General features: G+C 33.2%; 1 protein-coding gene across 2 annotated transcripts; it reads right to left on the bottom strand.

The window, feature by feature from the left end:
* Positions 1–23,974: 23,974 nt before the first annotated feature.
* LOC126882950 (uncharacterized) lies at positions 23,975–87,824 on the bottom strand. 2 transcript variants are annotated; one of them, XM_050648029.1, is made up of 4 exons: positions 87,737–87,824; positions 54,688–55,049; positions 35,802–36,029; positions 23,975–24,143 (listed from the first exon to the last, which is right to left on the bottom strand). In XM_050648029.1, exons 1-3 carry the CDS (start codon positions 87,748–87,750, stop codon positions 35,803–35,805), a joined length of 603 nt encoding a protein of 200 aa, XP_050503986.1. In that variant the 5' UTR covers positions 87,751–87,824; the 3' UTR covers positions 23,975–24,143; position 35,802. The 2 variants fall into 2 exon arrangements, with proteins under 2 accessions (XP_050503986.1, XP_050503987.1); XM_050648030.1 differs by lacking the exon at positions 87,737–87,824 and adding an exon at positions 60,725–60,829.
* Positions 87,825–113,002: the final 25,178 nt, after the last annotated feature.

Here is a 113,002-nt window from a genome sequence, read left to right as displayed (position 1 = left end):
ATTCGAAGTCGAAATACAGAGGCAGGAGTACCTCAGGGAGCTGTTCTGTCTCCGCTTGGAAATTTTAACGCCAAAATAGCAGGTGCAGCTTGTAAATATATGAGAAGCGATCGCCTCTCGCTACGAATGGTAGCGGTATTTGACTTATACTAATTTATGTAACCCTTGACACTCCAAAACAAAAGAAACAATAAGAACACAAATATTTTCGAAAGATATATTACTTTGTACTTACTTTGTTATAAAAACAATTTAGACAACTTATTAAAAACATATACAACAACACTTACGCCTAGAACTTACAAACATAAACGAAAGTGAAGCCAATTTTTCGCTGACATTGCACAAAGCCTAAAAATTAACAATTAGACAGAGCTAGGCATGGATTATTCTATTAAACAATGAAGACGGTAATGTTAATGTAAAGGCACGTATCCACTAAGGTTTCGCGCCGCTCTCCCTGCAATTGCTCTAATCGATATGGAATGCGCTCCTGTACATATAAACCGCCACCGATTGGAGCGCCGAGGCGAAGCACTCACTGTTGCACGGTCACGATCCGGAAGCGCCAACGTATCCAATATGTGGAGTAGTTGCAGGAGCGCGAAGCGCCACCATAGTGGATACGTGCCTTAATATATAAAAGTACTCAGGAAACAGTGCTACTTACGATCCCATTTTATTCCCTTAACCCCTAAATCTTTTCATTGAACGAAACTTAAATGGTCCGGAGTATTTGAATTTATCTGAATCTATAAATTTCGTAAAACAGCATTTGAGATGGTTCACTCTTTTCCAAATCCACGTAACTATTTTTCATTTACGTTTTAATTTGGAAATTTTATTGTTTAAAATTTTTAGACAATAACAGTATTGCAAACACCAGTATTTGGCTGCAACATGATGGAGCCCCACTCACAATGTGCAGGAGGTTACTGTACAATAGCTACATTAATAATGTGCATATCTTGTATCTCAAAATAAGTAAGGGCCAAACCAGACGGACTACTCTGCAGCGCTACTCTGTGGATCGTGGATCGTTTGGAAGGGTGCGGCGTTTAATGTAATAGGCGAGAAAAATCAGTAAATTTGTTTAAATTATTAAAAACTTGCCGGCTAATATATTTTTAAAAAGTGTGTTCGTCAAAATCGGTGTTTGTAATGTCCATAGTTTTAAATATTTTATAAAATTTCAACGCTTTTTAAAAATACCAATAAACTCCATAAATGGAATTAAGAAGAACCAGACAAAAACAGCTATATCACAGAAAGAAGCACATAAAAAGCAACCAGTACATTTGGTATCCTACAGGCGTAAAATAGTTTGATACAACCTGACAACTGAGTGAAAGATAAGGAGATAATGAAATTGAATATATTGAAACATCTTAGCTTGCAACCCCCTTTTAACTGATATCTTATCGATTTGTTTTCAACAACAAACAATAAAACCTTTTTTGACCTAGGATGGGACCCCACTACTTAACATAAATAAACAAACAAAATTGTGAGTATTTGTTTTGCTCAGTTCAAATACATCAAATGTATAATAAAATTTAAATATAAATAGAGAAAACATTGCTTAAGGGATTTATTCTTTTCGATAGGGCTACCTTCTGTAAAATCAGGAACAAATAATTCAAAGATGACGTCCCACGCTTTTCCTTTTAATGCCCTATAAATATGCCCTCGGGTTCTTTTATCCCATATAGCCGGTCTGTTTTGCACTTCAATCAAAAACCGTTCCGAATCAAAATTCATCTTAGGTGCTCACCCTATAAACTCTCGTAAACATCCGTGGCAGCTACAAAAGTGGTCCGTCTGAGACTGAATGGGTTTTGCCACTGGTGGACGCCACTAGCAGTAATGGCTTGATTACACGTAACGAGTGCAGTGGCGAGACAGCAAACTATTACTAGACCGAGACAGTGGTGAGGGCGAGAGATGGTTTATACGTATTTGGCAATTTTTAAATTTGGAGGAGAGTCAGTTAAGTTTCGATTCACAAAAACAAGGAGTAGTGTACTTATGGGTCGTAAAGCTAACATTAAAAATATATCAAACGGCTTATACCACTACTTATACAAGAATTGACGGATATATAAGCGTCTTTGGACTATAGACAATGGATTAGACCAAATCTCGCTGCTCCTGATTTCTTCGATTCATTGATTGTTTTATTTCTGGTCTAATGTTTAATTTCTTAAATGTCGAATTTAATTTTTTTCATATTTGACTTCTTGAATTTTAAAACCAACAATATTTATTTCTTCTACAATTGATATACGGTATATGCTGCATCACGTTTTTGTTTATTTTTATACTCCAAAGATTTGAAATTTCATAAGCACGGGTGTAACTTATCTATACAATTGAACTAAACTTTTCTGTCCTATCTGAGTTCCATTTGTTAGCTATTTTTGAGAATCACAAATCACATTGATTAACACAAGTCGTCTCCTCTGATGAAGTGGTAGGTAATATGCACAGTTATATTGTTACACAGCGAGTGTTGTTTACACATACTGAGTGGATTGGCGAGTATACGATTGAAGGGTGGGAGGTCGAAGACTCGGCCTAGTAAATAGAACAAGATCCGAGTGACTGTCTCGCCATATGACTGGGTCGAGTACTCGGCCAAGTACTCGTTAGTATGTTTATACCAAACGAGCACTCGGCCGAGAACACTGTCTCGCTACAATACTCTTTACGTGTAATCAAGGTTTGAGACTCGGTGACTGTGGCTGGCCACAGTCGCTCGTCTGGGGTGCAATGTCCACTTCACATAAGAACCCACGGCCAATCATCGGAAGCTGCTTTGTGGATCCACAGAGTAGCACTGCAGAGTGGTCTGTCTGGTTTGGCCCTGAAGAATGAAAGAAATTGTTCATTGGCGGATTCTATGGAAAGTTATTATACTTCTTCTGTCGATGTGGACCACACGGGCCTCCCACATTCTGCTCATTTTGTGATTCCATTTTTTTTTTCTATTTAGTATTCATTCGTTTATATACTGTCTTCTTCTTCTTGTGCCGTCTTCTAACGAAAGTTGGCGATCACTTGTTTAAACGCTTCTCTGTCTGCAACGTGAAATGTCTGTTCAACACTGAGGTTAGTCCAATCTCTGATATTCCTTAGCCAAGATTTATTTTTTCTTCTCAAGCCTTTCTTCTTCATCTCTACTTTTCCTTGCATGATGACATGTAGCAGAGAATATTTATCGTTACGAAATATGTGGCCCAGATACGATGTTTTTCTTATTTTAATTGTGTTCATAACAGTGGCAGCTGGTCAAAGGAGGCAAGGGAGGCTTAGCCTCCCCATAAATTTTTTACACATGCTACACTGTCTTGTTTACTTTGCTATTTTGCTTCGCGTTTGAGATATCGGAAAAAGTTATTTGAACAAGTTGTTCCAAATAATGCTCTAACCCCACATACCAAACTTCATCACAAAATTGACACTTTTAGTTTTTTCATTATTTGTAGTCAGGATCCTAAAATCGCAGAGGAGACTGCTGGCCGGAAAATCTCACTTGCTAATGCTCCGCGCAGCCCAGCAGCATTTACGGAGACCCGGTCTCCTTAGAGCTGCATTATAGTTTAACGCACACGCTGCCCGGAGATTGGGCAAGGCGGCTAATCGGCCGGCAGCCTCCTCTGCGATTTTAGGATCCTGACTAAAAATAATGAAAAAACTAAAAGTGTGAATTTTGTGATGAAATTTGGTATGTGGGATTAGAATAATATTTGGAACAACTTGATCAAATAACTTTTTCCGATATCTGTAATGCAAAGCAAAATATCGGTAATTTACTGTGTTTTTGGATTAGTAGTAGGCCGCTTTTAGAATTAAAAAATTCAGTTGAGTATCTTAAAAAATGTGAAACTTCAACTCCTGCAAAACTTCAAATCTGTATTTATTTTGATATGCATATCTACTTACAGAGATAGAATTGTTAACAAATAAACGACACAAACTTTGGTAATACACTTTTACAATTAGACTAACTATTTTTAAAATGATATGATATTATGAGATTGTGAATTATGATGATATTATAAAATGTAAATAAAAAATGATCAAAAAAATGGAGCATAAAATTAGATTTTTTGGCGGATTTTTTTTTGCTAGTGCAAATTTGTCTAGATATTTTACAGTTAGGTATAGCCTTCCCTATTGTAAAAATCACGAGCCGGCACTGGTTCATAAGCTTTCTGCCCTGCCCAATTCGTCTTAACAGTTTTTCGTTTGAGACTTTTGCAGTCCACAGGATTTTCAGAATACGCCTATATTTCGAATGCCTTCATTTTTTTACGGATTGGGCTTTTAGAGTCCAAGCTTCTACCCCAAATAGTAGTTGCGACCAAACATAACATTCAACGAACCTCAATCTAATGGCCATACTCAATTTCTTATTTGTAAACATTGACTTGTATTTTATAAATGCACTGTACGTTACATTTTATTCTATCTTCACTCCTCTTTCGATCATCTCTCAACGTATTTCGGTAATTCTTCTCAGTACTTTCATCTTTGCCGATTTCAGTAGTCTGTGTTCTGGCTGTGTCGAGTCTGGTTTCTAATGTCATCGTTGGTCTTACACTGGCTTTATAAATTATTGGCTGCATCTCAGTGTTAATATATGTGTCGTTTCATGCAGATCTCTCACGTCGTTATTCAGCTCTTCATAGCTGGACACTGTAATTCCAAGTTAGTGTATTTCCAATACTTGTTCAATACTGATACCCTTTGATTGATTATTTGCTAATTACTATTGTTTTAGCGTTCTAAATTGAGATTAACTATGTTGCTGTTACGTTATCTATAGTCTAGTCTTTGCAGACTATTGGCATCTTGGTATATCAATACGGTGTCGTCTGTGCAACAGAGTATTTTTTACTTCTTTGTTTCCCATTCTCTATCCTCTTTTTTTGTTATGTGGCCCAGATTTAAAGATTTCATCCAAGAATAAATTGGAGAGCATAGAGTTCACTGGGTCCCCCGTTTTATAATTTAACTGCCTATGTTTACACGTTCTGTAAGTTATCCATTGGTATTCCATTGGTAGATATTTTCGATAGTTCTCATGTATGAACTTATCTATTATACAGAAGATGCATTACAGTTTATGAGTCTAACTCTGTCAAATGAGACTCAAATAATGGTCTATTAGACTCTAGTAATATCTCAGTAATTCGATTTATGACAAATAGTACATCTGTATCTGATCTTCCGAAAACCGTGTTGTTCATCTACTAAACTTATTCTGGAGTTAATTAGTTTTTGTAAAACTGTACTTCTAAATGTTAAGGTAGTATTTAACAAGTTTATACCTCTGTAGTTTCTGGCTGTTTTATCTCCTTTTTTGACTTGTAGAATTATTACCTACCTATCTCCTTTTTTGAGTAGTAGAATTAGTACGTACCTATAGTAGAATAGTAGAATTTCGTTAATCAATGTTGTTAATTGTTTTGTCCTTGTTTCCCCACAATATTCCAGTAGTTCGTTTGGTATTCCGTCTTTACCTGCAGCTTTTCTGTTCGTCAGCTTTTCAAGTATTTTTCGAATTTCATGTGTATTTATATCAACTTCTTTATTTGTGCTAATTTCTGGCGTTTCCGTTTCTGGCGTCATTGATTCTTGATTTGCATAGAGCATTTTTAGATAGTCAATGCATGTATTCTTTCCTATGTGTTTTGGTTCTATTAGTTTCTTTATCTCCGTTCTTTGACCTCTTATAAAGCGCCCTATTAAATTTAACTGTTGCCGGTCCCAATCCCGGATAAAGAAGACCCTTTCTTTATCCGGGGGCTGACCCCTACAGTCAGGTTAGCACTCTACACTGATATACTTTAAAACCATAGATACAGCCATAACCATATTTCAAGGTGGCTATGATATAGCTTATATAAATAGGATTATATCTCAGAATAGAAAATATTAGTTGAATCAAAAACAATTTTTTGTTAGACACTTTAAGATGGACCCTGAAGGAATATCAAAAAGATTATTTCCTTGTTATCATTATTTAACTTCTTTTCAAAAATCATGTTTCCTGAGTACGGTTATTTGAAAAAGTGGCTGTGAAAGTTACTAGTAATATTCAGATTTTGTCAAAGTTTAAATCTATAGGCAAACCAAAGTCGTTAGCCTGATCTGGTTTTGATATTATGGACCGAGCTCTGGAATAAGAAATAGATAGTCCTGGAACCCGCGTACCAAAAAAAAAAGTTTATTAATAGCAAGCTGAAAATTTGTTAATAGCTTAACGGTGTCTAGTCGGACAAATTTTGATGTATGGGAACACTGGAACAGGGGAAGTTTTAATTGTGGAATGTGATTTTAATTGTGGAACGTGTCATCCTGACACGTTAATGATTGTGAATACTAATACTAGCAGGTTGTTTTTAACTTTATTCAATAGCAAACTTTATATAATATATGAAAAAATGATTGTACCAAAAATATATTGGGCATTTTAATAAGTCTGACACGTAGAACATGTCAAATGACAGGAATTATGTTGGTGGTATTTAATATATAAGTTTTAATTGTGGAATGTGATTTTAATTGTGGAACGTGTCATCCTGACACGTTAATGATTGTGAATACTAATACTAGCAGGTTGTTTTTAAGTTTATTCAATAGCAAACTTTATATAATATATGAAAAAATGATTGTACCAAAAATATATTGGGCATTTTAATAAGTCTGACACGTAGAACATGTCAAATGACAGGAATTATGTTGGTGGTAAATAGCAGTCTGATTTTTGCGTTTAATGAAAGGGTAACAGATCAACTGGAAGTTCTGTCCGACAAATAGACCAGTAAGGATCTGCGAAAAAACGTCTATTTTTGGATGTGAGAGGTGGCATTCGGATTTTTGCAGATAAAGTCAGGTGACACCTTCAGTAATAATAATTGACTTATGCTCCTTCTCAAATATGCCCGGAACATTAATAAAAAAATTAAAATATTTAAAAATTTCGAAAAACATCGATTTTTTTCTGCTTTCTTTGCTTATAACTTTAAAACGATTCGTTTTGGAACAAAGTCGTAGAAAAATAAAATAAAGATAATTGAATTTTGTATGATATACGACTGGTAAAAAATGTCTTGAGGTATTACCTTTTCTGCAATATAGCAATAAATACAAAATAAGGGGGCAAAATAAGTCTGTTGTTATTCAATATGTTTTAACCATTTTGTTGGCACTTAGAACCTTAGTAATTAGCTTAGGGAATTCTTTGTAATATACTTAAATCGTGTAGCAAATTTCATTAAAATCGACCTAATAAATTTTGCATAATAAATTTGCAATCTAAATGTTTTTAAAAAAGTTTAAATTTTTTAAAATATTTCTGAACAAAAAGTAGACCATTTAGAAGTTGGCTAATTTGTTTACATATAAAGAGGTGCTCTACCTATCTAATACACTTTACAGAATTAAAATCGGATTATTTAAGGGGCCCCAGCAATGTTTTAAATTTATAAACAATTTTTTGGCTTATAAACAAATAGCTTTGTTTAATAAAAAAAAAATTAATTTTTAGCAATGCAAATAATTAAAACCGGTATAATTTGACTTACACTTTCAAATGCTGTCAGCAGAATTGCTATTTTATTTTTTAATCAAACCTTATTCGTGTTCAAAAATTGCAATTTCTCGATTTTTTGAAAGTTCCACCGCGTTTATCTCGAAAACTATGCATCCTACGAAAAAACTTGTAAGAACATATTTTGCTTAGAATTACCCAAGAAATACAAAAAAATGTTTTATTTTGCGAGAAGTCGATTTTATGTAATTCCTCAAGTTCTTTGTTTATAACATTCTTATCGACATCCGGATCAACTGTTACCCAAAAAATTCGTGTTCTACGGGTCAAAATACATAAAAAAACTTGGGTAAGTCCATCTAAATAAAGGAGCCCGTAGCACCCCCTCCTGACCACAGCACTAATTTGTTTATAAGCCAAAAAATTGTTTATAACTTTAAAACATCGCTGAGGCTGCTTAAAAAATCGGATTTCAATACTGTAAGGTGCATTAGATAAGTGGAGTACTTCTTTATATGTAAAACAAATTGACAAATCTTTGTATGTTCTAGTTTTTGTTGTGCAAGATTTAAAAAATTTTAATTTTTTAAAAAAAGTTTAGATTGCAAAATTATTATGCAAAATCTATTAAGTCAATTTTAATGAAATTTGGTGTACGGTTTTAGCACATTACAAAATTTTCTAAGCGAATTAAGAAGGTTCCAAGTGTAACCTAAGTGATGGAAAATCATTAAATAAGTACGGGCTTGTTTTGCCCCCTTATTTTATATTTATTGCTATTTTGAAGCAAGGGTGATAAATTAAGACATTTTTAACTAATCGCATCTGATACAAAATTTAATTATCTTTGTTTTATTCCTATAGGACTTTGTTCTAAAATGAATAGTTTTTAAGTTATAAGCAAAAAAAGTAGAAACAAAACGAAATTTTTTGAAATTTTTAAATACTTTATTTTTTTATTAATGTTCCGGGTATATTTGAGAAGGAGCATAAATAAATTATTATTAACGAAGTTATCACCTAACTTTATCAGCAAAAATCTGAATGCCACCTCTCACATCCACCTAAAAACAGATCCTTACTGGTCTAAAAATACATGGAACGTTTTCGTAGTCTGACGTTCGAAACCCGTAACCTGTTCCACAATTAAAACTTCCCCTGTTCCAGTGTTTCCGTACATCAAAGTTTGTCCGACTAGACTCCATTAATCTATTAACCAATTTTCAGTGTTCTATTAGTAAACTTTCTTTGGTACGCGGGATCTAGGTCTAAGACACCTATCGGTAAATTCTTAAATTTTTACATGGAGTCTAAATAGTTATTGTCTTTACACAACAGTGGTATTAACATTTCAACTCATGACAAAAAAGAAATAATACATCTAATCTACAACATTTTGTACAATTACAGCCGTCACTTATTACTACAGGCGTTTTTGCCGAATTAATTAATTTTCATTGAAGTTTATACAAAATTGACCTGTCGTTTTAGAATGGGTAATAAAATAATGATTTTTGCTCTGATATAGGTCCCCGTGTTAGAAAAATATTTAAAATAAAATATTAAAGAAAAATGACTGAAACATCAAGAAAGAAACGGGAGACAATACAAGAGAGACAAAAAATTTACAATCATCTACCTCAAAAAGAATAATAACAAATTATAAATTGGAAATAAAATTAGATATTTACCAACTTAGGGTAAAGGCCGATTCTAGAAAAAACAGTTACTAGCGTGTAACGGGTAGTTCTTTCAAGGACGACAGACTCAGTAAAACATAGGTTAAAAATAAAGTAAATATATTTAAGATAATTATATACAGTTTAAAACAAATAAAATAAAATACAATTCCATCTTCTGCAAAGGAAAAACAATATTATACTTTATTACAGTCATAATAGCAATATTAAAATGATACGATAAACAATACAATATAATACAATAACAACCTCGCTACGTTAAATCAACGTAGCCCTATCCGATCCGCATTTTACTTCAATGCGGCGCGTAGTCAGTCGTTCCTCGCTACTACCGCCTCCTGCGATAACGGTCATGGCAAAACTCCACTTCACCACCGTGGCGTTGGCCTAGCCATAGTTCCACCTCATATACGGTGCATCTGTTGCCCATCGAGCTTATTGCTAGTTCAACTCGCTAGCAACAGCTGTCGAGCCATGGCTAGTTCAACACGCTAGCCACGAGCCACGACTGATTTTCTCATCTTATTCTCCTAGCTTGCTCTAAATATGCTCTCGATGTCCTCTCCTTCGGTTTCCCACAGCGGTGCTGTGTGCCAACGCTGACACTCCTCCGGTCGTCTCTGGTAGAGCAGCTCATCGCTTGGCGAGGTATCATATCGTTATAAGCGACCACTTCCACTGTATAAAAGAGGTTATAGAAAAATCCATCGAATACAACTGACCATTGGTTCTGGCTTTTGTAGTCTTTCGCAAAGCATTCGATAATATAAAAATTTAAGTTGTATAGATTATCGGTACTCCAAACTATTCGCGAACATATACCATAATGCATCAATAACTAGTAAGACTACACAGAGACACACGTAATCTCCCAAACGCTTTACGGAAGTTCTGGAACATGGTTTCAAACAATTGGAGTGGGACGCCAAAGGAATGAATGTCGACGGTGAAGTGTTCTCCCACCTACGATTCGCAGACGACATATATGTAGTTCTTATAACAGAAAACTTAAAAGAGATTAAAACTATGCTTACTGCGTTAGATGCCTCCTATAAGAAAGTTGGTCTACACATAAATTTTACAAAGACACAATACATGACAAACTGGTACCAAGCTAAAATCCAAAAGTAGACTTCCCAACGAAATATCACTGATCCATGGTATCTGCCAGTCCAATCAAACTGCCAAACTACAAAGAAGAATCACCTTAGCATGGGCCGCATATTATTTTCAGACATCTTTAAGAGTCTTCTTCTCCTTCTTCTTCTTCTTCTTCTTCTTCTTCTTCTTCTTCTTCTTCTTCTTCTTCTTCTTTTTATAAAGACATTACTCTGTCTGTTTTTCAATGTGCCTCCAGTAAGTTGTCATTCAATCTTTTTCGTGGTCTTCCCACTGGTCGTCTTCCTATTGGGGAACCGTCTCTCGCCGTCCTTACTACTCTATTTGTTGACATTCGGCTTATGTGGTCGTTCCATTCTACTCTTCTGCTTTTCAACCAGTTATTAATGTTGTTCACCTTGCATCTACTTCGTATATCTGCACTTCTAGTTCTATCCCACAGCGTCTTACCATCGATTTTTCGCAATGTTTTCATCTCTGCTGCTCCTAGCATTCTTTTTGTCCTTTCTGTAACAGGTCGTGTTTCTGCCGCGTATGTCATTATTGGTCTGATGACTGTTTTGTAAATTCTGCCTTTCACTTTTTTTCCGATGTTTTTATTTCTTCATATTGTTTCATTCAGGCAACCTGCGCTCTGTTTGCTTTATTCACCTGATCTTGCACTTCTGTTTCGAGCTTTCCGTAGCTGCATAGTGTGATGCCTAGATATTTAAACTCCATGACTTGTTCTATTATTTGACCCTCCAGCTCTAATTTACACCTTATTAGATCTGCTGTTATAACCATGCTTGTAGTCATTTTTGGGGAAATTACCATGTTAAATTTTCTAGCGGTTATATTAAATTCGTGCAACATACGTTGTAAATCATCTTCACTTTGAAAAATTAGTATTGCGTCGTCTGCATAGCAGATTATTTTAAGTTGTTTTTCTCCCATTTGGTATCATTTTTTTGTTCTTACTTTTATTATTATTTCGTCCATGATTAGGTTGAACAACAGAGGACTCAGGGAATCTCCCTGTCTTATTCCATTGCCAGCTTCAATTGGGTCAGTTAGTTCTCCATCTACTTTTATTTGTATTGTGTTGTTCTGGTAGATATTTTCGATCGTTTTAATTATTCCTAGAGGTACCTCTCTTGCGTATAATAAATGGATAACGTCATTTAATTTGACCCTGTTAAATGCCTTCTTAAGGTCCACGAAACATAAGTAAGCCGGTTTGTTTTATTCTAAAGATTTTTCTTGAATCTGCCTCATTATAAATATAGCGTCGGTGCATGATATTCCCGACCTAACACCTTGTTGTTCTTCCGCTAATGTTATAATTTTATTCAGTTTGTTTGTTATCACTTTGGTCGTTAATTTTAGTGTTGTGTTTAATAAATTAATTCCTCTGTAATTCTCCGGGTCCGATTTTTCTCCCTTTTTGAAGAGAGGTATTAGGATGCTTGATCTCCATTCTTGTGGTATTCTGTTTTGTTCTATTATTTTTTGGATTAGTTTTAATAATTGTTTGGTCAGGTCTTGTCCTCCATACTTTAGGAGTTCATTCGATATTCTGTCCTCTCCTGGTGATTTTCTATTTTTTAATTTCCTTAATGCTTCCGTTACCTGTGCTTCTTCAATATTTATTTCTTCGTTTGTTGTCACTTCAGGTGTTGGTGGTTCGTTATAGTTATCTTTAGCAAACAGAGATCGAAAATAGTCTGCCCAAGTTTTCTTCTGAATGTGTTTCGTTTTTATTAGTTCGTTCATCTCTTTTCTTTGTCCTCTGATCCTTCTCCATATTTCGTTTTGTGTTCCGTAAAAGTCGTGTTCCATCTATTTTGAGAAACTTTCCGAGTGTTCTCTGTTTATGTGTCTGACTAAAGTGTTTGTTTCGTTTCTAATTCTTTTATAGTGGTTGTATGCCTGTTGTGTTTGTTGTGTTCTGTAACATGCCATCTTTAAGATAACATGCCAAATTAACTGAAAAAGAAGACGTTCGACCAATGTGTGCTTCTAGTCATGACTTACGGCGTCAAAGCACTATCATTAACGCAGACCACAGCAATCAAACTTAAAGTGACCCAAAGAAGAATGGAACGGTCACTACTTGGACTCACTCTCAGAGACAGGGCTAGAAACGAGGAAATCAGAAGAAGGACAGCATCACAGATGTCATAGAGCGCATAGTATGGCCGAAGTGGAACTGGACGGGCCACACAATGTGAAAACCACCAGTAGATAGAAGAAGTAGATATAGACCACCTGCACGATATACAGACGACGTCAAGCGTTTATCGGTGCCAGCAGGTGTGAAATTTCCCATTCAAGCATGCGGTTCACTATCGGAATTTAGATGACCGATATAAAATCGACCATCCAAAATCGGTACAGCCTCATACAGAAGTGAAATAGAAGGTAGACGAAAAATAAGATGGGCTATGAACTTAGAGAAAAATCTATCGTAGTCCATTTGATTATGTTACATAATGAACAGAAAAAAAAAATGAAAATACGTAGATTTTAGACGTCAGATTCAGATAAGTGTCTGTGTTATTGTTTGATTTGCAATCATGTCTAATTTGCAGACTGTCTGTGTTATTGTTTGATTTGCAATCATAACGTACAATTAATTTGATTTAAGATAGGCGAATTTATGTGCAATCATAATTATCAATGTATCGATAGAGAAAATATGAATATTAAAGAGTACTACTTATTATAAGAGTACGAAGAATACATAATAATATTAGAAAAATAAGTCTTATAATATTTAAACTGAAATAAAAATTATGACCGTTCTCTTACAAGTGTTTCAGTGTTTACCCATCATCAGAGAGACTGTATTGAAAAAAAAAAGTTTAATTTGTGTTTCTAATCATAAATCATTCATTTATTATTACCCATTTTAAAGTTAAAGCACGTTAAAATAACTCTATTCAAAATATAGCAATCATATTTTATCACAATTGGTTTTGGCGTTTTTTAAAACACGTATAACGCCTATAGTTTTACTCGAAAAAAGCAGACAATAATAATTTTTAACAAAAAATATTGACCACAAGTAGGAAGAAGATAATACTTTGGGATCATAATCGATTTCAGATATCTATATACACAATAAATATTTTGGCTAGTTTATAGTTCAACAGTAGAGTGTTCTGAAAAAAAAACAAAATTCAAAAATGTTAATAGCCCCGGCTGTTTTCTGGTGATGGGAAGCCTATCAATTAGTCCCCCAAAATTAGGATATCCCCTCAATTTAAAATTTCAGCCCAAAATGTTAACCCTAACCCCCGAAATTTTGTGGGGCTTGGGATAAGGGCTAGGATTAACATTTTGGCCTGCAAGCAAGCAATTTGATTTAACCCGACCTGTGAGAGATGTCCACCCTATCGAAAAAATACATTCGGGTGTAACAATTCATTGGGGAGAGGTGTTTTAACCCGAGTAAAAACAGGGATCACCCCACCTCGCTCCAATGCTCCAGGCCATCCCTTCCCCCCTATAGCACGCTGATGCGGGATAGAGGCACAACTATCGTAACCAAATGCTCTTCACAATGGAATCCTGGGTAATAAGATTCCAATGTGGTGCCCTCATCATCATAGTCATTAACATCTTAGTAGATGTGTTGTGGTTCATAATTGGGCTTCAGCAGCTCGGACAGTTTGATTGATAATATTTCTCCACTGGTCGCGGTCATCAGTTACATGTATTGCCTCAGTATACTGTTTGTTGAGAAGCTTTTTAGTAATGTCCGCCCATCGCTGTGGAGATCTTCCGCGTTGGCGTTGAGTCTGAGGCCTTCCTTGGACCACCAACCGCTCCATTTTGTGATCACTCCGATGGATATGACCAAAGCACTTTAAAATTCTAGAGTAAACGGTACTGGAGAGACGCTGATCCGGTTTAATTTCATCCACAACCGAGACATTTGTACGGCGAGCCGTCCATGGAATTCGAAGCAGGCGTCTCCATGTCCACATTTCAAAGGCGTCTATACGTCGTCTATCTGATTCTTTGACTGTCCATGTCTCGCATGCATAGTAAAATATGGAAAAGACCAGAGTTGAAACGAGTCTCTTTTTGTTTGTCATAGTAATGTGACGATAACGCCAGACCCCGTTTAGTTCACTCATTGCTGCTCTTGCTAGTTGAATGCGTCTTCTAATTTCGGGTTCACAACTGCCTGTGTTGTTAACTAGAGCTCCAAGATATATCATAGATGAGACTACCTCGCATCCCGCAATAGTTTGGGTTTCAGGAAACTGTTGTTGGCGATCAATAACCATGATTTTGGTTTTGTTGTAGTTAACCATGAGTCCAAATTTAGCACTTTCTTCCTCGAGTTTTTTTAATAATTTAATAATTTCTTCTGGAGTAGAGGCTAGAAGTGCAGTGTCGTCTGCGAAACGCAAGTTAGATATCTTAACACCACCTAGGTTTACTCCTCCCTCCCAACCATCCAAGACTCTGCGCATTATGAACTCCGAATAGATGTTAAATAATAAGGGAGATAAAACGCATCCTTGGCGTACTCCCTTCTCCAAAGTGCATTTGTCAGACAGGTATCCGTCCATTCGAATATATGCCAGGTTATCTTGGTACAGTTTGCTAATAAGGTGAGTCAAGTGTTTAGGTACACCCATTGTCGTCAATATGTTCCATAGTTTGTCCCATCTAACATTATCAAAGGCCTTTGTATAATCGACGAAACATATAAATATCGGGATCTGGTATTCTCTGGCTTTTTCTATGATGTTTCTTACATTAAGGATTTGTTCTCTAGTACCTCTGCCCTTTACAAATCCAGCCTGCTCAGGTGCTATTTGCCAACTTATGAAGTTTTCTAGACGCCGTTGCAGTATGTAGAGGATCACCTTACTGGCGTGTGATATTAGAGCTAATAGCCTGTAATTGTTACAATTATTTGTTGAACCTTTCTTATGAAGAGGTATGATTATGGTATTTCTCCAATCCTCAGGCCAAACGCCTGTGTGCCATATTTCATTACACAATCGATGTAATATTTTCACTCCACATTCCGGAAGATGCTTCAAGACGTCTGCAGTAATGAGATCATATCCTGCTGCTTTGTTTAACTTAAGTCTTTTTAAAGCGAATTCCACCTCGGAAAAAAGTATGTCAGGTTCAGATTCAAAACTAGTGTGGTGTGTCTCTGTTGAAGGAGAATGGAAAGTGGAGGTCTGGCAGTCAAGTACAAACGGGGTGTCCGCCGGCATCTGGTCCGTATTGGCGTATAAAGACTTACAATACGCCCTCCAAACATCAATAACCTTGTCCAAATCCGTCTGTATATTACCTTCATCATCTTTGATAGACCAAGATTTCTGTTTGAATTTACGTGTGAGTAGTCTGACTTTATCAAAGAGTTCTTTGGTGTTATTTGTGTCGGCATGTAGTTGAATTTCTCTGCAAATTTTCTCTATATGATTGTTTTTGTCTCGTCTACAAGCAGCCTGAATAGCTCTAGATAGCTGTCGGTACTGGGAATTCCTGAGAGGGTTCTCGATTCCAGCAATTTTAAGTTTTCTACGTTCTTCAACGAGGTCAAAAGTATCTGCAGACATCCACACTTTTTTTGGTCCGGTTGAGACGGCATTAGACTGTGCCTCGCAGTCAGCCAAGGTCTGTATCAAGGTATTTTTAAAAGATAACCAAATCTTTTCGGAATCATGAGTGGCGATAGTTGGTAAAATATTTTCGAATCTTTCATTACATTGGCTTTTAAATTGTTGTGTATCTTTTATTTTTGATATCCTCTTGTTGCGGATCCTCGCACATGCCTTGAATTTTTGCTTTAGCGTTGCAAAAAGAAGTTGGTGGTCAGAGCCGCAGTCAGCGCTAGGTCGTGTTTTACATTGGCTAATAGATGCTTTCCAGCGATGTTTAATCATTATGTAATCGATTTGATTTCGGTGTCGTCCGCCAGGTGAGATCCAAGTGTACAATCTTCTGGGGTGGTGCTTATACATAGAGTTCATTATTGTCAAGTCATTGTCAACGCAGAACTGGATAAGGCGGTCTCCCCTTGAATTACGTTCACCTATTCCATATCTACCCACAATATTTCGTATATGTTCGTCATCCATAGTAACACCGATTTTTGAGTTTAAATCACCCATGATGATAGCGATTTCTTTATTTGGGATATTTTGCAGATATGATTCCAGTTCGTTGAAAAAAGATTCAGTTGTATCATCATCAGCAGTTGAGGTAGGCGCATATACCTGAATCAAATGGACAATAGAGGGAGATCCATTTAGTTTTAAGTAAATTATACGATCACTGATAGCTTGATATCCCAGTATATATGGTGCCCTAATCGAATTCAAAACTAGGCCAGCGTGATGCGCTCTATGCCTTTATCTTCTAATTACTTACCCGCGAACTAAAAATTGCTTGCTTGGGCCCCTAGTCAATGTAGGTACCAAGCCCAACGAGGCTCGGTCCAATGGCTTGGTGCTCAAGTATTTTTTGCTTTTTATGTTTTTTTGGTGCATGCGACTTTTTTATATTTTTTTTGTGGGCTGACTTTATTTATGATCGTGGTGTTGGACCTACGCTTGGGTTACGTGTTTCTTCGGCATTCGGTGTTTCGAGCTACGAACTATCTACTATTTTCATTTTACTTTTTTATTTTTCTTTATCTCATTTTCTTTCACTTTATTCTTTGTGTCTCGCTTTATTTACTTTATTATTCCACTTTATTTTCTTTACTTTATTCCACTATTTGCTGTTTTGGATGTTTGTGCTTCCACCGGTGGAAAGCGTCATACCCTAGCATCTCTCGCAGTATGGGGCTTGTGTGATGGTCCAGCTTCGCAAATTTGACCCTTGCCTTGTCTGTCATCATTTCTGTGACTCTCACCTGTTTTAGCTCTCTGAACAGGAATCTTTCTGCGACGTACTTCGGGACTTTGGCTGCTTCTCTTAGGCTGTTGTTGTGAACCGCTTGTATCTTCTTTTTGTGTGCCTTGCATACTTGTCCCCATGTGAGAGATGCGTATGTTAGTACCGGTAATATGATGCTGGTTATTAACCTTAACCTCGATTTTAATCTTAATTTACTTCTCCTGTCTGTGAGTCCTCTTAATGTTACTCTTGCCATGTTGGCCTTCTGGACTGTGGCTTTTACATATTTTTGGAAGGTTAATCCTTTGTCCATGATGACTCCCAGGTATTTAGCTTCGTCTTTCCACTCGATGGGGTTGTTCTGCACCGTCAGTTGTTCTTCTGGCTGTTGTCTTCCTTTCTTATATAGCACAGCTTGCGTCTTTTCGGAGTTAATGGCTATCTTTCGCTTTATATTTCATTCCTCGATGTCTTCTAACACTGTTTGCAGGTTGGTCACTGCTACATTTACGTTTCTGTGTTTGGCCGCTATCGCTGTGTCGTCGGCGTAGAGACTCATTAGGGTACCTGGTGTTCTTGGTACGCCTGCGGTGTATATTGTGTACAGCAGTGGTGACAGGACTGCTCCCATTGGCACTCCAGCCTCCGGGCTTCCGAGCTCGGACAGGACTTGTCCTAATCGAATCCTGAAACTCCGGCCACCCAAGTACGAAGAGATCAGCCTCGTCGTCGCTCCTCTCTACCCGTAACCTCGCATTTTGTATATGAGCCCCTTATGCCATACTCTATCGAAAGCTTTGCTTACGTCCAGGAATTCTGCTCCAGTGTACTGCTTGTCGTTGAATCCAGCTGCTACGTACTCAGTTAATCTGAGTACTTGTAGCTCGCTGGAGTGCTCTGCTCTGAATTCGACTTGAGCTTCTGGGATTATCTCTAATCTGTTTGTTTCCGCTTGCAGTCTGCTGAGAATAATTCTTTCAACTATCTTGCTAATCGCTGGGAACATTTTGGCCTGAAATTTAAAATTGATTATTTATAGGTTACCCTTCTTCTTCTTATGGTTCCTATCCGTTACGAATGTTGGACACTAACATGGCTATTCTGACTTTGTTGACTGCTGCCCTGAAAAGTCCGGTAGTGGTTAAGTTAAACCATTTTCTCAGGTTATGCAGCCAGGATATTCATCTTCGTCCTGGACATCTTTCCCATGCACTTTACCTTGAAGTATGGTCCGAAGTAGGTCATATCGTTGTTCATTGCGCATTATATGGCCCAGTTATTCCAGTTTGCGACGTTTTATGATTACGATTAGTTCGCGCTCTTTACCCATTCTATGTAGAACTTCTTCGTTGGTAACTCTGTCTATCCAGGAAATCCTCAACATGCGTCTATAGCACCACATCTCAAATGCTTCGAGTCTCTTCAGTGATGCTTCAGTTAAGGTCCATGACTCATAGGCCTAGTATCACCAGAAAACAGCCGGGTAGATTAAAAAAAAGAAGCGGGAAAAATATATCATTGAAAACCCCAAAATTCTCTTTGGGGGCTTGGGACAAGGGTCAGGATTAACATTTTGGGCTAAAATTTGAAATTGACGGTTTATAGGCTAACCATCAACAGAAAACAGCAGGAGAGATCATCATTTTAAACTTTGTTTTTTTTTTCGGAACACCCTATTCAACAGATATAAATTCAGTTTCCTGTAATATATTATTTACATAAGTAAGGAAACATGAAAAAAGTATACTTATATTGTTTAAAATATTTTGCAATGGCAATTCCAGTCGAGCTTAGGTAATATTTTTATGTGCATTTTATACAATGTAAAATTCGAAAGAAATTATAATGGTTTACCTTTAATTAATGACCAAATCTTTCTTTAAAAATATAATAATGCATAATTGGCAGACAAAAATTTATTTGTTTTAAAAGAACTGTATTTACGTATGTCCAAAAATTTAAACAATTGTTTAGGGAATTGTTCCAAAAGTTGCCTATTATCGAAAAAATGAAGTTATTTTATGTTTTTTCTCTTCACTCTATAGTTATATTAATTTTTACTTTTCTTAAATGTCACCAATTAAAGAAAAACGCATTATAACTAACATCATTAAAAGCTTATTTACACCTATATCTATACAATATGTACAAGCTTTAGCATTTCCCTGTCTGGGAATTTTCATCAATGGAATATAATTTATATAATAAATATAGGAAATCAAATATGTACTTCCAAAAATAACTAAACCTGTCAAAAGATGCGTGTGTTATAATTTGGTTAAATTGCCGATACGCACAAATAAAATAGCATATCAGAAATATAATAAACAAACCTCTTTAAGTAATTTATTTCAATACAAAATATTATAACTTTCAGTTCCTCAAAACCAGGCGACATCACCAAGGAATTTTAACAGTCCAGATAACCAAATTTGACACCCAGTGGAAGTTTTTTAAATAAATTGTTTTGATAATCGACGTTATAATAACATTTTGTGCAATGGCCATTGCAGCCGAGACACACAAATTTAAATAAAAAAATATATTTTTCCGCAAATCGCCAGGAAATTTTGACATTCCTGTCAAAATTTCTTGAAGAAAAAGTCAGGACTTCCTTACTGTAAGGAAATGTCATTTCCTTACTGTAAGGAAATGATATTTCCGTACAGTTGTTAGTGTTCTATTTATAAGCGTCAAGTTTGACAATTCAACCTCAATACGTTTCCATAGTAACCCAAGTAATTTTATTAGGAATTTCAAAGCACCATTTATTTGGGAATAAAATTATCGCGTTTTTTTTAAATCAATCAATATCTGTCGAATTTTAAACGATTTGCGGAAAAATAGTATGTTTACCTCGTAGGAAAAGCCACATTCCTGGACTCTGTGTTGCTAAGTCTCGGCTTGCGCCTCGACTTAGCAATCTTCACAGTCGTCCAGGAATGTTAAGCTTTTCCTACCCGGTAAACAATGTACTATTTATTTGTCATTCGCTCTAAATTCAATAAAAACTTAAACACATCCTTGAGATTAGTTGCACATTATAATCGATAATTATTGTGATATTATTTATAGTGATAGTGATCTAGAAGTACTTGAAATCATGTAGTAGGTATCTAGAAATATGCAATGAAATTGATGCGTAGGTATATTACGAAATTATTGGTAAAATTGGTTAATGGATAGGGCTAAATTTTGAACAGCTAATAAGAACAGCTGAAGTGGGAGAAGAGTTTGCAATTGTAGTAGCCAACCTCCATTGAGGAGAGGGCACTTTAAGAAGAAGAAGAAGAAGAAGAAGAAGTAGTAGTAATAGAAGAAGAAGAAGAAGAAGAAGAAGAAAAAGAAGAAGAAGAAGGATAAGAAGAAGAAGAAGAAGCTATAGAAGAAGAAGAAAAAAATGAAATGTACTTTCTGGTAGAGTAACTATTTAACTACGTAAGCAGAGAAATAGTTTGTTGACTAATCATAATAATATTAAGTATACAATTAGCCATTATATTTAGGCATATACTAGTTGATCCACAAAGTAGACATTTTTTTTCAACCACAAAAACATATTTTAGAATAAAATTGTTAAAAATAAATAAAGCACTTGCTAGATTTTAGAAAGTCGATAACATTACTTAAAATGTTTTACTCATAATTTTTACAGAAAGCTATACTTTTTTCACAGATCTCATACTAAACTTGGAATTACCATGCCTTTAGAATTTTAGAATATAGTAAATGTAATGTACATATTGGAAGACTTAGTGACTTTGTCGTCATTTCATTACAGAAGAATATAAGATAACTATGCTACAATCACAATAAAGATGCACTAGAAATAATCAAACCAAGACACGTTGAATGTTACGAGGAGCATTGCCAAATCATAATTATTTACTCGCCGGTCCTGAACAAGAATGACGTAACTGCAAATTTTGTCAGTTCCTATTTATGGAGTAATTAAATTACCTTCTAGTACACTGTGTACAGATGATACAAAAGCGACAAAAGGGTAAATATGTGCTGAGCCACTACAGGGTACTTGCATCGTTATTTAAATACGCACCATTTTAGACCTTCTTGCAAATGAAAAAAGAGTGTGTGTGTGTGTGTGTACTTTGTACGCACGTGAGAAGTTATACTTCTATTATATGATTTCAACGAAATAAATATACTTTTACGTCGACCGTCCATTTATGATCAATAATTTTAACACCCTCAAAATCATTGATTAATGACCCCTATTAATGAATGATTTTCTATTAATGAACGATTTCATTATAGGCAACACAACATACATTGCTTGCATAAATTAATTAAACGCTCTGTGATTGGCAGTAACCTGTGGTGTAAGCAACCAAACATGTACCTACTTATACTCCCACAAAAAAATTTAAAATCAAGTAGCCGCTGTTAGCACTATCTCTCATTGTATGTCATTATTTACTTTATTGTTTAAAATTATGTGTATATGAAAAATTAAAAGATGGATATTTATATCTATATTTGTGAAAAGTACGGTCGACGAAAAAGTTTTGTAACGAACTCGTGAATTAAAATGGCGATTAACAATATCGAACATTAACGCGTGAGCGAAGCCAGCGATAAAATATCTCAATTGTTAATCGCCCTTATTAATACACTTGTTGGTTAAATAACTATTAAACAGTTTACTTCTTTTTTAATATTAAACCAATTTTAATGCTTACCACTTTCCAAAGAGAATAAAATGAATAGGAATGGTCCGGATTTGAACCCAAGACCTCTCGATGTCTAGCCGAATGCTATACCAATAAGGCTACGAGGTCTCTGTGTACATAGCCTCGGACAAAATGACAATTTACGGTAACAAATAGACGAAGTGAAGTATAATAAAAATATAAATGTTTAAATAATACTTATCTTACTCACGAGGAAGAAAAACAAAGACACAAAAATTATAATAAATATATTTACTAAAAACACTAATAAATATATTCTTTTCATACCTTATTTTTGCACTGATAATATTTATAAATTATAACTTGAAAGATTTAGCAACTAACGCCATACTGTCTGTGTGCGCATGCGCGCAGAATAATAAAATTTTACTCCCAAGCGCGCCTAAAAAAGTATAACTTCAATAATGACGCAACTGTAAATGGGGTTGAAAATGGGGGGGATTATTAAAGATAATGAAATTCGGACCAACAAGGATGAAAATAAAAGCCATCGCTGTAAGAATAAACGGCATACTAAATATTTAAAAGTCGTTTTTTTGTACAGAAAAATTTTAAGATCAAGAATGACGCAACTGTAGATAGGGTTGAATATGAGAAGACTAAATTAAGATAATGAAATTCGAACCAATAGGGATAAAACTACAAGCCATCCTTGTAAGAATAAACGCCATGCCGATGCTCCTGGAAAGTTACTCTTTATTAATCACTATTTTAAATATTTAAAAAATTTTAGATGAATAATGACGCAACTGTAGATAGGGTTTAAAATGGGGGGACTAAATTAAGATAGTGAAATTCGAACCAATAGGTATAAAAACAAAAGCCATCATTGTAAGGATAAACGTCATACCGATGCTCCTAGTAGACGATTACTCCTAATTTAATCCCTATTTTAAATATTTAAAAGTCGTTTTTTTCCCTCCTGGCGTGAGTGTCCCAGCGAGTATATACATTGTAAATCCCAAATCAAGATTTACAAAGTTTATACATTGTAAATCGTGATTTGGGAGGACTCATTACTCCTTGTAACATTTAACATGTCTTGCTTTGTTTATTTCTAGTGCATCTTTATTGTGATTTTAATATACAATAATTATATTTTTTACTACTTACTAAAATTTTTCAAAATAGAAACATTTTAGCACTGTAACAACCTGAAAAAAATACTTACATACATAATGAGGTTGTGATATGTTTTCTACAGATATTCTATGATTCAGAATATAATATTTAAATGGTTTCTTGCATTAAAAAATATCCTTTGTGGAAATGTTTTAAACCTTACTTTACTTTGTTTTATTTTTAAATTAAATCAATAATTAGTTGCCTTTACCAAAGTGACTTTAGTATTTTGTTTTCTATTGATTCAAATAATTATAATTGTGAATTATATCCTGTTATTGACGAAAATTATGTTTGTACATTCTGTACAATCTTTCTTAATTTTAATTATTTCGTACTTAATATAGCTATAAGATGAATAAGAAAGAAAAACTTATAGTGTTATAATACCGGGTAGTATTTTGAACATAGTTTTTACTTTTATGGCTAGTTTTGTTAATCATAAAAATAATCAAACCATTATCATCTTGCATATTCTCTACAATATTATATTAAGATTGTTATTTTTATAGTCAAGAATCTAAGTTTTTATGTTTCGTTTTCTAAAAACTTACTTTTGATTCATAGGTTCATTGTACTGAAGTAAAAACTCTACATCCTAAATTATTCTAACGATTAAATTTTGTGTTAATCAGTTTTGCAATCAGTGTTAATCTTTAATTAATTATTAAAACCAAGAACAGATTTGATTATATTTCTTTCTATACTAATTGTCGAAACTACAATAAACATTTTCGATGTTATACATGAAAACATTGTTTAGGAATTGAATTCCACTATATCATTTCTAGGGAAATAATTTAAGGTTTTTCTAAAAAATTTACAAGGACAAAGGACACAAAAAAATGAGATTTTGTGTTAGTTTTTCATACATCAATGTAAATAATATAACTGAATAGACTTTATCTATGATGTTTTAATTATTGTAAATAGGTTGGAATAAAAAATAGTATCGTGATTTAAATGATGTTACATGAGATATAAAAATATTTTTCGATTCTTCAAATATTTTGGAATGCTAGCTCAATTTATGGTCGAAATTTGTCTGCAGCAAGCCATATCGTCCTAAAATAAAAATATTTATTAGTTTGGCTCTTAAAAACCCTCTAATATTATATAATATGGTGTTAGTAAAGGAATAGTATTAAAGCAAAATACCTATGTACAATTTAAGTAAAAATTCTGAAACTAATCCATTTTGAATTTCAATCGAACAGTCTGTATGATTGTCCCTGTAACAAGTACAGGGGAATCTCACTAATCAGTACTACATGTAAGATATTGGCTTCAGTGGTACTAAAGCGACTACTGCTAGGTACAGAGGAAATTATTGGCGATTACCTGTGCGGCTTCAGGCCTGGAAGATCAACAATCGACCAAATATTTACTATCACAAAAATTGGAAAAAATCCTTTGTAAAAGGCATAAAATTTTTATTAAAAATCGCTTTAAGGGCTACATCACAAAAAAACGTTTTCGATTTTATAAAAAATCATCATCAGTGTTAGACAGATTTGATGCCAGCTGAGCCACCAAAGAAATATTCGGGTAAAAATCCATTAAACATAATATGAATGCATTAAAGGTGCATACCTAAATAAAATGCTTTATAATGGATACATGCCAACAAGGATAATGCCCTTAGGTAAGGTATTGAATTTGCAAATTGAGTTGTTTACATTCCAATGACTTAATGGCAACTGTTGGAAAATTCAATACCTTACCTAAGGGCATTTTATTTAAGTATGCACCTTTAATGCATCCATATTATATTTAAAGGGTTTTTACCCGAATATTTCTTTGGTGGCTCAGCTGGCATCCAATCTGTCTAACACTGATGATGATTTTTTATAAAATCGAAAACGTTTTGTTGTGATGTAGCCCTTAAAGGGATTTTTAATAAAAATTTTAAACCTTTTACAAAGGATTTTTTCCAATTTTTGTGATTGATGGTATACAGCCAACTACAGGAAAAAATTTTCTTTTCCTTGTGGATTTACTATCAAACTAATGCTAGAAAAGTGTTGGGAGAATAATAAAGACGTACACCAGATCTTCATAGATGACAAACAAGCATAATATTATGCTTAATATGCTAAATCATTAAATGATTCCATAGATCGTTTAAAACTGTGGAGTGCAATGGTGGAGCTAGGCGTACCAAAGAAGTTGATCATGGTTGGGCGAATGTGTGTAATCAATTTCTTTGCACAAAATAGAATAGGAGACAAAACTTCAAAGGCGTTCGGCGTAAACACCCTACTCAGACAGGGAGACCCGCTGTCCCTACTACTATTTAATCTAGCATAGGAATATGCAATGCGAAAAACCTATACCAGAGTCAAACCAGACATAAAAGGAGCAAAGATTGTTCTCACATTTGCAGATGACGTAGATTGCACAGACAACAATGAAAGTTAAGGACATATAGTCCGTCCTCTATAACTTTTCCCATGCGGTACGATTCATTTTCAATCAAATTAAGTTAAAACATAAATTGAAACGAACGTCGATGTGTATATACATTTTGTATACTGTATACTATAAACTACACACATCGGCGTACGTTTCACTTTCTGTTTTGACTTAATTTGATTGAAAATGAATCGTACCGCATGGGAAAAGTTATAGCGGACGGACTATAGTTTCGAACTTTGAAGAAGCAGCACTAAACATCGGCCCGAAAATAAATAAAGAAAAAGACTCACGAAGTGTTGTAAAAGCCAAAGATGGATCTATCTATCTAATCAGCCCTAAACATCCATCCTTGGATATAGGCCTCCTCTTCCTTCTTCCATGCCTCTCTATCTTGGGCAATTTGCATCCATTTTGTCCCAGTGTGTTTCTTTAGGTCATCTGACTATCGCATCTGTGGCCTTCCCCTTTTTCGTTTGTGGTTCCACGGTCTCCAATGTATAATCATCTTAGTCCATCTTTCATCCTTCTGTCGTAGGGTGTGTCCGGCGAACTTCCATTTAAGCTTTGCTACTTGGGTAGAGACATATTTCACTTTTGTTTTGTTACGGATCCATTCGTTTCTTTTCCTGTCTGATAGTTTAATGTTCAGCATTTGTCTTTCCATGGCTCTTTCTGTCTTTGCTATTTTTTCCATATTCCCTTTTGTAAACGTCAATGTCTGAGAGCCATATATTAAAACAGGGACTATACATTAATTGAAGACTCTTGTTTTTAGGTATTGCGGGTATTTTCTGTTCTTTAGAATATAGGACAGTTTTCCGAATGATGCCCAGGCCAATCTTATTCTTCTCTTCATTTCTTCGGTCTGATTTTCTTTATTTAATCTAGTGATTTGTCCTAGATAGAACAAGTAAAAGACAAATCTAGGACAAAGATGGATGTGAGGATCAAAAACTCATCAGTGTTACCATAGCAACATGAATTTCAAAAAGGATATAAAATAGAAAATGCGGAAGTAAAATAAAACAAGCAAGCGGATAAAAAACTCATTACAGCAAGCCTTGGAATAGGGCCGTAGGTTAGGGTGTGAAGAACAGGAAATAGAAGAATTATGGAATGCATTTGATTGCTGAGTGCTCGAGTTTTCTGTTGACAAAAAATTATTTTATTGGAGGTGATTTGAATATACATATTTGTTGAAAAAGAGTGGGAAAAGAAAGAGCTCACGAAGGAAATAGTTTGATTTATTTTGCAGTGGAATGGGATTTAAATAAGGTTCTTGAATTTCTTGAAGTGTAGCATAGAGCTTCAGTGAAAACGCGCCGTCGGGTTCTATTTTGCGCTAAAGTCTTCACTTCATTCCAAGACTTTGCTTGGTCTCTTATCTCGTCCATGATGGATCTTCTCCAAGTTTGTGCTGGGCGACATTTATTCCTTTTTCCTGGGGGATTCTACTGTTGGGGGGTTTTTGAAATAATGGAACTATTTTTTCGGAGTGAATGAGACTTATCTCATTTTCTACCCTCATTTGTTCGGTCAGGTGTAGCAGATCTTCATTCCTGGTGATGTTAGGGCAGAAAATATGAACAATTTTTGGTAGACATTTGTAAACAAAGACCTGCAGTTTGTATGTAAGGGTTTTGTCACTTTCCAGGTTTCACATACGTAGAGTCATAGGCCTAATTCGAAGGCGGCAAGGGGTGGCAGCTGCCACCCCAAAGTTTTGAAACCTCCTCTTTTGCCACCCCAAAGTTTTGTTACCTCCTATTTTGCCACCCCAAAGATTGACCCATGAAACTAAATTTTATAAATAAATTATATATAAAAATCAAAGTTTCAGGCTTTTTGCTGTGGTGGTAGAGTTATTTTTTATTCAAAAAATTAACTTAAAAAATTTGTTATTAAAAGAATAAACATTCTCTTGGTTAGAATACAGCCCTTTGAATAACAAAACATATAGTTGTCCTTGTCGTGCATTCCAGGAAGGAAAAAACCAAAGCCGATGACGCTTTTACACTCAATGGATTTTAAAAGTGGAAAAAATCAGTAAAGGTGTTTGAAAAACATGACTCGAGTGTGGCACATAAAAGTAATATTACTAAGCTCAATTCTTTTAAAGAATCAGACAAGACTGGTACTGTGGTAGAAAAACTAAATGAACAATATTCAGAAGAAGTACATGAAAACAGACTTTACCGGAAAGCTTTGTGCGAAACATTCATTGTTTGTGGTAGGCAAACAGTTTCACTGCGAGGACACGACGAGTCTGAAGACTCAAAGGAAACTTTTTGGAGTTATTGGAACTTCGATCAAAAGATAGCCCTATAGTCAAGAAGTTCTTTAGTGACAGAAAGAAGAATTTTCGCTATGTAACAGCTGCTTGCCAAAATGAACTTCTTTCTATTATTGGGGAACAAATTAAGCTGCATATTGCTGAAGACGTGAAAGAAGCAAAGGTATTTGCGATCATAGCTGATGAAACTTAAGATATAAGGAAACACGAACAAGTGGTAATCATACTAAGATATGTCAATGACAAGTTAGAAGTTCAAGAGTCTTTTGTAGGTTTTTATCGAGTAGATAAGACTGACGGAGAAACTCTCTTGACTTGAACATTAAGAACTTACGTGCACAATGTTACGATGGAGCCTCAAATATTGGATTACTTAACAACCTGAGCTAATTCCGCCTTTTGAGATTGGACGTAAAGCTGTATGAAGCGTTGGAAACATTCGATGGGATGAAAAGGTTATACAGCATTGCTAAACTCAGTTCAAATGCGACAGGTTAAGAATATACAGTGTGACCCATTTAGATTGGAAACACCTCTATAAAATTTGAAGTTGTTAACCGATTTTAACCAAATTTGTTTTTAATGTCATGTAATAAAAGGTCTGTTGCGGGACAAAATATGAAATATTTAGTTAAATTTTCACGGCATTCTACGATACTTTCTCTTCGTCGAAAATGGAGAATTTGTATTAGCGATTTTTTTATTTAAAAAATTTCTACGCCACTGGATTTAGAGTGGCTTCAAATAGCTATGACAAAAATTTCATTAAAATATATTTATTAATAACGAAGTTATGACAACTTAAAATTTTAAAACTTACTAAGCTACAAGTCAAAAAAGAACACCCTGCATCAACAGATAACCATAAAACTAATTATTTTTCAAATAATTTTAATATTAATAATTAACAAGATACTTTTTCTTCGTCGAAAATGGAGAATTTGTATTAGCGATTTTTTTATTAAAAAATTTTCTACGCCACTGGATTTAGAGTGGCTTCAAATAGCTATGACAAAAATTTCATTTTAAACATTTTTTTGTCTATTAGTAGTGGTTTATTATTAAAATTATTTGAAAAATAATTAGTTTTATGGTTATCTGTTGATACAGGGTGTTCTTTTTTGACTCTTAGTTTAGTGAGTTTTAAAATTTTAAGTTGTCATAACTTCGTTATTAATAAATATATTTTAATGAAATTTTTGTCATAGCTATTTGAAGCCACTCTAACTCCAGTGGCGTAGAAATTTTTTTAATAAAAAAATCGCTAATACAAATTCTCCATTTTCGACGAAGAAAAAGTATCGTAGAATGCCCTGAAAATGTAACTAAATATTTCATATTTTGTCCCGCAATAGACCTTTTATTACATGACATTAAAAAAATTTGGTTAAAATGGGTTAACAACTTCAAATTTTATAGAGGTGTTTCCAATCTAAATGGGTCACACTGTATATGAAAGAGTGCTAAGATCTGCCGTGAGTGCCGAATTTAAATAAATGAAAATATGGTATTCTACTTCTCATAGGCATCTTTCAGTGCGTCACAATTTTTCGATTTCCTTCTAACGCATTAAGTTGTAAGTGACAGAAAAAAAGGTACGTCCGTGATTAAAATCATTTATAACATTTATTCTAGTTGTTGATAGATGGCGCTATAATCGAACAAAAAATTATTTATGTATTAGCTATACGACTATAATCTGTACAATTTATAAAACTATACAAATCAAAGAACATCCCTTTTTATAAATGAAATAAACACAATTGATTTGTTTTTATACCAAATTACGATTACGATTCTGACAACTGTCAGTTTTAACTAAAATGTGATGCTATGATTCTCTACATTCTTAAAATCATATATTACATCATTACTGACACACTGAAAGATTGAGAAGAACTTTAAATTATAGTCGTATAGATATGTAATAGGTAAATAATCGGTAAACCTATGTAAATTTTTTTTCGATTATAGCGCCATCTAACAACAACTGGAATAACTGTTATACATGTATATGTATCACGGACGTGCCTTTTTTTCTGTCACTTGCGTCACACTGAAAAAAGCCTCTGAGAAGAACCATATGAGTACTTTAGAACGTTGTTAAATAAAGAACACCAGTAGAAAGACTGTAACTGCAGGACGACCCCAAATGAGAATGAAGTACTGGGGATAACGAGACAACAGGTTGTCGACGATTTAAATAAAATGAGGGGCTTAGAAGCCAAGGGGTACAAGTGCAATTTTAAACAAAGTGCACTACGTAGTTGCTCTGGAGTCAAATTTTGTTGTGGCAAAGGGATAGAAGCGCATCACTGTACAGTGCTGCAATCTAGCGGATGGTATAAGTACTACCTCAAATATCAGCTGTTTTCCTGAGAAGCCAAGAGGTACAAGCGCCACTTGTATCCCTTGGCCTCCAACTGACTGTCATCATAGTTAATACAAATATCCCTAATGACAAATGCCAATCTATTTTTGATAGTTATTGTGGACTTGGAAGCTGGGACATTCAAACTTCTTTTTTATGTTTTTGCATTAGCCTTCAAGATCCTGTAAAAAAAACCTAACGAGCTATGAAAAGAGAACAAGCTGTACTTACACATTAGAAGGGTATAGAGTATGTAAGCCTTTTTTTTTATGAAAACCCTTGATGTCAGTAATAAACGAATTACTAATGTTATAATGAAAAAAATGACTAGCACAAACTCGGTTTCTCACAAGGACCAAAGAGGTCGTAAAGCTCCATCGAATAAAACAACAGATGAAACCATTTACTTAATCAAAGAGCACTTAAAGTCGCTTCCTAAGTACAGTAGCCGTTACTCTAGGATAAGATCTCCAAATGTGAAGTATTTGAGCCTGGATCTGACAGTGAAAAAAATCTAAACTTTGTATGTAGAACTGTGTATGGAAAGAAACGTAAACTCTGCGAAGGAGAGTTACTATAGGTATATTTTCCGTACTAATTTTAACCTTTCACTCAAGAGACCTCACACCGATACGTGTAACAAATGTGACACACTACAGAATATTATTAATAATGGTGTTGATCCAGAAAGAGTTGCAACAGCAAAAATTAAAAAAGAAGTACACTTGCGCAAGGCACCTGCAAAAAATGCAAAGGATGATGATGCATCGAATTTCAAAGATGACCCAACTACAGTAGTTGTATGCTTTGATTTACAAAAGACGCTTCCAACTCCTAGTTTAACCTTCAAAAAAGCATACTATAGCCGTCAACTTTGGACTTACAATTTTTGTGTGCACAATGTTTGCACTGGACAGGCACAGATATTTATGTGGCATGAAGGCCAAGGTAATCGTGGTTGCAACGAAATTGCTTCCTGCCTTTGGAAATACATCCAGACGCTGCCTCAACCGTTAAGCGCATAATTCTGTACAGTGACAACTGTGGTGGCCAAAACAAAAGTCATTATATGGCAAAGTTCTGGCATTATGTCGTCCAAAAGACACAAATTTATACTGTTGACCACAGGTTTCTGGTAGTGGGACATTCATTCATGGAATGTTATCAAGATTTTGGGATTATCGAAAAAGCGAAAAACAGAAACCATCAGCAGGTTTATGTACCTACCAAGTATGTGGGCCGACGTCATAGTGAAATCTAGTAGGAAGTTCATGGTGACGTAAATGGAGGATGATGACTTTGTGCCTTTAGATTTACTAGAACCTTACTTTAGGAAAAATGTACCAGGTATCAGTAAAATGCAGCGTATGCATTTTGAGAAAGCATATCTATACACACTGTTTTACACAGAAAGCGTCAACCTTCCTACTTTTTACCAGCTAAACATGAAGTCCTCAAGAGCTGGTCGACCTCTCAACGAACTCCTGTTATTAGCAGCAATAGGAGACAAGACAAAAATCAAGAAACTTAAATTTGACAACTTACAGTCACTTTTGCCATACGTTCCCCCTCTTTACCACGACTTCTTCAACACCTTACAATACGCTAATGGGCCTAACATTGTTCCTGTCGAAGTTAACCAGAATGCCACTGTTCCCCCAGATGCCGAAGAGCCAGGAAACATTTTTGATAGCGAGTCAGAAACTGATTAGTTATACTTCAGGAATGGTAGTATTAAACTGATTTAAACAATTTTGTAACTGATTTTGTTAATGATTTTGTGTTAAATTACATTATTTTCACCACAGTTGTATTTTTTACTCAATCCAAATTTTCATGTACAAAACAAACCCAAAGGATTCAGTCAACATCTGGTTCTTTTTTTGGAGGCCAAGGGGTACAAGTGATCACTCTTATCACCTTATAAAGGATTGTAAAATAAGGACAAAAGACAAGATCTAAAACTTATTCTACAGCTTATGTAACACTCCTAAGTTATTTTAAAAAGTGTTTCATGTGCATAAAACAATTACTTATAATTTTAAAAGAGAGTTAAACTTCAACCTTCTTTTTCTCATTATCAATATTTAGTCACTTGTACCCCTTGGCTTCTAGGCTCCTCAAATGAAGAATTGTAAAGCAATAGGACGTGATCGAATACCTGTGAAGTTTTGGAAAGCTCTAGGAGAGAAAGTAGTTGATGTGTTGTGGTAAATGATGACTAGAATATATGAGGAAAAAAGAATGCCCAATTCATGGAAGGAAAGCGTGATGGTGATACTGTAAATAAAATGACCATTCATGACTGCGAGAATAAAAAACTCCATGGTACGACGGAAGGGTGAAAACACTAGCAAATCAAAAGAAACAAGCTTTCTTAACATACAAAAGAGTGAAGATACCGGAGGCACGAGACGACTACGTGAGAATCAGGAATAGAGTAAACCAAGAAATAGATAACATCAAAAAATAACACGGAGAAATTTACTAAAGATATGGAATACGACCTCTATGGATCCCAGAAAAAGGTGTGGAAGATGATAAGGAGACAAAAAACAGAAATCAATGAATTTGTATGCATAGATAACATTACGGAGAGACAATGGACTAAGCATTTCAAGAAATTATATGGAGAAGGAGAAGAAAAGAACAGAGGAAGAAACATTAAAGAAACCCACGATAGAGTACTAATATCAGAAGAAGAGCTACAAGAACGAATAAAAAAATTAAAAAATATAAAAAGCACCTGGTCCTGATAAGATAAATAATGAACTGCTAAAATATGAAGGAGGAACACTACTCAAATGGCTCCTAAAATTATTTGTCGATATAATAAATATCGGAGTAGTACCAGCGGAACGGCAGGAAAGTCTCCTGCTACCGATACTCAAAAAGAGAGACTCGAAAAATCCTAAAAATTATAGAGGCATTAGTCTGATGAACAGCACATTAAAATTGTTGACGGCAGTCATAAAAGATAAAATCGAGGAAAAAAGCGAACATGGCAGATAAACAACAAGGCTTCCGGAAGAACGGCAGCACAATAGATGCAATTTTTATTATCATATAAATAGTAGAAAAGTCTATTGAGTATGGAAAAACAGCATACATGTGCTTTTTAGATTTAAAAAGTGCTTTTGGCAGAGTGAGGCGAAATGACATCTTAAACTTATTACAAGCTGAACAAATAGACCACCAGATAATAAGGCTAATTAATGAAATTAACAAGAACAACAAGTCCAGAGAAGAAACAGAACGCATAGAACTAAAAGGAGGAATCCGCCAAGGAGACTCGCTCAGCCCATTGTTATTCAATATGGTGATGAATCAAATAATTCACGAAGCAAAAAAACGGCATGGATACCACATGGGAGCGCATAAAATCACGATACTATGCTATGCCGATGATGCAGTACTAATTGCTGATAACGAGGATGACCCACAAAGGCAGCTCCACACTTCCAATATCACAGCAAATAAAACTTAATTAATATGAAAATATCAGTAGAAAAAACTAAATGTATAGTGATAAGTAAAGAGCCGCGTAGAGGCAAATTAGAAATAGACGGCAAAATTGTAATAGAACAAGTAATAAAATTCAATTACCTAGGAGTAGAGATCACTAGTGACATAAATATAAGAACAGAGACCACAACACAAGCAACAAAAGCGGCAAGAGTAAGTGGTTGCCTTTGAGCAACCATATAGAGAAACAAATATTTGACCACGGAAAGCAAAATAAAAGTATACAAGACAACAGTAAGACCTATTCTAACATATTCAGCGAAGACAAGGACCGATACAAGAAAGACGAAACAACAAATCAACAATATCGAAATGAAAGTATTAAGATCAATAGCGGGCATATCATTAAGAGACAGACAAAGCAACAGAAGTATATGATAACGATGCAAAATTCAAAATATTAACAGGTGGATAAAAACAAGAAAGATAAACTGGAACGAACATGTAAACCGAATGGAACCAGATAGACTAGCGAACATCTGTAAAAACAACAAGCCGTATAGCAGAAGACCCGTTGGAAAGCTGCCGAAAAGGTGGAAAGACAATGTACAGTCAACAACATGTTGATAACAACAGTCAAATGATATGGATGATACCCAATTTGGGTTCCGCAAAGGATTTGGAACAAGAGAGGCATTGTTTGCATTTAATGTCCTCTCTCAAAGATGCTTAGATATGAACCTGGATATTTATTCCTGTTTCATCGACTTCGGAAAAGCGTTCGACAGAGTCCGACATGAAAAACTAATAGAATTATTGAAAAACAGAGATATAGACAGACGAGACTTACGAATTATCATCAATCTGTATTGGAATCAAAAGGCCAATATAAAGATAGACGAACAAGAGTCCGAGAATATTGATATAAAGAGAGGGGTAAGACAGGGTTGTGTACTGTCGCCGCTACTGTTTAACGTGTACAGTGAAGCCATATTTCAGGAAGCGATAGCGGAACTAAGTGATGGAATCTCTATAAACGGAAGAACAGTAAATAACATAAGATTCGCTGATGACACCGTTATAATGGCAGACACCCTTGAGTCGCTACAAGAATTGTTAAATAGAATTAACGATTATTGCATTCGATATGGACTCAAAATAAACAAGAAAAAAACTAAATTTATGATTGTCTCAAAAACACAACATGGAAACGAAAGGTTAATACTAGAGCAAACCCAAATAGAAAAATTAAAGACATACAAATATCTGGGAACTTGGGTTGATGACAAAAATTACCAAAGCAAAGAAATTAAAGTCCGAATTGAAACTGCAAGGCAAGCATTTATAAAAATGAAGACACTGCTTACAAACAAAGACCTTCAGTTGCCTCTCAGATTGAGGGCTCTAAGATGCTACATATTTTCTATATTACTATACGGAATGGAAGCTTGGACATTGAAAAGGCAACATATAAGAAAATTAGTAGCGTTCGAAATGTGGTGTTACAGAAGAATGTTGAAAATTCAGTGGGTTCAAGGGATTACCAATATTGAAGTGCTACGACGTTTAAATAAGGAGTTAGAAATTATGAACAGTATAAAAACAAGAAAACTAGAATATTTGGGTCACATTACCAGAGGAGAGAAATATGAGCTGCTGAGAGTTATTATGCAAGGAAGGATCCAAGGAAAAAGAAGCATAGGAAGAAGACGCATCTCCTGGCTGAGGAACCTTAGAGAATGGTTTAACTGTAGTTCATTACAACTGTTCAGAGAAGCAGCCAACAAAGTGACCATAGCCATTATGATATCCAACCTCCGCTAGGAGATGGAACTTTAAGAAGAAGAAGTCAACAACAACTGAAACTGAGTAAGAGGCAGACAAACAGGAGTAATCCTAGTCGCACGAAGAAGAAGAAGAAGAAGAAGAATATTCATGACTGCAAGAACTATAGAAAAATAAAACTAATGTCGCACTCAATGAACATCTGGGCGAAGATTAAAGAGAGAGACATCGATAGGAAAAAACAGATTAAGTAAGCCAGGAAGTTTGAAGTTTTTTCAACTTTCCCTTTTCCTTTTGGCATTATTCAGCATTATGTGCTATAGTTCAAGATTGGTTAGTTTATACTGTTGAAAACTCAAATGTAAAGAATAAATGTAAAGGAAATACTAACATTATATTGGTAATCGATCGCAGGCACAAGCTGCTCCACCATCACCTTTAGCGCACATGCGCGTACACCAGGCGTACCAATCGACTCCAGCATAAGTATTCATTTGTAAACTCTGCGAAGAAAATCTTGTAGATCCAGACCCTGATGATGAAAATACTTCTTTGTAGATGTTACATTTTTGGCAACCAGCAATTCTGTAGTTGTATTTTATGCAAAACTGGCTGCAAACTGAAAATAATAATTAGCGTTTATTAAAATTTTGTAGCGAAATAGATACTTGATTCTAACAATAAAACACGAAAACGTTTGTTTTCTATACTTCCACAAAATTTATTATATCTAAGTGACTACAGCTGTTTCGGCGGAGTGCCTTTCTCAAGTAATATAGTTTACAATTTGTTTGCCTTTTTAATCTTCAACTGAAGAGGTTGAGGAGTGGGGAGCTGTTTGTCTCGAGTTGGTCATTCAGAATTATATCTGTATTTTTCAGTTTATTAATTTCCATAGATTCTAAAAAAGACAGCTTAAGGCCTTTATTTTGAATATGTAGAATTTGAAACTCTTCATTGAAAGAATGATTATGATCTAGAAGGTGAAGTGCGTATGTAGAAGTGTCTGTTTTTCTATTGTTGAATGCCCTTTTGTGTTCTGCTATCCGTTTGTCAAAAGTTCTGCCAGTTTGACCGATGTACGTTTTCGGACAGTCACCACAAGTTAGTTTGTACACACCACTCTGTAGTTGCTTTCTCCCCCGGCTTTTATTGTTCTTAATATATTTGCTTAAGTTGTTGTTAGTTCTGAAAGCTGGTGTTATTCCTTTCTTTTTTATGTATCTGGCTATTGTTGTTGTTATCTTGCCAGTATATGTGAGAGAGCAGAAGGTACTGGGTTCTTTCTGTGGTGGTGGATACACTAATTTCAGGGCTTTCTTATGGAGTTTTTGGTTTAAAATTTTGTTAACTGTTTGTTCGTTATAGCCGTTGTTTACTGCTATTTGTTTAATGATGTTTAGTTCTATTTCGAAGTTATTTTTTGTCATGGGAATTTCTGTCAGTCTATGTATCATGCTATGGTAGGCTGCTAATTTGTGTTGTGTAGGATGGGATGATGAATTGTGTATAGTTGTGTCAGTATGGGTAGGTTTATGATATATGGAGAACTCATGTTTGTTGTGTAGTCTGGAAATCGTTACATCTAGAAAGTTTATAGAGTTATTCTGTTCTGTTTCTACTGTAAACTCAATATTATTATGAAGTGAATTAATATATGATAGAAATTGGTCAAGTTGTCTGTTAGTTCCTGTAAAGCATACTAGTATATCATCCACTTATCTCCACCAATATAAGAACTGTTTAAATACGGGATGTTTAGAAATTGTTGTTTCAAGTTGGTTCATAAATATATCTGATAGCAATGGGCTTAGAGGATTACCCATAATAAGTCCTGCACTGTTGTTTGATTAAAAAATCTTTTTCCTAGTGTTCCTCCTACAGAAACTTTTGTTTTAGTTAAGAATCTTTTAGACCATAATAGTACAAATCCGATCATTGCATCTGAAATTTTACACCTTCTTGAAATTTGCATAAATCAAGACTATTTTGAATTCAATAATCAAATATACACAAACAACAGTGCAGGACTTATTATGGGTAATCCTCTAAGCCCATTGCTATCAGATATATTTATGAACCAACTTGAAACAACAATTTCTAAACATCCCGTATTTAAACAGTTCTTATATTGGTGGAGATACGTGGATGATATACTAGTATGCTTTACAGGAACTAACAGACAACTTGACCAATTTCTATCATATATTAATTCACTTCATAATAATATTGAGTTTACAGTAGAAACAGAACAGAATAACTCTATAAACTTTCTAGATGTAACGATTTCCAGACTACACAACAAACATGAGTTCTCCATATATCATAAACCTACCCATACTGACACAACTATACACAATTCATCATCCCATCCTACACAACACAAATTAGCAGCCTACCATAGCATGATACATAGACTGACAGAAATTCCCATGACAAAAAATAACTTCGAAATAGAACTAAACATCATTAAACAAATAGCAGTAAACAACGGCTATAACGAACAAACAGTTAACAAAATTTTAAACCAAAAACTCCATAAGAAAGCCCTGAAATTAGTGTATCCACCACCACAGAAAGAACCCAGTACCTTCTGCTCTCTCACATATACTGGCAAGATAACAACAACAATAGCCAGATACATAAAAAAGAAAGGAATAACACCAGCTTTCAGAACTAACAACAACTTAAGCAAATATATTAAGAACAATAAAAGCCGGGGGAGAAAGCAACTACAGAGTGGTGTGTACAAACTAACTTGTGGTGACTGTCCGAAAACGTACATCGGTCAAACTGGCAGAACTTTTGACAAACGGATAGCAGAACACAAAAGGGCATTCAACAATAGAAAAACAGACACTTCTACATACGCACTTCACCTTCTAGATCATAATCATTCTTTCAATGAAGAGTTTCAAATTCTACATATTCAAAATAAAGGCCTTAAGCTGTCTTTTTTAGAATCTATGGAAATTAATAAACTGAAAAACACAGATATAATTCTGAATGACCAACTCGAGACAAACAGCTCCCCACTCCTCAACCTCTTCAGTTGAAGATTAAAAAGGCAAACAAATTGTAAACTATATTACTTGAGAAAGGCACTCCGCCGAAACAGCTGTAGTCACTTAGATATAATAAATTTTGTGGAAGTATAGAAAACAAACGTTTTCGTGTTTTTATTGTTAGATAAAATGAACTTCCATCAAGTAACGGTCGAATCCATCAATTAGATACTTGATTATGCGGGTCGCCTGCAGTTTCTCAACTGTCATCAATACGCCTAACTTCACGCGTAACTTTGATATAAGAATTATAAAAAAATATGCATTGGAATCCAGATCCCGTAATTTTTTGAGCGTTATAAAATGAGTATACAAAGACAAACATATTTTTTTTGTAATCAGACCTTCAATTTACCGTGCACTTCTCGTAGACTTTACCGATAAGGTAGGGTCGTGTTGAGAAACTGCAGCGTGCCCTGATTATACAAATATACAGGGTGTCCCGAAAAGATTGGTCATAAATTATACCACCGATTCTGGGGTCAAAAATAGGTTGATTGAACCCCACTTAGCTATATACAATAATGCACACAAAAAAAGTTACAGCCCTTTGAAGTTACAAAATGAAAATCGATTTTTTTTCATATATCGAAAACTCTCAGAGATTTTTTATTAAAACTGGACTTGTGGCATTTTTAAGGCAGCAACATCTTAAAAAAAATTTAGGTAAAATTTGTGCACCCCATAAAAATTTTATGGGGGTTTTGTTCCCTTAAACCCCCCCCCCAAACTTTTGTGTACGTTCCAATTAAATTATTATTGTGGCACCATTAGTTGAACAAATTATTTTTAAAACTTTTTAGCCTCTTAGTACTTTTTCGATAAGCCAGTGTTTATCGAGATATTTTGAATATTTGTCGAATCCACTACGTATTTGTATATGGTTAAGTACGATTATAGAGACCTGCTAATAATCTGAAAATTTATTTATAATTTACATTTTTAGTTATATTTTGAAAAAGAAGCTATCTCGATAAAAGGTGACTTATGAAAAAAAGACTAAGAGGCAAAAGTTAAAAACAGTGTGTTTAACTAATGGTACCACAATAATAGTTTAATTGGAACGTACACAAACATTTGGGGGGTTTAAAGGAACAAAACCCCCATAAAATTTTTACGTAAATGTATTGAAAAAGAAGCCGCATCTCAATAAAAACTGGCTTATCGAAAAAATACTAAGAGGCAAAAAGTTTTAAAAACGTTGTGTTTAACTAATGGTACCACAATAATGAATTAATTGGAACGTACAAAAAGTTTGGGGGGGTTTAAGGGAACAAAATCCCCATAAATTTTTTATGGGGTGGAAGAATTTTACTATAATTTGGCTTTTAGATGTTCCTGCCATAAGAATGATACATGTCCATTTTCAATAAAAAATCTCTAATAGTTTTCGATATACTGAAAAAAATCGATTTTCATTTTGTAACTTCAAAGGGCTGTAACTTTTTTTATGAGCACATTTGTACTAAGGTAAGTTAGGTTCAATCGAACTATTTTTGACCCCAAAATGTGAGGTATAATTTATGACCAATCTTTTCGGGACACCCTGTATATTATACATATAGTTTGTTATTTCCTGACCGTAAATTTTTAAATAGAAATATTTTTATTCCTGGGTTTTTCGGTCTGATAAAAAATAAAACAATTTATTCTTGTTTAAACATTTCGGCTTCTTGCCATTTTCAATAAGCACTTTAATGATTGAAACATTACACTTTTAACAATATATTTTCATATACACGTTATATTTTTATATATTTTTTTTAGCAGATCACGTATTAATTGATGGGAGACATTCTAGCAGCATAATAAGCGTCAGAACTATGAGAGGGACAGATAACGACACAGGCCATTTTCTCGTAAAGGCCAAGCTCAGAACAAGAATTTCAACACAAACGATAGATAAACACACAAAGATCGAAAGATGGAATGTGGCGAAGTTGAAAGAAGAGAATAACCAAAGACAGTCCCAAGTAGAATTTCAAAAATAGGTTTCAGGTTTTGGAAATAAATGAAAATGAAAGGGAAGATGTGGATCAGCGATGGGACTCCATAAAAGCAACTATTACAGAAGCAGCAGAGAAATCTATCGGAAGAACGAAAAAAACAAAAAAGAAAAAAATGGTTCGACGAGGAATGTGAAAGAATACTAAAAGAAACAAACAAAAGAAGAATTGATTATCTGTCGAACCCATCAGAAGAAAAGCGTACACGATTCCACCGAGAGTGAGCCGCAGCTAGAAGAACACTTAGACAAAAAAGAGACAATATCTACAACAACAAATTGAAAAAGTAGAAGGAGAACACAGACGCAATCAAAGTAAAAATTTCTACAGAGAGGTAAGACAACATAAGAGAGGCTCGTATATAAGGACAACCAACTTTGTGAGAGATAAAACTGGAGAAATGCTGGCTGCCGAAAACAAAATAATAGAAAGATGGGCTGAATATTTTGAAGAGCTCCTAAACATCCAAAATTTCACTAATGAAAACAATGAAAATAGTGGAAACAAGTGAGAACATGAATATCAAACGGCCGAATTAGAAATACCCCCACCAAGCATGGAATAAATTACGCATGCCATAAAAACGCTTAAAAACCATAAATCCCCTGGTCTGGACAATATTGATGCCGAGCTAATTAAAACAGGCGGTCATGAACTCATAAGTAGAATCTATCAATTAATAGAAAAGGCCTGGCAACAAGAAATTATGCCGAAAGAATGGTGTGGTAGTATTATTGTACCAATACACAAGAAAGGAAAGAAGGAATCATGCATGAATTACAGAGGAATCTCTGTGCTGAATGTGCTGTGTCAGTATAAAGAATTCTTCATACTGACAGAGCACACATCAGATGGTAAGGTCTCTTGACCTTACCATGACCAAATTTTCGTTATCTGTAATGTAGTTTTTCGTGAAAGTCCTTTGTGCTTGTAATATATATGTTTTTGAACGTTTCCGACTAAGAACAGCAAGAATTGACCACCTTTTTTCAACAGACAGACAAGGTTTTTTTCTATATTTTTTCCATCATTAAAAAACTGCACAAGTAATTGAAGTATTTTTTGTATATCGTACATGGGATCCATCTCTCTTCATAGTGGTATTTTGAACCTTTTGACCACAGCTCCGAAGATGGCTTTATAAGCCGAAAGCGCTCAGCTAGGAATTATTTGTTTTACACACTTCAAAAGTACACTTTCCCTGTTCACCTGATTTCTATAAACGATCATAACTTCGAAGTGGTTAAAGAATTTAAATATCTAGGAGCAACAATCACAAATGATAACAAATTAGAGCGAGAAGCTGAAACGCGAATAATAGCAGGAAACAGATCTTTCTTTGCAATGAAACATCTAATGAAGTCAAAACTTCTTTCATCAGGATTCTTCTCCACTCTGATCTGTTTTTAGGTTTTTAGGTTAAGGTTTTTATATCATTTTCTATTTGTTCTAAATATCTCAGCTTCGGTCTTCCTCTTGTTCTTTTTCCTACTGGCATCTGTTTGAATATTTTGTTTGGTATTTCGCCTTCTTCCATTCTTTCTACATGTCCCATCCAACGCAGCCGTCCTATTTTAATGAATGTTATGATATCTGGATCCTGGTATATTTCGTATAGTTCAAAGTTGTACCTTCTTCGCCAAATTCCATTTTCTTTTGTGCCCTTATATATGTGTCGCAAGATTTTTCTTTCAAAGGTGACTAGCAAAACTTCTTTCACGAGGTGCAAAAATCCAGATATATAAAACCATAATACGACCAGCAGTCGCGTATGGAAGCGAAACATGGACGCTGACAAAAAGAGAAGTAAATAAATTGCTGGTGTGGGAACGTAAAATTCTTCGAATGATATATGACCGTTGTAGAGACAGCGTGACAAACGAATGGAGGAACAGATACAATAACGAGCTAGAGTCTCTATTCGGAAAAGAAAATCTAGTCAGATATATAAAAGCTAATAGACTCAGATGGGCAGGGCATGTGATACGCAATAACGACAATCGCCTTATAAACAATGTATTCTGGGAAAGGCCAGATGGAAGATGGACTGTTGTAGGGCGGCCTAGAAAAAGGTGGAAAGATGCAGTCAAAGAAGATCTAGAAAAAATGGGAGTGCGACAATGGGAATTAGTGGCACAGGACGGAGAAACATGGAAGGCAATAGTAAACGCGGTAAAGACTCACGAAGAGTTGTAGCGCCAATGATGATGATGATGATGTTATATTTTAACATTCACAAAAATGTATGCTTCATACTCGAGATGTTAACGGAGAATGAAAAAGTCTGGCTAGCCTGGCACTATATGTTAGATATTTCAAAACGGTTTTTAAGGAGATCGAATTACACATAAGAAAAAATCAGATTAACATTCACTATTAAGATAAAAGAAAAAATATTTTGTAAGAATAATGTGAGTTTGCGAACTCAAAATATGAACTAATATATTATTTATTATATGAATAAAATATTATATAGTGGTCCGATCAGTACTTAGCCTCTCCGCCCGATGGCGTCACTATCGCAAGAGAAAACTACCATCGTGTAATACATTCTTGTAGACGGCATTTGTCAAAATGTAAGCCAAATTGGACTCGTAGTTCGTAGTTTTGTTTTGACCGCGTGTGTAAGAGGGTGTGTTTTAGTGATGTTGAAAAAGTAACTATTCGTTACAAAGTACTCGTTATTTACGAATACCGAAAGTAACGATTACTACATATACAGAGAGGCAAATCGTTACTTTGATAAATCTGATTACTTCGTTACTTCGTACCAATCGTATCAGAGCGAGTAACGACTATTGTATCTACTTTGATTACTTTGATTACTCTGATTACTTCGTACCAATCGTATTAGAGCGAGTAACGACTATTGTATCTACTTTGATTACTTTGATTACTTTGATTACTCTGATTACTTCGTACCAATCGTATCAGAGCGAGTAACGACTACTGTATCTACTTTGACTACTTTGACTACTCTGATTACTTCGTACCAATCGTATCAGACCGAGTAACGACTATTTTATCTACTTTGATTACTTTGATTACTTTGATTACTTTGATTACTCTGATTACTTCGTACCAATCGTATCAGACCAAGTAACGACAATAGGGCTTTTCATTCACAGTCAGTTGTTTCGAGCTTCTGTCATATGTCGCATAATCCGTGTATATTTATTATATTACAAAGATTATAAAACATATGACAGAAGCTCGAAACAAATGACAATCGATGAAAAGCCCTATTGTATCTACTTTGATTACTTTGATTACTTTGATTACTCTGATTACTTCGTACCAATCGTATTAGAGCGAGTAACGACTATTGTATCTACTTTGATTACTTTGATTACTCTGATTACTTCGTACCAGTCGCATCAGAGCGAGTAATGACTATTGTATCAACAACCAGTACATTAGATTAAGTACTTTCTAGAATGACCGGAAAAATATGGAAATGATAATGTTTCTACAGTATGATCAACAACTGTAATTTTGTATGTATTGCATTGGTTTTATTAGAATCAGAGCAGGGCATTTAGGGGAGACATACAAAATACCTACCTACTAGTTAATAATCAAATCAATGCTACTGAGAAATACGATTTTAGATATAATTACCGGTACTCAAATACAAAAGTAACAAAAGTAATCATAGTAATCAAAGTAACAAATACTGTAAATGAATACTTGTTATATCGGAATACCTATACAAAATACCTACCTACTGAGAAATACGATTTTCGATAATATCATGATTACCTCATATTATGATTACCGGTACTCAAATACAATAGTAATCATAGTAAGCAAAGTGTGTTTGGGGATTTTGAAAAAATGAAAAAAGAACCATATCAGTCGGTGATTCGACTCCTGTTTTAGAAGGGAAATCCCGCAGCGAAATCAAAGATACCTTAGTGACCGTGATCGCTGTATGCTGTGACCCTTCTCTATGCTTGGTTACAATTTTTGTTATTAACTTTTATTGCTATCTATTACTGTAACGGATCTACGGAGCTTTACCCCACTAATCAATCACCCTGCATGGATAAATCGATTTTTTTTTATTTTAACCTATATTAAAAATGTGACTAATGCAATGATATTTTAAAGTACATACGTTTATAAATCGATATCTACAAATTGATGGTGGGTCAGTAGCATTAGACTGCAGATCGAGAGTTCCCTAGTTCGAACTTATATTTTATAAGTTAATTATTATATGGACCTTATTATATATGGACCTTAAGAAAGCATTTGACAGAGTTACATTAAAGGACGTTACCTACTTGTTATACTCGAGTGAGGTACCTCTGGGAATAATTAAAACGATAGAAAACATCTACCACAACACAATAAAAGTAAAAGTGGAAGATGAACTAACTGACCCAATTGAAGCCGGCAATGGGATAAGACAGGGGATTCCTTGAGTCCTTTATTGTTCAACCTGATCATGGACGAAATAATAAAAAAAGTAAGAACTAAAAAAGGATACCAAATGGCAGAAAAACAACTTAAAATTTAATAATCTGCTATGCGGACGATGCAATACTAATCTCTCAAAGTGAAGATAATTTACAACGTATGCTGCACCAATTCAACATAATCGCCAGAAAATTTAACATGTTAATTTCCTCAAAAAAGACAAATGCATGGTTATAACAACAGATCCAATAAGATGTAAATTGGAGCTGAAAGGTCAGATAATAGAACAAGTGATGGAGTTTAAATATCTAGGCATCACACTATCTAGCTATGGAAGGCTCGAAACAGAAGTGGAAGATCAAGTGAATAGAGCAAACAGAGCCGCTGGTTGCCTGAATGACACAATATGGATAAATAAAAATATCGGAAAAGAAATGAAAGGCAGAATTTACAAAACAGTCATCAGACCAATAATGACATACGCGGCAGAAACACGACCCGACACAGAGAGGACAAAAAGATTGCTCGAAACAGCGGAGATGAAAACCTTCGAAAAATCGATGGTAAGACTCTATGGGACAGAGCTAGAAGTACAGATATACTACGGAGATGCAAGGTGGATAACATTAATAACTGGGTAAGAAACAGAAGAAGCAAATGGAATGACCACATAAGCCGAATGACAACAAATAGGGTAGTCAGGACAGCGAGAGACGGTTCCCCAATAGGAAGACGATCAGTGGGAAGACCACGAAAACGATGGAACGACAACTTACTAGAGGCACATTGAAAAAACAGACAGAGTCATGTCTATACAAAAAGAAGAAGAAGAAATATTATATATACCATTTTAAACAACCTTGGTATTATAAATAGTACTTTTTTATTATAGTGTAATTTTTGGAATTTTAAGTATTTTATATTGTTAAATTATTTTATATTCTCTCCTATAAATAATAAAAAACGTTTTATTACAAAAAAGTTCTTTTTTATAAAAGTGTAATTATTTCTGTATCTTTTCATGATATACACAGCTGTTATTTATTAACCCTCTTCTTTACAATACCGCAAACCCCTTATTTTGAATTGAGAATAAACCAAAACAGAATACCACAAGAATGGAGATCAAGCACTGTAATACTTCTCTTCAAAAAGGGAGAGACAAGTGGGACCTGGAGAATTATAGATAGTCCATTGAAATGTATATCTGTGGCAAAATGTTCATCTAATGCCATCCCCTCTTTGTGAACACACACACCATTGAAATGTTACATTTTTTAGGCCATATCTCGCATTTGTTAGAGGAGTCAATTTTATTTTTTTTAATATGTAGGGGGTCAGTAAAAGCTTCAGTTCAAGTTTTTGGGGTCACCACCCTTGTCCACCTGCCGCCATCTTGGAAAAGGGGTGCAAATGGGTTTCGCGCTGTATCTCGTAAACTACCAACCCTACAGAAAATTTAATAACATATGAAATGTAGCAAATTAAATTTTCTACAATTTTGTTATTATTATTTTTATCGTCAAGTTACCAACAAAAAAGATATAAACAAAAATAAGTGAATTTTTTTTAACAAGTTTCCTTTTGGAGATTATAACTTTTTTCAGTTAATTTTACAATAAAATAACATTATTGCAATTTTGTAGAGGGTTTTTGTATAGGGATGCAATAAAAACAAAACGTTAGGCTTAATTTTCTATTCATATATTTTTTTATTCATACAACTGATTATGATCTTAATATTCCTATGCTATGATTAAACTGTTTTTGACTCTTTTCCCCACTACCCATGAGGTTTGGAGGAGCGTTTTGTTGTGTGGTATCCCCAGTGGGCCTAATCCACGGACAATTTCTAGACAAAATAATATTCAGCACACAGCTGAAAATTTGAGGGCTGCATTTCGGCAACCGCACGCACTTCCACAGTTTCCTTTGCATCTTCAAAAGATGCAAATTTCATAAGCTCGGAGGGTGCTGGAGGCTTGGAAGTTTGGATTGGTATCCAATATTTTCCATGACTTTTCCAGCCCCAATCTTTCGGATAGCAATGTTTACCGAGCCATGACTGAATCTGGTGATTCACTCGGATACTGTGAGTGAAAGCTGCATCTGATGTTGGAGAAAGTGAGGAGAGATTTAATGCATTTTTTGTCACTATCTTAGCGAATCGTTTTTATCTCAGGGTGTCCAAAGAATCGTCTTTATTTCCGCAATATAAAGAGATGAAAAACGTTCGCCAACAATACTGAGTAAGGATGGCTTAAGTTTTTCACTGACAAATAATGTTGTTCCACTAATTAATTCAAAATGCTTTTGCAAAATTTTTATCAATTTTACTTTGCCCATGTTATACAGGCTGACGTTGTATCGCATCCTGTGAAGGCATAGAGAAACAACAAATTCTCTGCAATTACGTCGTCATATATAAAACTTGACTTGAAGGACAGTACAATTTTCGGACGTACCCCCTTTTAAAGGTTTTTAAAAAATACATTAGGTTGATTTCTTCCTAATGCCGTGAGCAAGACAATGATGTCGATGTCTTCTGCTATGATTGTCACTGTCACCGAATCATATGACTTTGATGCAGCAAGCGCACAACGGACGATGACAGCATCTGCACCAGATTCAGCCTGGTCGACACTAAAACCCACCTCTGATAGAGCAGACTTCAGAAGGCATATGATGTTAACTTTGTTCGTTTCATTACTAAGAATTCTTTCTTGCGATAATGTTGGTACGGTGCTCTTAACAAACTGTACTTCTGTCGATTGGTGCTTTTTAGTGCGATGCAAGCGCTCCCATGATTTTGTTCCTGCGATATCAGGATTTTCAGAATAGCCATCAAATACTATACTTGTAGACAATCCATAATGTTGGTGCACGTACCGAACATACTTATAGATAATGTTGTTACAAGAGGAATTTCTATTCCAAACCACTTAATGTATCAGAAAACCACCATCGATAACAAAGTGGCTTCTGTGGCTGTTATTACAGGGTCGTTCTATTGGTGTAAAGTCGTTAAACAAAGATGATTTGGTACCTTTTCTCATTTCATCCTCTGTGAATAATGCTAATGGAAAAACACCCTACAAAATTGCTATGATGTCAGTTTATTGTAAAATTGACGGAAAAAAGTTAACCTCCAAAAGGTAACTTTTTACAAAATTTTCTCTTATTTTTGTTCATAATTTTTTTGTTGGTCACTTGACGATAAAAAGTAATAGATATAAAATTGTAGAAAATTTAATTTGCTACATTTTATATGTAATTAAAATTTCTGTAGGGTTGCTAGTTTACGAGATACAGTGCCCTTTGCACCCCTTTTTCCAAGATGACGGCCGGGTGGCGACCCCAAAAACTTAAAGTTAAGCTTTTACTGGCACATTTAAAAAATAACCTGACTTCTCTAACAAATTCAACCCTTAATGTAAGATTTCAGTGGACTAAGAGGGATTCATTATTTAAACATTAAAATTAACTACCGAAGTGTTAACAAACAAACAATAAAATTATAACATTAGCAGAAGAACAACAAGGTGTTAGGTCGGGAAGATCGTGCACCGAAGTATATTTATAATGAGGCAGGTTCAAGACCACTCATTAGAATATAAAAAACCGGCATATCTGTGTTTCGTGTATCTTAAGAAGGCATTTGGCAGGGTCAAATTAAAGAGCGTTATCCATTTATCAAGAGAGGTACCTCTAGGAATAATTAAAATGATCTAAAATATCTACCAGAAAAACACATTAAAAGTAAATGTAAAAAAACTAACTGGCCCAATTGAAACTAGCAATGGGATAAGACAGGGATATTCCCTGAATCCTCTATTATCGAGCCTAATCACTGATAAAATTATAAAATAATAAAAAACGTACGAACTAAAAAAGGATACCAAACGGTAGAAAGACAACTTAAAATAATCTGCTATGCAGACGATGCAATACTGCTCTCTCAATATAACCGCCAGAAAATGTAACTTGTGAGTGTCCCCATAAAAGTCAAACTGCATGGTTATAACAGCAAATCTACTAAGATGTAAATTAGATCTGGACGGTCAGATAAATAGAACAAGGAGGTTAGATATCTAGGCAATACACTATATAGCTACGGAAACTTCGAAACAATGGATAACGTGGATAATAATTTTGGAAACAATGGAATTCGAAACGTGGATAATAATTTCAGTGCTTTTTTGCATTAATTGCAATAAAGCATTTCCTTTAATTGCAATTAAGCCAAAACATCGCAAACCCTGAACTACTAAAGGTATCCGAATATCTTCCAAGAATATGCGTTCTCTTCTCTATATCAGGAAATTTACTACCAACGTCTCTATCACTGAATATATCACCAAGTACAGGGCAACCTATCTTAAACTTATAAAATCAGCTAAAAAAGACAACTACCATAACCGTTTGGGAAGCTCAAAAAGTGTTGCAAAAGAAACTTGGTCCATAATAAACGATCTTCGAAATAACACCCACACTGCTAAAACAATTTCCCTTCCAGACCCTGAAAATCTAAATGAATACTTTGTTAATGTGAGTAAAAATATTACATCAACTATTTTGCCACAACAAGATCCCATTGCTTATCTCTCTAATTCAAGAAAGGTCTCGAATTCATTCTTTATAAAAACAATCAATAGTATCAAAAGCAAATCCTCCTGTAGTACTGATGGTCTATCGTTAAAAATATTTTCTAATCTCCCAGAAAATGTGTTAGAAGTCCTCATCTCACTAATTAATGATTCCTTTGAGAAAGGTAAATTTTCAGAGTGCCTGAAGACAGTCATCATTATTCCTCTTCATAAGGGTGGTGAAATATCTAATACCTGCAATTATAGACCTATTGCACTACTACCGGTACTCTCCAAAATTATTGAGAGACTCATAAAAGCCCGACTTATGTCCTTTCTAGTTGAAAACAGCATTTTATCACAAAATCAGTTCGGCTTTTTAAATAATAAATGCACCACTGATGCCATCTTTTCTGTACTACATGAGGTTTATCAAGCACTGAACAATAATCTTCACACTGCCACCGTTTTTTGTGACTACGCCAAAGCTTTTGATTGTGTAAATCATAACATTTTGATAATAAAACTAAATTTCTACGGAATTCGAGGTATTTCTTTAGATTGGTTCCAATCTTACTTGGATGATACGAAACAACTGGTTAGAGCAAATGATACAGACTCTAGTCTCAAAAACATTGTATGTGGGGTACCTTAAGGTTCAGTATTGGGTCCTCTACTTTTCCTTATCTTTATTAATGATATCACTAGTTTAAAAATCGATGAAAAAGTCTTTCTTTTTGCTGATGATACCAGTATCACTTGGAGCAACTCAAATATTGCAACTCTTCATGCTATTATAACTTCGGATCTACTTACAATAAAAACCCGGTCTGACTCTAATTTACTCTCGTTTAACGTAGATAAAGCAGTAGCATTGTCTTATAAAGGAGTCCTTCAACCCTTACCTCTTAATAAAAGCCAGATCAGTACCGTTGATTCTGTAAAATGTCTTGGTTTTTTTTTTTAGACAGCAACCTTAAATGGTCCCACCATATCGATTTGTTAAGGAAGAAACTATTCTCAGCTTGCTATGCTATAAGATCTGTTTCGAATGAACTCAATTTAGCATCTTCCAAAATAACATATTTTTCTTTGTTCGAGTCACATCTTCGTTATGGTCTGCCTTTTTGGGGTTCTGGTACAGCTGCCCAATTCGATGTTATTTTAAAATTACAAAAAAGAGCAATTAGATATCTGTTTGGCCTCAGAAGAACAACACATTGCAGAAGTTACTTCAAAGATCACAGAATTTTAACCCTTCCATCTTTGTATATTTTAGAAACTGTTTGCTTAATTCGTAAACATCTACATGTCTTTCCACCAAGACCTAATCATGACTACTTCACGAGAAATTCTACGTTTGACGTCTATATGCCGATCCCGTCCTATGAGTTAGTAAAGAAATCTATATTATATTCCGCAAAAAAACTTTACAACCATCTCCCTCTACAACTTAAATCTGCAGCATCTTTCCCCAAATTCCGTAAACTGGCAAAAGCCTACCTATCTGAAAGACCATATTATTCAGTAGAAGATTTTCTTAATCAATAACTAAGAAATTACAGTACCCTTTGCACAAGTAGTATTTTTATTATCATTTTTTTGTCAATATTTGGGTGTCATATGCAGCATCTTAACTTTTAAACTTATTAATTACTAGGTAGACTATGTATTTGCAATTTACTTAAATTTTGCAATTGATTACTTCTGTTTAACGTCATTATTATTGTTATTATTGTAAATATATTGACGATTTATGTAGTTTTAGTAAATTGGATTGTTATTGTTTTGTTTTCTTGACTTATTATAAGCTTTGTCGATAAAATTGTACAATTTTTCATGACAATAAAGCATATTTCTATCCTATTCTATTCTAACAGAAGTGGAAGATCAAGTGAATAGAATAACGAGTGCCGCAGGTTGCTATGCCTGAATGAAACAATTTGGAGAAATAACAATGTTGGAAAAGAAATGAAAGGTAGAATTTACAAAACGGTCATCAGGTCAATAATGACATAAGCGGCAGAATCACGGCCAGATACAGAGGGAACAAAAAGAATCCTAGAAACAGCAGCAATGGAAAATTTTCGAAAAATTGATGGTAAGACACTATCGGACAGATCTAGAAGTACAGATATTAGACGAAGATGCAAGGTGAACAACATTAATAACTGTAAAATTAAATTATTAAATTAAGTCATTCAATTAATATGTATTTATTTCAAAAAAATTTTATAATTGAATATTTTCACGGCCAACCTAATAAAATTTCGCGTAATTTTTATTGCAATTAATGTTTGGCTTAAAAAATCACGAATAACTCAAAAATTAAAGCACTAAGTTATAGGATATTCGAATTCGAGATATAAAACTACCATAAAATATCATTTCATTACAATACCAAAATACAGGGCATTCCAGTTATAGTCGGCTCGCTAAACTCAGACACAACTGGCTAGTGATTTTAGTAATACGCCAGTCAATTGGAGCAAGAATTAGATATTACCTCCGAAATCTATCTTACTGCATGGATTTTAATGAAATTTTGGGAATAGCCTCTACTTATCTCCTAATTCAAAGTCTACCCTCTGCTGATGTGCGCTTTTATCTTGGGGGCGGTTCCCACCCCTTCTCGGGGGTGGAAAATTTCTTGATTTATATAACCACGGAAGTGGCTATAGAACCTCATTCTAAGCATAAACTGTTCTATAATTTTTTTGTAAACTAAATATTTTTGAGTTGTTCGTGGTTGAAAATTGGCTATTTTCATTGAAACGTAACACCTTTTCGAACCGTTTTTTTGTGAATACCTTAAAAATTATGCATCTAACTAAAAAAACTATATAAAACATTTTTGTAGCTTATTAGAAAATAAAGAGATTACTTCCTTCATAAATCTTCTAGTTGTAATACAAAAAGAGATATGGTAGGTGAAAGGAGTTTGTTTTTTGGTGCATGCTCAAATCGGTGTGTTTAACTTGAAATAAAAGAGAAACGGTCGATTTTAGGTATATAATGCTACCAATACCTTTTGTATTTCTTGAAAAACCTTTAAAATGAGCAATATTATAGGTCGATTACATTCAAATTAAGCGAGATATGTTGCAAAAAAAATTGATGACTAATGTATTTTAAAAAAAATTGAAGTATATTTAACCCCTCATTTACCAACATTTTAATGCTTAATTTTTCCTCTACAATACCTTTTGTCATAATGTTATTTCTATGTTCAAAAGTTGGAAGGGTTTGAAATGAATGGTTTTTAAAAAAAAAATAAGATCAATTTATAGAGCGCATTTTTAAATTTTCTTAAAAATCTTTTTTTTACATTTAACTTGAAAATGATAAGAAATAAATAATAAAAAAACTAAAACAAAATGTTTATCTAACAAAACGCTTCATTGTTGTGTGGTATCTTTATTTCGTATCTCTTATCATTTTCGAGTTACATAGTGAAAAAGAAGATTTTTAAGAAAATTTAAAAATGCCCTCTATAATTTGATCTTATTTTTTTAAAAACCCATTCATTTTAAACCCGTACAAGTTTTAGAACATAGAAATAACACTATAATAAAAAGTATTGTAGAAGAAAAACGATGCATTTAAATTCTGATGGACGAGGGGTTAAATACACTTCTCACTTGTTCTTATAATACATTAGTTATCAATTTTTTGCAGCATACCTCGCTTAGTTTGAATATAGTTGACATTTCATTTTGCTCATTTTAAAGGTCTTTTCAAGTACTATAAAAGGTATTAGTAGCATTATACACCTAAAATCGACCGTTTCTCTTTTATTTCAAGTTGAATACACCGATTTGAGCATGCACCAAAAATACAAACTCTTCTCACCTACCATATATCTTTTTGTATTATAACTAGAAGATTTACGAAGGAAAGAATCTCTTTGTTTTTTATAGGCTACAAAAATATTTTATATAGTTTTTTTCGTTAGATGCATCGTTTTTAAGGTATTCGCAAAAAACCGTCCGAAAACGTGTAATTTTTCAATGAAAACGCCCAATTTTCAACCACGAATAACTCAAAAAGTATTAAGTTTAAAAAAAATTATAAAACAGTTTTTGCTTAGAATGAGGTTTTCTAGCTACTTCCGTGGTTATTTTAACCAAAAAAATTTCCACCCACGAGAAGGGGTGGGAACCATCCCCAAGATAAAAGCGCGCATCGGCATAAGGTAGACTTTGTTTCCCGAGCTATGCTCTACTTACTGTGAAAATATCAAGTAAATCGATGTAGTAGGATGGAATTTGGAGCCAAATAACCTCATTGACTGCCCTATAAGTAATTTTGCAAATTTTGGTAAAATTGGCAAAAAATATTTACTAAATATTGAATAAATACTAAACAGTTAGTAATTTTGCCAATTTTGGCCAAACTGATAAAAACAAAAAATTATCTACTAAAATCACTAGCCAGTTGTGTCTGAGTTTAGCGAACCGACTATAATAAAACTCATTCCGAATTTCGACCAAACCTGTATACTAAAATTAAACAATATGGCTGTTTATTCACAGTCATTTGGTTCGAGCTTCTGTCATATGTCGTATAATCCGTTTATATTAATGTTATACACAGATTATACAACACATGACAGAAGCTCGAAACAAATGACAATCGATGAAAAGCCCTATTCGCTATATTAATATCGCTAATAGTAAACTATAGTAAAAATCATTTGAACATAAATAGAGTTTTTGATGTCAAATCAGTACAATTCTACAGGGTGTGAATGTTGCTATGAAATTAATAAAAACACGTAATTATCTTTTAAATTACCCTGTATAATATTTCAGAATCTCATATTTTAACAAACAAGATATCAAAGACCATCCAAAAATGTAAAAATGTACAGGGTGTCCCATTTAATTAAAAAAAAGAAGAAGTTATAAGCAACTTCCGGTAAAACAAGAAGTAGAAAATAGCTGAAAATATTTTCATTAAATAGTTCACTCTTCAAAACCCCTAATTCCAACTTTCATTATGCAGTTACCCTAAGTTCTCAAGATATTACTAATTAGCCCTTTATCTCTCTCATCCCATATATTGTATATCTTCCCCAGATTACCTTCACAGATATTTGTTATAGCAATAATTCAATTTTAATCCACAAATAATAAAGAAAATTAATAAAGTTTTTACATGGTACTATTATTATTATGGTTAAATCTACTTACTTTGCAAAAAGTCCACTTCTTCTGGCTTCCTACTAACGTTCACGTTATCACAAGCACACAATGGATCCCCCAAATTATTGTTACAAAGAAAAGTGCATGAGTCGCTTCGCGTGACATTTTTCTCAGTATCGCTGTCTGTCCTGTCGCCCACACGGGACTGGATAGGAAGGTCCTGCGGGAGAATGTCGGAGCAGTCGTCTCCGCAGGTGCGGCCGCCCAACCCTGATAAACAGAGCTCGACGCATACTCGACGTTTCTGCGAAGAGGTAAGAAAGGGCTGGAAATAGTCTCGGTCTTCTTCTAGGGAGGATCTACCCCAAACGACGCCTACCGACAGCAGGAGCATAAGCAGAAGTATTGTCCTGTGGATAAATGTGAAAGTTAGTAAATCAGGACCGTTTCGTATAAAAAAACGTTTGCTATTATAGAAAGTTTTCAGTGCTAATATCATCAAGGTATTAATTTGGGTTTAAAATCTAATTATAATTTTTTACTTTACTGGAATTATAAATTAAACTAAATTTAATTAACTGGAATATTAAAGTATCAAATATTCCTGGAATACATTAAAATAATCAAATGCCAAATGAGCATCATTATAAGAGATTAGGTATAAAGTTCTTCTTCTTCTTCGTCTAGCCATTCACGTCTACATCTGAACATAAGCCTCTTTAAGTCTTCCTTTCCATTGTTTTTTGTTGTACGCTACTTTTAGCCAATTTTTCCCTATTTTCCCAATTTTTCCCTGGTATAAAGTTAACAATTATGAAATCAATGTTAGTCTGGGCTGATTATCGGAGAATAGGCCATTTTTGGGAAAAGTTATTTACCAGCAATTTTATTGCTGGAATCGAATTATAAGATCCTATATATTCTTTTTCTCATGATCATCTTTCAGTGCGTCACAGTTTTTCGATTTCTCTCTAACGCATTAAATTGTATGTGACAGAGAAAAAGGCACGTCTGGGAATACTTCGGTAATTATTCTAGTTCGGTGATTATTCTAGTTGTCGATAGATGGCGCCATAATCAAAAAAGAATTATTTATTAAATAAAATAATAATATTATCAATATAATCTGTACAATTTATAAGACTATACAAATGAAAGAAAATACCATTTTATAAATGCAATAGACACAATTGATTTGGTTTTATTCCAAATTGAAAATAAAATTTGACAACTGTCAGATTTAACTAAAATGTCACGTTAGAATAAATGTCATAAATGTGTATTATCACGGACTTACGTTTTTTTCTATAATTTGTGACGCACTGAAAAATGTTCATGAAAAGGAGAATATTAATAATATAGGTATGCAAAGTCCTCAGATAGTGTGCTACTTTTTTTATAAACAAAATGGCGCCCGAAAATCGTGTTTTTTTCAATTATTGCTCTAGAACTCCGAAGATTTTAACTTTACAACAAAAACACTCAAATAAAAATTCACCGTGATTAAATTCTGCATAGAAACTTGTTTTTCGCGATCTGCTCCGACGAAAATTTTCCTCGGAAAATGCGGGTTTTCCCAACAAAATCTTTAATTTTCAAATAAAGTTTTAGATAAATAATTATTTACCAATAATTAAATAATTTGGTGACTTAAAAGCCTTCTTGGTTTAGATTATAGTTCCAGAAGCTGGTGAAAATTAAACGAATGTTTTAGTAACAATTCAATTGTTAATTAATAATTTACGGTCGCAATAATAACCAAAATAATTATGATACACTGATCAAACTTTGAAATCTTATAAAGATGAGATGCCTATTTAACATTTTGTTGACAAAATATAAATTTTTTATTTTTTTGCGTAATCTTTAAATGTTTAAAAAAATAGTTATAAACAAATTAACGTTTCTCAGAAAGTTTTTATTATATTATAATTTTAAAAAATAGCTAAAATGCGCATTTCAAATATCTTGAAAATGAATGCTTTAAAACTTTTTTGCAGCCATTTGCAAAAAAGTTATGAAACAGCAAAGTAAACATACGATTACTACGGAGTTAATAATTTTTTTTAATTCTTTCAAAGCGTAGAAGTGAGTTTAAAGTACAAGTTAATTATTTATAAAACAATATCAATTATCAGCTTAACGGTTATATTTTAATTAAAGATTATATATATATTTTTTTGTAATTTACACGCGCGAAAGTAGAATAATACAGTACTGTAGCTACCCGCCCACATACACAACTCGCGCGAGTTTAAGCGTGTCAGTCGCTTCGAGTGAACATTTTATCTCCGGCTCTGTATCAAGCCTACTTTCGCGCTAAAAATTACAAAAAAAAGTATTTTTAATCTTTGATTGCACTAATTTTTGACATTCTTTGTGAGTAATTAGACTGTACCATAGACTCACTTTCAATCTTTGAAACAATTAAAACAAATTATAAACAATGGAGATATCGTATATTTATTTTGCTGTTTCCTAACTTTTTTGCAAATGGTTGCAAAAATTATTTAAAGCATTCATTTTCAAGACCTATGGAATACGCATTTTAAGTATTTTTTAAAATTAGAATATAATACAATATATACAACACATATATTATACACTTAGAAACAATTTCTAAGAAATTTTAATTTGTTTATAACAATTTTTTTTAAACATTTAAAGATTATGCAAAAAAATGAAAAATTTATATTTTGTCGACAAAATATTAAATAGGCATCACACCTTTATAATCTTTCTAAGTTTGATCAATGTCTCATGATTATTTTGGTTGTTATTGCGACTGTAAATTGTTAATTAACAATTGAATTGTTGCTAAAATATTCGTTTCATTTTTACCGGCTTCTGAATTTATAATCTATACCAAGAAAGCTTTTATTTCATCAAGCTATATAATTATTGATAAATAATTACTGGCCCAAAAAATTTATTTGAAAATTCGAGATTTTGTTGGGAAAACCCACATTTTCCGAGAAAAATTTTCGTCGGAGCAAATCGGGAAAAACCTGCCTTTATGTAGAATTAAATTGGGGTGAATTTTTATTTGATTATTTTTGGTGTAAAGTTAAAATCTTCGGAGTTATAGAGCAATAATTGAAAAAAATACGATTTGTCGGCGCCATTTTGTTTATAAAAAAAGTAGCACACTATCTGTGGACTTTGCATACCTATATTAATAATATATAGGAGCTTATAATTCGATTAAAGCAATAAAATTGCTGGTAAATAACCTTTCTTTGTACTTTACTAATTAGACCAACGTATTATAACTATTTTTTTTTTTCAAAATTTAAAGATTACGCAAAAAAAAGAAAAATTTATATTTTGTCGATAAAATATTAAACAAGCATCTCATCTTTATAATCTTTATAAGTTTGATCAATGTATCGTGATTATTTTGGTTATTATTGTGATCGTAAATTGTTAATTAACAATTGAATTGTTGCTAAAATATTCGTTTAATTTTCACCGGCTTCTGGAATTACAATCTATACCAAGAAATCTTTGATGTCACTAAGTTATTTATTTATTGATTAATAATTACATACCTAAAACTTTATTTGAAAATTATAGTTTTTGTTAGGAAAACCCGCATTTTCCGAGGAAAATTTTCGTCGGAGCAAATCGTGAAAAACATATCTCTATGCAGAATTCAATTGCGGTGAATTTTTATTTGAGTGTTTTTGTTGTAAAGTTAAAATCTTTGGAGTTATAGAGCAATAATTGAAAAAAATACGATTTGTCGGCGCCATTTTGTTTATAAAAAAAGTAGCACACTATCTGCGGACTTTTCATACCTATATTATTAATATATAGGATCTTATAATTCGATTTCAGCAATAAAATTGCTGGTAAATAACTTTTCCATGAATTTTGCTAATTAGCCCAGAGTATGTGAAAATCTCAGTAGCTGGCTGTATACCATAGTTTAAAAAACTCATACAGAAGTAAAAAACTTCAAGTTGTATATTGGTATAAAATAGTTTATTAAAAAACTTCTTAAAATGTCATCCAAATGTATTGCAAAACGTTTTCGTTCTAAATTAAAACATCTTCAGTGCATTCTGCTGAGTAGTTGGAACTAGCACACAGGTTAAAGTGGTAACCTCAGAATATAAATATGCATGGGCGTCCACAGAGAGGGGCAGGTGGGGGCAGCAGGCCCCCCTTAGAGAGGACGAGGCGAGTGTAAAATTGGTGAATAAGCAATACAGAAAAATACAAATTTGTAACTTAATCTTGATTTTGAATGCAACCACTCTGTTTCTACATTCTAGCTGAGACGAAAAACCCACATAAACTTAACAAAACTGTAATGACAATTTGAAATCTGCTATTATTTGATTTACCTAATATTTTTTAAATCTGAAAGCAACAGCAACCACCCCTGAATTCGTATTTTCTTTCTATTCGAATCTTTTTTTTTTCACTGTGCGTCACACAGATTAAATTTAGTTGTGAACGATTTGAATCGTTTAAATGAAGTGCGAAATACTATTGCGACTATTAAAGATATAACCAAATTCTTCCGTGAATCAGTATTAAGAAGGAATATGATTTCATTGAAATTGTACAGGCCTTGCAAATCCTCTCCGTTGAAGGAAATTTGGTCACTAGAAAAACATCTTATCAGTTGCATTCTGCGGCATGCACGTCAGGATTTATCGTCGCTGTCATTTTGATTGCAAAATATTCTGAATGCCTAGAGCCTATAGTCAACCGCGTACCATCTGCGCAAACTAATGTTTAAAAGGTAGCGGAACATATTCGTCAAATCATGAATATTTAAAAAAAAACACAGACAGAACGCAGAGAACGTAACAAACACTTTATTGCATGAAGCCAATAAGAAAGCCGAAGAATGTGCTTTTGAATTATTTACCCCTAGAACTGCAAACAAGCAACAGCATAGAAGCAATCAACCAGCTGATACGCCTAGTGAATACTGGAGGCGATCAATGATTCTTCCGTATCTGGATTCTATCATATCTTCTCTAGAGACACGGTCTTCCGAAGAAAATAGTCTTCTGCATCCCAAGCATTTTTCAAAAATTGATTTAAATTGCCTTAAATTAGAACAACTGAGACAATCCTTAAACCACTATGAAATAGATGGAATAGATGCAGAGCTAGAAATATGGGTAGAACATTGGAATACAAAACGCCTTAATAATGAGTTAGACAGCTTCAACACTAGTTAGACTATCAAAATCGATTTGAAAATTTTTCGCTTTATCAATTAAAAAAAAATTTCAAAAAAAAACTGTTTAGAAAGACGAAAACTGCTACATTTATTTATATTCCAGAGATAAATCGATTTCATTAAATGCGAATTTCTAGTACTGGTCATAGACGTCCGTTTTGGGTAGGTCAACCGTTATTTTATAGCATACCTTTCTTGTCTTGAATTTTTGAGTATTTTTGACACTAGATTATTAAATTATGAGGTATTCGAGTACTAAAAGTTACTCTTATTTCATGTTTGTAAAATACTTCGTTTTTGTTGAAAAGTTCTTTCAATTTTTTTTCAAATTCCAAGAACGAAAAGCTTTCAAATCGATTTTTCTAGAAAACGGTGTGTCCTACCGACTTAAAGCAAGAGTACCTTTTAGTACTAGAATACCTCACAATTTAATAATCCGGTGTCAGAAATGCATAAAAGTTAAGAACAAAAAAGTTATGCGATAAAATACCCGTTGCTCTACCCAAAACGGACGCCTATGACCAGTACTAAAAATTTGCAATGGATGGAATCGATTCATCTCTTAAAAGTAAATAAGCATACCAATTTTCGTTTTTCTAAATAGACGCGTTCTGGAGGTATTTAAGAAAAACTAATTTCATGACGCCATCTTCAAAGAGCTCTAGCTCCGTTAAGAAGCATTTTCGGACTAGGTGAATTGGGTTAAATTGTCTTAAAATTATCTAAGGAATCTCCTGTCTTCGTTTGTCGGTAGAGTTTCTGGACACCCTGTATACATGCTCAAAGGGCAACATGGTTCCCTGCTCGAAAAAAATGCTAGGTTCTTTCCAATTCAATGGGCACAGACCAACTGAGTCACCGAAATATAGTTATACTTACATCTCCTTTACAATAAGGCAAATTTATAACTTAACACCAACACGCACTTAGATGCAATAATAATCAGTAATTGATTAAAATTATAAGACAACCAACTAATAAAACTGGTAAAATAGATGATTAATAAATGAAAAATATAAATATTTATGTCTGATAAAATTTTATAGACCTGGATCCCGCGTACCAAAAAAAGTTTATTAATAGCAAGCTGATTTTTTTTTTAATATCTAATAGCTTAACTCTCTCATGCAAAAATCAGACTACTATTTACCACCAATATAATGTACGTCATTTGATATGTTCTACGTATCGGACTTATTAAAATGCCCAACATATTTGTCTGAAAAACATTTTTTCATATATGTATTATAGAAATTTTACTATTGAATAAACTTAAAAACAACTTGCTAGTTTTCACAATCACAAACTTGTCAGGATGAGAAGTTTCACAATCGACAATTAAAACTTCCAGTGTTCCCATACATCAAAATTTGTCCGAATAGACACCGTTAAGCTATTAACAAATTTTCAGTAGTAATTGCACAAGAGCTCTAAAATTATTGAATTTTTCCCGAGTGTCACTTTGGCAGTTTTAATTTCACGAGCCGAAGGCGAGTGAAATTATGTTAAAGTGTCACGAGGGCAAAAATTCTATATTAATTTTAGAGTTCGAGTGCAATTTGCTGCGATTATTTCATGAATAAAACTGTTCAAAACCAAAATTTTATTGTAATTTATGGGTGGGGCATTAGTGTGACAAAGTCCAATTACTCGTTTGTCGTAAGAGATACGAAAAAAAGTTATTTAGGTAAAAGTTGGGGCATACACAGTACCATAATTTAAAAATATTTTCAAATATACAGGATGGTCCGTATTGACAGGGTGACACAAACTTATGTTTTTTTTAATGGAACACCCTATATATTTTTACATTTTTGGATTCTCCTCGATGTTTGCTTTCTTAAAATATATAGTTTTGTAATATTATACGAGGTAGTTTAAAAGTTAATTACGTTTTTTTGTTAATTTCGTAGCAAAATCTACACCCTGTAGAATTTTAGTGATTTGACATCAAATTTTTATTTTATATTCAAACGATTTTTAATATAGTCTACTACTGTTAATCATTAATAGTATAGCGAAATGTTTAATTTTAGTATACAGGGTGGGTCGAAACTCGGAATGAGTATTTTCTGAGTTTTCTTAAATGGAACACCCTGTGTTTTAGTATTGTAATGAAATTATATTTTATGGTACTTTTTTATTTCTTAAGCATTCCCTATACCTAAGTGCTTTAATTTGTAAGTTATTCGTCATTCTTTAAGCAAACATTAATTGCAACAAAAATTACGTAAAATTTCATTAGGTAGCCGTGAAAATATCCAATCAAAAGTAATTTTTCGAATAAAAAAATACATAATAATCTAGCCTGATCCTTAATTTATTAATATTGGATGGGCTATCCAAATACATTCGTAGTTAAAGTTGTTGGTGCTTAAAATATGAATCAAACATACAAAATTCTGCCTAGTTGGCTATGACACAAAATTTGCTTAAACATTTGACATTATACTATTTATATAGTTTCAGTTGATTTGATACCATTACTAATATTAATTTTTCTAATGAGGAACGGATTAAAATGGCTTTGTGCTAGGAGAGTATAACAAAAATGAGCTACTAGCCATAAAAATTTATCATCAGCAGTTCCCTGATACACGACAACCAAAAAGAGAAACTTTTGAAAGTATACTAAAACGGTTTCAACAGACTAGATACTTAGATTGTAAGAACGATTGTACTAATATGCAGATCCTCAGTGACACTAAGGATTACATATAATTGCTGTTTTCTTCACTTAAAATAGTTTTTATTCGAGCAGATTTATCATAATCTAAGTGATCAGTCCGTTGAAACCGTTCTAGTATATTTTTAAACGTTTCTCTTCTTAGTTGTCGTCTATCAGGGAATTTCTAATAAAAAATTCTTATTGCTAGTAGCACATTTTTGTTATATTCCACTAGCACCAAAATCTTATTAGTCAGTTTCTCATAAGAAAAATACATATTAGTAATGGTAACAAAGCAACTGGATCTATAAAAATAGTATAATGTCAAATTTTTAAGGAAATTTAGTGTCATAGCTGACGAGGTAGAATATTATATGTTTTTATTAATATTTTGCGCACCAACAAACTTAACCACGAATTTATTTGGATATTTCATACAATAGTAATAAATTAAGGATCAGACTAGATTATGATGTATTTTCTTTTCCAAAAATTATTTCTGATTAAATATTTTCATAGCCACCTAATAAAATTTCACGTAATTTTTCTTACAATTAATGTTTGGCTTAAAGAATCACGAATAACTTACAAATTAAAGCACTTAGGTATAGGGAATGCTTAAGAAATAAAAAAGTACCATAAAATATCATTTTACTGCAATACTTAAATACAGGGTGTTCCATTTAAGGAAACTCAGAAAATACTCATTCCGAGTTTCGACCCACCCTGTATACTAAAATTAAACATTTCGCTATACTGTTAATGTTTAACAATAGTAGACTATATTGAAAATCGTTTGAACATAAAATAAAAATTTGATGTCAAATCACTAAAATTCTACAGGGTGTAGATTTTGCTACGAAATTAACAAAAAAACGTAATTAACTTTTAAACTACCCCGTATAATATTACAAAACCATATATTTTAAGAAAGGAAACATCGAGGAGAATCCAAAAATGTAAAAATATACAGGGTGTTCTATTAAAAAAAACATAGGTTTGTGTCACCCTGTCAATACGGACGACCGTGTATATTTGAAAATATTTTTAAATGATGGTACTATGTGTGCCCCAACTTTTATCTAAATAACTTTTTTTCGTATCTCTTACGACAAACGAGTAATTGGACTTTGTCACACTAATGCCCCACCGTGTATATGTAAGTACCAATTAGTGAAATTAAACACACAGTTGTTATAAATATGTATTTGACGGTTGAAAGCCATCACTTTTATAATTTTTAAAACATTTGTCATTAATGTCACTGAATGTATTTTTTCGTAGCAACGAAGGGCATCTGACGTAATATGCTTAACGACGGGAGATTATCAAAAATTATCACCTTAATTTGCATGTCTGTAGCTTTCTATTGGTCAGAATCTCCTATGAATGAAATAATCAGCTTAATATTAATAATTTTTTTTTGGTACGCGGGATCCAAGCCTATGACCTTTTATATCTTGACAGGAGCTTATGACAATATCAATAGGTATGTATCAATAAAGTTAAAGCATTTAAATCCTTTCATTAATAATAAATTTACGATGATTATAACCTAATAAAAAGTTATCGATAATATGTAGATTATATTAAGAGGTAATTTCCGTTTTATATCAATCTCTTAATAACCAAAATATTTTCGATTCTGATCCTTGCTTTGAAAAATCCTTAAAAGAGATAAGAACATGCCTTGCGGCAATTTGTCTCATTGTAGTAAATGGGCTTAAAATTAACCAAATATATTATTAAAATGTGTAAATTCTTTTTCAAAAGTCATTTAGTATTCTGAATTAGAATTGGTAATGTTTTTATCTTGTTTTTCCTTTTAGGTGACAAGAAAACACGCTCCTTAACAATTTACCGCATCCGACTTATCAAGACTACCTACACGCTCCGTTAGCAAAACGCCGCTAACATTTTACATTAGCTATTTTCAGATAAATATTATGTATTTTCATAATAATTTATTTATGATTAATATGAATATCATATACATATTAGTCCAGAAAGCCACTTCGCATCCGCTACGAAAAATATTCTAATTCGGATTTTTTGCACAATCTTACTCAAAAAGGACTCCTTTTAACAAATTTGCATGTTGCCAGGAACAAAAGGTGGTCAAAAATTTTTTAAACGTTTTTTTTTTGTTTTTTTCCTAAAATTATTTTTTTTGCATGGAAAAAATTTTTTTTAGGTTTTTTGGATCATTCCAAACAGAAAAGGTCTTTAGTGACTATTCTCTAAAAATGATAGTTTTTGACATATAAGCGATTAAAAATAGAAAAATTGCGAAATCGGCCATTTTTAACCCTCAAAAACTATGTGAAAAACTGAAAATTTGAATGTTGCCAAGGTAGGTAGATATTCTTTAAACATCGATTGATGAAATCCCGAAGAGTTTTTTGCAATACATTATTCAAAACTCCTTTGTTTTTTAATTGCTAATCAAGCGTGCGCGACACTATTTTCCACCGACAGTATGGCGCAAATGAAAGGAATAAATTCGTTATTTCGTAAACCGGCGACTTTAAGGAAAAATCTCGAAACAGTTCGATTTTTATTTTTAAGTTATGATATTGTGGCATATATGGTATACTAGTGACGTCATCCGTCTGGGCGTGGTGACGTAATCTATGATTTTTTTAAATGAGAATAGGGGTCGTGTGGTAGCTCATTTGAAAGGTTCTTCAATTCTCTATTCAGTAATGTAAACATTTACATAATTATTTATACAGGTTGTCCTTCTACTTCTTTTTGTGTCAAATAATTTAATTTAATAAAAAATTTTTGGACACCCTGTATAAATAATTATGTAAATGTTTATATGACTGAATAGAGAATTGAAGAACCTTTCAAATGAGCTACCACACGACCCCTATTCTCATTTTAAAAAATCATCGATTACGTCATCACGTCCAGATGGATGACGTCGCTAGTATACCATATATGCCACAATATCATAACTTAAAAAAAAAATCGACCTGTTTCGGGATTTTTCCTTAAAGTCGCCGGTTTACGAGATAACGAATTTAATCCTTTCATTTCCACCATACTGTCGGTGGAAAATAGTGTCGCGCACGCTTGAGTAGCAATTAAAAAACAAAGGAGTTGTGAATATTGTATTGCAGAAAACTCTTCGGGATTTCATCAATCGATGTTTAAAGAATATCTACCTACCTTGGCAACATTCAAATTTTCAGTTGTTCACATAGTTTTTGAGGGTTAAAAATGGCCGATTTCGCAATTTTTCAATTTTTAATCGCTTATATGTCAAAAACTATCATTTTTAGAGAAAAGTCACTAAAGACCTTTTCTGTTTGGAATGATCCAAAAAACCTAAAAAACTTTTTTCCATGCAAAAAAAATAATTTTGGGAAAAAAACAAAAAAAAACGTTTAAAAAATTTTTGACCACCTTTTGGTCCTGGCAACATGCAAATTTGTTAAAAGGAGTCCTTTTTGAGTAAGATTGTGCAAAAAGTCCGAATCAGAATATTTTTGCTAGCGGATGCGCAATGGCTTTCTGGACTATATAGATGTTTCTAAATTAATGAAATATTAAGCATAAATATCTAAGAAATATTATACAGTTAGAACACAATGCTAACTCACACTACTATAGGGTTATAACTACTGTAAATATAATCGAAACAAAGAAATAATGAAAAGTATTGACTCGATTAGAAAAGTTCTCATGTGATGTAAAAACCGGGAACTAGAAATAATGCATTTTGGTTAAACCATCAAAATATAAAATAATAACACTATAATAATAACACTAGTCAACAAATAAACAAAAAAAGTTGCGACTGATGTTAAAATAGCTGTATAGGGGAGTTTAAAGCGTCCTGAATGCGAATTTAAACACCAAAATGTTCCACCACTTATATATTTTGAGTTATCTTCTTCTTAAAGTGCCGCGCATTTCTGCGTAGGCATCCATCGTACATTGTCTGGTCAGGTGAAATGTTATATTTGGAGTTATAGAATGAATCAAATATGGCTGTTTATTATAAAAATTCTTATATAGGTACTATATACAAATAAGTTTAGAACTAGAAACAAAAACTATATTAAGTCTGTTGTACACAATTTTGTGCATATCTCAATTTTCCCATAACACTATTTCGATTAACACAAACGCACATTTTTTATCCTGCATAGTAAAAAAACAACGAGGATAGCTCCTGGTTACGGTTCCTAAATATTATAAGTTGTCCTGGCTAGTAAATTTAATTAAAAAAAAAATCCATTAATGTAATCTAGAACCTATGGGTTAAGCATGTCCTTTGAACAAGTGAAGGTCTCGAACTAAATCATGTAATTCGGCTTGTTGGATGCAATAAGGTGCTTTTTCGTCGCTTTCGGGAAAGTAAGAATCATTCTTTTCAGATACATCATTAGGTTTAATTTTATCACCATACATTTCCAAATCTTTTTCCCAATTTGCCGAGGTCCTGGAACTGGTAAATCTTCTCCATGAAAAACGGGTTTTATTGCTGAGGTTTTATCTGCATATTCAATTTTATGCTTGCTCTTCCTTGAAAATCTAGACACTTTTGTAATTCAGGAGTAACAGTCGTTAAGATGGTTTAGAACTATATAAGTTTAAATGGTTAGGTTTACTGATTAAGGACTACTTTTGGTTTATTCTTTATTTAAATGTTAATGTGTTATTCGTAGACATTAGATATCCCAATATTGCCAAATTACGCATAATTTTTAGGAAAAACGTTAATTTGATAAGATCACGCCCCGATATATTACAAGTGACTGTTTAAAAAAAAAATAATAAAATACTTATAACTTAAAAAGCATAACTCATTTTTTTTTTAACAAATCATAACTCAAAAATTTTACGTGTTAAGGACTTTTTACAATCATAATCATATTCAGAGAGCAAAAATTAACAAAAAAACAGTATTTCGCATTTGAAGTCGCAAATTAGTTGTAAACTAGTGTAATCGATGATTTTTAAAAAAGGTTATTCAATTCTCGAATCAGTAATATAAGCAGTAACTTAATTATTTATACAGTGTGTCCAAAATAATTTATTTTGAATTAAATTTTTTGACACAAAAAGAAGATTGAAAGTAATTTTTTTATTCAAAATACATTTTACTGCTGTCAGAAAACAGAAAAAAGTTTTTAACAGAAAAAGTATTTCAGCCACTAACAAACAGAGCCAATGAATATGACGACATCTATGAATATTTAGATAGTCCTAATCAAATGAATCTACCACCCAAATGGGCAACTCCTAAAGAAGTAAAAGGTCTAATAAAAAACCTCAATAAAAAGAAGTCGCCTGGACATGATCTGATAACGGCCAACATATTAAATAACCTACCTAGAAAAGGAATAGTAAGTTTAACACAGATCATTAACTCGATACTAAGAACAGGCTGCTTTCCTGTACAATGGAAGTTAGCAGAAATCATAACGATTCCAAGAAAACCTCCACAAGAGATTACATCCTACCGACCCATTAGCCTATTACCAATTATGTCCAAAGTTGCAGAGAAAATCATTGCAAGTAGACTAATTTATTGATATACAGACAAACAATATTATACCATATCATCAGTTCGGTTTTTGCCAAAACCACGGCACAACTGAACAAGTGCATAGTCCTTCCAGGAAAACAGCTATAGCAGTGCCATTTTCCTGGATGTAAGTCAAGCATTTGACAAGGTCTGGCATCCAGGATTGTTATTCAAATTAAAGAAAGAAATCTCACAGCCGTTATATACAATACTAAAATCATATCTCGAAGAAAGGCTATTTTACACAAGATACGAAGAAAGTGTGTCTGAAATTTACAACATAAATGCTGGGGTCCCGCAAGGCAGCGTCTTGGGACCAATTCTCTACACAATCGCAACATTCGCAGATGACACTGCAATTCTGATAAAAAAACCCAGATCCCATACAGGCAGCTGAAATATTGCAACAAAACATACATCTAATTGAAATATGGGCTAAGAAATGGAAGATAAAGGTCAACGAAGCAAAATCAGTTAACGTAGTATTCACTAAATGTCACAAAGAAACACCGAATATCCTAATGCATAACAAGAATATTCCTAAAAATAATACTGTAAAATATCTCGGATTACACCTTGACAAGGGGCTAACATGGAGAACACACATCTGGATGAAGAGGGACACAATTAGGAATAAAATACAAAAAAACACTACTGGTTACTCGGTCGAAAATCTACCGTATCTCTAACTAACAAAATATTAGTGTATAAAGCAATCATTTGGCCCATCTGGATATACGGGATTGAACTGTGGGGAACTGTAGCAGACAGCAACCTAGCAATACTGGAGCGGTTTCAATCCAAGGTTCTTCGTGCTATCACAAATGCACCGTAAACAAAAATGCGCATAAAAACAAAAATCGACCTGTCTCGGGATTTTTCCCCAAATTGGCCTAACCTCGAAAAAATGAAGTTATTCCATTATGTTGACCTGTCTGTAGAGTTTAATATACCTAACTGAAATCAAGTAGGTCATAACTAAATGAGTAAGTAGTATTTTACTAAATTAATCGTTAATTTTTTAAAATATTATTTTTTATATACAAATTTATGTTGTAAGGAGTAAAACCTATCGTGTTGGAGTAGATGAAGAGAACACGGGAGAATGGGGAAAATGTGGCCCGCATTTGGTTGTTCGGAGTGTTAGACTAATACTTTTTAGAAGGGAGAAGAAGGGCTGGTAATTATTTAAGGTTTGAGTTAATGGAGTTTTCCACTCTGTCGGGATTTGCGACATTTTCGCTGACTTTTATTTATCTTTTTGAGAGAAGCCTTCCGTAGAATTTACTTCATTTGGCGTTTTTATTTCATTAGATGTAAAATAAGTACAAGAATAAAAAACCGCTAAAAGCTGTAAAATTGAGTGGCGCATACAATATTCCGTGGCGCGAAAATGTATTTTCATTGTGATGGAAAATAAAATTCTAGTTTTATTTTGAAAGATTTTTTCCATAATATTTTCTAAATCTGAAGTAAAACGCGCCACAAAAGATTAACTTTGATACAGTTTGCATTTTGAGGCTCTTTTGTGGCGCGTTTGACTTCAAATATAGCAAATATTATGGAAAAAAACTTTCAAAATAAAACTAGAATTTTATTGTCCATCACAATGAAGATACATTTTCGCGCCACGTAATATTCATAGCAGCTCTTTTGTAGCTGGAATATTGTATGCGCCACGCATTTTTACAGCTTTTGGCGGTTTTTTATTCTTGTATCAGGAGTTTTTCAAAGTTTTTTTTATAAATTAAACGTATGAAGTTGAATGTAATGTTTCTCGATTACACGTTACGCGTTATAAATGGTCGCCTTTGTCGCATTCTCTCCCAAATGATCTAGTAGTTACATGAATGATCCCAAATGATCTAGAAGTAGACAGCAGACTTGTGATAAGTCCATCCGAGTTCATATCCCAGCCATCCTAATAATTATGGCTGGCAAATGAACTCGGATTGCCCGATTAAACTTAGCGTCGTAACCACTACAACTACATAAACAATTTCGGCGATAATGGTTAACTGGATTATACATTTGGAGCTCGATAACTTCTGAACGGATTAACCGATTTTGATCATTAAACATGAGTTTGAAACGTATTGACAAGTAGTATCTGATGCATCTAAGGTCAAGTATGATAACTGAAGGTATTACAGAAATTATTGAGCTTGAAAAACCGTTTTTCCCATAAGAAATAGATTTGATCATACTTATGAAGCCTATGCAAGCCTCTTTGGAGACGGAGAATACACGACATCACGTCGACCACTACACTCCCTCCGGGGGGTCAGGATTGAAGAGAGAGGGATGAAGCCTATAACTTAAAAATTCAAATTTTCCCAGATATGGGATATACACCGTTAGACGCGTCTTGACTCTTCCTACAAACGCTCAGTTATTGGCGCAATTCGTAGGTTAAAATTTTGAGTAATTGTCGAAAAACCAAAATTTTCAAAGTATAATTTTTCAGTTTTTCGGCTATACTGAGCCGTGTGTAGGTACGATCTTGACCGCTTAGGCACCATTTGAAAGCTTAACTCAACGCTATTGATTTGGTGTATTTGCGATTTTCCTGTCTCTCCTTGAACCTAAGATATTATATACGCCCAATAATATGCCATTTTGTATCTACCTAGCCCTATAGCTGACTTATGGGTGGTCAAAAGTCACAAACTACACCGGTTCTGAATCGGCCCTGATCCCTTCTTGAAACACAGAAAAAAAAAAAGAATGTGTGTGTGTACTTTGTACGCACGTAAGAAGTTATACTTTTATAATATGATTTCTTAAAAATAAACATACTTTAAACAGTTTGTTGTAATTTTTAAAATTGTGTGTATAAAAATTGTTTTTGATAGTACCTATAAACGTCACTGTCAGTTTGACTGTCAGTGTCGAATTACCGACGCACTGTTGCCTCACTTTTAAAAGTTCGCAGAACTTTCGCAATCTTGGACCGCGTTTGTTGCTAAATACCTGTTGATCGCTACTGTGGGCTCTTAAATACAAATTTATTTGAAATAACCTGTAAATTTATTAAACAAGTAACAAACATGTTTATAGTCTAATTTCTAAACAATTATAAAAATAAATAAATCAAATAAATATATATTCTTCTTTTTTTTAAACGATTGCCAACTGGCAATCTTTGGGACCTATACCCTTAATATTGCCACAGTACTGGCAATAAAAGGAACAGGTATTTTGTTAATAAAAATAAGTAATAATATTGAACCTTAACATTTAAAAAACTAATGTGAGACATTGGCTATTTTGGAGAACAATTGGGGCATATGAATTTATCCTTATCATGTTTAGTAAGACCCACACACTCTTCATGCACGTATTGGCCACATGCAAGACATAATCTCATATCAGCCTGTCTGTCTTCATTACATAAATGACAGAACCATGATTCACTGCTTTTTAAATTCTTGTTTATTTTTTTTCTTTATTTTCTTTGTTCAAATTGTCTTGTTCTTTCTGGCGTTTGTTTATTTTCTTGATGTTCTTTGTTTTTGTCTTTTGATTTTTCTTGTTGTTTGGAAGATTCTTTGTTACTTTTACCTTTGGGTGGTTTTTCTATCGCTGTGGAAAATAAATCCTTCGTAACTTCTTGAGCTTTGCTATTAATTGCTGGTTTTCACTTTGTAGCAGTTATCTTGATTAGGGGCGAAATTAGTAAGCCCATACCTTTAAAAGAAGTGTTTGGTTCTGGAACTTTTTCGGGAGTGAATGGTAACATATTTTCATCTTCGCTGTTTATATCATCAGAAGTATTATTATGAACACTGAAATCTATTTCAGAATGAGACGACTCGCTATATAAACGAAGACGTTTTGTTGATTTTTTTTATTACTTATTCCACTTGTGAAGGGACCGTTTTCATCAACTGTAGAAGTTGATGGCGTATTTACGTTGTTATCGTCGACGTCTATGGTTCTAACACATTTTTCTTCAATATGCGTTATAAGACTGGGTGCAAATGCTGATTCAGGTATGATGTCTGGGTTAAAAGGAAATATTCCAGTTGCTTCTAACCCAGAGATGATGTTAGCTGGTGTCATCGCTTTTAACCAAACTTTACTAAATATTTCACCAAATGGCATTTTGGTTAAATTTTTCCCAGTTGGATTATCAAAAAATTTAAAACCTCCTGATCCCAAAAAGACTCATAACTTTTGAAGACTGCTTTGTCCATAGGCTGCAGTTCATGCGTGGTGCTACTTGGAAGACAAAATAAAGTAACACTATAATTTTCTGCAACTTCAACAATACTTATGTCCAGATGCGATTTTGCACCATCGAATATCAGGAGTGTGGGTCCTGTATTCTTATACTTTGCAAAATGTGCTAGCCATGACATAAACGCCTCATTTGTCATGTTTCCTTTCTGTGTCATCATTACAGTTTATCCTGGTTGTAGATGATCATTCCATTCAGGCTTCAATATCTTCCCGTTGAAAAGAATGAACGGTGGGATGGCTTAAACCAGGGCATTTCCACAACCCACAATACTAACATTTTCACCGTGTTCAGGCGCTGTCAAGTGGATACGTTTAGCACCTTTCTTGGCCAATACGGTTTGCTGTTTATGGATCGTTAGACGGTAACCTTTCTCGTCCATATTGTAAAGGTTTTCAGGTTTATCAAACAACTCCAATTTAATGAATACTTCCTCCAATTTCTTAATATAATCTTTACAATAAATGGATTCATTTTCTGTGCTCTTGCTGGATTCATTTGCTGAGCTTTCCTTCAACCACATCGGGATGTCGTTCAAAGAATAATTTCAGTTATTTCCTTCCTGCTAATTTAGATGTATCAGAAAAAGGATTAGGAATATTCATTATCATCGCATACAAAAATACACTTCTTCTTACTATTTTACTGGTTATTGGCATGCCCACCTCTGCTAGTTTATGAATTCTGCGAACTAGATCTCTTTCTTGTCCAAAACTTAAAACACTTTTCGTTTCAAGTCGTTTACCCGAATTTTGGCTGCGATAACGTAGTCCAAGTGTTGTTCGAGGTATTTCGTATCGTAATGAAGTTTGGCTTATACTGCTTCCAGCTCTTATTGCTTCTAACGCTGCAACGAGATTCGCCTCAGACCACATGGCTCTCTTTCTATTCGGCATTCTGTTGAGAAGAAAGTTTTTATTAATAAAAAGTAAATTTTTGGTTAACAAAAATGGCGATTTATGTTTTATTCTCTTTTATATTAATTAAACACAATATGGATTAATAAAGTAAGTGAATGTACCTACCTGATAACGTTTTCACCCTTCTATAATCGGTATTAGCAAGCTTATAACAATCATACAGTTTTCCCACGTTTTTACAAAATAAATCGCACGAAATACACGTTGCTTTGCCGTGAACACCAATACTGACTGGTTGTAAGTAACCCCTACTGAAAATATATTATAATTAATAAAAATTATTTTACGTGAAATGAATCATTGTATTATATTAATTTATATTTATACAATTATTATTGTATTCTATTAATTTTTTGTTTTATTTGAAAGTCCTTCAACAAGTAGAGATGCACACATGTTTCAATCATTTGAGATACCCTTTTGTAGAAGTATTTGGAAAATAACTATTAATAATTTCATTTGTAAAGATACGATTTGTAAAAAAATATATGCAAAGTGGTTTGGCTGGTATTAAATAAATAAATAAAGATACGTTGTCATGTCTTATTTTTTCCCAAATGGTATTTTTTATATTTGAAATTAAAAATAATTTGCATATTTTAAAAGCAAATTAATTTTTTTCAATTATACAAAAATATTTTAACCTAACATTTTCTTCCTACCAAAATTACATTTTGAAATTCCCGCTTGGATTAGTTCCGATACAGACGGCTTGGAGCGCTGTTTTTCATATTTAACCAAAGCGTTATCGTGGAACATCTAGAGGAGATGGGTGATCTGGGGAGTGGTTCCAGGTTCCACCTATAACGTTTCTAGAGTGGTTGTTTTAATTCGATATTTGAGCTAACATGACCATCTGTGACTCAAGGGACAAATTAATAAATTTATGGGGAGTGGCAATATAAGGAGCATGGCAATATTTGGCGCACTTACCTTATTCTGTTTTAACAACGTTTTATTTACTGTTTTTTTTTCTGCAAAAACACGTTTCAATTTGAAATGTTATGGGTTTGTAAACACCTAAAGAAGACGATAGACGAGTATTATAAGATTCTGCTAAAAATTAACAATTATTTTTAAATTTTTTTCTGTTTCAAAAATTATGCGATACTTTTTGATATTTTAGTAAATAATATATTCTTTGTTAAATATTTAAATAACCATTTATATACAATCATGTACCAAGATTGGAAAAGGTCCGCTAAGTGTCTAACCAACCGGAAAATGGTAACTTCTGGTGGTGACATTTGATGTTCAATTGTTTGTGCGATGGCAAGAGAAAAGTCCGTCGGGACGCCAACAGTTGCACAGTCGTGGCATTGACGGGGAGCAAAGATAGGGTATAGATAAAGATTAAAAACCTAAGGACAAATATTTTTAAAATACGAGTCGATTTTTATGCAGATTCAAAAATATTAAAATAAAGTAAATTAAAAAAGGATTAGAGATCACGTATTAAAGTAATATAAATCAATGAAAGAATATATTTATTAGATATCTCGTTGAGTTTATAAAAAAGACTAAAACCCGTCAAGGTATCCTATTCTCAATGAGAGTGAAACTAGTAAGGTTGTTTATGGTGCTCTCTGAACGAACTGAAATATAATACGTCTCTTGATTTCGTTTTACGACGATTTCTTTTGTATTAGGGTTTAAGTTTTTAATCTAATAGCACATAAAATGATATTTATAATGCCCTTCTATATCCTACCAGATTAAAAACAATGGAATACCTTTTGTGGTTACACCATCCGAGGCTTCTAAAAATGCAAGCCATACGGATTCTGTGGCTATAGGAATATGAGTGAGTTTTACAATTTATAATTCACATCCCATCTGCCCAGGCGGTAAATTTCCAGCTAGAATGGTTCCCTTTGTACACCAAATAGAGTAAATTTATAAATTAAAAATGCAGGCGTATTATGTTTTAGTTCAATCAGAGAGTACAGCAAGCATCTCTACCGGTTTCGGGGCTTCTTAGCCCCTCATCAGGAGATACATATGTTCTTCTCTCTGACGGAACCAGGATAATACCTCGCGTGCACTCACGGATTGCAACGAATGAAATGGTAGGGATGCCCAAGCGACATCTGCTAAAAGTTTAAGTTTTTAATCTATGATGTCGCTAGCACATCCCTACCATTCCATTCGTTGCAATCCGTGAGTGCACGCGAGGTATTATCCTGGTTCCGTCAGAGAGAAAAGCATATGTATCTCCTGATGAGGGGCTAAGAAGCCCCGAAACCAGTAGAGATGCTTGCTGTACTCTCTGATTGAACTAAAATATAATACGTCTGCAGTTTCGGGTTGCAACGCAATTTAAAACGATAAAGAAGATAGCTTCAGCTATCTTCAACCTATACAGGGTGATCAACTTCTGCGACAAAGTCCAATATATCTGTTATTATACAATATATGAAAAAAAGTTGTTGATAAAAGTTATAGACACCTTTAATGTACACATTTTAAAATTAGTGAGAAATATACAGGGTCCTCCATAACACGGTGCCAAACCAAAGTTCTGTTTTTTAAAATGGAACACCCTGTATTTTATTCAAAATCTGGTTTCTCTACATTTTTCTGATTCTAGAGATATAACACTTGTCTAGGGTTTTACTGAGTGTTTCAAAGTTACGAGCACTTTTATTAAAAAATCATACTGATTTGATCGCCCTGTATGTTTCTAACGGTGTAATATAAACTTATTTTTTAATGCTTTTGACTGTAAATATTAAAGTAGTTTTGCAGCAATGTACAATTTTTTTATAACTGCACAAATTGTATACAGGGTACCTAAGTCAAAATCTAAATACAAGATTTTCTTCATAATTCTAAATGGAACACCCTGTATTTTATATTTTATTATCGAAAAGTTCTATCACTATGCTTACATATCTTTTAAATATTCCCTATACCTAAAATTATTAGTTTTCGAGATATTTTAGTTTTATTGTTGATAAAAACATGTATTACTTAGTTATTAATAACAATACTTTAATTTATTAAAATTTATTAAAAAAACTAAATTAAAAAAAAATGTTCAACGTACTTCTTATGTTATAAAAGGTGTTCAAAATGACCTCCCATAACGTCTACACAAGCCTGGAGACGAGTTTCGAAAGACCTACTGATGTTTGTAAGCATTTGTTGTGTGACACTTTGAAAGGTGTTAATGCTTATTTTCATATCGTCAACTATTGTTGGAGGTGTCCTATACACGACATCTTTAATATAACCCCAGAAAAATAAGTCAACTTCGTTTAATTCTGGTGATCTGTGTGGCCAGTGAATTGGCCCATCTCTTCCTATCCATCTTTCAGGAAATAGTTCATCGAGTTCACCGTTGACAAGAGCGTTGTGGTGGGCAGGGGCTCCGTCGTGAAGGTACCACATATGTTGGCGGATATTTAATGGTACATTTTCAAGTAGAATAGGTAAATGATTCACTAGAAAATTTAAATAAACCTCACCATTTACCGATTCCTCAAAGAAAAAAGGACCTATAACGTAATTGCCTATGATTCCACCCCATACATTTAAGGACCATTTTGTTCGACTATGTGTCTGAGCATAGCATGGATTGGTTGTGGAATAATAATGAAAATTTTGTCTGTTTACACTACCGTTTTTGTGGAATGTTGCCTCGTCTCAAAAAAAAAGAACAAACTCAAAAAAATCTCTCTGTATAACTATTTGTTGTTGACCATTGACAAAATTGTACTCTTCGTTCGAAATCATCCCCAACAAGTTCCTGATGTAATTGTATATGATATGGGTGCATGTTGTTTTTCTTGAGTATGTTTTGGATAGATCCATAACTTATATCTTGCTCTCTTGTAATATTTTGAATACTTGTATGAGGATTTTCTGTAACAGGCAGTAAAACATTTAATTAATTTTCATCCGTAATAATGATTTTTGTTTTTTCCTTTGCTTCATAAACAGAACCAGTACAATTAAACCTGTCTAATAAGTTGTCAAATGCTCTCTTATTTGGTTGTTGACGCTATGGACACCGTTTTTTATAAATGCTTGTGGCAACAAATGAGTTTTTGAAACACTCTCCTAAGATCCATATTATGTCTGGCAAACAATTATAATCAATAACAAAAATAAAAACGTACAGATAATTAAAATCTTACATCTGACAGTTCTTGTGTCAATTATTTCAAAGCCACCTTAAACAATAACTTGCACCAATTTATAGTTCCCATTTCTTCGCGGAAAATTAATATCATTTTGTTGGTAAATATAAAATTGTCGTTATTGTACAGAATTTTCCATAAACTTGGAGAAAAAATGAAATGCAGTCTAATTTTAATTATCATTAACAAACTCATTGGAGGTTTCTTATATTAAGGGTAATAATTAATTTACTGTATTAAACGTAGGTATCTATGAGTTATCAACAATAAAACTAAAATATCTCGAAAACTAATAATTTTAGGTATAGGGAATATTTAAAAGATATGCAATTATAATGAAAGAACTTTTCAATGGTAATATAAAATACAGGGTGTTCCATTTAAAAATATGAAGAAAATCTTTTATTTGCATTTTGACTTACCCTGTATACAATTTGTGTAGTGATAAAAAAATTGTACGTTGTTGCAAAACTACTTTAATATTGAAAGTCAACAGCAGTAAACAAATAAGTTTATATTATACTGTTAGAATCATACAGGGCGATCAAATCAGCACGTTTTTTGATAAAAGTGCTAATAACTTTGAAACACTCAGTATAACCCTAAACAAGTGTTATATATTTTTAATCAGAAAAATGTAGAGAAACCAGATTTTGAATAAAATACAGGGTGTTCCATTTAAAAAAACATAACTTTGGTTTGGCACCGTGTTATGGAGGACCCTGTATATTTCTGACTAATTTTAAAATGTGTACATTAAAGGTGTCTATAACTTTTATTAACAACTTTTTTTCATATATTTTATAATAACAGATATATTGGAGTTTGTCACAGAAGTTGATCACCCTGTAGATAGGTTTAGCTTCACTGAAGATGAATGGGATGCTGAAATAGTTATATGGAGATGGTGGTCCAACTCTGAATCAAATAAAAACAAAAACTGCGTTTATCTTTTTCGTCTTTACTCAGATTTGAGTATTTAGAAACTGTCTTTCGGTCCTTTTCCTAGACGAAAAGAAGGTAAATGCTTCGCCAAAGTGTCCTCTATTTGCTTTTTCCTATTTTGGTCGTCTCTTGTGCTTATATATTGTAAAAGCCGGAGATACAGGATGCACCCAGAAAGCAGTTTATTAACGAAAAGTCTTAGATTTAAAATATTGTTTATAATATCTTTATTTCAATTATTCTGATTGTTTAAAAAGTAGTAAACTTTGTATCTAGGGATTTTCGTTGTTTTTCTCGTATTGCGAGAAATGTCGCTGGATTGCGTCTTAAAAGGTGGAATCATTGTATCGCGATGGTTTCCCTTAAATAGGCAGGGTTGTTGATATTTGTTTCAGAGTTGTGACTGCATAGCTTCACTGAAGATGCATGGGATGCTGAAATAGCTGTATGGAGATGGTGGTCCAACTCTGAATCAAATAAAAACAAAAACTGCCTTTATCTTTTCCACCTTTACACATATTTGGGCATCTAGAAACTGTCTTTCGGTCCTTTTTCTAGACGAAGAGAAGGTAAATGCGTGGCCAAAGTGTCCTCTATTTGCTTTCTCCTATTTTCGTCGTATGTTGTGCTTATATATATAAAAGCCGGAGATACAGGATGCAGCCAGAAAGCAGTTTATTAACGAAATGTCTTAGATTTAAAATATTGTTTATTATATTTTTATTTCAATTACTCTAATTGTTTAAAAAGTAGTAAACTTTGTATCTAGGGATTTTCGTTGTTTTTCTCGTATTGCGAGAAATGTCGCTGGATTGCGTCTTAAAAGGTGGAATCATTGTATCGCGATGGTTTCCCTTAAATAGGCAGGGTTGTTGATATTTGTTTCAGAGTTGTGACTGCATAGCTTCACTGAAGATGCATGGGATGCTGAAATATCTATATGGAGATGGTGGTCCAACTCTGAATCAAATAAAAACAAAAACTGCCTTTATCTTTTTCACCTTTACACATATTTGAGCATCTAGAAACTGTCTTTCGGTCCTTTTTCTAGACGAAGAGAAGGTAATTGCGTGGCCAAAGTGTCCTCTATTTGCTTTCTCCTATTTTCGTCGTATCTTGTGCTTATATATAAAAGCCGGAGATACAGGATGCAGCCAGAAAGCAGTTTATTAACGAAATGTCTTAGATTTAAAATATTGTTTATTATATTTTTATTCCAATTATTCTAATTGTTTAAAAAGTAGTAAACTTTGTATCTAGGGATTTTCGTTGTTTTCTTCGTATTGCAATTTAAAATGTTTATACATTTTTAATCTTCTGTATTTACTTTTTTTCCTAACTCAGTATCGAGACCAAGTTTTTTTTGGAATTTTGTCACGCTTAATAGGCAGGAAGTGAGGTGCAAATTATAGAAGTCCCCGTATCTTCTTTTGTTAGGCATTCGTTTGATTTGAATAGAATAATACTAAGCTACTTTGATCACATACTAAAAAAATGGAAAATATACGTTGATGCTATTGGTTACAAGGGAAAGTGGAAGGTAAACGGGGACCGGGGAGATTCCGCATGTTGTGGTTGATAAATTTAAAGCACGTGATTGGAAAAGAAATAAAAATATCTAAATTGGAAAAAGCATTAGACAAGACAATTTTAAAAAATTGTAAAAAATGCAATTCAGTGGTAGTTTTCCAAAAGCAGATATGTCTATTTTTGGTACTTTTCAGGAGATTAAATTCAAATTTCCACGACGGCCATAAAATTACAATTTTTTCTTATATGTCAACTCATATAAATATATGCCAGGAACCGAAACTTTTCACCTCGCAATTTTTACAGAATAAATCGATTTGCTTGAAAATTTGAGAATAAGTAGTGGAAAGCCCAAGGGTTAAATTCTATATGATGCCGAAAGGCGCTTTTACCATGGGGGTGGTTGCCACCCCATCTCGGGGGTGGAAATTTTTTAATATATTTTGACCGCAAAAGTTGATAAAAACATTCATTCTAAGCAAAACATGTTCTGTACATTTTTTTGATAAAATTCATTGTTTTCGATTTATTCGCTATCGAAAGTGTTAGTTTTGTATAGAAAAAATCAATGTTTTTCGATATACTCATTTACGATTCAATCAATTTTTGCCGTAGAAAATTGTTTTTCAAACCAAGTACTTGGGAATTAAATAACCTACAATTTTATATTGAAACATTTTTTCGTCTCTCTGATGCTAATCTTTCTATTCTGAAGAAAATGGCATTTTTTACCAAACTACAAAAATTCGTTATACCCATTTACCTCCAGTTTTTTTAAACTAATCGTTCTAAGCCAGTCAAACTTCTAGAATCTATTAAAAATACATACATAAATAAGAATGAATAAAGCCAATGACTAAAAACACCGCTAACTTATGTACAATATTTTGCCTACTATTGGATTTCTCCTTTATTTTTCAAAAAAATATATTGATTTTTTTAACCGTAACTTTTTTTATTTTTATCTTAGAAAGTTTGGTAAAAACAGTTTTGTAGGTTTTTACTAGATCTATAAGCCTATTAATATTAACTCTTTTTAAAATCCTCAGTCGCAAAAAGAGGTGACTTTGAAAGGGCTGGTAAAGGTGCTTTTTGCATGTTATTACAAGTTTTAATTGTCAATAACTCACTCACTTTTAGCCGTAAAAAAAATTTTTGCAGTCTAGATTCTTGGGAATTAAATAAGCTACTATTTCATATTAAATATTTGTTCGTATCTCTGATGCTAATATTGCTATTCGGAAGGAAAATCCATTTTTTTCCAAACTACAAAAATTTGTTATTCGCTTTTAACTCCATTTTTTTAAAAACTAATCATTTTAAGCCAGTCAAACTTCTAGAACCTATTAATAATACATAAATAAAAAAGATCAAATAAGGTTAATGACTTTAGGGGGTTGCATGCGATCATTTTTTCGCTGAAAAAATGGGGACTGACATTCTTTTCATTATGTCACTGAATTTTTGAGCTAGAGACTTTTTTATTTCTGGAAATAGATATTTTCAAGTACTTTAAATTAGTTTGAGCAAGTTCTCCTCTAAAAATGCATAGTTTTTCCGTATTTTGACTTTGAAACTACAATATTTAGCATTTGACGAAGAAGAGCCAACATATAATAAAGTACAGCTCGATTACTATTCGTCTTAAAGGAAATTTAAACAAACGGTTTTGTTTATTTTTTCAATAGTTACATTTTTGTTAAGTAAAGTTGTTTTGATAAAACGAAAACTTTTGGAGTTATTAGCAGAAAATATTGATTAGCAGAAATCATTGATTTTTTTTTCGATATAAAACTAACACTTTCGATAGCGAATAAATCGAATCTATCAATTCTATCAAAAAAATGTGCGGAACGTTTTTTGCTTAAAATGAACGTTTTTACCAACTTTTGCGATTAAAATATAATAAAAATTTTCCCCCTTAAGATGGAGTGGCAACCAACCACCTCCATGGTAAAAGCGCCATTCGGCATGATTTAGATTTTTATCCTTGCACTATCCACTATTTATTCTCAAAGTTTCAAGCAAATCGATCCATTCTGTAAAAATTGCGTGGTTTTGTCCTATTTTAAGCTTCATTAGTTGGACTAATAGCTGTATAAATATTAAACTCAAAACCAAATATGATAGGTATTTCTAAAACTGTGATTTTATGGACATCGTGGACATTTTAATTTGCTCTTCTGAAAAATATCGAAAGTGGACATATCAGGTTTTGGCAAACGGCCAAATTAAAATTATAACATAATAATTAAAAGATAAAATAGAAGTTAAAATGGACCTGCTCTGAAAAATATTAATATTCCTCTATTTAAAAGTATACAGAACGATTCTAAAACCCCTTACACACAAACACTGTCCCTACAATGGTCCCTGCAACTGACTGGAATTTATGATGTTTCGGAGGGGAACATGATATATTTGCTCGGATGATGACACTTATTAAATCGTTTGCTCTACTAATGCCCGCTGAATCCACTCTTGTTAAACTGCTACTGTTACTACGAATCCTGTAATTTTGACGTTACGCAATTCTATTTTAAATTTCGATGAGTAGCGTGGACATATTTTTGTTTAATTAATTTTCGTTCAGACTATGTCCAAAATTTTTCTGCTCTGATCCAATATTCAACCAAATAGCAATACAATTTAAATGCTGTTCTAGACCTAAATGTTTGTCAGTTTACACTGTTTTGACAAAACTTATTTACTTAATTTGTCCTGATTTCTCTTTTTCTTTTATTTTTAAAGTGCTTCCACTAGTTTCTTATTATTTATTATTTTTATACTTTATTTACTATTTAAATTTTGATTATTATTTATTTATTTACTTATTTATTTATTTATTTATTTATTTATTTATTTATCTATTTATTTATTTATTTATTTATTTATTTATTTATTTATTTATTTATTTATTTATTTATTTATTTATTTATTTATTTATTTATTTATTCATGTATTCATTTATTTATTTATTTATTTATTTATTTATTTATTCATTTATTTATTTATTTGTTTATTTATTTATTTATTTATTTATTTATTTATTTATTTATTTATTTATATGTTCCAATTATATTTTCTGATGTAGACCGTTAATTTTTTAATGTATAAATTAAACAAGAATAAAAACCGCTAAACTTCGTAAAAATGAGTGGCGCGTACAATATTCAAGGTACAAAAGATCTGATATGAATATTATGTGGAGCGAAAATGTATTTTCATTTTGATGCAAAATAAAATTTTAGGTTTATTTTAAAGGATTTTTCCATAATATTTGCTAAATTTGAAGTAAAACGCGCCAGAAAAGAGTAACTTTGATACAGTTTGAATTTTGAAACTTTTTGTGGCGCGTTTACTTCAAATTTAGCAAATATTATGAAAAAATCTTTTAAAATAAAACTAAAATTTTATTTTGCATCAAAATGAAAGTACATTTTCGCGCCACGTAATATTCATATCAGATCTTTTGTAGCTGGAATATTGTATGCGCCACTCATTTTTACGGCGTTTAGCCGTTTTTTATTCTTGTATCAGGAGTTTTTCAAAGTTTTTTTATAAATTAAATGTATGAAATTGAATGCAATTTTTCTCGATTACAAGTTAAGCTTTATAAATGGTCGCCTTTGTCGCATTATCTCCCAAATGATCTAGTGTCCATCGAATGTACACAAGATTTTTTTTTATTCGAAATAGATTGAAAAAAATTATTGAGATGGCCGGTTAATGAACTCGGATTGCCCATTGCCACACCAAATTTATCGTCGTAACCACTACAATTACATAAACCATTTCGGGAATAATCGTTAATTTTATTATACTTTTGTAGCTTAATAACTTCTAAACGGCTTAACCGATTTTGATCACTAAACATGAGTTTGAAACGTATTGGCAAGTAGTATCTGATGCATCTAAGGTCAAGTATGATAACTGAAGCTATTACGGGAATTATTAAACTTGAAAAACCGTTTTTCCCATAGGAAATAGATTTGATCATATTTATGAAGCCTATAACTTAAAAATTCAATTTTCCCGGATATGAGGTATACACCGTCAGATTTGCCTAGTATCTTTTTACAAACGCTCAGTTATTGGCGCAATTCGTAGGTTGAAATTTTGAGTAATTGTCGAAAAACCAAAATTTTAAAAGTTTAGTTTTTCAGTTTTTCGGCGATACTGAGCCGTGTGTATGTCTGATTCTGACGGCTTAGACACAATTTGAAAGCTTAGCTCAACACTATTGATCTGGTGTATTTGCGGTTCTCCTGTATCTTCTTGAACCGAAGATATATACCCCAAAAAATATGCCGTTTTGTACCTACCAAGTCCTATAGCTGGCTTATGGGTGGTCAAAAGTCACAAAATACACCGGTTCTGAATCGGCCCGGACCTCCTCGTCAAACACAGAAAAAAAATTCAGATCGGTTTAACTTTTCCAGCCACATACATACATACATACATATCCACAAACATTTTCCCTTTTTTAAATAGAAATTGAGTTATATTTGTGAGCTCGGTAACTTTTGAATTCGTATAACCGATATTCATAATTAGACATGCGTTGGAAAGGTAATGATCAGTAGGTACTATTAGAAGCCGCAAAGGTTGGACTTAATTTTCGAAGGTTTTGGGAGTTTTGGCGACGAGAATGAAAAACAGGCCCTAAATAAGAAGGGCCGTTGATATATGAATGGGTGAGTCTTTTCCTGAACTTTAAGATGGGCGTTGGTACAATTTTCAATCCCGTCAGATTTAGAAAATCGAAAATTTCGTGTATATACAGTGTCGCGTGTAGGGGGGGTGAGGGTGTGCGCCACTGGCGAGAACTGCCGTTCTCTGGTAATATTTAGTTGTAGCTATTGATGATAAAACTTTAAGTGGTTAACTATTAATTAAGTATTAGATAGTTAGTTAATTATATAATACATATAATTTTAGAAGGACATACTTTTAGAAGAACTGCTGGAACGGTTAGCTGTGGATCCTGAAGTTCTAGGGAGCATAGCGTATGCGGATGATTTGCTGCTTATCATAGATGCTAATTCAAGAAGAGAACTAGAAATAAAATCAAATGGAGTACTTGAAAACATAAATGAATGGATGAAAAAAGTTAAACTAACTATATCAGAAACAAAAACAACATATAGCCTTATAAAAGGAAGACTTGAAAGAAATCCAAGTATACAAATAAGGGGAAAGGCAATAAAAAGAACAAAAATAACTAGATATCTTGGTATCATAATCGATGAACCAAGACTCTTTACAAACCATATAAATAGCGTCTGTGAGAAGGCAGCGAAAGTCATGCATTGCATTGCAAGCCTAGCACAAAGGGAATATAGAATTCCGTTCCAGCATATGCGCGTATACCTGAGTACGATACTTGCCTCAATTGTAGGGTACGGTGCAAGTGTATGGGCACACAGACTAACAAATAATACAAATATTGAAAAACTGAATAAAGCACAAAGAGGTTTCCTTGTTAGAATGACAGGAGCCTTCAGTACTACAGCAACATCAGCTTTAACAGTCTTGACTGGTGTAATGCCCATGCACTTGGAAGCACAAAAACGTGCATGTAGATATTGGCAAAGAAAAGAAAATTATGAAAAAATAATGCAATTAATGGGAATAGAAATCAGAACAAAAAGACAATTAGAAGAAATATTAAATAGAAAATGGCAAAACGAATGGAATAATTCACCTAAAGCAAGACGTCTCTATAATTTCATTCCAAATTTAAATAATATACCAAATTATTTTAACCCAAAAAAAGGATTAATACATTTTCTTACAGGGCACGGTCCGTACCCTACATACCTACATAGATTTAACTTAAAAGACAATGAATATTGTGAATGTGGAGAAATAGGCACACCAGAACACATAGTATTTATTTGCGAAAGACAAACAAATACACAAGAACTACAAAGAATGAGAAGAGACCTTCTTGGCATAAATATAGAAAATATAATACAAAATGAAGAATTACTTAATACATTAAACAATTTAGCGGACATAATATCAAAGAAACAATTAGAATTATATAATATTAGACGAAGAAGAAATCAAGTAAATAATATCCAACCTCTTTGAATTTAAATAAGAAATTATACAAAAAAAAAAAAAATTAAAATTACCTATAAAAATATAAAATAAAATATTGGAATAATTAAATAAATATTTATATAATAAAAAATTAATTTTAAAACTCAATGGTCTGAGGCTCACCGAAATACCATTAAGAATATCATAAAGTCGATTAGACCTGCACTTAAAATTATTCGTGACTATTTTTAGATGAAGAATGCTGGCATTTCTCATCTGAGAATGAGAAATGGGAGCACTTTTATAAAAATTATATGTTCAAAAAAAAAAAAAATTAATAATTTATATTTTGTTTATTGGTTTTTGTTTATTTGTTATTATTTGTTCATTAGAATTATTTATTAGAATTGTTTACAATTTGTAGTTTTCATAATTAGTAGTAGATTAGGGCTATTGTTAATTAGTTAAATATAGAAAATTCTTAAAATAATAATAATGTAAAGATAAACTACTGTAATCCCATCAGGAAACGACCTGGATTAGTCACAAGAGGCCAGGTCATTTGTATAGTACTATAAATAAATAAATAAATAAAGTTAGTTAATTATTCCAAAGTACACAAAACTCGAAGAAGTACCACAAAGTATTTTATTAAAAAGGTCAAAATAGGACGCGTTTCGGCTCAGCACGAGCCATCATCAGCTTAAAAGACAGGAACAAAACAAAGGACTGACCAGAACAGGAAGGAGGAAGAATCAACTAGTTTACATTACACATATTGTTACAAAACATTCATCGTTATTGGTTTTAAGCGATTTTTCACATTCTGTTGTAATTAAAAGAGTAAACGGTTTAAGGAAATCTACATGTGGAGGAACCATCTTGTGAACAGATCAAGTTATCACAGCAAACAAACTTAATATGAGGATATCAGTAGAAAAAAACTAAATATATAAATCAATATAGAGCCACGTAGATGCAAACTAGAAATAGACGGCAAAATTGTAGAACAAGTAATGAAATCCAATTACCTCGGAGTAGAGATCACTAATGACAAGAATATAAGAACAGAGACCACAAGGCAAACAGCAAAAGCAGCTGGTTTTTTTTTTAATATGGTTTTTCTGAGGTTAAAAGTGGTTGCCTTCGAGAAACCATATGGAGAAACACATATCTGACCACGGAAAGCAAAATGAAAGTATATAAGACAACAGTAAGACCAATCCTAACATATGCAGCGTAGACGGAGAAATAAGAAAGACGAGACAACAAATCAACAATATCGAAATGAAAGTATTAAGATCAAAAGTGGGCATATCATTAAAATGAAGACAAAGCAACAGAAGTATTCGCGAACAATGCAAAATCCAAAATATTAACAGGTGGATAAAAACAAGAAAAAAAAATGGAACGAACATATAAACCGAATGGGACCAGATATATTAGCGAACATCTCTAAAAACAACAAGCATTGTGGCCAGAAGACCCGTTGGAAGGCCGCCGAAAAGGTGGAAAGACAATGTACAGTCAAAAACAACTGAAGCAGAATAAGAGACAGACAAACAGGAGTAATTCTAGTCGCACGAAGAAGAAGAACAAGTTATTTGTCTACATTGCCTATACGTATAGGCGCCTTTTTCTTTCATTTTTGTTGCCTATAATTTCGAGCTCAAGTTACGAGCCTTCGGTGAAAACGGCTCATAAAAAACAAAAGGCTTCTAATTTAATACATATAATTAATAATAAGTAATGTAGAAACGGATAATTAGACAAATTAACGACATTCTAATTATTCAAAGGTGCACAAATGATTTTAAATCTTGTATTACTAAAAACAGACTTACTTATTGGAAGCCATGAGAATGTGTTGTTATAACTTTCACTTAAAGCACACTAGATAATGAAAACACAAAAATGTAGCAAAACTTTATATACTTACATGAATTAGTTATCAAGTTATCGGTAAACAAAAAATTTATCATCCTTTTAGCAACATCTGGATACGGAGAAATTATTTATCGTACTAAGTCCTTTGGTGAAAAAGGCAATTAATTTAATGTAGTCGAGTTGTTATAACTAAACCTCTAAATGTGTATAATTTTTAAATATTTACTTACGGATATTTTTTGTACAAACCGAATAATCTTTTTGTATTGTTTATAGATATTAATACAACAAAGGTAACTTCATTCTCCTTCTTTACGTGCATCTCCGCGAAGAAATTTGGCAATTATCATTGCTATTCTGACGTTTGACACTTCAGCCCGAAAGAGTTCAGTTCAGCTGCATCCAAACCATTATCTTTGCGAGTTTTTCAGCCATTTTTCTTCTACGTATGCTACGCCTTCCTTGAATTTTTCCCTGCACTATTAATATTAGGGGTTCATATCTGTCACCACGTGTTATATGACCCAAGTATTGCAGTTTTCTTATTTTGATGGAATCCAGTATCTCCTTGCTGTTATCTATTCTTCTTATTATTTCTTAATGGTTATTCTGTCTGCCCAGGAGACTCACCATTCTTTGATATGTCCACATTTCAAATTCTTCCATTCTATTGAGACATTGTTTATTAAGAGTCCATGTCTCCACGCCATACAAAAGAACAGAAAATACAAAACACTTTAGTACTCGTTTTCTAAGATTTAGTAATCATCTTTAAGTGTCAGAAAATGTATCTAACGGATGCAGGTGTCCATAAATAAATGTCTAAGGAAGATTCTTAACATTTATATCAGCAGTCATTGAAGCTTTTTAGCATTTTTTACTATGAACCGATTTACATGAAATTTTGGAAATAGGCTTATTTTACCCTTAAATTCAGAAGTTATATTGACCCGAACTCCGTTTTCACCCTGGGGGTAGTTGCCACCCCTTTTCGGTGGTGGAATTTTTTTTCAAAATATCCTCAGATATCGATAGAAGACCTAATTTTAAGCAAAAAATGTTGTATAAAGTTTTTTCAAAAACCCAATACTTTTCAAGTTATTGGCAATTGAAAATTCTGAATTTTCTCACGATTTTCAACAGTTTTTTGCTGTTAAAAGTCTTTAGTACGTAAAATGAGTGAGCTGTAATGAAAAAAAGAGGAACATCTAAGGTTTTTTTAAATCAATGGATTTCATAAGTGCTATTTCCACCAAAATTAAAATTAATCGTATTCCGTCTAGAATCAACGCTAATATAAAGAGTTTGATGGATTCTAGCAGTTTCGCTGCTTTGCGCATCCGATTTGCGCATCTTTTTGAGAGTTGTCGTATCTGCTTCGTATCTTTAAATAAATCGGATATTTGCGTATATTTTTCAGTGTATGTACCAATCTACTAGAACAGACTAATAACAAAAATAAACTTAAAAATTCCGCTTGTCATTCATATATTCCCATCAACACATTAATTTTCTTTGGTTCCACCCAAATTTCTATAAATAGCCTATAAATTGGAGGCATGTTAGCGACATCCGATACTTTCATGGTAATTACCTAAGTAGGGACAGATAAGAAGGGACAAAAGCGACCTGTGCGAATTGTTTTGTTAAGAATTTGAATGCACAAATGTTTTCAGGCATACTAATCCAATTCAAATTTGAAAAACAGGGATTCTGCCGTCCGATTTTATTTATGGGTTTTTAGTCTTTAAATTTATGATAGCTACTGCCACATGCACGATTTAGTTTTACTTTTAATTTATGTAGTACAGTGCTTAGGTAAACGTCTGTTGAAATAAGTTTTGGTTTATGAAAATACTTTTTAATAATGAATAAATGGTAAAATTAAAAAATGAAGCTAATTTCTATTTAGTTCCTAATAAAAAAAAAAGTATTTTCATTGCTATTCGTTCTACCATTTTCAAACACTAGTGTCAACGGTGTAATCAGGATGATCCTAAGGGGGTTATAACTACTGGAGGGTCTCTAGGGGATATGGAATAGTAATGGTGTTAAGCGTATAGAGCTCAAAGCACATCCCAATGGGAGTTGCAACCCCCAAATCCCCCTGGTTACGCCACTGGCTAGTGCAGAAAGGGTTTTCAGTAATGTATTCAATATAAAAACAGATAAAAGAAACTTCTTACAATTAGGGCTTTATTGGCGACAAAAGATGGTGTCGGTAATACTGGCTGTGTAAAGTTTACGCACCTTCAAAAATAATGTTACAATGTAACGTATGGCAAAATAAAAAATAAGAATTTTGTAATTTATTATATTATGGTTTTTTGTGTGTTTTCGATAACGTATATGTTTAGGTTTGTAATGTTTTAAGACTGTCAGTTATGTTTCTACTGTTTTAGTTGTAATAAATCTTTAGTTGCTAAAAGAGCGTAGGGGCAAAATTTCGGACCAATAATTTTTAAACGCATTCATTTTTTTTTTCGAATCCTGTGAAAACTAATAAATATGTTTGAAAAATTTGAACGCAGAATAAAAGATTACATTATTACCGAGGGACAAAAGTCCCTTAGAATAAACAAAAAGGTTTTTTTGAATGAGATATTTGAAATTAAAAATCACACTCAATTTTCTCATTTTTTCACCCCTGTAACTTATTACAATAAACATTATAGAAGTCTTCATTGACTTTCGGCCCTCGGTAAAAATTTAATCTTTCATTCTGCGTTTAAATTTTTCAAAAGTACTTATTAGTTTTTTAAAGACTCGAAAAACCATTGACAAGAAATTTTGCGACTACGCTCTTAATGTAGTTGTATTTTTTTTTTGTATTGATTTATTTATTATTTATTTTTCTAATACCTAGTTTTAGGTAGTTATTACGTTTTAATAAAATAATATTTAACAGTGTTTTTTCACTTAAAAATAAATAAAAAGGTACAAATAATGAAATATTTAGATAATTTAACACTTACAATAATTCAAAATACGTACAATATAATAATAGTAGGTAATTACATGAATTAATCAGCTAGGATACGAGATTTCAATCTATAAACAAAATTTTTTAAAAGTAACGGTAAAACAGAAAATCTAGCAGATTACAAATTATACTGTAATAAGCAGTCAGATAAAAGAATAACATTGGCAACATTGATTTTAATTACAGAATAATTTTGACGTAGCGTATCCCACGTTGTAACCAGGATGATCCTAAGTGGGGAGGGGTTACAAGAATAAGTGGGTAAGAGGTATAGAATAAGAATGGTGTTAAGCGTAGAGAGCTCAAAGTACATACAAATGGGGGGGGGGTTATAACCCCCAACCATCCCCTTGGTTCTTGGTTACGGAACTGAGCGTATCTTTTCGTCACAAATCGGATCTTTTTCGAGCAATCATCGGATAATCTAGAGAAATGTGGTTGGCAACACTGAACACAATATACAAAAGGAAATGAAGTTGAATGGGGCACACACTAAGGAGACTTGACACAGACATAGCGAGGCAAGCCCTAGAATACACACCACATAGAAAGAGAAGACCAGGTAGAGAAAAGAAGTGTCGAGAAAGAATTTAATGCTATTGGGCAAACCTTGGCAGAAATAATCATCAGTGCTAAGGATAGGGCACAATGGAGGTAGACAGTTATGATGCCATATGCTCTGCATGGAGTGAAGAGGAATAAGTTAGTAAGTATTAGGTCACTGTACGTCTGTACATAAAATATGTTTAATATTCGGTGGAAACAAAAAATTGAATAAAATACAGGATGTTGATTTGAAAGAAGAAAGTTGGTATTGATCAAGTTTAAACGACATACCCTGTATGAAAAGTTTTTACTGAAAGAAATGTTCTGTTGAAAATAACAATCGACGTATTTGAGTTTTTCTTTCGCTCTCATTTATTTATTATTGAATTTATTCCATTTCGCTGTTCCACTCTGTATTTAATTTGTGATGATGACTTTAAATATGTTATAATATTGAAAAAAATAATTTTTTTAACAATTATTGTTAACGATTAGTCCATCACTTACAGATGGTTAAATTATCCAGTATTACAACAAAAATTTGTAAAAATATTCTAGATATGGAACTGTGTAATTATATATTATATAGGGTGTCCCAAAAGTAGTGGAACGGTCGAATATTTCGCGGACTAAACATCGGATCGAAAAACTGAAAAATATGTGTTCAATCATTTTCAAAAATCTATCCAATGACACCAAACACCAACCCCCACTACACCCTCTGGAGGTGGGGTGGGGGTAACTTTAAAATCTCAAATAGAAACCCCTAGTTTTTCTTGCCGATTTGGATTCGTTACGTAAAAGTAAGTAACTTTTATTCAAGACATTTTTTCGAACTGTGGATAGATGGCGCTATAATTGGGAAAAACGATTTATCCTGATACCATAGGTAAATTATAGAAACGGTCTAATATCTCGAGAAATACACTTCCAAATGAGAATCCAAAAAATGGGTTTTTAATATTTTTCGAAAACCTATCGATAAACACCAAAAATGACCCTCCAACCCACCTCCTGGAGACGGGGTGGGGGGTAAATTTAAAATCTTAAATAGCAACCCCTACTTTTTATTGCAGATTCAAATTCGTCATGAAAAATTAAGCAACATTTATTCAAAACATTTTTTAAAATTGCTGATAAATGAAGCTAATAAATCGTATTTTTCCAATTAAAGCGCCATCTATCAACAATTCTAAAAAATGTTTCGAATAAATGTTGCCTAATTTTTCATGACAAATCCGAATCTGTAATAAAAAGTGGGGGTTGCTATTTAAGATTTTAAAGTAACCCCCCACCCCTCCTCCAGGGGGTGGGTTGGAGGGTCATGTTTAGTGTTATTCGATAGGTTTTCGAAAAGTATTAAAAACCTTTTTTTTGGTTTCTCATTTGGAAGTGTATTTCTCGAGATATTAGACCGTTTCTATAATTTACCTATGGTATCAGGATAAATCGTTTTTCTCAATTATAGCGCCATCTATCCACAGTTCGAAAAAATGTCTTGAATAAAAGTTGCTTACTTTTACGTAACGAATCCAAATCTGTAAGAAAAACTAGGGGTTTCCATTTGAGATTTTAAAGTTACTCTCCACCCCACCTCCAGGGGGTGTAGTGGGGGTTTTTGTTTGGTGTCATTGGATAGATTTTTGAAAATGATTGAACACCAGTTTTTTCAGTTTTTCGATCCGATGTTTAGTTGGCGAAATATTCGACCGTTCCACTACTTTTGGGACACTCTGTATATTAGTAATTGCATAATTTATTTAATATAGATATACCGCAAATATTATATGAATAAATAATTATACCGGAAGAACTGCAGTTAAACTATTGTAACAACAATAACCGATGTATTATCGTGGATACAGTAATAAATAAAAAAGTTAAAAATAGTCAGTAAGTGGAAATTTTTAAGTGGTATAAAATAATACAAACATGTGAGTATGTTTTATTTAAGAACAATAAAGGTCCGCACACATCCGTGACCGTACCGTGAACGTGAACCGGACGTGATTCCACGGACGCGACGGCGTAAAAATATTCTTCTGGAAAAATAAACCGCCCAATCCACTCACGCATGGCATAGTAGTCAGACAGTGCTGTCAGTGTTGTCGACGTGACCGTATCGTATAGACCAGTGATTAGCAAAGTAAGGCCAGCGGGGAACCTCCGGTCCGCGAAAGTATTTAATCCGGCCCGCCGAGGATCCATCGACATATTATATGGCCCGCCTTAACACAAAACGCATTTTTTCTATAATTTTGGCCCTCCTCTAGAATTTCTTAAATTTTCTGGCCCCCCATTAAAAAAGTTTGCCCACCACTGGTATAGACAGATTTGAAGCCGACGATATTTTGATTTTCACTGACGGACTACGGTGGCATCCTTCAAATGCATGACGAGATGTTAATTGAATTATTCTTCTTCTTTTTGTGTAGACATGACTCTGTCTATTTTTTTAATGTGCTTTTAGTAAGTTGTCGTTCCATCGTTTTCGTGGTCTTCCCACTGATCGTCTTCCTATTGAGGAACCGTCTGTCGCCGTCCTTACTACTCTATTTGTTGTAATTCAACTAATGTGGTCATTCCATTCTACTCTTCCGTTTCTTACCCAGTTTTTAATGTTCTCCACCTTGCATATCCGTTGTATATCTGTACTTCTAGCTCTGTCTCATAGCGTCTTACCATCGATTTTTCATTTTCGCTGTTTGGAGCAATATTTTTGTCCTCTCTCTGCCAGGTCGTGTTTCTGCCGTGTATGTCATTAATTGGTCTGATGACTGTTTTGAAAATTTTGCCTTTCTGCCACTATTCACTTGATCTTCCACTTCTGTTTCGATCTTCAAGATATTTAAACTCCATTACTTGTTCTATTATCTGACCCTCCAACTCAAATTTATATATCGTTGGATTTGCTGTTATAACCATGTCTTCTTCTTCTTAACGTGCCTATCAAGTCCCCTTGACGTTGTGCGATTAACATGGCGAAACTGTCTCTGTCTCGAGCTATTCTAAATAGGTGTTCTGCTTTCTTTATTCCTGTCCACTCCCAGATATTCTTCAACCAAGAGGCCTGATTTCTACCAATTCCTCTGCGTCATTCGATTTTACCCATCATAATAAGTTGAAGAATATTATACCGGTCTTCCCTTACTACGTGTCTAAAATAGGCCATCTTTCTATATTTGATGTTATCAAGCAGCTCGCGGGTAGCATTTGCTCTCTTAAGGACTGCCACGTTTGTCAGCATAGCCGTACATGGTATTTTCAGAATACATCTGTGCAGCCACATTTCAAAGGCCTCCAAACGGTTAATGGTGGATATTTTTAATGTCCATGCTTCGACACCATACAAGAGGACTGACCAAATGTAGCATTTAATCATGCGCTTTCGAACTTGAAGTTGCAAGGTATCATTACAGAAGAATGACCTCATTTTTAAAAATGTCGTGCGGGCTATCTCGATTCTACATTTTATCTCTTTATCTGGATCTAGTTGTTCAGTAATATGGCAACCAAGATATTTAAAACTGGGTACTCTTTGAATTATATGACCATCAACATACAGGGTGTTTCAAAAAAGGCAACCCCGTCTCTAGGGTAGGTAAAAAACTGAAAAATAATTGGGGTTTGCTTAGTAAAAAATTTTTGTAACGCCATCCGTTTTCAAGATACAGGGTGTTGAAAAAAAAATTTACGCATTTTTCAAAATTGAAAAATTGAAACAAGGTTTAAAAACTCTAATTATTGTTGATTTATCGTCATAACAATCAATAAATGTCAAATTTCCATGGCACACTTGGAGAAAATAGAGGTATACCTATTAGAACTTTATCATTACTACCAGCATCAATTATTACTTCATAATTTTCAAATCAAAATATTCTGAAAACGGTACACAGTATCGAGTTTTACCAAGAGTACCTTTTTCGTGTAAAATTGAATGATGTTTAAGTTTACTTGAACTTTTGATTAATAGTTATATTCTTAAAAAAGTTATATTGACTAATACTTAGTACAATCCGTGTAACTAGTGCCCTCTATGAGAATCAGATATAAAAACAAACAAATTCATGGGATTTATCAGCTTCCAAAACATATTCGTATAAAATTTCATTACAATGTTGCCAGTAGTTTCGGCAAAATCGTAAAAAATGCGTAAAATTTTTTTTCTTCAACGCCCTGTATCTTGAAAACGGATGGCGTTACAAAAATTTTTTAGTAAGCAAACCCCAATTATTTTTTAGTTTTTTACCTACCATAGAGACGGGGTAACCTTTTTTTGAAACACCCTGTATAACCGTGAATCTTGATGGGCCAAACGGCTAAATACCATGTATTTTGTTTTTGAACAGTTTATATTTAGGCCAAACTCTCTTCCCACTGTGTCAATGGCATTTAAAAGGTGTTGTAATCCATTCATATCATCACTTACAATAACTGTATCGTCTGCCTATCTGATTGTATTTTATCAGAATTTCGTTAACTTTCACACCCCATTCCAAATTATGCGGCGCTTCCTTAAATATTCTATCTGAATATAAATTGAATAACACTATACAACCCTGTCTGACACCTCTTTGTATTTTGCATATTTCTGTTGATTTTCCATTTATGCAAGCTGTCGCTGTTTGACGCCAGTATAATTTTTCTATGATTCGTACATCTTGACTATCAACTCCTTTATCCTTTAATATTTTAATTAATTTGTGATGTTGTACTCGATCAAAGGCCTTCTCGTAGTCAATAAATACAGCAAAGACGTCTTTCCTTTGATCTCGGCATTTCCGCAATAACACATTTAGTGCAAAGAGTACGTCCCGGGTTCCCAGTCCATTCCTGAAGCCAAATTGTGTTTCATCCTGTCTTCTTGGATGATACGTAGAAAGATTTTCAAGGTGTGGCTCGTAAGGCTTATCATTCTATAATCGCTACAGTTTTTCGGACGTTGTGTGGTAGGGTTATGAATTCGGACTTTAACCAATCTTCAGGTATATCACCAGTCGAATAAACATCATTGAAAAGTTTGTCTAGTATTCCAATGTTTTCCTCATTTATAAGCTCTAACATTTCTGTAGGTATGTTGTCGGGACCAACGGCTTTCTTGATTTTTGCCAATTTTATAACATGTTGTATTTCTGATTTTAGTATTTCTGGTCCGTCACCTTCATCTAAAGTCACCAGTTCTTCGGGTCTATCATCATTATACAGTTCATTTATATAATTATACCAGGTAGTTCGAATTTCGTGTTCGTCTATTGTCATTTTTCCCGGCGAATCGGTTATAGTATGTGGAGTTTTCTTATGATAAAGACCAGCTACTTCTCTAACATTTTTAAACATATTAAACGTATCATGTTTTTCATTCAACTTTTCTAATTCCTTGCATTTATGCTCCATCCATTTTTCTTTAGCTAACTTTATTTTTTGTTTAATTGGTTTCTGTTTTTCTTTATATTCTGTTTTGTTATCTTTCAGTTTTCTTCTCTGCTCCATCAATTCCAGGATTTCATCAGTCATCCATTGTTGTTTTTTGTGCCTCTGCATCGTTGTTGTATATTTTTCCATTACTTTCCAGGTAAGATCTTTAAACGTGTTCCATATTTCTGTATTGTTTTCATTTGTTGAATTCTTTAGCTGATTATTCAGGTCATTTTCTATTAGCGTTTTGTTGGATGCTGATATATGTAATTTTGGTGTTTTGGGGCTTTCTTCGACTTTTTTGAGCTTCACTTGGATGTCAGCTATTAGAGGGTTATGGCCTGAACCGATATCTGCGTTATGTCAGGATATGTCGTTGATCTCTTGACACCATTCTTAAATCTCTTGTTTACTAGAATATAATCTATCTGATTTCTAATTATATGAAGTGAGTTATCTCCTGGTCCCTTCCATGTACCTATATAATCTTCTTTTGTGTAATTTGAACCATGTATTTGCAATTATCATATCATGTTCTTGACAAAACTGGTATAATCTATCGCCTCTTTCATTGCTCTGCCCTAGTCCATATTCACCTATCAGGTCAGATCTTCGTCCTTGACCAATTTTCGCGTTAAAATCTCCAATAATATATGTGATTTCGTTCCTTTTTAGATTGTTAAGTGTCTGTTTTAATTGACTATAGAATGATTCAACACCATTGTCATATTTCTTTTCTGAAGTAGGGGCATATACAGTAGAACCCCGCAAATCCGAACTAATTGGGGGGACAGCCTGTTCGGATTCCGAAAAGTTCGGATTATCCGAAAGTTAGCCTAAGAAGCTAACGAAGATGATTTTTAAAAGATTTGGACTGCCACCGATCCCTTTATGAAACTCTATCCGCACGTTTATGCCTCCAATATTCTAAAGCTGAAAAATATTTAGATCACTGAAATATTAAATCGCTAACGCCAGTAGTTTTGTTTCGTCACGGGGCATGGGAATTCAGCCATGTAAATGATTCATTTAATTTGTAATCTGGATATTGATTACACTATGTTTCTCATGTTTCTTATCTTTTTCAATGTTTTCGTTCATAGTATACCATGGAAAATGTGTATTATGCACATTCCTTTATTGATTGTGTTTAGTCTAACTCGACGCTTTTATTCACCCATTACGGCTGCCCCAAGTAGAAACACTGTATATCCATTCTTTTCAAAACCACTTTTATTGCATTTTTGGATTTAGGGTTTTGTTATCTACCATTTACCAAGGAAAAAAAATAAAAAATGAGTAGAACCGCAATTTAACATTGCTATGAAACACATTATATCACATTCAATCTTCACTTCACCACTTTACGTTTTCTACTCTGGTGAACATTTTTCGAATTGGCGCTTACAGTGTTTCTACTTGGGACAGCCGATTAGTGTTCCAGTGTTTAATACTGTAGCTAGCATCTTACGTAATTATTTTCTCACATAATAAACATGTTTTTAAATTTTTATTTTGAATTTTTAAATTTTTTTTTCACTTTCCGTTGGTTCGGATTTGCCGAAAGTTCGGATTTGCGGGGTTCGGATTTGCGGGGTTCTACTGTATTTGGATAACATTGACATTAAATGGTTTACCATTTATTTGGAGTATCGCTAGTCTGTCGTTTACAGGTAAAATTTTTTTTTACATATTTCTTGAAGTTAGATGTTATAAATATGCCAACTCCATTCCTATGACCATGTATTTTGTCTTATTTGGGGAAATTGATTGAATTGGTGTATAAAAATTCGGTTCCTTTTGATTTGTTAAATGCTCAGTATATGGACACGGAATATAAAAATGGGATACGGCACAAATTCCGCATGAAAGTTATTTTGTGTTGTGATGTTATTCTTAGATATAGTTTTTGAATTTTTCAAATTGGGTTTTTTAATTTTAATTTTTGGATTATATAATTTTAGATATTAGTATATAAAATAATGTTTTTCTATTAGTACTGAATCCGTTAAATACCTCAAACAAATGGTAAGCCGTTCTACTGGTGTGATAGCTTTTCTTAAGTATGTGTTTTTTTAGTTCGATATACTACTTTTAGTTAACTCGGCAACATTTTGAAACAGAAATATTCAAAAACCTTTTTTCCATCGCTCATCAACTCTTCATATAGAGTAAAGCAGTCACATTCCGTTGCTCTCTTCTTCCAAGCTTCATGGACACACAAGCGTTTATATATAATATAAGTATGTTTTTTTTCCTCTTGTTCATCTTCATCTAAGATCACAGCAATCATCAACAGTTCGCTATCGTAAAATACCGCCATTTTGGTAAGCTTCACGTCACTGCATTGTACTGTGTGAACACGAAGTGAATGAAACCAGAGACATGTTAACCGTAGACAAGGCATACTGAGCAAAAAAGCGTAATGCGCGGCAGTCGATCGGTGGTCTATCTATCTCCTTTTACTAAGAGATACCGCTCATATGACGGACAAAGATGGCTAGACCACTCAAAATGAATATTGACCAATGGCGTCCTTCATATCGGCGTTACACATGGTACAATAAAGTTTCATGGGAAATTTATTGTACCATGGGCGTTACACCTCGATGCACAGAGCGGCCCACAGCTAGCCCAATCTACAGGTTATTATGTCTATGAGTGAAACAGTCGAAATCGCGGTCCGGCGAATCACTGATACGGCACTGTCCCGTTACGGTCACATCACGTATGTATGCAAATTAACTTTAAAAGAACAATTTTGGAAAAAATTAAACATCTGCGGCTGTAAAATTGTGCATGCAATACGTATTTATTTGATTTGGTTTGATTGTCATTAACTGTCACACTAGGGCGGTCAATAAAACAAAAATTAGACTTATTATAACATACGCGGCAGAAACCAGACCAGACACAAATAGATAGTTACAAATAATGAAAACAATTGAAATGAAAACACTAAGAAGTATACAAGACAGAACTCTACATGACAGAATAAGAAGTGAAGACATTAGACAGAACTGTGGAAGGAGGACATAGGAAGGTGGGTCAGATAGAAAAGAAGATAATGAAAAAATATATAAAGAGAATAGAGGACAGCAGACTCGTTAAAAGCGCAAAAGCGAATAACCAAGTAGGTAAAAGACCACAAGGTAGACCACCAAAACGATGGCGAGAATGCTGGACTTCATCCTCCGGAGAAGACCTGATAGTAATGAATAGCCAGTAGCCCACTAGCATGATCGAGCATGCTAGAAAGACGAAGAAGAAGAAGAAGAAGAAGAAGAAGAAGAAGAAGAAGAAGAAGGAGAAGAAGAAGAAGAAGAAGAAAAAGAATAAGATTATGATTGCCAACATTAATCACGTGTAGGCACATAAAGAAGAAGATACTTTGTCCCAACTCTGTATACACATATGTATATTCTTAAGACTTAAGAAGATACATAATATGTATCTTCTTATGTAGTATATTATACTTCCATACGACTATGGACTTATGTAAGATCCTTCAAATAACTATTTTAACAAAATTTTAAAATGTGAATTTTCAATATTCACAAAACAAAGGACATATTGATCCCAATATTAATGATCCCTAGAAAATATAACGGGCTGCAAATATGTTGATGTACACCACCGCCTCCTGTAGTTGAAACGACCCGCTCCCTGGGTGACGGCGGCAGCTCGAACGATCGGTTGTAGCCACCGTCGGAAGTGACGTCACTCCGGAAACTGGAGGCGGCGAATGGAAACGGAGGCGGCGACAAAGCCGCCATTGGTGTTTCCGTAATTGATTTCCATAGATAAATAGTGCGAGTAACCGCTTTCTTGCGAGGTTAATCTTTACGGCTAATGCCTTTCGTAATTTCGATGGAAGATACATTAGTCGTTAGACGATTACAACTATAACGCCACCGTGTTGGTTGCTACTAAAAAATAACAATATGAATAGCAAAGTAGCATCTTGATTTAAAAATGTTATTGAAACGTATTACGTATATTTTAATACAGAGTAGCGAAAAAGTATGGCAACACGGTAATTTCTCGGAAACCGCTAGAACGATTTTTATAGATTTTGGTGGGTAAGTGCAAATACATTAGACTATAATACATGCAACTCCCACAGAAAACTGGAAGCACGTTGCCACTAGCGCCTCCGCCGGCTTGAGTTGAACTACGTTTTCTCAACGTAAACACACAAATTTAATTTTGTTAATTTTTGGATAATTAATTAGCTAATCTTGGTAAGTTGTGTTACACAAAATATCTTATAAAATAGGTGCGGTAAAATGGATTCTCAACAAGTAACTAGGATGGCAACAAAATTAACTAAAAAGTGTATTAATTTGCCTCCATTCACCCCGATGAGAGGGTGTTTAGCTGCAATTTCTTTTTACAAGAAGGCTGACCCCAGACTGTATAGAAAATTTATTTTCTATTATTGGGGCTAAGGATACACCTGATAGTGTAAAATTTAGGTGTAACTTATAAAGGGAGCTTCAGATAAAATTAATGATATATTTAAAAGGTATTTTTAAAATTATATACAAGGGAGTGTTGAAAATGTTAAATATAATTAAAAATTAAAATGTTACTTACAAGAAACTCTCCAAAATGTATGTATTACCTACCTACAAATTGTGACAAAAGTTTTATAGATAAATATTTTAATCGTTTAATAAAATCGTATGTAAATAAAATTAACGATAGTAAAAAGGAAAAATTATGTATAAATTAAAAAGTAAGAATATAAAATTAAAGAAAATAGCTCACAACTAACTTTGTATTTTGATTTAATCCCATAAAAGTACCTTTCTTTTAAATGCATAGTTTGTGGTTATAACTCATACCACTAGATGGCGCTATTTTGTTTGATTCCACAAAATTAATGGGAAATGTCAAGAGTTGCATGTATTATAGTCTAATGTATTCGGTAAGGGTCTTCTAATGCGACCGAGAATATTCCTCTAAAGTTTAAACTGAATTTAAAACTGAAAAAAAAATCGAAAAATGGCGATTTACATGGTTCAAAAACACAAGTAACAAATAATTTTTAAAATTACAAAGTACCTAAATTCAAGCTTAAACCTTCTTCTATCAGCACGCTATAAGAATTTTGGGCACGTTTTAAAACCATTGTTTTATTAATTGTTAATGAAATTAGAGAGAAGGGTATTAACAACTAAAAAAATATATTTTAAAATGAAATAAGACCAAATCACTTATCAGTATCTGATACAATAAGGTTTGAACTTGAATTTAGTCATTTCGTAGTTTCAAAAATAATATTTTTTACTTGTGTTTTTGAACCTAGAAAATCGTCATTTTTCGATATTTTTCAGTTTTGAATTGTTCATAACTCGGAAACGATTAACTTTAGAGAAAAAGTACAAAAAAAGCTTTTTTGTTTCCAATGATCCAAAGAACCCAAAATATTTTCTACCCTGGCCGAAAAAAATGATTTTGTATAATTTATTTAATTTTTTTTTAATAAATGTAGCAATAACTTCATGGCATTTAGATATAGGGAATATGACATGAAAAGTAATCAGTATTTCTTAAGGACTACGAAATGGAAAAAAGATATAGGGTGTTCCATTTAAAATAAGGAAGTTCATTAGATTTTCAGAAAAACGGAAGATTTGACAACAATGTAATTACCACTGTAATATAGGCCGCATTAAAAGATCCGTACCCACCAAAATCTATAAAAATCTTTTTAGCTGTTTCCGAGAAATTACGTTCGCTACCTTGTATATAAATATCATCTTTCTCATTCTCTTTGCCTTTATCCCTATGTGGGGTTGGCTTCTCTAATTGCATCATATCCCACCTAAACGTCCCCCCACAGGTCTCCCTCTCTTACTTCTTTCAGGAACACGCAAATTAGGAATTCTTTGTATTAGGTGATTAACGCCTGGACCTTGAACATGGCCAAACCATCTTAACCTATGCCCTCTCGTTTTGGCATTAATTGGTGCCACCCCTAGACTTCAACTAATATATTATTTTTTAAGTATTTCTGTTTTTGTCACTCCACTCATCCTTCTAAGCATTCTGATTTCAGCCACCTACATTAGTTATTCCTCTCACTTTTTAACTCCCTTCATTCAGTTTCGAACATCATAGCCGATTTTAAGACTGTTTTATAGAATTTTTCCTTCAGCTTAATTGGAATTTTTCTGTCACACACCACTCGCTATTTTCCACTTCATCCATCGAACCCTAATTCTACTGTATGCATCTCCGTCTATTTCCCCATTTCTCTGTAACACCGATCCTATGTATTTAAAACTATTACTGTTCAGAAGCATTTCACCATCCAAAGATATCATTTTATTTGCAGTAACTCCACCTTTAGATGAAAATTCCAAATACTCCGTTTTTGGCCTACTAAGTTTTAAACCTTTTCCTCAAGTGCCTGTGTCCACTGTTCCAGCCTTATAATCCATCCGCCAGATCCATCATTAGAATATTTAAGCACCATGGAATCTTACCAATAAAATAACGAAAATTAATAAGAACTAGCCTCTGGTGCAATACTTCTTTTTTATGAAATTTATCAGTTCCTCCTACATCTGTAATAACATTACATAGTTTTTACTCCCTCGTACATGTCTCTCACAATCTTTACATATTTACCGGGGACTCCTATCTCATTGAATACCCACCACAGAATCACACGAGGAACTCTTTTTCAAGATCAATGAATACCATGTAAGCGTAGCTTTCTTTATTTCTGCATTTTCTATCAACTGCCTTATAATGAAAATTGCATCTTTTGTTGATCTGCCTTGCATAAAGCCAAGCTGATTATTCGATATTTTGCTTTCTTAACGTGTCAGGACCTCGATTTTTGACCCTTCGCTTCGTTATCCAACGTATTCGCTTCGTATCTGTTTAGTGTACAGATAGCGAATGATCGATAACGAAGCGAAGGGTCAAAAATCGAGGTCCAGGACCCCGATTTTGACCCTTCGCTTCGTTACCGATATTCGCTATCTGTACACTCTACAGATACAGATAGCGAATGATCAATAACGAAGCGAAGGGTCAAAAATCGGGGTCCTGTCTCTCAGTTACTTTCTCTCGCATTTTTATGGTGTAACTAAGTAGCTTTATGGTCAATGGTCTGTAGTTTAAACAATGTTGTATAAACATTGTAAAACCCTTATTTTTGTAAACAAGTAGTAATATACTGCTTCTTCATTCATCTGGAATTTGTCCAACTTCCATATCTATTATACAAACCTATTTGACCAACTTATTCCTGTCCCTTCTAATGCTCTCCACACTTTCCCAGGAATATCATCGTATCCAACTGCTTTTCTTTCTTTGTTTTTTGAAGCGCTTGAGCCACTTCCTCGTTTGTTATTCTGGTAACCATTGCTGTTACTGTCTCCGTTAACTCAACTGGTTTCCTGTGAAAATCTTCATTTAATAAACAGTCAAAGTACTTTTTTTCCACCTCTTTTGGATATCTTTTTCTGAATTAGTATTTTATTATTTTTAACTCATTTTCAATTTGATTACAATCTTTTGATTTCTTTATTTGTTTTTTTTTTATATATTTCTTTGTTTCGTCTTCCCTGGTATTAAGTTGATCCTATAGATTTTTGTATCCGCTTCTGCTCTAGCTTTTGCTACTACTGCTTTCGCTTCCTTTCTGGCGACCATATAATTTTGAAGATCATCTGTATTTGACCTATCTCTAGCTTCATTTCTGCGCTCTAAAGCACAGTCCTCCGTGTATTGCTTAAAATTACCTCTGGAATAGAATATCACTCAATATATCTTCTAATGGATCATAGAAACTTCCTTTCATTCTCATCCAGCCCAGCATGAGGAGCACACACACATACACACAAGATTCTGCATACTTCTTTATCAGTTACTGATTTCACTGACATTATTCAATCACTCGTTCTTACAACTTCTACTACTGTGTCTTTCATTTCACTATCAGCAATATACCAACTCCATTCATAGTGTTATTTTTCCCTACGTACCACAATTTGTAACCTTCACTTAGTTTTTTAGCCCTTTTCCCTTTTACTCTCCTTCGTTTAAGCGCATTTACTAACTCCATACTCATACCTGTAAGACTTCCAATATTTCAAGATCATATCATGTCAGCATCATGGCTGGGACATCTCCAGAGACAAGGCGATGCAAAAACAACAAAGAAATTATTACAATGGAAGCCAATAGGAAGGCGAAACAAGGAAGGCCCAAAAAGAGACAGTTAGATGACGTGGATGACGACCTGAAAAACATCAATATATCTAAGACAATGGAGAGCAATAGCACAACAGAGATCTGAATGGAAAGACATTGAAAAGCCAAACAGGCAAAGACCCATCCAGGGGTATGATGCCAAAAGAACACGAAAAAAGTGGTGCTGCCCTAAAATAGTTCAAAATATTCTTCTTCTTTAGCCCATTTCTATGTCCAACTTTAGACATAGGCCTTCCCGAAATCTTTCAAATCTTTCTGTATCTGTCTGCCCTTGACAGCGCTTTCCAATGAGTTCCTGCAGCTCTTATACAATACAGTAGAAGCTCTTTATTCGAGGGGGTATACGTTCCGTAAATATGCCGCGAATACGGAAATCGTGAATATGGAATCGTAATTTATATGTGGTTATAGGGGATACGTTCCTAAGTGACGAAATAAAAAAGCAAATACCTAAAAAATCAGTTTAATTGAAGTTTTGACCATACAGATTGATTAATTACATATTATCTTCAACTTTAAGCAATTGTTTAGAATTTAGTAAACTCTTACTTGGCAGTTTTTCAAAATTGCTTCAATTCAGACTGATATTCAGAAGAGGCATTAGCATTTTGCCTCTTAAAAATAGGACTTCGTTCCATAAATGGATAAATTTTCATAAAGAAATCACAAAGCTCATTTGCCATTCATAAATCTTCACTAACATTTTTTAAATTAAATGTCACGTTTTCAGTTCTTGTTGAGCCTCTTCTTCAACGGGTTGTGAATTAATCATTTCCTCCAAGTCTGGTTCAAGTAATTCCTGGACGTCACTTTATTGTAACTGTTGGAACCCATCTCGTCCTATTCTACCCGCAATTTCATCAATGTTTGCAGTTAAAGTTTGAACACAGATTCTTCCTCATTTCCCGCACTCCGAACAGGCCACAGTTTCCAGCATGTTTTCAAGTTTCAGTTCTTGTAATGATTCTTTTATGTTTACGATCAAGCATTTCTATTTTCACTTTAAGTGATAAAACTAATTTTTTTCTTCGGATCGAAACATGTTTTTAATTCTTTTTAGTCAATTATAAATTACGAAGCTAGCGGAAGAATTTTTGTAACGAATAAAAAAGTAAAACAATAAACACACAATGCAGCTGCTCTTACCAAAGCATGGAACCTGCAATCACAGCAGAACTTAATGCTCTATATTTTGAGTAATAGTTTATTTTATCTAAACATTCTCATTGTTTACAGTCTCAAAAACTTCGACGACGGCGAATGCGAGTTACCTCAAAAGAACTGCCGATGCCGATAGCTTTATAGTCCAGAGCGCATCTGTTTTGAGATGGACGTTGAGAGGTGACTCAAATTTTTTGAATATATTTGCATAAATTGCTTGAAAATAAATCAAATAATAATATTTAAGTTATCCTTCCTCTCAAAAAGGTCCGGAACATTGTTTAAATAAACAAAATGTCAAAAAATTAAGGCAAAATTCGATTTTTTTCTTGGTTTTTTGATTATAACTTTAAAAGTATTCATTTTCGAGAAAAGTTGTACTGATATAAAAGTTGCGTAATTAAATTTCCTACAATATAAAATTGGTTAAAAATTTGAAAAATAGTCACCCTTGTTGCAAAATATCAATAACTGTGAAAAAAACATACAAAAACAAGTATTCGCATTTTACGTTTTTAAACCATTTATGCTACACTTAGGACCTTCATATTTCACCCAGAAAAACTTTATGATACAGTAAAACAATACAATAAATTTCATTTAGATCGGTTTAATAGATTTTGCAAAATAAATTTTGCAATCCAGCTTTCGCCAAAAAAAATTCATTTTTTCAAAATGTTACAGGACTGAAAATAAAGCAGATAGTAAGTTAATTTTTTTTTGCTTATAGAAGTGTATTGTACCTTTCATTTGCAATTTTCAAAATTAAAATCGATTAATTACCGCGGCGTCAGAAAATTTTTGAAATAAACAATAATTTTTGGTGCTACGCGCAGGACAGCGGTGTTCGATTCACACAAGTTGATTTCCACCAAAATTTCTTCCAACCTTTATCTAATATATTATTATCTTACTCTATATTTTGTTGTATTTTAATATTTTAATTCCACAAAAATCAAACTAATTTTATTATTATTTGTGAAATATTGTTAAAACAATTGCATATATTTAAAAATAATAAACTTTTATTATTTAAGTTAAAATATATGAACAAAGAAAGTTTTTGCTAATAAACGTGTTATTTCAAAGGATAGAGTATGTGTTTTTATTTTGCAATAAACAAATTTATTTATTTATACCGAAATGTAATAAAAATTAAAATGTATCAATCATTATCAAAGGTCATTAGAATGCCCAATCAGAGCAAACTATCCGCTGTTCTGCGCGTAGCACCAATAATTAATGTTTATTTAAAAAAATTCCTGAGGCCGTGGTGTTAATCGATTTTAATTTGGCACAATTACAAATGAAAGGTACAGTACACTTCTATACGCAAAAAAATTTTCAACTTGCTATCTGTTTTATTTTCAGTCCTGTAACGTTTTGAAAAAATGAATTTTTTTTACGAAAGCTGGATTGCAAAATTTATTTTGCAAAATCTGTTGAACCGATCTTAATAAAATTTACAGAATTGTTTTACTGTATCCATAAAGTTTTTCATGCTGAAATATGAAGGTCATAAGTGTAGCATAAATGGTTGAAAAACGTAAAATGCGAATACTTGTTTTTGTATGTTTTTTTCACAGTTATTGCTATTTTGCAACAAGGGTGACTATTTTTTAAATTTTTAACCAATTCTATATTGTAGGAAATTTAATTACGCAACTTTTATATCAGTACAACTTTTCTCGGAAATGAATACTTTTAAAGTTATAATAAAAAAACCAAGAAAAAAATCGAATTTTTCCTTAATTTTTTAACATTTTGATTATTTAAACAATGTTCCGGACCTTTTTGAGAGGGAGGATAACTTAAATATTATTATTTGATTTATTTTCAAGCAATTTCTGCAAAAAAATTTGAGTCACCTCTCAACGTCCAAATGTACTAATATTTTTACAGATGCGCCCTGGTCTATTAGGAAATTTAGTCTAGGGGTAGTTGTAATAAGATCAATTTAATTTTTTTATTTGACAGTCGATTTGCTGATTCATTGACAGATGGTACCAAATGCTTATTTACGTATATTATAATGGTAGGGGAGCCCAAGCGGGGATTTTTGCAGTTACTCGAGCGCGTCAGATTATCATATGGGAGAAACCTGGTACCCTGCAGATGTATCTCTACCATATATTAGCTCTTAACACAGGGGAGTTCGTTAAGGGGGGCCCGAAAAAAAAAATCTATCTTAAAAAAACTTGAAATTGTCAGATTAAGATAAGGTAAGTTAAGTACATGCAAAAGAGTGTATATTTCAAAAATCTGACGATTTGAGCCGGGCGTAGGGAAATGGGCGAGTCCCAAAGTTTCACAAGAAAAAGGCGAATATTTCGCAAAATGAACGACAGATCGAAAAACTAAAAAATATATGCTCAATATTTTTAAAAAATCTATCGAATGATACCAAACACGACTTCCCACGGAGAGGGGTGGGGGGTAAATTTAATATTTTAAATACGGATCCCGGGATATTTCGCGAAATGAACATCAGATCGAAAAACTGTAAAATACACTTATTTAATATTTTTAAAAAATCTATCGAATGGCACCAAACACGACCCCCCACGGAGATGGGGTGGGGGGTTACTTTAAAATCTTAAATAGGAGCCCCCATTTTTTATTGCAGATTTGGATTCCTTACGAAAAAATAAGTAACTTTTATTTGAAACATTTTTTCGAATTATGCATAGATGCTGTTATAATAGGAAAAAACGATTGTTGGAAATGGAAAATTAAATTTAAAAATGGCAAGCGCCCACTAAAATGGAAAATGTTACTTAACTTTTTTTGGTTTTAGGACCTACTCTTCACAACCCAATAGGTCTCCAAAGCGCTCGAGTGACTGCACATTTAGCATACTTTGCTCCCCTACCATAAAATTCGATCCGCGAATAAAGGAATGCGGCCGCTAATATAGGAATTGGGTCTCATTTTTTTAATCCGCGAGTAGTGAAAACTCGAATAAAGGAAGCGCGAATAAGGAGCTTTTACTGTATAGTTCTTTCATCGTATCTAAGGTCTTCCTCTTCCCCTTCTTCCTGTCCATAGTCCAAAATATTACTTAACAATAAATATAACAGTGTAATTAATACACTAAAAAAAATCGTAATTCAAATCAGTTGTAAAAATGCATTATGATGAATGTTTTTAAAAAAACTTTCTCAATGTTTTTAAAAAAATAATGTGTAACGTGTAGATAATAATTTATCGTAACTAAGCGAAGCACGTTTCATATTATAGTTTAACATTTATTTGCCATATTATGTATACATATAATAAATAACTATAAATAACTAAAAATAACTATATATTATAATAAGACTCACCAAATACCAATAAAGTGTTAAAGTATTTGGGTGAGTCATTATAAATTTTTCTAAAATAAATCTTATGAAGGCACCATCCCTAATTTAAACGTAGATTGCTTTTCTGCGAATAGCTCTAGTATGTATCACTAAAGGGTCTGTTTGGAAGATGGTTCTGCTTTTGATCCGGTCTTACTGAAATTGTTATATGAAATAGACATTACCCGACATGCAACAATCCTCGCATAAGTAAAAATTCCGACCACTACATTTTGAAATTTTTATTGTTTCCTTTTCAAATGCAATACCAAATCATATTATAGGGTATTGAAATTGAAAAATAATTATTTACTAATAAGTACGGGTACTAATTATTATGAATTTTAAAAGAAAAAATTATTCAAACACTTCGTTTTATAATATAAAAGCTATACTTACTGAAATGGAAGGTTTTAAGTGACATAATATCTATTATATGAAAGTAAACTTGAATTCAGGATTTGATTATACATATATTATTGGCCTATAAAATATATTGGCAAAAAATTAATTTAATTCATATACCCATGTCAGAAATTTTATTTAGAAAATTAGTTAATATTAAATGGTAAATACTTTTGTTTAAACAAAAATTTGTAGTAACAAAAAATAAAAAACAGATGACCATAAACAAAAAACAAGAAATAAATGTTATTATAATATGTTAAAAAAAAACTTATCAAACCTGTTGGGATTCTGGCGTGTCGGGATTTTGGCCGTCGGGATTGTGGCTGTCGGGATTTTGGCTGTCGGGATTTTGGGGTAGACCCGATAGAAACAACTTATCTCAATAGTTTGTGTCCTTATTTGTCTGGTTAGAACGTTATGCATGATTTATTTTGGTAGACACAAAATTCACAAGAAAATATTCTAATATATGTAATATATTGATATGCCCAGCAGCTAAGCCTCATTATGCAAAAAAGTGAATTATGTATATGATTTAGAAATATGTGTATATTACCAAAAAAACTTCGGAGAGACAAAATGGGAAGTATACACTATACAGTGCTTTTCAGATAAAACCATCCACCTTAAATAACTTTTGAACCACTGATTTTTAGAAAAAAACGCAAAAACACGTCAAATAATACTTGGAGGAGGAGACATAATGGTATATTTAAGCTTGCCGGGAAAGGCACCGTCTCATCCCTTAACTTTTTTAAATTACGTCCACTTTTTTATCTGATATTTGAATTGTCCTCTTTGTCCTGATTTCAAAAATGTATAACACTTGATGATTAATGTGATTAGTTTATAACAAAATAAATATACAGTATGTCCCTGTAAGTTGTATCCATATGGAAAACTTTTTTATTATTAATTTTACGAAAAAAAGTTATTCTGCATAAAAAGCTCTGCTTGATCCAAAACCTAAAATTTAACCATCAAATATCAAATTTTTTGAATATTATACGAGGTATGTCAAAAAGTTTGAATTTCACTCAAGAATAAAGTAGCTTTATTTTTCACAATATTGAAAACTGCTATTATGAAAAGTTGTTTGGAATTAAAAACTATATTCTAGTATGCAATTACATCCTTCTAATTGAAAAAAATTTTCTTTGAAAAATTTTGGATAATTAACATTATTTTCAGTTATTTCAATTCAGATAACTCTTTTATTATTAATTTTACGAAAAAAAGTGATTTTTAATAAAAAGTTCTGCCTGGTCTAAAACCTAAAATACAACCAACGTATGTCAATGAATTTCGCTCAAGAGTAAAATACGTTTATTTTTCACAATATCGAAAACTGTTATTATGAAAAGTTATTTAGAATTAAAAACTCTGTTTCAGTATGTAATTACATCCTCTTAATTGAAATATTCTGAGCTATAAAGGTACTTTACTTTTGATCTAAATTTATCTTTTTTAACGTTGTTCTGAAGCTATTTGTATTATTTATTATTATTTATTTGACATTGTTGTTATTGTTTGTCTACAATATATCTGCAGTCGGAAAAATGAAAGATTACCCAAGAACAATCACATCAATCACAATTGAAGTGATCGTTCATAGGTAATCTTTCATTATTCCGACTGTAGATACTAAGCACAAATTATCGGCCACTTTACAACTCTTATTAATTCCGTATTATTGAGTAATATTTATTTACACTTTCCATGGTATATGCAAACATATAAGTGATATGACTTAGTTTGACCTTCTAGGTTATGGCAATAATATTGTTATAATTATAACAGTAAATAGGAAGAGGAATTGGCCTTGAATTGCCATGCGAAAATTAAAATAAAAATTACTAACATACCAATTAACTAAAAATTTAAAACATCGTTATAAATACGCATAATGCCGTTTAGATAAAAGTTTAAAATAGAAATACTGCATTTCTATTAGTTATTTTTTATTTGGCATAAAATATAAAAAACGGTCGAAAAAAAAACAAAAAAAGTAATGCGATTACAATCTTGATATATAAAAAGAAAGGAAATACAGTAAAACCTCCGTTAACCGAAACCTTTTTAACCGAAACATCGTTTAACCGAAACGGCTGACACTTTCAATAATTTCGTCAATAAAAAGTAAATTTTTATGGAAAAGCGGAAACAATTCTATGTTAATTTGTCAACATTGTCAACTTTGCTTTCATACAACTAAACAACGCATATAAATATACAACACATTACGAAATCACCTCATAGTATTATTTAATACTATCCTTGACCAAGAATACTATGCAATTTGATAAAAGAAGAATACAAAAACCCATGTTATTTTTAACCGAAATTCTTGTTATCCGAAACGGCTTTCCCCCAATTATTTCGGTTAAAGGAGGTATATAACTGTATAACAGTTCGCCAAGTATCAATCAATAAACCTTGGCTCTATAACCCATTGTGGATCTTAACTTATTCCAGGATCAGTATCTAATCCTCTTTGTTCGTGACCTTGGTTTTCCAATTTACTACTCATAAGACTTAAATTTTCCTACAACTTGTCCTTAACCCGGGAACATTCGCGTTCACTTCTGTCACGTCAGCAGTCGCGCGTTAGATTTTATCTACAATACGAATACAAATTCGAATTTACAACAAATTTTTATTTTATAGTATTTTTATTTACTTGTTATGTTAGAAGTATTATTTCTAACAATTATTAATGCTAATTGGTTCTCACCAAAGACATAAATTCCACAAAGAGAAGAAGAAGAAGGAGAAGAAGAAAAAAAATTAAAAAAATAAACCTACGCATCACTACACCCTTACTCGAGGCACTTACGAGTGGAAAATTATGTTGCAAAATTTTTCATCGAGTTAACACGAAAAAGGGTAAAATGTTAGATTTTTTCTAACGGTGCGACTGCTCCCGGGTTAAATCATACTCTGAGCCTGCCTTCCGTTGTCTTCCATCCGATCTTTAGTAATAAATGCGTTTTGCAAACTTCTTACGCCTGGTTGCACCAACAAATCTTAAGCTCCAGCTTAGCCCGTCTCAGCTTATAGATAGGGCCGCTTTAAGTCTCACTTACGTTGCACCATAATTTTCGATTCTAATCTATGCAATCCAC

Source organism: Diabrotica virgifera, chromosome 4, assembly GCF_917563875.1.
Source record: "Diabrotica virgifera virgifera chromosome 4, PGI_DIABVI_V3a".
Classification (NCBI taxonomy): domain Eukaryota; kingdom Metazoa; phylum Arthropoda; class Insecta; order Coleoptera; family Chrysomelidae; genus Diabrotica; species Diabrotica virgifera.
Note: the sequence above shows the minus strand (reverse complement) of the source record. Positions and strands in the feature narration are given on the sequence as shown.

What these genes read in the sequence shown, in the direction of transcription:
- LOC126882950 (XM_050648029.1), bottom strand. An exon ending in AGAAGTGGACTTTTTGCAAA is followed by an intron (nt 36,030 to 54,687) that starts GTAAGTAGATTT and finishes TATTATTTTCAG; the next exon opens with TTTGCAGCCAGTTTTGCATA.